General features: G+C 41.7%; 4 protein-coding genes across 9 annotated transcripts in view; all 4 read right to left on the bottom strand.

Annotated features, from left to right (window-relative positions):
• HLX (H2.0 like homeobox) overlaps positions 1-2,259 on the bottom strand; it is a 3,972-nt gene extending 1,713 nt beyond the window's left edge. For both annotated transcript variants that reach the window (XR_003987431.1, XM_030448665.1), the window contains exons 1-3: positions 1,338-2,259; positions 578-757; positions 1-71 (exon numbers count right to left, since the gene is read on the bottom strand). The exon at positions 1-71 is cut by the window's left edge and continues 114 nt beyond it. Coding sequence is in view for 1 of the 2 variants with exons in the window: in XM_030448665.1 (XP_030304525.1) it covers positions 1-71; positions 578-757; positions 1,338-1,908 (822 nt within the window). In the remaining variant the exon portion in view is untranslated. The remainder of the gene's footprint in view (positions 72-577; positions 758-1,337) is intronic.
• A 42,027-nt stretch (positions 2,260-44,286) lies between these two features.
• On the bottom strand, positions 44,287-56,997 carry MARC2 (mitochondrial amidoxime reducing component 2). The gene is made up of 7 exons (XM_030446876.1): positions 56,699-56,997; positions 56,324-56,497; positions 52,770-52,932; positions 48,565-48,705; positions 47,511-47,572; positions 47,351-47,422; positions 44,287-46,836 (listed from the first exon to the last, which is right to left on the bottom strand). The coding sequence occupies exons 1-7, from the start codon at positions 56,965-56,967 to the stop codon at positions 46,707-46,709; spliced, it is 1,011 nt and encodes a 336-aa protein (XP_030302736.1). The 5' UTR covers positions 56,968-56,997; the 3' UTR covers positions 44,287-46,706.
• A 9,561-nt stretch (positions 56,998-66,558) lies between these two features.
• Positions 66,559-70,316, bottom strand: C3H1orf115 (chromosome 3 C1orf115 homolog). The gene is made up of 2 exons (XM_008492156.2): positions 69,689-70,316; positions 66,559-67,367 (listed from the first exon to the last, which is right to left on the bottom strand). Exons 1-2 carry the CDS (start codon positions 69,980-69,982, stop codon positions 67,248-67,250), a joined length of 414 nt encoding a protein of 137 aa, XP_008490378.1. The 5' UTR covers positions 69,983-70,316; the 3' UTR covers positions 66,559-67,247.
• A 4,069-nt stretch (positions 70,317-74,385) lies between these two features.
• MARK1 (microtubule affinity regulating kinase 1) lies at positions 74,386-132,616 on the bottom strand. 5 transcript variants are annotated; one of them, XM_030447670.1, is made up of 18 exons: positions 132,448-132,616; positions 108,666-108,869; positions 107,898-107,951; positions 100,480-100,528; positions 99,289-99,354; positions 98,208-98,278; positions 97,364-97,420; positions 94,061-94,297; positions 93,854-93,973; positions 89,832-89,931; positions 89,117-89,229; positions 87,749-87,902; positions 86,412-86,605; positions 83,748-83,848; positions 82,585-82,746; positions 81,527-81,781; positions 78,531-78,575; positions 74,386-76,490 (listed from the first exon to the last, which is right to left on the bottom strand). In XM_030447670.1, the coding sequence occupies exons 1-18, from the start codon at positions 132,496-132,498 to the stop codon at positions 76,136-76,138; spliced, it is 2,388 nt and encodes a 795-aa protein (XP_030303530.1). In that variant the 5' UTR covers positions 132,499-132,616; the 3' UTR covers positions 74,386-76,135. The 5 variants fall into 5 exon arrangements, with proteins under 5 accessions (XP_030303530.1, XP_030303531.1, XP_030303532.1 ...); XM_030447671.1 differs by having other exon boundaries at positions 81,527-81,778; XM_030447672.1 differs by lacking the exon at positions 78,531-78,575.
• Between the last annotated feature and the right edge of the window lie 11,563 nt (positions 132,617-144,179).

Genomic DNA, 144,179 nt, shown 5'->3' with positions numbered 1-144,179 from the left:
AGCCCTGGACCAGGAGCGTTTCCTCTTGTACGTCTGGGGCAGCGTGTCCTTGGTTAAAACTGCATACGGACCTGCCGGGGATAAAACAAGGGGAAAGAGGGAGAGACGGCGTCATTAATATCGACGCCTGAAAGGTAGACTTAAATCGATCAAAATAACAACTGGACAGCGGTGTTAGGACAAGGCCCGGGCCAGCGTAATCCTGCCTGCAGTCTGGCTTTGAGTCCTGTCAGAGTGTGCCTCTCCGGACAAGTACGGAGCGAGTTTGCACCCTAATTTCTTCCTCTCCTCCCTCCCCGCCTCATCTCTCTGGTCCCAGGAACTATTTTGTACGCGAATGGATTGTCCTTCGTGTCGGACCGTAGTCGGCTCTTCCTTCACCACCACCACCCCCCGCACACAGATTGCCTTTTGCTCAAAATCTGGGCCTCGCAAGAAAATGTATGCCCTGGCCTTTCCAAAGAGCCTGCCGAGCCCCTCCGGGAGGAGAGCGACTGGGCCGGGGGGGGGTGAGGAGGGGCTGCTCCGAGACGGAGAGCCCTGTGCCGCGGGATGGTCGACGAGGGACAAGATGTACCTGGAAAAGTGTCTTGAAACTGGTGCTGAACTGAGCTCCTTGGGTTTGTGTTTAAGGGACCCAGAATAGCAGAGGCCTCGTTAATGGGATCTAGAGACGCGAAGAACTGGCTGGCGGAAGGCTGCAAGTTGGGGAGATGAACCCCAGTTTGGCGGCTGGTAGTTAATAAGGAGGTCAGATCTGTGAGCACAGGAACAAGGAGAGCTCTGTTACACCGCGGTCGAAACCGACACCCCGGCACGCTACGAGGGACGGGGCCGGGCGGAGCGGGTCCCCAGACGGAGGGGCTGGGGTCGGGGGGAACCGGCAGCTGCATCCTGGCCCCAGGGTATCTCCTCGGGACACGCGGCCATGCCCCAGCCATCAGACACCCTCCGGTATATTTATTCCCCGGGCCAGGATGTTTACACGCCACGAGGGGAGCTGGATTGCAGAGAAAGCCTTTAAAGAGGGCTGTGCCCACCGAGACAAAACCCCGGCCCCGATTTGGGAAGACCAGGCCGTTTCATTAGCTATTTTAATTCTATGGCTATTTTTCCCAGTGGCAAGTCCTGTGCCGCGGGCTTCTGCCGTAAGGGGCTAATTTAGTGATCGCTACGAGGAATTCGTATTTATAACGCTTTTTCAAATGAATATTTTCTCTGCTAGATGAAAACATTGTGAAACCACGGTAATCTACGGATGCTAAAAAATAATAATAAAATAAATCACAGGTCTCTAAACGCACTCGCATGGGAAAGGGGCAAGCAGATTTCTCTACCTCTCAGCGTGTTGCCTTCCTTGACTTTGGGGTCAAACTCCGCCGATAAAATCCGGTCGATGCCGAATTTCAGGTCCTTGCTGGCGGGCGCTGGCGCCGAGCCCTGAGTGTGGCCGCCCGGCAGCCGGGCGGGGGCCGGGCCGCCTCCGCCGCCCCCCGCCGCTGCCGCCGCCGCAGGGACCCGGTGCTGCGGGGGGCGGTGGTGGTGGGAGTGGTAAGCGGCGGAGAGCGGCGAGAGGCGCGGCGGGAAGGCGGTGGCGGGGGCATCGGGGGCCACGACGGGCGTGGGCCGCAGCGGCGAGGCAGTAAGGTGGAAGGGGCCGCCGTGATGGACGGCTCCCAAAGCCGCCGGCATTCCGGTGCCGGGACCTCCGGGCAGGCTGTCGGCGGGTCCTCCCGCCGCCTCGCCCCCGGCGTGGAGGATGTCGGCGATGCAGAAAGAAGGTTTCTTCGCCGCCGCGGCGTCCAGAGGGAAGCAGCCGCCAGCTGCCGGCCCCGATGCTGAGCAGTACGCCGCTGACCACAAGCTGATGTTGGAAGCGTAGAAAGGAGCCAGCCCGGACGTGTACATCCTGCCCGGGGAGGGAGAAGAGCCGCTCCGCAGATCAGCTGCCGGGTGCGCGCCGCGGAGCTTCCCGCTGCCCCCGGCGCATGGAGAGGGATGGCCGGGGAGAGAGAAGAAGGAGGCTGGAGGAGCACTTGACGGAGGGGCAGGGGGAACCAACCACCAAAAAAACCAAACCAAACCAACAACAAAAAAACCCAAAACCAAACCAACCAAACAAAAAAGAGACAAATTAAAAGTTCCCCAAAACCCACGGCGAGACGGAGAGAACGAGCGGGAGACGAGCGGAGCCGCACAAACAAAACAAACCCCAAACAAACCCCCTTTCCTCGCACTGGGGGAAAGAAAAAAAAAAATTCACCCCTCCCCAAAACTTTCTCTGACAGTGACAGTCCCGGCTCCGGAGCAGCCCTCCCTCCCTCCCCACGCCCAATCCGAGATCCGCGGTGCCGGGCAGCACCGCCCCACTGACACGCCCACGCAAGGGCCGGTCGCGGATATGGGCCACGGCGCCGACAGTGCTCAACTGCTGTCGAAGCGATGGTCCGTAACCGCACCCCTGTCCGATTTGTCCCGAATGCCAGCCTGCTCACATACATCTCCCCACCTCCCTAAATTCTCCCCTCGACTTTGGCACCCTCCCGCTTCCACCAAAATCAGAGCAAGGGCACAGCGGTTGCCGCCGGGATTCCCAAACGTTTCAAAGAAACGTGTAGGGAAATTCTTTGCCATCGGAGGCAGGTCCGTCCTTTTGGAAACGATTTCCAAGGAAATGTGTTTCCTTCCCGGATATAAGAGCATGGGATCGCCTGGAATAAAATGAGTCAATGCTCATGCACGCAAGAAATGTACTTATGTGAGCTTAGAGCTATTCTGGGCCCAGAACGCATTGGTTCCTGCATTAGCAGCGACTAATTAATTAATTTTCCTATATTGTCGACATTGATGTTTAAAATATTTTTACCATGTTCTCCAGCCAGATGTCTGCGTCTGCTTTCGTACAAACTTCACCTCAAAGACTCATTTGTGATTTTGCAAACCTTTAACAACTGAATTTTCCCAAATGTATAACTGCAATAAGCTATATTCCCTAAAATCATTTTGGGACAAATTTATCAAAGCGTTTTTTGCACTTTTTTTCCTCCCTTATAATACGCACACTTGCTCCGACCCAGTTCTGGGAAAAAAAACACATTTATTTAGTTTTAGTTTTCATACACATAAACAGGTCGCTGCCATTTTGAGCAGGCTCCCCGGCTGGATGGTTCCAAGTTTGCTTCGATTTTATTTAAAGGAAAAAAATAGAAAAAATCAAATAGATTCTGAAACCCTGAATTTTTCGGGGAACCGCGAGAAAGGCAAGCTATTTTTCTTCCGCCAGGTATGAAGACATAGCTTCTGTGTGAATATCGAAACCACCTGCGGGAGAGAGCGAGGGCGTCCTTAGGCATAGCCCCACGGACGGGTAAAGGTGAGGCTGGTTCCCTAGGCAAACCCAAGCACCGCTTTGCTTTGCTTTTTATTAACGAGACGAAACCGAAAAATACAGGCGGCCTGGCTTGCCAAGATGCGTCCGAAAAACAAAGGCGGCGAAAGAAACGGACGATTAGGCTTGAACTTTTCCTGCTTAGACAGGGGAAAACCGTCTTTCTTTGAATTCCCTCCACCACCATCCCCCCGGCACGGATGACCGGATCGAACGACTCCAGTTTCACTTGCGTTTCCACAGCCGGGCAGAGCCAGGTCATCAGCCCGCCTGAGGGAAGGGCAACGCATTGCGCTCTGCCCGCTGCATCCCATCTACCGACCGCTTCCTACGATTGTTACTGTCATTGCCATTGACACTTAACACCGCATCTGTACCAGCCCGGGGATGCTGGACAGGCGGTCAGAGAGGTAAAAAAAAGAACAAACAACAAAAAAAAGCACCACGGTGTTTGTTCGGTTCTTCGGGAGCTTATTTCAAACCTGCGCTTTGCCCTTTGCCGCGTAGAGCCCGGCAATGGGCAGGACCGGAGGGAAGCGCCAGTTTGCGGGCCTCCGGTCGGACCCGGCCTCCGAGCGGCCGCGGCCCCGCTCCCCGGGGCGCTGCCAGGAGCTGCTTGCCGCAGCCCATCGCTCAGAAAGGGGCTCCTTCCGCGCTTTCATCCTGAGGGGACTAAAATAACTCTAAAGGAAGCACTTGACCCCCAGGATGGGCCTCGGGAGGGCGAGATGCCTTCCTGCGCCCGGCTCGGCAGCGCTGAGCCCCCGTGCAACCTGCGCGGGCCAAACTCGGAACACCTGCCACCCCTCCTGACCCCCCCGCCGCTCCCTCTCCCAGGGGACAGGGCTGTCCCCTCTCCCCAGAGGTCTCCGCAGGCCTCCCCGACTGCGCACCTTCCTCCCCGGGAGGAGCAGGGCTGCGCGGCCGCGCTGGCTGGGAGAGGCGGCAGTCCCTCCTCCTCCTCGTGCAAGGAGGAAGAAGGCTGCAGGAAACCCGGGGCTCGCTGCAGTCCAGGTCATCTCCTGTTTTTTGAGAGGTTCCAACTCGGACTAAATGAGCGGATGTGCCTGCGAGATTTCTCCCAAAATAGAAGCGGCTTTAGTATTTTAGGATACAGCAGAAATCCTTATTTCTTCCGGAGAAAAACTTCATAATGAGCGCGAGCACTTCCCTTTTCAATATTTGTGCAACTTTATCTCGACCAGCAAGTTGCTTTGGTGACGCAAATCCGCCCTTGTGTATTGCAACTACAAAAATAAATTCAAGGAAATAAATTCCCTTCTAGCAATGAAAACATAAATATACAGCTGCGACTTTCCCCTTTAATCTTGCTTTCCGAGGGACACGAGAGGAGGCGAATGAACTGTGCAGACAGCAGCAATGCTTTTTTTTTTTTTTTTTTTTTAAGGAATAGAGTCTTCAAGGATTTTTTTTTCCCGAGGCCGACAAAGGAGGTGATAAAAAAAATTTACTCGAGTTCTTACGAGGGGAAAACAGAAGGGCTCACGCCGAGGCGCTGTAGTTCCCCATCCCCGCTGACGGGTGACGGGCCGGGAGCATCCCAGAAAGGGCCGGGTCGCCGAGATGGGGCGAGGACAGGCCGCTTTTTCGGCTACCCTTGTCGCTTCGAGCTCCCCATCTCCGCGCCGAGCTGCGGGCAGCAGATTGACCCCAGGGACCAACAGGAGTGGTCGCAGTCATAGCCCCCCGGCTGCCTCCCCCCGTGGCAAGCCCAGAGCAGCGCCGAGGGCTGAGGGCCTCCCTATCACTGGCAAGCAGGTCTCGGTACCCGTCTCTGAGCCTGCCAGGGCTGAGGCGCCTGCCTTGCCCTGTGTGTGGCTTTTAGGCTTATATATATATATCGTTCAATTTATGCCTACATCTGTATATAGAAACATATATATGTAATGTATGAAAAGAAAAATATTTTTTACAATCAATCCTACTCTCTCCCTAGGAGTACTTTTAAACTAATTAACCTTCGTTGCAAACCTTTCAGGGAGATGGTTTACTCGCATGGCGACACCGGGACGGCTGCTGCTGTCTCCAGCGCCCAGCCCTGCCCGCCGGTCACCTCCAGGACCCCCCCGAGCCGCGCCCGACCCAGGGCTCAGAGCTTCTGTAGCCCAAAAGCCCGTTCTCTGTCGCCACCTGGCGAGCGGGCTGGGGCCAGGCATGGACCCCCATGGTAGGCAACACCGGAACATGGCTGTCCCTTCCAAATTAACCGGTGAGCAGCGAGCAGGCAAATTTTGGGATCCAGGAGCAAAACAAACAAACAAAAAAATGACGGTCTGGTTGGGCTTTCCCCACTGCTCAGGTTTGTCACCTGAAATGCTCAACAGAAGCAGAGGCACTGCAGGCAGGAAATGCCCAGAACCGCAAGTGAATTAAGTGACTGAGCTGGTCAACTCCTCGACGTTTCCTTTCTGTTGTTTGGTGTGTAACTTGGTTTAATACGGTGCTAGTAAGTAACAAGTAATATTATGTCATTTCTGAGCCTAAGTGGAAGGCACCTGTAAAAGAGGCAGGATCTGGGTTTCAGTGCAGTAGGTCAGGACTTCAAGTCTCTTGTGGTGCGTTTGCACCAGAGTGTGAGTTTCAGTCAGTGTATTTTTGGAGGGAACCACTTGATCCTGATCACTTGCAGGTTTACATCATGGAGAGGTCTTGCAGTGCATAAGCAGGAATCCTGGATGGGAATTGAATCCACAGGGCATGGAAAATTACTCTGAAGAAAAATTCCTCTGAAATGCCTATACTGCAGTTGTTGGAAAACTCCATGGGGTTTTCTGCATGCAAACAGTCCTCAGAATTGTCCATGTGTGCTATAGTCTTTCCTTTCCTTTCCTTTCCTTTCCTTTCCTTTCCTTTCCTTTCCTTTCCTTCCTTTCCTTTCCTTTCCTTTCCTTTCCTTTCCTTTCCTTTCCTTTCCTTTCCTTTCCTTTCCTTTCCTTCCCTTCCCTTCCCTTCCCTTCCCTTCCCTTCCCTTCCCTTCCCTTCCCTTCCCTTCCCTTCCCTTCCCTTCCCCTCCCTTCCCTTCCCTTCCCTTCCCTTCCCTTCCCTTCCCTTCCCTTCCCTTCCCTTCCCTTCCCTTCCCTTCCTTCCCTTCCCTTCCCTTCCCTTCCCTTCCCTTCCCTTCCTCACTTAAGGCTTCTCCTTACATGAGGTAAACTGCTGCTACTGAGGACAGGCTTGGTATATGTTACTTCAAGCTGCATTTTTAGGTGCACAGACAGATGGAAATTGAACGTGGGATTTTTTTTATATACCCAAAGTGGTACAAAAAGGTCATCACCCTTATGATTTTGTCAAAGCAATCCCATTTATTTCCACAAAACCAAGTTGATGTGTTAGGTCCACTGTCCCTCCAGCAGCAGTACATCAAAGGTGCTGTGCAGAAAAGCTGTTCAGTACTGAAGACAGAAGTACTAATAGGTGCCTAATAAAAGTTTTAGTAAGAAGTGGTTTCCTCCTTTTTGCCAAAAGCGGTTAAAATATGTGGGGAAGCTGGAAATAAAGCTACCAGAATGCAGTTGCATAAAAGGCGAAATCAGGCCGTGAAGGAAGTGAAGTTTCTAGAAGAAAATTACTCTGTAAAACTCATCTGGTTTGAGATTGATTTTCATCCAAGCCTTCTTTCATATTTTAAGTGGACTTAAATGTAGTAGGTACACATCAGTCCAGCTTTAAAACCAGCTCTTTCCTTGCTTTTACCACATATAAAATCCCAGTAGAATAATGCAATTCTGGCCTTTAAAAAAAATATACCGTTTCAAATTTTTTTTTTCTTTTCTTTTCTTTTTTTTCTTTTTCCTAAAGGAGTTGCTTCCTGATTGGATGACAAATGGAAGTGCCATCCAGGGAAGCTTTACAATCCCATAAACAGGTATGTCAGATTATATAGCATGTACCCTCTGGATCTGTTTCTCTCACTGAACTGGACTTGCACTAAATAAACTCCAGCCATCACATTTCAGCTCCATGGGCAGCTCATGGCTTCCCTGTGCCAGGCTCCACCAGGTCTTGGAAGATCCAGGTCCCCACCCTGCGAAGGACCCAGGAGTGTTGGGAGATGCTCTGGGAGCTGAACAGTGTAGCTTAAGATATCCCCTTCACAGCTGTGGGTCTGGGATGCTGCCTACAGCAACAGCCATTCCTCTGCTCCTTCAGCAGATGGAAAAAAAAACAGAGGAGGAACAGGCAGCGGAGCAATGCAGCACACAGAAGTAATTTCCTACTGATACCTCTAACACATCATTTTATATCTTGATACCTAGGATCTGGTTACCTTTATCTTAGCCAAAAGACTGTAATGGCCATAAAATGCATTTTACTTCTATTTCTTAAAGAGAACTTTATAATGAGATTTTGATTACCTGTCCTGCAGCAGTGAATTCCAAAGGCTCATTATCTCCTGCGCCTGCATTCACTGTCCTTATTTTTTCCCTTCTTATTTCTCACTTAGCTCCTTGAGGCACCCATTCATCCTGAAACTGTGGAGAGAAAAAATGGCAAGGTTAACTAGTTTTTCCTTTCATTTGTCGCTGTGTCTGACCCAAACGTTTACCCTTGCTCCCTAGATGTATAAAGTCTTTTCCAAGACAAGAGATGCTCTTTTTCCAGGGTAAGCAGTGTGTTTCTTTCTGATGCCACACAGAATGGTAATAGGAATCTCAACACATTTCAAGCCTCAGCGTAACTTTGCAAGGAACAAAGACATTGTGAAAACAGTTTAATTACTGTAGTCTTTCACAAACGCTAATGAAGTAGCACCCTCTAGTGCAAACTAACAATAAAATCCTCGGTAACAACAACCCTTCTGGGTCAAACGTGGTCTTCGTGCTGTGCCTCAGGCACCACAGGGGCTGAGCTCAGCCGTAAGGCTTTGCCCTCTCTGCTCTGAAGCTTTCACAAGTTTTTTTTCCTAGGAGCCCAAAGATGCTCTGGGCACCGATGAGATGACCAGTGTTGCCCATCTCTCTGGCAGACTCGGGCAATGCTGTGCTGCTCTCATTTCTGGTGGCTGCTGCTTCTGCAGACCAAAAATGTTCCTTTCCAGGAGCCTGGCCCACATCTTGGGTCTTTTGAGACCTATGAAAGAGATGCTACCTGGTTTGAAAGAACCAGGGACAAAAAGGGAGGGTGAAAAAGGGGTCAGCTGATGCAGGGAGGGGGCTGAGCTGAGGGGCTGGGCTGTGAGAAGTAGGATTGAGGTGCAGAGGGGGTACTGGGACTTTTGCATGGAGACAGGTGCTCGTTTCTAGGAGACCTGGGGACTAGGAGAGTTTGAAAGCTGAGGCTGAGGGCAGCATGGGGTTGTGGTGCTTCTGGTGCACATTTCTTTAATTATTAACAATTTCCATAGGTTTCATTAGTTTTATTGCTGTTAGGAGGAAGGAGAACAAGAAACTGATACAATTTTGGCAAACCCTGAGCAAGATGTGACCGTCTGGGGTAAGTGAGGGGGAACAGGGTCATTCCTGGATGCCACTGGCCACAGCATGGAGGCAAGTTAACTGTCTTGTGTGCCACACAAAATCCCATTGCCTGAGCACACATCTAGGGATTTTATGAAAACACAGAGCTCCCCTCTCATGCTCTAAAAATAACAGTGAGTAAATGGCTACTTGATATTTCCTAAAAATTAAAAAAAAACATACCTGCTTAGCCAGAGGTGGAAATTTTGTCTACCATTTCAAGGCTAGACTTTCTTTTCATTAAGAGCTAGAAGGAAGCTGCAGCACTTGAGCTGGGGAGGGAGAATAAATAACTCAGTGTCAAACTAAGGGGATGCTGAGGTACAGGACCTAGTATGTGCCCACACAAACACAGACACAAGCATTTGCCTTGTGTACATACAGCTCCTTACAGGGAAAATATCAAAGCCAGAGACCCAGAGAAAGCAGGCAGGGCACCAGAGCTAACTTGTTTTGTAGGGGTTGCACCCACTTCTATTGCTTCTGCTTTTTAATGAACTAGGTACAGCTGTGGCCGCAGTGTTAAAGAGAAATGTAGGAATAATGTTTTGTTTTGTTTTTCTGGAGATATGATAAATAATTACTGTGGTTGTGATTTGTTTTCAGGGAGTGCTAGTTTTAGGTCAAGGAGTTCCAGGGTGAGGTTGGACTGTGTGGGTAAGGGGGTAGAGGTGGCCTGAAGCCATCTCAGCACTCTCCAAATATGAAGCTGTGCTGGGGAGGAAGCAGAGGCAGGTGGAGGGAGTCTGGACCCCTTCATTCACCCAGCCTAGGAGCCTGAGGGAAACAGGGCACCCACTCTTTACCCCCAGGCCATAATGATGCTCCAAGTTTCTGAAGCAGCCCTTTGCTTCCATTCCCATTCCCTATCAACTCTCAGGACCTCGACACCACTTCTGGCTATGGCCCAGCTGGGCTGAAAAGGGGATATCTTATGACAGACATAAGAACCCATAGCATTGGAGAGAAGAAACGGTTCTCTACTTTCTCCATCTCCACACTGTGTTTTACTATTCTCTTCAAATGAAGCAAACATCATTATTTCCCATTAGGAGATCCTGCTGCAACAGCATTTAACTGAAAAATGGTTCTTTAATGAAAATGGGAATTATACTCCTAGTGTGATTTATGTTAATAAGGCATGTGCAGTTCCTTAGTACATTCAGACCCAGAGGGGAAATGGGATAATTTTTTTTGTCCTTCTACACAACATCTGATGAAGTGCTCCAAGCATACAATTTAACAAGCTATTCTCCCCTGGCCTTACAGATGAAAAATAGTCTGTTGTGTCAGCTCCTCAGATGCCTATTTTTACACCTTCTGTTTGTTCTTAGTTTGACGTTGTTAATCACAGTCCCACCAAACCTCCATTGTTCAGCTCTTCAAGAAGAATGTTGTTATATTGACTGTTTGTGCGTCAGCCCAGCTCTCTCTGGAGCTGCACTTGGATGGAATTAGATAATTTCCATTAGGAGAACAGGCATTATTAGTCCCCAATGCCAAACTGAAAAGAGAGCCAAGATTACTATTTCTGGCCGTGTTCACCTCAGGAAGGAACCTTCTCAGCTTTAATGGGATTTTGCTATTGTTGGTTGCCTTCTGTTTGACACCGGGCCAGCAGGGCTGAAAATTGTTTAGAAAGCTGCATGAAATATAATAGAGCCCAAGCCATTTGCTGCAGCACATTCCAGTGTGATGTTTATTTTGGGGAAAAAAAAATATAAAAAAGAGAGAGAAAAAAATTATTGTCCTTGGCAGAAAAAAAATCCCACTAACTTCATTCTCAGAACATATGCTTCTTGTTGCTGTTGTGATTTCAAAACTTGCTGCCAGGATTGGCACATTATGTACAGAAGTGATAAATATAATGCTATTTGTAAAGATCTACAGGACCAACAGATTACTGGCACAGGAAGAGGCAAGGGATGGTACCAGGTCAGGTCCAAAGGAAGAAGTCAACTCCCACATTTGTCAATAAAATGTACACCTTCATGTTCTGTTGCTCAGATTTCCCATCTGTAAAATGGGGTCAAACACATATCTCTATCACCCAAAGAAATTAGAATAACGTGGACCCCAGACTCCACCTTTGTGGGTGCCAAGGATCGTCTGAGCCAGGCTCAGCTCCATCTCAGCCCCAGTGCCCAGCCCTGCCTGTCCCCCTGACTGCTTTCCCTCAGTGGCATCCAGGCTCTGTTGTTGCTATTATTTGGAGGGCAGCTCTTCTTTCTCCTCCCTCTCCCCTCTCACCTGAACACCTCACCTGCATCTCCTGATGCTAATCCTTGACATCCAGTGGGGATGGTGGGCTGAACTCCTTTGCTCAGTTCCCAATTCTCCATAGGTCTCTTTCTTATCCATACAGTACTATTTTGTTCTCTGATTGCCTACTTAAAAAAATTATTAATGAAAGCAGAGTTGACTTTGGAGCAAGTTTCCAGTTCCTTGGTATTTCCAACATGTAAGCTATCTAAGGGTATTGAAATGTGGGACTTTTTTTGGATGAGATCAGAATCCAAAACCACATTTTTCCTTCAGACCCCTTCATAGCCAGACCCACCTTTACCACACTTTACCTCTTGTCTATTTAAGTCCACAATAAGCTGAGCAAATAGAGCAAAGTTACTCATCCTTAGAAAAATAAATAGAGCAAGCAATCTTCAAAGCCTTCAGACAAAGATCCATGCAACAATGCAGGATCCAGAGAGTTCCTTTGTTTATATAGCCTAGTATTTACTTCTATTTTAACCAAGAAACACTGTCTGATTGCATAGTCTTGACTTGAAACCACCCACCAAATAATTAAAAGTACAATTAGGCTAAAAGAAAAAAACCCCACAAATACAGCAGACATCACCTAACATATTTCCTCTACAGAAAGCTGCCACCTGCCTGCGTGGGCTGCTCTGATTCAGCCAGAGCAAAGCAGTGGTTGCCTCAAGCAAAACCAGCACTGAAGCCTCTACCTAGAGCAAGACATCAGCCACTCCTGATGCCTGCCCCATGGAGGCTGAGCTAGTGGGCACAGTTCCAATTAAGCAGCCCCTGGGTGGGGATGACCCCTTGCCACGTTTGCTCATTTCCCAGCTCAGTCATTGGCACTGGCATTTTTAGGAGAGGTCAGGTCTGGAGCTGATCCCTGGCCATCCTCTCTCAGAGCATCCTTTGGCAGCCACCTGATATGTGAGAGGTTTTGGCAGGCTGTGGGAGAACACAGTGCTCCTTCACCATGAAGTTTGGCAGTGGGGCACCCCTGGCAGGTTTTCTCAGTCTCTTTGTCTTCCCACTGTCCTCAGCCACAGGAAAATGCTGTGCAACCACACAGGGTCACGCACTGGTTTTGTAGCCCAGCAGGAAACAAACAGGTCCCAGTGCAACCTGTCATGGAAAGTCACCCCCTGCAGCTTGCAGAGATGTGTGTGTCCCTCCAGATCTCATCCTAATTGCCATCCCTGGAAGCTTCAGACAGTGAGGCTTTGTATTTGGACATGTCAGGGAGAGGTTTGTGGTTTCCAGAAGGAAGTGTCCAAACAGTGATCAGGTCTCCATTTTCACCCCTCAGTAAACTTTGGAGCTGACTCAACAAGTCAAACTGTAAGGCAGGCAGAAAATAATCTGTGTTTACAAGGCTGGGGGAGCTCATCTGCACCCCAACTCTCCCTTCACAGAGAACTTGTCTTCTCATCAACCTTTTATTTTTTGCTTCTTCATGCTGTGATACGCTCATTGTCTTCTGCTAAGGAAAGTTTGATAAGAATCTTGCTGAGAGTGGCTTTTAGGAAAACCCGTAGCTCCAAAAAGGAACCAACCATTATGGAGCCAGCACTTCAAAGTTAGCGAAGCATCTTGTTTTTTTGTACCCAATAAATAAATAAATAGAAGATGAACATTGTGTTTCCATTTAAGGGGGAGTGTGGGAAAATCCAGGTCTCATCAGTCTGGGAAGTACAGTGGCATATGCTGACTAAGAGACTGGAAATAGTGAGGCTGTCAGTTGAAGGAATTCAAAGTTGAATAATTACATTAAGTATTCAACATCAGATGGGAACCATGCCCCCAGACCTGTTGATTTTAACTCATTGGGATTCACACAAGAAAACACGTACTGACACCACACATGTTGCTGGTGGTTTCAGGGGAAGCTCAGGGTCAGACTGTCGCTGTTGCTGACTGCCTTATGTTGCAGCCCAAGTTGGTGCCAACCCTTGCAAAACCCCGCTCCTTGTAGGAGCTTGATCTTCAACATAATTGTCCCCACAGCACTTTTGTTTGCATTTGGGACCAAGGCCTTAGCTTACAGAGGGACTGCAGGTCACCTTTGCCTTCACTAAGGAGATTTCCACTTTTCATCTGTGCATCCAGCCTCAGTCAGATGATTTAGGTCTGAGAATAGTTCAGGCTGTGTCCTGCACATCCCATCATCAGGATCAGGTGATGATGGAGCCCCTGGCATTCACACCCCAGGGTGCAGTGATTCAGCTGCAGGAGATGGGGACCTGTGTCATGGCTTCATCCTGCACTGCCCACCACCCCAGTTCAGCAGTCCAAGTGTTTTCTTCTCTTTTCTTTAACATTTTCTTTTATGGATAATTACCCTTTTTCCCCTTAGCTGTTAAAGGAGGGAGAAAAAAGCTGCAGAGATCCCGTCCTTTGGGGCTGTGGGACTTGGTGATGTTTTAATAATAACGACAGAATATTGAAAAGGGAAAAAATGCAGTATATCAGCATGTTTTTAAGGCTGGTGGGAAAAAAAAGACCTTCTGGTCCCAGTAGTATCACTGAGGGAAACATCCATTGGATTCTAGTTCTTGAAAAAAAATATCTGAGTCATGTAAAAAGTGATTGGCTTGGGTAATGTGTGGTTAGTGGACTGCTAGCAAGGGGAAAAGGGATCTAACTCCCAGTGCAGAGCCTCATCACAGGCTTATGAAAATTAGCACTTCTGTGAAGATGTATTCATTAACATGGAGGATGCTGGTTGACCAGGGGGATAGGAAAAAAGAGGAAGAGGAGAAGGAAGGTTGCTTCCATCTTTTTCCAGACTTCCTAAATTCACCCCTTAATTTGCTGAACAACCAGAAATCACATTCCACATGGCAAGATAATTTTACCCCTAGTGATCAAAGGCTGGAAAATAGGTGTCTGAGCTACAGGAATTTTTCTGAATAGGTGATGACAGTTACAACCTCATACATTTTTCCACTATTTTATGTAAATTTAAGTGAGTGCTCTAATCTGTACCCACAAGGAAACCTGCTTTCCAAAGGTGGTATCAGGCAGAGACTTACCTGTGGTGAGAAGGTGCTAAGTACACAGGCATGCATGTCTACACTAACCACTGCATGGACACAGTGCTCAGAGGATGGAATTGGGGCAATGAAAGGGAAGGAATGGGGTCAAGCATTTCATTCTTTTTCAGCGAGGAGCTTCTCTGGTGGTGGAGAAAGACACAGAGAGATAGAGCAGAGGAGGGGGCAGAGGGGTCTGTCTGCATTAGTGGTGTGACAGGATTACAGTAGATGTCTGCTGTGGTCTGAGTGGTCTCTCTTGCCATGGTTCTGCAGCAGCAGGCTCTGACTCTTCCATCTCTGGAAAGAACAGTGGTAATGGTTGGATCAATCTGTCTTCGCCTTCAAGATGCTTGGGAGAAGCCACCCAACACTTCACTCTGTGAGTCAGGAAACCTGAGCTAGAAGAAAAGCAGCTTCCACCAGCAAGGTTCCTTGCCCTGACCCTGAGGGAGCCCATGGGTCCTCTGAGCCTTTCCAATGACATTTGTTCATTCCTAGCACGTGTTCCTGTGATTTAGGCTCAAATTAAATTTTGCTTTTGGTTTGATTGTTAAATGAAAATATGGCTTTCCCTGAAGTTATATGATGTAGGCACTCATTCTTTAGGTTTAGGCTTAATGCTGGTATCATAACACACACCCCCAGCTACAAGTGAGTAGGGTTTTCACTTGCTTCTTCACCAGAACTGTCACATTTTCCACAAAATTAGGATTGTCCATGTTAAATGCCATTGAAAGAGAAACCTTTCATTTTTATCAACAGTTCCCAAGGACAGGCATTTTCTCAACAGCTCAATGGACAGGATACTTGAGCAAGAAAGATACAGGCTTTAATCCTCTTTCCCAACCAGGCTAGATGTAATGAAAACGTATTTTCTATGGCTTAAATGGAGGCCTCATTTTTAAAAGGAATTAGTGATAGCGACTGCTTAACGAGAGACAGTGCAATGGGATCCATTACTGAGGGACTGGGTCCTCAACCTTACTGAAACATCAGCCCATTTTGGTGTGACAACATGATCAAGCCCAAAAGGAACCAGACAATTACTTAATAAAAAATGAACCAACCAACCAAATAAATACTAAGTTTTTGGTTGTCACCCATGTGCAGACCTAGGCAGGCGTCCCCCAAGGTCCAGCTCCAGCTCTACAGTCCATCAAATGAACAGGACTAGAAATTCCTTTTGGACCCATCTCTTCAAACATGCTGCAGATCCCTTCACAATGAGAAGCACTTTGTAATCCTTCTGTTCGTGACTCTCCCTCCAAATTTAAACATACATTTAAAAAATAAATAGGGCATGGGTGATGTGCAGGAACAACTTCCTGCTTCTCCTATTTTTTTTCCTTCTTTTTTAAAAAAGTCAATAAAACAGCCTTAAATAGGCCCCCTCCAGTGAGTTATGTTCATTTATTTTTCTTGGAAACTTCCAGTCTCCTTAACTCCTTTTAGACACATAGGAGGTGAATGATTAAGTTGAAACTATTATCTTTGCAAAGAACATCTCTGCTGGCTGCCAGCCAAGCAGAGACAAAAATTGAAATGAAATAAACATGCTGGAGCTATTGTGTCCTCAACCGGTCCCTGTGGCGAGTTGCTGGGAATCTTGACAAAGTCGAAGGAAGGTCCCTGGGTGGGGACTGTTAATGAGGCAGGGCACATTTTGGAAGAACGTTTTTCTGGCCAGAAATAAGAGCATATGAATAACTTAATGTGAGACAAAGTCAGCCCTCATGTAAACAGGTGCCACCTGGAGCTACAGCACTCTGGCAGCCACTCTGGGCAGCTGTGGCTGCCACCCTCCTCCTACCCCAGACCAGACATTACCTCCCCTCCAATCCCATTCCTCCAGGTCATGAAAACAAATCCTGGGCCAGAGAAGGGCATGAAACAGACATGACCCAGCAATGTGTGCTTGCAGCCTATAAGTCTGACCATATCCTGGGCTGCATCAGAAGAAGTGTGACTAGCAGGTCAAGGGGGGGGATTCCTCCCACCTACTCCACTCATGAGACCCCACCTGCTGTACTGTGTCCAGTTGTGGAGTCCCCAGTACAGGAAAGACATGGAGCTCTTGAAGCAAGTCCAGAGGAGGGCCACAAAAGTGGTCAGAGGGCTGGAGCACCTTTCCTATGAAGACAGGCATTGTGCATTCTGGAGAAGAGAAGGCTCTCGGAAGACCTTATAGAAGCCTTCCAGCACTTAACGAGGGTCTATAAGAAAGATGGGGACAGACTTTTTAGCAGGGCCTGTTGTGATAGCACAAAGCATAATGGTTTTAAACCAAAAGAGGATAGATTTAGACTGCGTATATCAAAGAAGTTTTTTTACAATAAGGGTGATGATACACTGGAACAGGTAGCCCCTGGATGTAATAGAAACTCCATCCCTGCGAACATTCAAAGATGGACAGTGTTCTGTGTTGCGAGACAAACCTTTCTTAGGGATTGGCGCCTCAGGGTCTAACCAGGTGTCACAATAGAGACTTGCGAGCAGTGCTCTAAGTCTACAGCTCACAGAGTGGAACTAGCCTAGATCAGTCCTGTGGCTCAAAGAGCTACTGACCTCTCTGGTGCCTAGCCCAAGAGTGAGCTGCCCTGTGGGTGTGAGCCTCACCTTTTATTGGCCCCCTGGTCCTGCTCATGCTCAGTAGGGGACCTGTCCTAACCAGGCACAGGTGGACTTGATACGAGCTCACACCCACTCCTTGGCAATCAGAGGCACCTGGTTGCCTTGTTACTCTACAGTTCTGGGCAACCTAGTATAGATGATGTCCCTGTTTACTGCAGGGGGATTTGATTAAATGAACTCTAAAGATCCCTTCTAACCCAAACCATTCTATGATTCCATGAAATAAGTTAAGCTTCATAATGCCCTGCTTTGCAAGGGTGTAAGGTCCACTACTATTTGCACTGTCTCTGCTGCAGTGCTTAGGGACTGAACACAGGGAGGGGGGCCCTGTGCTATGGGGCAGCAGCAGAGTGAGTAGCAGGCATGCTCTCTGCACCCTAGGACGTGAACTAATAGGAACCCCCAGATTAGATGTGGACCTGTTACTACTGTCTCTGCCACCAGTGGGTGGTGCATGAGTCCTGAATAGACAATGCATCCATTTTCCAGCTGACAGGTGAGCTTTGGACAGATGCTGCCAGGTAAGATATGGAAGAATGAGTCATGTGCAGAAAGAGATGAGCATCCTCGGGGCTTGAGTCCCAGTGGTTACTGCTCTGAGCCTCTGAGGCTGGCACATAGCTCAAGAACAGCACTGAGGCACACTCAGGGACACATCCAGCTGTTAGGGCTGGAAGACATAATGTCAAGGTTTGTAGCTACCAGGGGGGAGAGTTCACAGCCCAGGGTGACCCACTGACACGAGAGTGCTTGGGGAAGGGGATGTGCCAAGGGGCCAACTGTTGGCCAGACTGCTGCCCTCAACACAGGCACAGACCAACATAAAACAAGACAGCTCACAAGGCTTATCCTTATAAAACACACAAGGGAGCATCTAGAAAGGCTGCAAACATACTTTCTCTGTTACAGCAGCATCTTATTCAGCAGAAATTACACAACATCCTGAAAATGAGGTGATTTTAAAACCCAAAGAGCTTAATCCAGCTCTATTTCCAGACTTTAGACTATGGCAGTAACTTGTCTTCGAGAGAAACATGAGATGCAAAATACTTACTGATATGTTACTCAAAAAGGATTACAAGCAGCACTTTGGTGTCTTTTTCAGGACAGAGACATCAGTATGTCTGTGAATAAAGTGTTGGGATTCATGCAGGCAGTTACACAGGATGCACATATTGAAGCTACTCAAAAAAACTTGTCTTACTTGCTAATTTCATTTGAAACTGTGAAAAAAATTGAAAAGTGAAAAAGTTGAAAAATTTGCAAGGTATTTCAAATTCTCCCTGGATCAGATTGACTCAAGGAAAAGCTCAAAATGGCCACAACAGACCCCTGTGTCTCATGTACCAGCTGACTGTTGCCTTGGAATCACCCTGTTGTACTAATGAAAAAAATAAAAATAATAAATGAAAAAAAAGGCCAGAAGTAATATTTACGTCACAAGTCACATCTGCTCCTCCCGACTGTTTTCAGCAGAGAAGGAAACCCAACAGAACTGGTACCCAACAATGGACTGCAATTCACCTACTTGAAACCGCCGATTTTTCTGAAGGGGGAAAAAACTGTGGTGTGCAGCTGATCCTCAGCGTGTTGCCATGAGGGCAACAGAAAAATCAAATGCTTGGCTTTGGGACCGTGTTTACAGATCACTCACCAGGAAAAGGAAAGTTTAGAGGATCTCTCCTGTGAACTTCCAGTGTGTGTACGTAGCCCTGCACAGCACAACAATGTCCTTGTCACCTGCCAGGCTGAGCTGCTGCAGGAGAAGGAAACCCCTGCAAACCTAAAGGAGCTGGCTCATTGAGGCTTAATCATCAAGCCACATGTAATCAAAAGATAAACAGTATAGCAGCAATACGTGGTGATACCACGTGTGCAGAACAATAGCACAGCATCCAGGACAAGCTGTTTAAGTGCAGAAAAACTGGCAGAAAACAGAAAAAGAGAGAATCAAAATATAGTGTAGTGTGAGCCGCTTCCAAAGAAAACACACAATGTGCATAAATTATCTGCTAGAAGAGAAAGGATGGGTTTTCTGCCACAGTTAAAATGAGGGGTTATGCAGGGATTCTTCGTACTCTGTGCCTTAGCTTGGATCAGCTAATGGATTACTTCCTTTGCCTTCACCAGAGGAGAAGGAACAAGAGGCAGCATCTGTTCACTGCCTCACCAGAGCCAGGATTTTCTTTGTTTGGATTTGAGAACGATACAGGTAAACCCTGAAGAATTTCAGTGCTAAGGCACAAAAAATCCTTAGTCCATTACTGCTTGCTTCATATCATGGCAGTAGTATCATCTTTCTAGCCTGGATGCTCTCCTGGTGTTGCAGCAGAGTTTTTGGACACCAGATGCTCTGTGAAGGTGTCCTGAGCAAGCTGAGCAAGCCCAGGGTGAGTGATATACACAGAAAAAAGGTTTATTTGCCTATTTTCCTTCTCTGCACAGTGGACACTGATTTTTGTATTTGGTTTTGGGTTTTGGTTTGGTATTTTGTTTTCTTTTTTTTTTTGGTGGTATTTTGTCCTAGTGTCAGTGGGCACCATATCCCTTTCTGGCTCAGACTGCCCTGACAAAACTTTGGCTGCATCCCCACATCAGCTGTTGGGAGAAAGCAGTGGTGACTTTCCCAAGCAGATGGAAAAATGATCTGCCAGAAGCACTGGATCCAGACATTCAGTGTGACTTTTAGCATCAAGTCTGTGGGGGATGATTTCTGTGCTATGCTTATCGACCCCAGAGCACCAGTCCCATTTCATTCATCTTCATTTTCTTCCTTTTCTTAAAGCAAATCTAAAAAATATTCCAAAACTATTGTTTTAACAGACATAAAATAAATCAGACATTGTAAGGGGAAAATGCTGCTGTTCCCTGAGCCAAGCACATTCCCTTATTTCCTGGCCAAAGATGGTGACCATCAGGACAAGCATTACGTTTCAGCTTTGCTTGGGCTTGAAGTCAGCAGCCAGCAAGAGGGTCTCCATCTGGAGTCACTTTATAGCACTAGAACAGTTCTCTTCCAGCAACAGCCACCGCCTGCTAATATAAAAATACTTGGGAGAAAAAGCAATACATTTTATTGGGTTGGTAGGAGGAAAAAAAAAAAAGCTCTATTCAAGACTTCCATTAACTTTTATGAATATCACCAAAGAGATTTCTTTTTATAACAACATTGAAGCAGAAGAATAAATCCAAGTTTCTTGACACTTGCAATTATGATTCCTCAACAGAGGCAAGTGTGGAGTCTCTGAAGCCAAGCCCTGCTCACCTTGTTCATATGAAGAGCACCTCTGAAAGCTGGAGCCTGGCTGTGAGAGGAAAGGCCATGGCTGGCACTCTGGGAACCTGTGCTCATCTTCTGGTGCTGCTGCAGACTCTCTGTGCGACCCTTTATACATCACTGGTTTCTCCTAGGGATGTTCAGACCTGCTCCTGGAGTTCCCACCAAGTACTGAAGTAACCCATGCCACTTTGGATCCTAGCCTGTGATAATCAGAGGTTGTTTTTTCCTTGTAAAGTTAGGCAAAAACTCAGTATTTCTATCTAATTAATACAACATGCCCTCTCTTGACTAAGGTTCAGCATTCACACTTTCCATCCAAATTCCACCCTTTTTCAAAACCCACCACACTAGTGGCCTTTGCTGTCTCCTGTGGCAGGGAGCTCCACAGCCTTAACACACATCATATGAAAATATGTCCTCTGATCTATTTTGGATTTGCCACCTTTTAATTTCATTGAATGCCCCTTTGTTCCAGTGTTATATGACACAGTCCCACCAATGTATTTTCTCTAGACTATTTTCATTCCCCTCTTAAAACCTTCGTAAAAGCAACATTAAAGAAGGGAAAGAGGAAAAAGGAAAAAAAAAAGAAAAAGAAAAGAAATGAAATTAAAAAAAAACAACGGCTCCCCAGGAAATTGTTCTAATAAAAAAATTATTAATATACTTCATGGTGTGGCTTTGCAGCTCTCTACAGCTGTTGCAAACAAACCAAAAAACTGGTATAGCATTGATTTGTCAGGACCAGGGTATCACATATGAGATGAACATGCATGGTCCCTCATGGTTTCATGTGTCCCAGATGTGTTGGGACAGGGACAGAAGAGAGCACAGAGACAGGGGCACGGGCCAAGGCTGTGCCCATGGGCTCCAGCAGTATCCTCAGCAGTGCCAGCAGCAGAACTGGGAATTAATTTGCATGGATTTGAGGTTCCAGTGGACAACCCTGGAGGCATTTCAGCCCTGCAGCTCCTGCCTGGCAGCCACTGCCAGAAGGGAAGATCCTGCTGCTCCCCAAACACTTCCAGAACTTGTGAGCTGCACTCTCACCACCACGATAGGAAACATGACAAAAATATTGCTCTGATGAGTAAAAGTCCCTCAGCTGGGAGCACTTTCCAAATGAGATTTCCAACACCAGCTGGGAAGCAGCTGGCCAGCTGGGGTGTTTGTAAGGCCACTGTGGCAGACAGCTCCCACACTGTGCAGCTCTTTGGATGTGCTTCATGCTGCAGCCACTGCAAGATGTGAAGCAGAAGAACCCCTGGCCCCTACCCCTGGCCCCACAGCTCCGTCCCACATAAGTTATGTTTTCAACTGCATTTTTAGAGCACGGCTGATGGCTCTGTTGATACACTGTCTGCAGCTCCTACTGGGAAGATCTGAGGAGCCCGGAGAAGCTAGGAGAGATGGCCCAGCACATGGAGGAGCACTGGGACCAGACCACAGGTTTGCATATGTGAAGTGAGCCCACTGGTCCAAGGGGATGGGTGTAAGGTACCTGCTCAACAGTCCCGACAGCAGACACTTATCTCTTGTCACCCAGACCTCCATCCATCTTGTGGCCAGCAACATGGCCATGAAATAACAGAAAACTTGAAGAATTAGCTACACTTTTCAGCAGTAAGCCAAGGGACTTTTTGGGGTTTTTTTTTTTGTTTGTTTGTTTGTTTGTTTTTAATATCCCTGAAGTAAATAGAACTGCTCACTTTTTGTTTCAAGCTGGCTGCAGACTCAGGCATATGACAACTCAGTGATTTATAATGGGATCATAATCTTCCCCACCACAAAAGTGTGGTTGCCTTTCCACGTTTGCCTTCCTTTAAATAAGTGGAACAATAAAAGTTCAAATTCTGCAATGCAGCTTCTGCAGACATTTCACAAGTGACCCCTTCCAGCAATTCAAGCAGCTACATCCTCCCATCATCTAGAGTCTCTCAAATACCTGAGCAGGAAGACAGCCTTGTACCACAGGGGCTTGGTATTCCCTGAGGAACAGCCCAGGCCTTCGCCATTCTGGTGTTAACATCAGAGCACCACCACTGGCTTCTGGCACCAGGTCTAGAGCCAAAGACTGCTAGGGCAATGCATTAAACACAGCCCTGCTGCCTGCTTCACCCAGCAAGTCAGCAAATGACTGCTGCAGAGGGAGGCTGGAGCAAAGGGGGCAGAACCAGTAGCCCCATATCCATCCCTGGATGAAGCAGATGGAGCTGGGCTTGGTCTCACGCAGACACCTCAGCTCACACTTCCCTCCCTGGAATAAGAAGGGTCCAGCCTTGGACCCTAATCCAGGATAACACTGCTCACACTTTCCAAAGGTCCTAAGCAGGCCTGAAAGTCTCAGAGCGAAGCATGCAGTGAACAAGCACAGTGGAACTAGCCTGCTCAGGTACTTGTAAAGGAGGAGGTAAAAACACCCAGCTCCTTCAGGACATTGTCCCCTGAAGTGGAGACAAAAATCTCTTTGCTGGAATGGTAGGCACGTGTCTTTTCTGGGAATGAGGATCTGCCTCCCAGCTCTGCTTTCAGCGACCGAGGTCCCAGAGGGCAGGACACGCAGTGCATGAGAACAGCACACGTTCCGCTTGGCGCAGTGTGCTGGGATCATTCCCCACAGCAACCAGGAAAACAATTCAAGGCAGCTCCATTTTAAACTTGGGAAGATACAAGTTTAAGGGAGGACAGTTTTGCAACTGGCTTTTGTATGTCCCTGAAGTTCCTGCTCTGAGTGTGAAGGAGAAGCTCCAATAACCATCGGCAATTTGTTCAGCTTCAGAGGAGTATCAGAGGCCAGGCACAATGCATCAGTCCCTCTGTTTCCCCAGCTAAATAAAGGCTTATTTGGGGCAGGGGAATGCTGCCTACTCCCAGCTAAAGGCCCAGGCTCAGCCTGGAGCAGAGCTTCCCGCACCATCTGCTGTATCCGACTGCCCTCTACCTGACGGCACCGGACTCACAGCACGCAGCTCTCCGGGCGGCCTGACCCATCCCGTTCCTCCCACAGCAACAATGGTAGTTATAAAAAATAAGAAATGCACCCAGCCCTTACAACATAACCTCTTTAGTTTCTCAAGAGCCATGCCATAATGCCCCGAGTTAGGAAAATATGCCTTTGGAAATGTTTATAAATTCTGATTTAATGTTACACAGCTTCTCGCAGCCATGAACCAGGACAAATACTTCCAGGATTTATTACATCCTTTCCTCCAGGACCTTAAGCAATTGTACTTCATTAATTCAGCAGTTAGAGAACACCAATCAGAAGCACAATAATTTTGCATTCAGGATTCCTAAGATACATACTGCCTTCCACAAGGATTTAGGTCAGAAACCAGAAAGATGGGTCTCTAAATATGCTTACCCATTTGCATGGGATAATAACACGCACAGAACATTCCTCCTTGCAGAGAGCTGCTAAGATCAGTTTCTTCCTGCTCCCTGATGTTAAGAATTACTTCACACTTTTGTAGCAGTAAATACTTGTTCTTCAGCTTATATCCTGGTTAGGACAGCTATTCTCACTGCCTTACTGCAAGGGTTGGTTTAAATGATAGAAATATTTCTTCGATACCACTGCTAACAGTGACCTTCTAGGGTGCCTCCTGTAAACATAATTTGGACAGATCAACAAGCAGAGTGAAGAAATTTCCCTTTACCCCAGCCTCACTCCCAAACACCCAGATTTGCCTTGATAAGGCTTCCGTGCAAATCCATGAAAGAGTTTTACATTATTTCCTTTTGCTATGTAATTCCTTAAAGCAAATTCCCCACAAAGAGAGCCTCAGTTGTGTTGGTAGCAGGCTGGTGTCAGAGTTGCATGCAGTTCTCCTCCAGAAAGGCATTGGAAAAGGAGAGACCAAGAGTTTCTTACACATTTTCTCAGGGCCTCTCAGAGCAGGTCTATTCATATGGCAAGAACTCTTCAAATGCTAGCCAGAAGACATGAATGGAAGCTGGAAGAATGCAGGAGCCTTTCTGTTTCATAGCTGCTTCCTAGGTTCCCACTCTGCCTCCCTGGGAGACCGGTGTGCCCAAGGAAGGGTGTAAGCTGAGGAGGAGAGCCAGCCCACCTTTTGCATCTAGTTAGTAAGTTCATGGAAGCAGAACCAGAAAGGAGAACTTGTGAACACTGTATCAGCTCTGAAGTGCTAGAGAATTGAAAAATAGCAAGCCTACGTTGTATCAACACTGCAGTGAACAGGGGTACTGAACAGGGCCCACTTTTATTTAGTTCTACGCCCTACAGGCTGCGTAGAATTTATTGCAAATTAAACTGTTTACTGTACGAGGCAATTTGCAAGTGCTCTCATGCTAACAAGCTGTTTTACTGTTCATTTTTCAAGTATTAAAAAACCATCAAAGCAATATTAATTGAATGCTACCTATGCCCTTCTATATCCTCAAAGACATTTACACATCTTTAAGTAATTGAGAAACGACCCAGACTGTTTCCATCTGATGGGTCATTACAGTTCTACAATACCCTCTGGAAAATGCATTTTAACAGTGGTTTGACAATAATGTATTTGAAGCTACACAAAAAATGGTGGAGTGTATAGACTAGTGCTTCAATTGATTTGAAATATGGTCTACCATTTGTCTTGGATGCATTAACAAGGTCTGTTTTACCAATACATTTGTATTTATGATGACTAAGAGCAGATTATACTTGTTAAAATTTGTCCTCCTGACATGAAAACACTACTTTGTCATTAATACATTTTGTAGTATAAACTATGATGTCAGGTCAATGTAAAGGGTAACAACTTTCCTAAAGTATGCACACATAATTTTTTTTAAAGCTATTGAGCCTAATGGAATAACAAAGGTCATAATAACAAACCATTACAGCTTTGGTCTTGGCAACTATGTCCACAGAAGAATCCTCCAAGAAACAATCATCATTTCTCCAATGTTATGGCATTAGGACGACAGGAATGGTTCACAAATGAGTCATGTGAGCCCAGAAATGCAGTAGCTATGTGAAAGCTGAGCAATCAATTATTCATTTGTTTACCAAGCGCTTTCTCAGCTGACATTAACCAGAACATCTTAAAAAGAACTTTACAGCTGTCCTTGGCTGTCCCATTAGGCTGTGCTCAGAGGCTGAAAAGATTGCTTAATTTCTCTGTAAGTAAGCTGGTATTTTTATTGAATAAAGAACAACATTCGGACTAATTAACTGGGTTCAACCTGAGATCCAGCAGGTGTCAAAATATCAAAGAGCCAGGGCTTGGGTGATGATAAGATGGGAGACTGGGGCAGGGAAAAGCACGTTCAAGCAACTAAAATACAGCCTTTGCTCAGTACATGAAATACCCTCCTGTACATCATGTACTGAGGATACATATACACATTTTTATCGCATTAATGCAAGGAATTAATCTGCCCTAATTGGCAAATTTACAAATTACTGGCAAAATTACATTTTTCCCATTCTGTAGTAACTGTTTACTCTATGCCCTAAGAAAGTTGTTATAGTGAAATCTTCAACCACAATTGAGTAAGATTTAAAGAGGTTTAAATACCACACCTTCAGCTCTCTTTAATCTATGGGGGTTTTTTTGGTTTGCTGTTTTGTTTTGGTTTGTTTTTTGTTTGTTTGTTTTTTGTTTTGTTTTGTTTTTTTATTGTTTTGTTTTGTTTTGGGTTTTTTTTGTTTGAAAGACCCACCCAAACCACGGAAAACTGCAATACAAAAAGAACTGAGAAAATCTGGACATAAACACAGTGCAATCAAGTGCCAAAGTAAGCACATAAAAAGAGATGATCTGACCAGAGCTAATTTTCTTTCAAACATTTTCCCCCACATGATAAAACTGATGAGGAACACTAAAGCTTAGGATAAAGACAGACAGCAGAATAATATTTATACATAGGACTCCAATGAATTATATCTGCACTCCATTAATATTTCTAGACAAAATAAAACTGAGGAAAAATGAAATAGTAAAATCTTTAATTGACATTCCTATTGTGTTCAGGCCTAAATGCTCAACATGCCATCTGCAATACCAAAAAGGAAGTGATCCAACTGTAGCTGTAGACTGATTTTACAAAATTGCTAGCAAATGAAAAAAACTAACCTTAACCTTTTGATACTTGCTCTGATCAATCAAGCTTCAGTTTAACTTTGTTTTCTTCTTCAGATTAAATGCAAAAAATGCGTGCATGCTTTAGGAAGCATTTCAACCTTTACATTGAACCACATCTATTACTAGAAATAAAAGCAGTAAAAACTACTCTGTTTTAACAGCAATCCTTTAAAAGGATTGTTAAGTTTCTAGGGTTTGTAGTAAGAATTCACATTCTGGCAAGAATAGAGTCCAACAGAATTTGAGAGGTGGTGATGCCACTGTGAAATCTACTGACTGAAACAAGAAAAATTTCACCTTTTGTATGCTTACCTAGCACGTGTAAAAAGGCTTTACCTGCCCTATCTTACACATGGTTCCTGAACTCAATGTCTTTTTCCTCCACCATTGATAAAAACAGTTAAATAAGAGCAACAAACTCTAACACTTACTGGAAGAGCCACTGGGATTGCTGGAATGCCTTGCTAGCCAGAGAAATGCTTGGAGGGGACCCAGGAGTCCTACTTTTACTTCTTTCCCTGGTTACACCTAACAATACTGACACTTCAAATAGTTCATAACTGAGCACAGCTCAATCTTCGTACTCTATGAAGAAAGCAAATATCAATCCATCCATGACAAAGACAAAATACAGGAGACTCAGAAAGGCTGCACAGGGTCACTTTAGGCAGAGCTAGGAACAGCATCCCTGTCTAAACAAAAGTCTCATCCATTTCATTCCACTGCTTTCCTCTAAAAGATTATGACAGACCCATAAACTATAGCCTACTTTTAGGTAAAATCCCACCTGTCTGCTTTCACTGGCGGGCAGATTAAGTGATAAACATTATAAAAGCAAAAGTGAACAAGAATATTGGCTCTGTTGCATTAACCACTGCAAAGAGGAAATTCAGAAGAACTGGGATTCCCATCATGCAGCTACAGCCAGAAAACAGATGGATAAAATGTGTACATCAACACCCTTCCCATACATTTATCTCTATTACCACAAGCTACTTTTCAATATAGTTAACTATCTAATACAGAAGTCTGTGTTTAAGGAATCTAGACAATGTTGCTTTTGATAGATATACCTCTAATGCAATCATCTCATCTTTCTAGATGAGACTATCACCTGAGAATTGTGGGTGGGTTTTTTTGTTGTTATTTTGGTGGTGGTTGTAGTGGTGTTTTTTGGGGGGGGTTCTTGGTATTTTCGGTTTTGTTTTTGTTTTTGTTTTTGTTTTTTTGTGGCTACAGACATGAGTTTAGGGATGGAGGGGTACAAAACATACAACATAAAGATAAGTAGATGATCAAAATTAAAACCCATAAAGTGGTCCTGTAAATCTAGACTCCTTTTAAAAACCAAACAACCTGATTTTAAAAACTTTTTAACATTTCAGTTGATTTGAGCTATTATACAAGAAATGCACTGTTATACATATATACACAATTATTGGAAGCACTGTTCATTTGCACAAAGCCTAAGCTAATTTTTCAGATCAAGGAATGAAGCAGTCATGAGTAAAAAGTGAGAGCTATCACTCACAGAAGGTTAAACATAAGTCAGATATCCTCAAGTCTTCACCTTTTGAATATATAAGTAGCAGTCCCATCTGCAACAGGCAGCACACCATTTTATGCAGTTAGTTATAAAATTGATTCCACATATTAGTTAATTTTCAATGGTACAGATGACTGGACAATATTATTTCTCATATAATTCTAAGACGTTAATGGAACCCAATAATGAGACATTACCAGGATAGTAAAATTATCTTAATTTCTGGAAAATGGCACTGACACACACTCCATGCTACCACACTGCATGCTGGTTCCTGACTTTGAGAGGTCCTAAAGGTATAGCCTCAGCATGAAGCCTATTTTTAAATTTCTTTCTCCAAACAGTTTCCAGCCTCTTTTTTGATAAAAGCTGATCCTGTACCAGAATCACCAGATTTCAAACACTGAAGTAGCATTTCTGGTTTAAATATTCTTTTGCTAAATCATGCTGCCTTTTCCATCCTTTCTCCTGTATGTGGCTGCACTCACAGATAGAGCCACATTTGCTGCTTTAGGGTCTTACAAAAAGGTGGCCATGGGCAGGCTGCAGGAGGGTGCATCTCTTCTTGGAGCTGGCACAGAGCCACATCCAGTTCCAGCTTTCCAGGCCCTGAACTAGGATCTGCTCAGCACTGCTAACAGGGTAGCAGAGCCCAGCATCATGGCACTTGCCACACTTCCATCACCTCAGCACTTGCCAGAGCATCTGTACCTTTAGGAAAAGGTGGTGAAAATGAGGGCTTGGTGAAGTCAGTGGGAACTGGAGCAGGAATTATCCACCACCAGGTATGGCAAATTATGGGTGTTATTAGGAAGGAGAGCCAGGGCAAGGAACAACCACATGAGCACCAGTAGTCAAAGTCAAAGTCAAACCATAAGGATGGATTAACATAGGAAGAGCAGACAGGTGGTGAGGAAAGCAGATGAATGAATACTACTACAATACAGATAGAAATGCTCATGACAAGATGACTCACCACAACCATTTTACCACATTCCCTCTGCTTGACAATATTTTTTCAGGACATTGTTAAAGATCTAATGACACAAAAAAGAAAGCAGAGCCATACTGTCCCTCCCATCCAACCCAGCTGTGTTCTACTTAAATAGGTCTGCTAGAAAAAGGACAGCAAACCAGAACTGTCTTCCTTGTCATATTCCATCTGTCTCATTACTCTGCTGATCAGATAAAACATGTTGTCTAAAATATTCTTCCTATTCATTTCAGTACTGTTGTTTTGCTAGAAGGAGTAAGCTCACACTTTAAAGAAAACCTAAAGTCTTAATATCAATGTATCACCTGGTGACATAAGAAGAATAAATAAAATTTGGCAAGTCATACGATCTGTATAGGGATAATATGTTTCCAGAGGTCTATGCAGTGCATAATTCAAAGCAGAAAGGAATATGGTAGTTATTTCAGAAAAAAACCACTTTGTCCAATAGCTGAAAGAGAAAGTGTATTCTCTTTCTCAGTTCATAAGTGGGAGCTTGGATTCCTCCCACTCAACTCCAGGTACCCGACTGCCTTTGTTTTCCTTGGAGTCTGGAGAAATAGAGAGGCATCTCTTGAGGGTGGTTTGGCCTTGCTAACTCCAGATCCTCAGGTGGACTCTTTATCTAGGGAAGTTCTCAGGAAAGCCTCCCCAAATTGAAATGCATCTCCGAGCATCCAGTGTTTTAAGAAAGATCCTCACTAGAATTTAAATCACTTTGTCAAGCTAATTCAGAGAAGAATTATTTAAGTTGTGCCTCAAATATCAGTAAAAAATTTAACTCACCCTCAGGAAAGTAGAAATACTGTTTTGAAAATACAGTCCTAAGGCTTTTCTACCCCCATGAGGACAAAGGAGGGCAAAATATACTGCAATATAATGTGCTTGCTGTGCCTGTTTGTGGATATGTAAAGCTCTGCTTTCTGTCCCATCTCATCATTAGAAACACTCCAGTTGGTACTGAAAGACAAGAAATTGGTGCTTTCTCAATTCACAGGAAGCAGAGAGGTATATTTGGGACAACTTCTAAGGCTACAGAAGACCTAATATGGGTCGCCTCTTTTACCAGTTTTATTATACATTTTTCTCAGGGTTCCAGAAGATAATTAAAATGCTCTAAAATAAGGAAAGCACATAAAATCTTAAACTGGTAAAGATCTGATGATCTTTCTATTGAAAATGATGGCAAAACTTCCACTGATACATAAGGCAGGCAATTCCCCAGTAAAACAATCAGTGATGTCCTTGCGGACACACCACAAGTAGCACATGGGAGAGAGAAATCTCTCAAGATCCTAGCAAAAAAATTCGCATTTCCAGAAATCTCAAAACACCTGAATAATAAGGGGAGCAAATCAAGCTCTCTGAAGCAGTCAGCCAAGGGAAATCTGAGCTCCAGTAATAGAAACAGAGCCCCAACAGGTGAACAGCAATGACTTTTTTCAAATGTGGTTTTGAAGTGTATGTATACTTTATCAGTGATTTAGGATCTTAAACTTTGTATTTATTTGAAAAGCAGCAGCACTGTCAGGCAGCTGACAAGAAGACTAAAATGCAGCTTTTCCTCTTGAACATCTGGAAAAGTACAGGGGCAGGAGAATAGTTTGCTGAAAACTGTAGAGGTAGCACAGATTTAGGACCCAGTGTTGCCAAATACGAAGTCTGTCCAGGCAAAGGTGAAAGATCTGCAGCTGGAACCGTCCTTTGGGATGCAGCAAATGACATGAGTCCCTCAGATGAATGAGTCCCTTTCCTGTAACCTACAGTTACATTTATGGGAGCTTAAAGTTCATGCACAGCCCTAGGACAGAGATCTCATGGGAAAAGTTTATGAGTTTTGTAAGATGGCAAAAAATGGATTGAGTTCAGTTTATTTCCAATGAAGTCCCTTATAGACACAGTTCTAATTTATCCATATAGACATCCTAGTGAGCAGGTACGTGGCAGCAGATCACATCAGGACATACTGGATGTGGACTTCAGCTGGAATAGGCCTTGCAGCAAAAGTGCTACATTGCCAGTGCTGCATTTTTGTATATAAATACCATATAAAACAAAAAAACAAAAACACAAAAAAACCCAAACCCAAACCAAAACACACACAAAACCTCCCCCCCAAAAAATACCAAAACCAAAAAAACAACAAACCAAACAGGGATCCTCTTATGTGGAAGGTTTATCAGACTAAACAGTTCACATACAAAAGCACAGGTCTGGAGAAGCAGCAGCACAAATCTCAGCAGTACTGTATAATAAAAACACCTTGAAGAAAGGAGAAAGGCAAAGATCATCTGTAGCACACTGAGATCTCAAGTCATGTTCTACTCACTTTATTGAGGTGAAAGGATACTTCAGTTTCAGGTCTCACCCTTGGAGATACTGGATATATGGCTTCTTAGTGCTTACAAACCCTTAATTTTAACAGTTCAAAGAAGGCAACTGAAAAATGCCAGTGATTAAGGCTGAGTGTATTCCAAAGAAGATCTCTCGAAATGTGGAATGTCAGGAACCACAAAAAAGAAACCAAATAAGGAATGAGTCACTCTAAAAGTAATTTCCAGTGAAAACCAAGGGTAAAAATGTACCATATTGCATTGTGAGTTTTGATAAATAGAAATGAAAACCAAAGCCATGCAGGTTTATTGTGCTCTGTGGTTTTGCAAGGCTAATTAAGCTTTTCATTGTGTCCACGAATTACATAACCCCCAGGTTTTTGGGGTTTTGTTTTGTTTTGTTTTTCCCAGAATGTGCAAGAAGAGTTCTGTAACAACCTAAATAACATTTAATCTGTCCATTTTTTACATTTTTTTATCCAAAGTTATTTATTCCAGCATGGACAGCAGGTACCATTTGTTTTTAATGTCTTAAAATCCCAGATCTAGAATTTAAGCTGGTATTTAAGATGGGGAACCCATGGGCCACAATGCTTAAAATACCTTTCCATGCCCTTCCTGCTGTGCCATACCTGTGGATATTTTTTACTTACATGCCACAAAGTCCACTTCTGTCTGAGAGCCCATCATCTCAGGTTAACATGTTTTCATGAGCAGGGCAGAGGAGGGTTAGAACATGTCTTTGCCACTAGGACCCTTGGGAGAGGACATCACTACTGTAGGTGCTGCACTTATACATCGAGAAAGAATTAAGAGGCTGAAGTAGCAATGAAAAAAAGCCCACAAAAACCCCAATAAAACAAGAACCAAAACAAACAAACAAAACAAAACAACCCAAAAAACCCCAAAAAAACAGAACAAGGGGGTGGAAAGGACTGTGATAAACCATCCAACCATCTATGTTAATTCTAGGCAAGGTCTGTCCAGCTTGTCTTTAACAATCTCCAACGGCAAAGCATCTCCCAGTGCCTGCACAATTCAGTTCAGCCTATTCCCCTTTTTACCACCAGTGCCTAGCCTGGATGGGGTCTGCTGCTCAGCTACACACAAACCAAGGGTTGCTGTACGTACAGATTTCCTCAATTCCTGTCTGTTTCTGAGGGCTTCTAGCTTGGGCTGCAATAAAGTTGAGAAGATGGGATGCCTTACAGAGAAGGCATTCCTGTTCCAGTAGGGAACATTAAATCCTGAATGAGCCTTCTTCCCTCCTTCTAGAAGGAACCAAATGCAGTTTTGCCTCCACTGCAGCTGTGGATTAACCCTGAGTACATTCTCACCAGCCATTGCTCCAGAAAGGGAGACAGCTACAACCTCTACCTCAAGGGATGAGTTGCTCAGGTGTTTCTACTCCAAAAAGGGAAATACAATGAGAAAATACCCCATGTAGCACCAACCCAACCTCCTCACAGCACAGCTGAGCATCAAGTGGAGATAATCCTCAGCACAATTCATGTGATCCATTTTGGATTCAGCTTAGCAAAGCTCTGTGGGCCAGGCTGCTACCTTGGAGTTCTTTGGTACAAACCAACATGGGGTTTCCAGACATAGGTTACATGTGGTCTACCTGCCAGAACACTGGAGGCTGCTTGATACTGCAGTGTCACTGTGTGAGCTCCTGCTTGCCCCTGAAAAGTGCCCAGCAACCCTCCAGGACCCACTGCTTTATTACTGCAAAATAGTGTCAGGAGCCAACTATCACTATCAGATTTTACCTCTTGTGTTTCACTCTGCTCCTCTCGTCTCCCATAGAGGATGATTACTCATTCCTCTGGGGGGTTGTAAGAAACCCAAAGCCTGCCAAGTGCTGAATTAATATGCTTGAGGTGCTGCAAGTCCTTTGCAGGGTGGCCCCAGGACATTTTACAAGTGATTTATATGTCTAATTCAGAAGTGTTTGCCAGTTGGCTGCAGAAACAACACTCAACATTTTCATGAGCTTGTGATCATTGAGATAAAAACCAAGAGAGCCTGTAGACTCTCAATGCCCTCCACCACCTGGCAGTGCCACCTTCAGTGCACCAAAGCCAGTGCAGCACTGCTGGGCAGCAAGGCAAAGCACAAGGGTGCCCAGGGCTGAGCCTTAGCACTCCAGTGCTCAGAGGACAGATTTCCCTAGTGCTTTTCCAAAATGTAGTGGAAATGCACCTGTTTTTATTTTTTTGAGTAAAATGTAGTTGTTTTCCCATTTGTTGTGTTCCATCAAAAGGATATTAACAATACAGAGCCTTTGCCCAAAAGGAAAGCATAGGAGAAGGAAAACAATTTTCAAGAAGTCATGGTCTTGAAAACAGGAGCTCCTTCTCCAGTTCCCCTCACCAGTACTGCACACTCCAGGAACTCCATCACCACAGCATGCACTGCCCAGTCAGTCAGTGTGTTAACCTTCACAGATAGCTTCTTGGTTAATTCAGCTGTTCATATCATACCAGCAGTGATGAGGTATTACAGATAAATCCTGCCATGATTTTAAAAAATCTCCCTGACAGAACTGCTTTCTTGAATGAAGCATCATTTCTACAATACCATTTATATCTGCCTTGGAAGCTGCTCCCCAGAGATTTCCTGTCTAGGTGACTGCTTTCCCACTCATTTATTCCCTACTGAAGAACTTGTGAGGGTATCTTTAAGAAGAGAGGCAGCTTGTGAGATTTTGCCTACCTATTATTCCTTCTCAGAGACTGACAGTGCACAGAATTTTCAAGAAGCTGATCTGTGTGAAACCTTCACGTATTGTTACCCTTGAATCATGCATGGCTTGGGTTTGTCACATGTAATTGATGAAATTTTACCTGAAGCACAGGCTGCTGTTCGGACATGCCACTGGTCTAGTTCCAGTAATAGATGCAACAGAAACAAAAATCATCATGCACAAAGTTCACTTTGGAAAAGTCTGCAGAGACAATCTTGGTCAGTAATTTATTTCTTGGTACTGTTGATTACCAAGACTTTTAATTTCAGTATGGTGTGAAAATTCAAAGCAGAAAAGCAATACTCCTGACACCAGTGGGATTAGACATAAATATATTCACTCTAACCAAACAAGCCAGGGACATCCTATATCTCAAATCAATTCTGGATCTTTCTTTCTTAGTATATCATCTTGAAGAGTTTATATATTTAGCATGTACATGTGGAAAAAGCCAAGTGATATGTAGAGTAAAAGTTTCTGCAATGGTAAAGGCACAATCAACATGCAGGAAAAAGTACTGCACTGGAAAACCACACATGTCCAAGCATGGTGCACCTGAGATAGTAGAGAACACCAAAGCAAAGTGGAGATACCCAGGTCCCTGTTGAGTCCCAATGGGGTGCCAAGGGAGCTGGGAAATGGCTTTGCAAGGCCACTCCAAAAGAGAAATGTGCCTGACAACTGAAAGAAAACCATGACATGGGCTGAAGATCTCTGCAGTGGAAGGATTGAGAACTGGCTGAACAGCCAGGCCCAGAGAGTGGGGAGCAGTGGCACCAAGTCTAGCTGGGGGTCAAGACCCAGCAGTGAAGGCCAAGGCAAGGGGCACTGCCAGCAAGTGGAGGGAGGTGGTCCTTTCCCTCTGCTGTGCACTCCTCTGGGCTCCCCAGTGAAATATTGAAGAGAACTTCCACTCCAGTACCCCCCAGGGGCTCCCTCCAAGTTACGTTGGGGCTGTAATGTCCCTGGTTGGTGGCAGCTACTTGACGTTGGGGTCCCAGTGTTGGAACCACTGCCCAGCAGAGGCAGCAGGTCAGAGCTCTGCTGGCATGGAGCAGCACTCTGAGGGGGCAGTCTCTGGATGAGCAGCACTGACCTGTCATCAGGACCAGCACCCACTTCCCAGCCTCACTGTCACCAGCTGGGCTGTATCCTTGGTGTCCATAAAGGGCCCTCATGTCCTGGGTGGAATGGGCCAGGACAGCAGCTGCTACAGCTCCAGGTGGGCTCTCCCTGGGACTTGGGTACATGCAGGATGGGCATGGATGGACCTCTCCACAGTGGCATTGCTCATTCTCACAGTCTGCTCCCCAGGGAGGCTCTCACCAACGCTGAGCTGGTGCTGAGCACAGACGTGCAGCTGACCCAGGGCTGCAGGAGGAGCAAGAGGCATCTTCAGCTTAGACAGCTCTCCCTGTCCCTTCCTGGTGCAAAGGACACCAGAAGGAGTCCTGAGAGCAAGAGTGACCAGTACATCAAACCCATGGAGAAGGAGCTGAGCCATTGCCATGCTGTGAGTGTCAGCCTGGAGTCTGTCCCTGAGCACTATTCCTCCAGCTCAGCAGTAGAGGCATCACTGCTCACCTTCTCCTACTCCTTCTCCCTTGCCCAGTGGAGGACATTCCATGCTAGGAGACAGGATAGGCTGATGGAGAGCCAGGAGGAGGTGTGCACAGCTGCCTTTCACCCACCTCTGGCTGTACTGGGGTGCCAGGGATGTGTGTGGAGTGGGGTGAGCTTGTTAGGGAGGGGGGGGGAAGGGGGGGGTGCTGCAGTGCCACTTGTAGAGCAGAGAGGGTTGGGGAGTCACCAAGAATGCTGACATGCCTTGACTGGTGACACCAGAAGAAAATTACCATGCAGGAGGGACAGAGAGCCTGGAAGAGCAGAGCAGCCCAGCTCTGCCACGCTCAGGCTGCTGGTGCTGGGTGGCAGCTCACTGGTGGTCATTTCTGCTGCTGGGCTGCTCTCGAAGTTCAGCCTGGTGCTTGCAGGTTGATCCCAAGCAAGGGCCTCTAATGGTCCCATCAAGGACTGGAGGGGGACTTTGCAGTGCACCAGGTGAGTTTTGGAAATAAAGGCAGCCTCCTGCAAGCAGTTTAGCTGTGCTCACTTGTCCCTAGAGTGTCACCATGCAGGCTGAGCAGCCCAAGGGAGAACGTCACCTGGAGCAGGAAGGACACGCACTGGGAAGCAGCTGCTGGACACAGATCTGCTGGGACACAGAGCCTCTGCTGCTGCCCACAGCTTGGAGGAGGACAGGTGAGAGCTGGGCCAGTCCAAGTTGCTAGTGCCAGGGATGGCAAGGGATGGTGCTGCTGTGCACCAGGGTTTGGAAAAAAGTCCATGGCAGCTGCCCAGGGGCTCCCAGTGGAGCCCTTCTGCATGGCACAGGGGCACTGGCTATCTCTGCACACACACAGCTCTCCATGGGCATTCATTCCCCTGGGGACAAGGAACTAGAGCTGGCCCACAGCCACTGCCAGCTATAGGATTTTTTTACATTTTTGCAGTTTTGTTTTCTCTTTATTGAATATGTTGCTTACAGAGGCACATCCAGCTTCCCATATCTGCTTGGCCTTGGGCAGAGGCAAAGCCAGGACTGGAACTAGAGGAACAGCAGCTTCTCACAGGAGCCAACCCAGTGGCCCCTCCCGCTTCCAAAACACCGCCACACTAAACTAAGTTAAGGTGTTTTGCAACCTCAAGGATTCTACAACTCTGTGCTTCTCAGCTCTCTACAAAGTGCACATCCAAAGTTGTGAAAGCTGAGGTAAGAAGGGGTTGCACAGTATCAAAGGAGTAGGTTTGTCTTACACGGATTTAAACTTGAAGGAGGCAACTAGTAGAACCAAATATCATGGCACCCTGTAAGCAGTGTACGTAGTGGAAATGCAAATCTCCTTAGACAGACGCATCCCATTCTGCTTATAAACAAGAGGTGGCTGGACAGGACAACCCAGGGTCTCCAAGGAAACTCAGATAAGACCCCAATCCCAGGAGAGAGAGGTTTGTTTTTAACATTTACTTCCCCCAAGGAGCCAGAACCCTTTGAGGGATCTTTAAAAGATTTCACCCTTCAGAATGACAACGTTTGGACAGAGGGACTGTCCAGGTGACTGTTGTGGTGCTGTCCTGCAGAACCCACACACAGCTTGAATGTCAGAACTGAAGACAGCCACCTTGGCAGCAGCCCTCAGCACTGAAGGGGGTCAGGGCAAGGAAAGAGCTGAGACTCAGCATCTGAAGATACAGCAAATAGTGGAAAAGGATGGTCAAAGAACTTCAACTATCATTTCTTTTGCTTTTCAAACAGTCCAACAGGAATTTAGGATTTATATAATTCACACCCATTTTTGTTAATTCAAGCAGTCTGGCAGTTGGAACAATTGGGAAGGGGCTTTCAATTTGTCTGAAATGAAGGTGTGAGTGACTGAAGCTTGCCAACACAGTGCCCCTCAAGTTCTCGAGTCTTCAGAGGGTTAGGACAGCTTTCCAACAAAATGATGGAAAACAAGCATGGCTGCCCACCCGGCACTGTGGGGACCATTGGTGAATTCGCCCTTCCCTGTGTTCAGAGGCCTAGTCACTGCCATTTTGAGCATGTCCTTGTCATTTTAGCTGTTCTCAGGATGGAGGCCTGTCCTTGTCAACGTGAAGATGAAACAACTGTTGGAAAAAAAACATTCAAGAGAACTCATTCCTGGGTTTAGCAATCCCCTTCTGCTAGAGAGCAATGAGTGGACCCATCTTACTGGGCAAGTAATGCAGAGAAATTGTGCAGCCCTGCAGCTGCAACCAAAATGTCCTTCCTTGTGCCCATAACCCAGAGTCCAGTGGGGCTGTAGAAAGGAAAATCTCTGATTGTTTTAAAATGAAACTGCAGACTGGCCCCAAAATTGGTAAGCACAGAGCGATCACTATGAGTGAGTGCCAGTGGAAGTGGACGGGGCTGGAGCAAAATGTCTCCCCTCCCCCATGTTTGGCTTCTCCCTGTTGTAGGGGGCCTGGCCCAGAGGGGTGGGACACTCTCACCCAGGGCTGGCCACTGACAACACAGATCCTGCCTGCAGCTCCCAGCAGCACACACAGGAAGGCAGCCAGCATGGGCAGGCATCATCAAGTCATGGGCAGGCCCCACTGACTGCTGCCACCACATTCCCTCTAGCAGAAGGCATCTGCAAGGCATCAGGAGTAGGGATGGACACACAGTCATGGACACACATTGTGGGGGATCAAGCCAGAGCAGCAGAAATGTAGAAGTTGAAGACAAGAAACAGTATTTTCTTTTCTGGCCTGATGATGTGGGCCTGCCCACAGGGGTGACATGCAGGGTGACATTATAGAGTGGTGACTGTGATGTCAGCGGGTGACAGGTTGCCACCTCACGCCCGTTGCCATTTATCTTTGGAACCTGGCAGAGTACTACCCAGTCTGGCTCCTGAGTTCGACCAAGAGTGCCTGCAAGGTCTGGAGGGCTAAGCGAGGCTTCTCCTGGTGCTGGGTGGTGCTTTGGGGGCTGCTGTCAGCAGCTCTGGGTCCCTGGCCCAGATTCAAACCCTCATTTGTTTCTCAGGCCCTGGATGGTTCAGGCAGCCAGGCACCGTGAGGTGTGCTTGCAGCAGCAGAGATGAGCTATGTGGGCAAATGTCCACTCCCAGCAGCCATAGGGCTTGTGAAGCTGGGAGGTTGCCCTTCTCAAGGGGCCTGTGCTTTTCTTCCTCCTCTCCTTTCCCTGGGACAGGGAGTGACTGTGGCTTCTCCCATTTGCAGTGCATGACGCCCACCACTGCAGCGTCAGTGATAGGCAGCAGCTCCTCATCCTCGGTGTCCCCAAGCTCACTGGAGGGTGCAGGGAGCATGGCCACCGAGAGCAAGTGGAGCTGCCCCTTCTGCTGCAGCACTCAAAAAGATGCCACCAACCTCCTGCCTCGCCTCCACCAAGCTTGCTTTAGGTGTGCAGTACACAGCGTGCTGCAGCAGCATGTCTGCCCCCTGTGCGTGTTGGAGACGACCTCCATCTTGATCTCCACGCAGGCAGATAACGATTTTGTTTTGTTCAGCCTCCCAGGTCCTGCAGAGCCACCAGATGAAGACCAGCAGGACGTGCAGGGTGTTGTGAGTCTGAGGCCCGGGGCTCAGGTGGGTGGCTTCCCTGCTGATATCTGGGCTGACTTCTTCAAGAGCCACCCAAATAACATCAGGCCCCTGCTGCCATGGCTGAGATCACAGCTTAGGGTGGTCCTTGAGGAGCAGTGGTGGCATCTGATGATGTGGGAGGCCAGACTTGTGAGCTGCCTGTGCCTCTATGGTCTGGACGTGGGGGTGTTGGCACGGACGCTGGAGACCAGGCTGCAAGAACACACACGGCCATTCGTCCTGCGCCTCATCACCGCGGCCCTGTGCCTGTGTGGCCAGGGCATACACCAGCACGTGGCCCAGAAGGACACCTCTGCTTCCCGGGGTGAGGACAACAGCCCCGCAGCCACCACCAGCCCCCTGGGGGAGGAAACTGATGACTGCAGCGTGGCCACCTCCAGCACCCCTGCAGGCTCAGATGAGGAGGAGGAAGCCGGCACTTCAGAGGCCGCCCTCCCCGGGGATCCTGGCCATACCCCACCTGTGCCCCTCAAAGCAGAGAAGGAGCAGCCCCAGCTGGAGCTGCAGGAGGCAGCAGCACCAGGTGCCTCTTCTGTCTGGGGAAGGAGTGGCTGGCTTAAGGCGACCCAGTGGCCTCGTAAGAGGAGAGCTTCCAGCCCGCTGGAGTGTCCCCTGCCCTTCAAGAGGCCGCGCCTTGCAGGTAGCCCCCGCATCTCCTCTGGGGTAACTGCCACCCCCCACCCGGCCTGGTCCAGCATCTCTGCAGGATCCCAGGTGGCAGCAGGGACAAGTGTCCCTCCTGGATGGGGCAGGAAGGACTTTTCTGGGGAGCCCCAGCGCCCCCCAAAGAGGAGGGCTTCCAGCCCCCTCAACTGTTCCTTGCCCTGCAAGAAGCCATGCCTCCTGCAGTGGCACTAGCAGGGCTGCAGTTGCTGTTTTCTTCTTGGAAAGGAAAATAAATTTCTCGTTCTTTGACACAGTCTCTGGATGCTTCTCTCTACCACTTCTCCTGGTGCCTTTTCCTGGTCCCCACACCCCACCATGGGGGGGCATGACAATGGGCTCCCTGAGCCATAGGGTCATGTTGGCAGCACCTCCTCCCACACAAAAGCCTGCAGCAGCCTCACACACAGTACAGGAGATGCATTCATCAAAGAGCCACCAAACTTCCCCCATCAAATTCCCAACCAAACTCATTCCCACAGAAATCACTGGTTTAACAACATAAGAAAGTAACATGGCTGGGAGATGAAGCACTATAGAAAGACATGCGTAGATGAGTAAATGCAAAGAGACGCACAGCTTTTCTACTGCTTGAAGGTGAGAGGCTAGGAATCTTTTTTATAACAAACAAACAAAAAAAAAACCCAAACCCCAGGTTTTTTTTTGTTTTAGGCTTTTGGGTTGTTTTTTTCTTTTAAAGTTAAAAAAGTATTTTAACATATCTGTGCAAATAAAGAAATTGTAATTTTATGTTGCCCTCTTGAAACGCATATGAGAATAAAAGCTTTAAGTTAGTGACAGCAATGCATTACGTAGGCAAGCTAAATAACTAAGGCTTTGAGGGGAAATAAGATACCAAGGTAAGAGGGCTGCCTCTTCTTGGTTCCTAGTATAGTTGGGTTCAATCTCATAGAATCATAGAATCATAGAATCATAGAATCACAGAATCAGCTGGGTTGGAAGGGACCTCTGAGATCATCAATTCCAACCCTTGATCCACTACTGCCATGGTTACCATGGCACTGAGTGCCACATCCAGTCTCTTTCTAAATGTCTCCAGGGACAGAGAATCCACTACTTCCCTGGGCAGCCCATTCCAATGTCTGATTACCTTCTCCATAAAAAATTATTTCTAATATCCAACCTAAACCTCCTCTGGCACAACTTGAGACCATGCCCTCTTGTCTTGCTGAGAGTTGCTTGGGAAAAGAGACCACCCCCCCCCCTGGCTACACCCTCCTTTCAGGTAGTTGTAGAGAGTGATGAGGTCTCCCCTGAGCCTCCTCTTCTCCAGGCTGAACACTCCTCAGCCTCACCTCATAGGACTTGTCCTGGAGTCCCTTCACCAGCCTGGTTGCCCTCTTTTGGACTCACTCCAGCACCTCAATATCCTTCCTGAACTGAGGGGCCCAGAACTGGACACAGTAGTTGAGGTGCAGCCTCACCAGTGCTGAGTACAGGGGCAGAATCCCTGCCCTGGACCTGTTGGCCACACTGTTCCTGATACAGGCCAGGATGCCATTGGCCTTCTTGGCCACCTGGGCACACTGCTGGCTCATGTTCAGCTTCCTGTCAATCCAGACTCCCAGGTCCCTTTCTGCCTGGCTGCTCTCAGCCACTCTGTGCCCAGCCTGTAGTGCTGCATGGGGTTGTTGTGGCCAAAGTGCAGGACCCGGCACTTGGCCATGTTGAACCTCATCCCGTTGGAATCAGCCCAACCCTCCAGTCTGTCCAGGTCCCTCTGCAGAGCCCTCCTGCCTTCCAGCTGATCCACACTCCATTTTCAGGAGTAAGCTGTGGGAGATGGTGTCAAAGGCCTTGCTGAAGTCCAGGTAGATCACATCCCGAGCCTTCCCCTCATCTACCAGGCAGGTCACCCGATCATAAAAGGAGATCAGGTTGGTCAGACAGGACCTGCCCTTCCTAAACCCATGCTGGCTGGGTCTAATCCCTCATTCATCTTGTAGGTGCTGTGTGATTGCCCCCAGGATGATCTGGAGGAAACCTGCCATAATCCAAGCATTCAGAGAAGCTCTGGCTGGGACCTGTCTTGCAGGCGCCTTGCCTGCAGCTCCCACAATGCCTGGGGCTCAGAAACTCCTGTCCAGGTCCATAACCCATGGCCAAACCATGGCCACTGACGCTCCAGAATTCTTCCAGCAGCCCCAGAGTTGTGGGCAGGCTTTGTAAGGACAGTGCTTCAAACACACTGATACCTCAACCTCTCTGGGTGCAGGAACTAGCCTCTTTTGCCTGCCATGAGAGTATTTTTTCCTACCATCCATGCTTGTGATTTCCCTACAGTTGTTAAGGGCAGAGTAAAAAGGGGAGAAGCACTCTAATCTTTTTGTTTACTTTAGCAGCTTTCCATTGTCTGCTGCACTTTCTGCCTTCCCTCAGCCCCAGATTAAAGCTATCAGATGGACGTTGTTCTTGCTGGCAATCTTAAAATAAGTATATGTTACTTACCTCTTCATGGATGCACAACAATAACCCCACACAGCTGCCCCCACTTCCAAGACAGACTCCGCAAGGCTGAGCTGAGTCCACAAGAGAAACCAAGCCAGTTCTCAGCAGTGCTACTGAAGACCTAGGAAGCTGTTTAAATAACATCTGCTCTCAGCATCCTCCAAGGGGCTGATAAATCACAGCAATTTCCTGGAGAACAGCAGCTCCCAGAACAGGTCACTCTAGAAGGCACAGCCACCACTGTCACCCACCTGCTGATGGACAATCTTGCAATGAGGGAGGATCCCAGGTGACCTTCAGTGCAGGCGTTTTGGTCACATAGCATGGTACAGTTTACTCAGCCAGGGAGCAGTTATATAGAGTTACACACATGATATTCAGCATAGTCCTTTTGCTCATCAGACACTGGGCTCAAGTGCCAAAAATCCTTTTTTTGTTTGTTTGTTTTTAATTAGTTGTTGAAGAATTGAAGTTATATGCCCTTACATTTCACATAAACTTAGCTTACATCCATCTCCAGGGCTTATCAGATATTTCTCACATTAGTCTGAGTGGTTCAGGTTTTTTTCCAAGACTTTTTACAACAGAGTTTAGACTGATGGACCTATCTGGCTTCCTAGTGCCTTTCCAGGATTAACTACATAGCAACTCTCCCACCTTCAATTAGGATGTTTGCAACTCACATGTCTGAACATGTGAACATGAGTTGGAGGAGAGTTCTGCTGTAAGTGACACAGCACAGGGTGCAGTAAACCATTACTGGATGGCTTCAGGTCTAATAAACAGAAGTAAAGGACAGCTGAGGGAAACAAAAGTTTATGTCACCTCTCTTGAGCAAACTAGAGGCAGGTTGATATCCTGCCCTACCTTACATGAACCCAAGGAATGGAGAGTTAATATTGGTTACCAAACTGCACAACTGTAAACACAGTGGAAGATTTTCAATTTGAGGAGGTAAAGGCCTCTTAAAAGACCTGGAACGTTGTTATTCTTGACCTCTCCTGTGATCTCCTTGTAGCCCAACTATTCACTACATTTTTTTATCTTCTATTAAAAACCTTAAGTTTTCAAAGAATATTAGGAAGTGCCCTGTGGGCAATGGAGAAAAACGAAGCAGATACTCTTTCAGTCTGAATCTAATGTCTAACGGTTCTTTTTCTTCAGTTAAGAGAAGACAACACTCTCTAACCCAGTTGGTTTCTTTCAGTCTTAAACTTCCATGAGTAAAATCTTGATAAAATGAAGAGATTTAGCCATCACCTTTTACTTATGCCAAGGTGATATAGGCAGTTCTGTCAAAAACTGTCCATGACTCTGCATGTAATCACACAGGCTCTCATAATCCTTCATAATCTCTGGAAGACAAACCTCCATTAACAGCAGATGCAGACTGGATTTGGAGTTTTAACAGCGAAGAGGCTCTGAGGGTCAGCACATCAATGAAGCAGAGTGATTTCTTCATTCCTGTTATCTAGTCCCTAAAGAAAATTGAGAACAGCCAGCTGGTGAACAAGCAGTGACAGGCTGTGAGGGCAATTTTGTAGTAGAGGAGGAGTAGAGGAGTAGTAGGAGTAGTAGGAGTAGTAGAGGAGATAGAATTCTACTGTACAGTACTGGTCCTAGAAGGAGGAGATATGCCACTCAGCTAGATACCTGCTGTGTAATGGTCCAGGAAAGAAGGGGAGATGGTTTAGCCTTACAGTGGGTGAGAAAACAGGTTCCCACCTAAACTTCCCAACGTCATGCTAACACCTTCTGTGCGTCTGTGGTCTGCATGCGAAGTCTCTGTCTGCTGTACAGCTCAGGCTACAATCACTTGGACTTGGATTTCCTTAAATAGATGTGATGAGCTGTTGCTCACTGGGGAATGTGACACGCCTCAGGCTTTTTCCCTATTTTCCTGTCTATGGAAAAAAAGAAGATAGTCTGTAAACATCTTTTTTCCTCGTGTAGGTCATAAGAGAGGGAAAATCTAGCCCGGAGACCGATTACATCTGATGGTTTTGCTCTCTTACGTACATGGCTTCCTCTGGTTAACTGCATATTGACCTAAACTTAGAGGTTAGATAAAAAAATAAAAAATAAAAAATAAATAAATAAAAAAAAATTAAAAAAATCACTACCATATATGATGTCCTGAAAATAGCAGCAGACGTTAGATGCAAAAACCAGAAGGTTCACAAGTTTTACACGACAAGAATCTGTTCAGTAGAAGTTAATACCTTTATTTTATTCCTTTAGAGTTAAAACAATTTGAGTTTTGAGTACACAGTTTTAAAAAGTTTTATGATAGTCACGTTTTCAGTCAGTCATTTTCCTAAATCTCTTTAGAAAAATCAAATACAATTCCTACAGTTAGAGCAGCCCAACACACACATGAAGATATGTATATTGTAATGTTTGTAAGCTACTCTTTCTGCTTCACACAGTGGCCCTCTTTCATCACACAACGGACTTAAGTGGCATTTCTGAAATGTGTTGTACTCAGATGTACACCTATTTCAGGATTTTAGCCAAATTCAATATGGGGCTTTTACAGGGATAAATCAGGGCTTTAGAGCTATTTTTTTTTTCTTAGCGGGAATACAGATGCAGTTTCTCACTGGATAAAACAACCCCATTTCCACATTAGTCCAACCTATGATAGTCTAGCAACTAAGCAACATGATCTATGCCATAAAATTTATGCTACATAAATCCTAATGTGTTGCTAAAACAATGCTGAAAAAATATGCTGGGCTAGGGGTAAAAGAATTGGCTCTCTTCGGACTTCATGAAGAGACACACTTAACTAATTGCTTTGGCAAGTCAGCAGGCTGCCTTTGCTTAATACCATTAGGAATCCATAAGCTTTCAGCTTCTAATAGTAAGGATCTTCAACATACACTTTTTAAAAATTAACCTAAAAATTATTTTCTTTTTAAAAAGATGCTTTTTCTCTCACTTCCTCTCACTAGTTGCTGTGTCAGGCAGAAGAATGGACAAGCACACAATGTGCAGTCCTCACTGGGCACTTGTATGTCACATGAAAACTTTAGACTTGCAGAGCACTCTGCTAATGAAAAGATATTAAGAGCAACTCCTGAAGTCACAAAAAATAGAAAACTTCCTTCCCCAAATGCCTGCATCAGGCTTTCCACATACATCTATCTGGATTTGCTCAAAAGCACAACAGTTCTTCATTTTACAGGTTTGAGTTTTGAGCATGCAACAACATTCCAACTTCAGATTAATAGAAAACAAAGAATCTGAACACCAAACTGGATTATGATTTGTCCTTCTTCAGACTTAATTAAGATTCCTCTTTTGGGCTTCTTTAACACAAGGTCTAGTAATCCATGACAAAGCAACAGGCAGTCAAACATTTGAAAGATGGAAGGCTTTTGTCTTCAAGTCCACTTTTTTTAAATAAATAATGTAACATTTGAAGACATTAGTGATATCATCCAACTAATTTCCTCCCGTCTTATACTGTATAAAATATAGCAGAAAATATAATCGTCACACAAATGGCTGACATTTTGTTTAGGACAGGGGTGTGGTGGGCAACCAGAGATCTAAACAAGTAACCAATAAGTATATTAACATGCTCAGGCTAAAACTGCAGCCTTCCCAATACCTTAGAGAGCAATTGGGATTGCTTAGCAATCTCTCTATAGTAAGAGGCTCACCAAGCCAGAGAAGAATCACATACGAACAAGGAATCCCAGTAATATTTGCCTGGACATCAGTCTGAACAGGGCAGGCTCAGAATCAGATCACTCCCAACAGCTTTTCATCCCTTCCAATGTGCATCAACTCTCTGATTCAGCAAATGCTTAATTCTTTTAGTCAAACTGGAAGTTCTATTGATGCATTAGCAAATGCACCATTACTCTACAGCCTAGAAGTTATGATATGCTTCATAGAAGAAAAGAAACAGTTGCTCATATTTTGTCAAGCAAAGGTAAAACTAAATGCACCCCTAAGTTCTACAGATTGTTAGCTTCTAAATTAAAGAACCATTTAGCCAGCTCAAAAACCTCTCCTGATATTTCTCAAAAAAGAGGAGCAATCTCCAGGAAATGACTGCAGGGTAAGAAACATTGTAAGGAAGTACCTGCAGGCACAAATAGGGTAAGATGCTTAGGACCAAAGAATGGTGGAATCTAAAACAGTCTTGTCATGGGCACTCACCTGTAAAGGCAGCTCTGTGATCAACACACTTCATACACTTGGCACAACTTCTTGGGGTTCTTTAGAGGCACTGAGTGTATCTAATGCACAATGCACAAAGCACAATGCAAAGCCCTTGTACATGAGTTTGGATTATTATATTGAATTTAAACTAAACTTTTAGGAGGTGTAATACTCACAGCAGTACTGTAAAGTCTGTCTTGGATTAAAGTTTATTATATCACAGCCTCCAGAAAAAACTAAAGCCATGGTAGCTACAGGTATGCTAAGGAGATGACAAAACTGAAATGATTGGCACTTCATAGCCTCAGACCTCCCCTGCACCTTAAAAAGGAACATAACACAAAAAATACTACAAAGGCTAAGAAAAAGTTATGCTGGTGACAGTGTTGATGGGAAAACAATTTGAATATCAAAATGAAAAGTCATCTTCCAACCAAAATCTCTCTCATGACTGGATCATCTTGTACACGGGGTCTCCAACTCGGATTGTTCCAGTTTTGTCAACACCGAAGTATCTTCCAAAGAGAGGGCTGGATTTGTAGATATGTCGCTGGGACGGGTCACATAAGCGGTAACTGCAGAGAGAGCACTTCTTTAGAAGCAGTGATAGCAAATTATAAACATCAAAATAACAGTGATGAGAAAGAGGACATATGAATAGTGATGTCCTGTTTTGGTCACCATACTAGAATACAAGTCTAAATAAACATTAGAATTAAAAAAGCCTAAGAAGTTGAAATGGAGACAAAAAGCCTGTCTATGTTCACACACTCGTGTGTAATAGACACGAGAGACATTATAAGAAGAAATGCCTAAGTCAGACATTTAAATAACTGTTATCCCAGGTATTCACCCTAGCAGAGATGAAAGAGAGTGAAGGTAAAGTCTGCAAGAAAGAAGAGAGTTCTTCCTGAATTTTCTTACCATACAGAAATGCGGAAAGTAGAATGGCAGCCAATACAGACCTTTACATTGCATTATGACATCCCACACATAAATCAAACCACTTCTAAAACACTATTTTAACATCTGTTGGGATCTAGCTTAAGTCCACTCGCACAGCCTAAGAAGCACTGGTATTTTTCCAACCTTTTCAATGTTTCCAGGGGCTCCTTCCTGTCCAGGATTCCAGTGTCTGGGTTAACAGTTGTTAAAATACATCTGCAATGACAGACAGCATGAAGTCAATACCAGTTTCTTATTATAAATCTCTATACATCTGTATAAAATAATGGTCCCAAATATTTACCTGGAACAGCACAATGTCCCTTTCAATTCCACATCACCAATTAGAATATCCTCCCAGGTGTCCTAAAGAGATGGTAAACATTTTGCACAGATTAGACATATTCACATGCAACCATTTTTCCAGGAGTGGCACAGTCATTCCTTGAAGAAGCAGTACCATTCCAGATGGTAACCTTTACTTGCACCTCCAAAGTAAGTACAATTATGTTATGTTACTATTTCAATGAAAAATCCACTATCACTGCATTCATCCAGTTCACAATCCACTAGTAATTATTGCTGGAGAGAAAGATACAGAACTAATAAATCCCATTCTGCAACTTGCACTTGTTTGAACATAAAGCAAGCTTATTCCTACTGTATGTATGATGATGTGATCTGTGACCCTGGTAATTCAGCATATTTGAAGAAAAAATTTTAGTAGACATTCTTGCTTCTCACCTACACAAGATTCCTATTGCAATCCTTCCTGGAACAGAAAACCCCATTCCCATTTCAGGAACTTAACAGATTTAGGAAAACATCAGCTCTATACAGAGAAAATTATTTGCCATAGTGGCAACAGGACATTAAAAACACTTAAAGCCATTATCAGCAGTTCACTTCATCATCAGGTACCTTCCCAGACAAAGTTTTATGAAATACCAGAATATTGTCAGAGACTGCAGAACTGCAAGGATAAGTATTACTTTTACACCACTAACTTTAACACACTGTCAATTTACAAATTCTTCATTTGTGTCAGTAATTGATAGATTATAGCATGCATAGCTTTCCCTATTTTACTCTTAAAGATGAGTTTCTAGTAGTAGTTTGTCATTTAAATACACTTTGTCCTTTGCTAAGCTAAATAAGCATTCTCAGACCTGTTTCCTCCCCTCAGTGTTTAACAGGTACCAACATGAGCAGAAACTCTCTCCCTGGAATCCAGATTAAAAAAAAAAAGTAAACCAGAGAATAGCAGCTTTCCCCATCCTTCACTATCACACAAGGAAAATGAGTTACAATGAAATATAACCAAGCTTTCAAAAAGGTGTTTAAGATAGCTACTATACCTCCTCAAAAGGACTGCAATCTGTCACAAGAATATTTGGTCTGAAATTTTCCATCTTAACTTTCTTCTCCAGTCTGGTATTTAAATCTTCCAGTGAAGCTTCTGAGATCATCAAGATAGGGCTACAGTCAGGATAGGCAACCTACACAAACAAATCAACAAAACCTGAAGTTCCTGTAAGAGCATGGGAGCAAAGTTAATGAAAGACAGTGATGTTGGAACCAGTGGTCACACATGAGCCATCTACGAACCTGCTGAACTTCTCTTGCTGACTGTAATCAAGTAGTTTTTCTATACAATGAGTGTGTCTTACTAGAACACCAGAGGGAGCTTCAAACACAGAACAGCAATACTAAATTGCAACAGTCCATTTGCAAATCTAACTTACTTGAAAGTCAGAGGGCTGCCATTTTAGTAAACAAGGCCAATGAACTTTAATTTTAAAGGAAAACTCCTCTATGAGCTAGTTCCACAATAAAATACCACACCAAAAATAAAACAACAACCAAAACAAACAAAAAACCCCACAAAAATTTCTACAAGAATTTTAGTGTAGACCCTTTCTCCCTTTTCTAATACAATCCTTTCGTTTGCCTCAGACATGCCCTTACAACAAGAAGAGTGTTGAAATAAATACACAAAAAATTCTGCCTTCTTTTTATGTTAGATTCCTCAATGTCATGGCTCCTAATGTGACACCCCTTTTGCTGAAACCTAGCCTCTGGATTGGTTTCAGTGCCCTGGCATATTAAATGTATCTGGATTGTCTCAGTGCTCTTACATATTAACTGCACATGCTTAAAGGTCCATAATTGAATACATCTCTTTGTGCAAGAAAAAGCAAAAATCAATGCACTACAGGTAATAACATCACATCAGTAAGGGAACATATTTATAATCTGCATTTGCTTAAAAATCTTACATGCATCAGGTACAGTTCAAACCACCTTCACATCAGAGTAATTCAGACAAAAAAGAAGGGCATCAGTGGCTTCAATGAGACAAGCATGCCTGAGTACAGCATCTCCTTTACCTACCTGCAGTAAATTTCTCTAACTTTCTCTAACCTTCGACCCTCTTCCCACCACAAAAGAGACAGATGAAACCTCTAACCTTCTGTGGATTATAATTCCTAGGCCCTGTCTTAAGCATTGCTCCTTTAAACACAATAGGAGGTAACAACTCTCATATGTACAGTCCTAGACCTATCAAGGTATAGGAAACAGAGGCTTTCTGAAGTACCAGGACACTCCCTTTATGATTCAATTGCTCTTTGCCTCAGTTTCACTGGCTTTAATCTGGAGTTGGAGACTTTCCACAGAAAGCAAAGAGCACAGCAGACTCTGAACTGGTAACAGTCTTGGAAGTACTAACAGAAGGCCAAGTTGGTACCTGTGATGCCAGCTGCTCACCCATGTTGAAAAACACGGAGCTCAGTTTGGCTCCAGCTATGTCAAATAAAGACCAAACAAGAAAAGACAGATAAATGTCTGGGAGTCCAGTGAAGTCCCCACTGACTGGAAAAGAGGAAACATAGCTCCCATTTTCAAAAAGGGAAAGAAGGAAGATCCAAGGAACTACAGGCTGGTCACTCTCACCTCTGTGTCCAGTAAGATCGTGGAGCAGATCCTCCTGCAGACATTGCTGGAGCAGAAGAATAATGAAGAGGTGACTGGGTTTAATCAGCACGGCTTCACCAAGGGCAAATCATGCCTGACAAATCTTGTGGCCTTCTATGAAAAGGTCACAGCATCAACAGACAAGGGATGAGCAACCAGGATCATTTACCTGGACCTGAGCAAAGCCTTCGACACAGTCCCACACAACATCCTGGTCTCCAAGCTGGTAAAACATGGGTTTGATGGATGGACCACTCAGTGCATTAAGAACTGGCTTGACAGCCACACCTGAAGAGAGGATGTCAGTGGGCCCATGTCCAAGTGGAGGCCAGTGACAAGTGAAGTCCCTCAGTGATCAGTACTGGGACCAGTCTTGTTAAAAATCTTTGCTGGTGACATGGATGGTGGCATTGAGTGCACCCTCAGCAAGTTCACTGATGACCCCAAGTTGTGTGTTGGAGCTGACACACTGGAGGGAAGGGATGCCATCCAAAGGGACCTTGACAGGCTGGAGAGGTGGGCCCATGCCAACCTCATGAAGTTCAACAAGACCAAGTGCAAGGCCCTGCATCTGGATCAAGGCAATCCCAAACACTGATATAGGCTGGGCAGTGACTGGCTTGAGAGCAGCCCTGAGGAAAAGGGCTTGGGGGTGCTGGTGGATGAGAACTTCAACAGGAGCTGTCAGTGTACACCTGCAGCCCAGAAAACCAACGGGGTCCTTGGCTGCATCAAGAGAACTGTGGCCAGCAGGTCAAGGGAGGTGATTCTCCCCCTCTGCTCTGCTCTTGCGAAACCCCACCTGAAGTACTGTGTCCAGTTCTGGAGCCCCTTTTCCAGGAGGGACATGGACGTCCTGGAGTGTGTCCAGAGAAGGGCCACGAGGATGATCAGAGGGCTGGAGCACCTCTCCGATTGTTTTACTGATTGAGAATGGTAATGAAACTTTTTCAGAGTGAAAAAAGAGTAGACATGTTTTGCTGGTGATAACTAAATACTACAACCAAATAAGAAAAGTACAGAACAAAGCACCTAAAGCAGACAGATAGAAAATATATAGGGTAATGCATCAAATCATTACTACATAAGAGAAGGGACAGTGATTAAGAGAGCTACATCACCACTTGCATATGTTGCCATCATCCAGATCTGCAGTCACTGGGGAGCCCTGGTTGCAGTGAGGATTTGCAGAACCCTTCCCAGCAAGTGGGAAAATCCTACACAGTGTGTCCACCCATAGGTGAGGCATCCAAAGTTCCTGCAAGGAGGTCCAGCCTTATATATTTAACAACCTGCAAGTAAGGATGACTTTGCATATTACACTATGTGGAGACATCTGGTTCATCTCCTGACCACACATGACGAGGATGGGGCCAGAGTCCGGGGTGTGGTTGGCAAGGTTTTTTTAATATACTCTCTTTCAAAAAATCAAGTCATTTATTTTTTATAAATGATGTTTTTAATGATTAATACAAGGATACAATGTCAGTTATTTTTTATATACAAGGACACAGTCTCAATTATTTTTGCTGTTTCCATACAAGGCAACACTGGCCCATTGTCCAAGTCTCAGCACTACCATACAAGGAAAGGACTCACCTATGGGTCAGCTCTGGCTTGGGCCTATTGTCCAAGCCTTAGCACTACACCTGTGAAGACAGACTGAGAGAGTTGGGGTTATTCAGTCTGGAGAGCAGAAGGCTCTGAGGAGACTTTATTGTAGCCTTCCAGTATCTAAAGGTGCCCTGCAAGAAAGCTGGTGATGGACTTTTTAGCATGTCAGGTAGTGACAGGACTAGGTGGATGGATTCAAACTAGAAGAGGGTAGATTTAGATTTAGATTTAGATTGGAAGTTAGGAAGAAGTTTTTCACCATGAGGGTGGTGAGACACTGGAACAGGTTGCCCAGAGACGTGGTGGAAGCCTCATCCCTGGAAGTTTTTTAAGTTTTTAAGTTTTTCCAAGCTGGACAGGGCTCTGAGCAACCTGATCTAGTGGGAGGTGTCCTTGCCCATAGCAGCAGGGTTGGAACTACCTAATCTTAAAGGTCCCTTCCAACGCTGAAAATTCTACGATTCTATGAAATGGAAGAATTTGCTTAATGAGGAAAAAGGCTTCCTTAGCTTTTTCTTTATTTCACTTCTTTTCTCCAACAGAAGATGTTGCAGGTATGGCTAATTAGTTAAATGAGAGCAGCCAATCACTTGATTCTATAAAAGGCTAGTCCCATCTTTTGATAGGTGATGATCCTGTCCACTTTCCCTAGAAGGTGTGCTGGACCTTCTCCCTACAGTGGGGATGCCTGCTTGAGCAATGGCTCCTGACAAGGAAGAAAAGGGATACTCAGCCTTACTCATTGAAGGGTAAGAAATATCTAATCCCTATAAAGGAGTTCTTAGCTTTTAAGTCTTTAGGATCCTTACAAAACTACAGTCATTGTATTATCATATTGCCTATACATATTATTTTAATCACTGCTGTAGAACTAGTATAAGACCTACTGGTATGTAAGATGGAATGGGCAGTTTCAGTGGGTGGGTGGGAAATGATTAAAAAAATACTTCTGATAAAAGGAACATTCATTTACCTCATCAGTGGTTCGAAAAAGGTTTATGATATCCTTTGACTTTCTTGGCACCATGGAGGGCTCAAAATGCACCAGTCGATATGGTTCTGAATTCAGGAAATTGGTGATCCACTGAGCCACTTCATCTCCACAGTCTCTGCCTTGGATATCCTGTCCAAACACCCTAAAGGTCACAAGACACATCAGTAAGTTAGCTAGAAGGCTGAAGGCTCGAACTTTTTAATTATTTAAAAGCAAACAATCTGTATTCATTTGTAGCAAGGTACAGTAAACAAACCACACAGATTATAATGAGGTGGAAGTTGGTCTCTGAATTTGGAATATGGATCTTTCTCAGTGTGCAGCCTCCCTGTGGCCACCTTATTTTGGAAACCAAGTAACATGGACACAGCCAGATGATAGCAGCTGGGGAGAGAATGAGCCATTAAAATAGACTTCAGGTACCCAGAGCTAACTGTCACATCAATGACCAGTACAAAGCACATTTTCAAGCAAGAAAGATCTGTTCCTGCATTTGCATGCAACTGAAACACCAAGAGATTTCTATGCATAAATCAACTAAAAGGGAATTGATTCCAAAAAAATTAACAATAGCTTAAAAGGATGTTGTTAGTTACTGCAACTGACATTTACAAATATTAATTGTAAATTAATTAATTTAATTAAGGAAGCTCTCCTTCAGGTATTTTGTGCTGTAAACATTTAGCCAGAGCTGAGTGAAACTTTTAAACTCAAACTTAGCATATCAGTTTCTTCAGAGTGGTTAAAGATTTTTAAAGGAAAGTAAGTTCATGCGTCTTAAGAACCCACTGGTGGCAGAATACAAACAAGTTTATGCAAGGAAGACTTTCCTGGAAAGAACCAGTAGACCTCAACTTTTCAGTAAACTTTAACACCAGCCATGAATAAATTTACTACTCTCTTCAAAGTAGCAATTTTCACCCAAATGCCCTGCAGTTTCCTCTGCCTCTGCAATGAAACTCTGGACAGCCTGAGGCACAGAGATGCCCAGGCTGTTCATCTAGCCTGAGCCCAGCTCCTAGGAGTCCTCCTTTACTCATGAGGGAAGAGATGAATTGTTAGGGTGCCTGCAGCAATATCTCTGCTCTGCTTGCTGGGATCCCTGTACCAACTCTGAGGCAGGGCTTGGGATTCAAGATTATTGCTCCAGACAGAATTCAACTACTTTTCCCTCTATTCTCTCAGTCCCTACATGCCTTCTGACTGGCAAGACATTAAAGGTGAGGGTCTTACATCTTCCTAATATTTTCAACCCATGAAGCAACTCTGTCCTGAGCATCCTGTCCATCCATGTGGGCAGATCATGCAGTTAAGGTACTGCAAGACATACTGGCAAAGAGCACACATGAAGAGCACAAGGGCTCTTAAATAGAGGGCTATGGAAATAGCTCAATTTATACAATGGCTTCAGTCCTACATTCAACTCCCCCAAACAAAGGATTTTTAAATATCCACATAAAATCTGCAACTGGACTTGGCAGTTTTAAAGATAACCATCTGCCTGACCTTTTGCAGCCAGATGCACTGCTGCACTGCATTAGCTCCAAACTGCTGTTTACAAGCCAGCACCAACCTGAAGGCTTCATGTTCACCCAGTGGCAGAATAAATGCAAGCCTGTGCAGAAGAGGCACTTGCCAGCAGTGCATGCCATGCAGTAAGACAGCTGCTCCCATGCACAAGCTAGAAGGGAAGAGTTTCAGAACAAAAGCCACATCTTCATTTGCCTGAATACAGTTCTACTCCCCAAAACTCATTCTACTGAACAGCTGAGTGGATCAAAAAGAATCATCCTTGAACTGACAAATGGCAAGCTGTTTAAGCACAGCAGAGTTACACAAAACCTCAGGATTCCTCCTGAAAAGTAGAAGGCAACTTTTAAATGCAGGTATACTATAGGTATTGCTCATTTCACGTCCTATGACACCAAATACAGTACCAGACAACTTGATAATTTTTAAAGGTCATTTACAGGTATCTACCTTTTGCTTGTTTGCGTTACTGAATTCCAGCAATTTTAAAGCCAGAGATTACAATCATATATTAAGGCAAAAAGAAAAAAAAAAAGAAAAGAAAAACAAGTCACTAAAATCTGAAATAAGAAAATCCAAGATAATTTTTCAGTATTGAAATGCATTAACTCTAACTTTTTTTCTAATGGCAGAACAAACTTTAGAAAAATCCTGAAAACCACATTTTTGTAGTGTATGTAGTGTATGACTAACATACTCACATTACTTTTTCTTTGAAACTCTGTTCTATTTTTCCATGAAAAATGTTTTAATTTGTAACTTGCACTTGTCTTATCTAAACAGAGGTACTAAGCTATGTTGATCAAGAGCTTCCACTGCAAGAGTTATTCTAAAAGCTAATGAATGCAATTTCTTTCCAGTTCTCTTCTAGTTTTAATTGTAGCAGCTGAGATGTTAACCTTGGCTGCTATCCAAATGAAAAATACCTATCCCTATCTTTGTAGGGGCTAACACCATTTAGTTACTAAATAGTCCTCTACATTAAATTACATTTTAACAGCGCAAAGGTTTTCTGCTTACTCTTGTGAGTTTTCCAGCACGGATTTCAATATATGGATAGAGTAACTAGGCTTGTAGAGCTAAATGACTTAGAACACACTCACCTCTCACCCCTCTAAGACAGCACCTGCAAGGATGAGCTGCTGTCTGGGGATGCCTAGCTTTCCCCTGTGGCCACAGAACTAGTCTTGGACAAGTAAATTACTAATTTAGGCACCTCAGTTAAATGCCTACAGACAGGGGTGAGGGAATCTAAACCCTGACATCTCAACAATTCCAAATAGTGTGTTTACAAAAACATTGATGCATATATTGGTGATTAAGAAATATCAGTATGCTTGACTGAGGCTCTCAGATGCAATTGCTCGTGCAAGCAAAAATTAAAACACTGGAAGTAAACACAAATGAGTAAACACAACAGAGCAGGAAGACTGAATATCACAGTTCATTTGGCATATGTGTAACATATGTTTTTTGAACATCGTGTCATCTTTAACCAAGTTGTTTTCACCAGTGTTTAGCAGATTAAAACTAGACATTTTGCTGTGACAGTCAATCCTGGCATTCCGTATAACACGTGGCAGAGAAATTCACATCATGGTTTGGGTTGGAAAAAAACTTTAAAGATGACCTTGCCCAACCCCCCTGCCATGGCCAGGGACGTCTTCAACTAGATCAGGTTGTTCAAAGTCCACCTAACCTGGCCCGGCACCTTTCCAAAGGTGAGGCACCCACCTTCCTCATAAAAAGCTTCTTCCAATGAAAATCCATTGCCCCAGTCAGAACAGTCCCCAGTCTGAAGTCTCTCGATTACATTATGCAGATAGGAAGACAGAATCCCACAGAAAGTAGCAGAGGCACCAGCCTTTCACCCTCCCACTTCCTATACAAGCAAACACAAGCCACGCCATCTTCAAAAGCAGGAGCACGTAAGTGAGAGGCAGTATCTACAGAGAAGGGAGGGGAAAACAAAACAAAACAAAACACAACACCTTCTTCAGTACCTGCAGGTCTTCACGGGATTTTTCTTGGGGAGCTTTATGGGCAAGTACAGCTCCTTCATATCTGGGGCTTCCAAGATTAAGTGTCCATTTTCACAGTAGACGGTAATGAGGACAAGACGCGGCTCCTGACGAGCTGTAACCATGTGCCCGTCTTCCTTGATCACAAGCCAAAACCTGCGGAGTGACAGGGGGCAGGAAAACCATGAACAACGTTAAAGGACGGTACCGAGAGCAAGGCGTCCTCACAGCGATGCGGGAGCAGCATCGGCGGCCGGGCAGCCGAGCAGTGCCCGCCCCCGGACCGGGCCAGGCCGCACCGCCTGGTACCGCGCCTCGCTCCGGCTTCCCACCCCACCCCACCCCACGCCGCCGTACCTGTCCCGCAAGTCGCCACTCCGCAGCCCCATCGGCGTCACCTGCGCCTGCCCCACTGCCACCCCCCGGCACGACTTCACCGGGTACACGACGAGCCTCAACACCGTGCCCACCCGCTGCAGCCGCCGCCGCCGCGCAGCCCTCCGGCCGGACCATCCCCAGGCCCCCCCAAAGAGAGCGCCCAGCGCCAGCAGCGCCGCAGCCCCCCACAGCCAGCGCGGCCGCCCCGCCGGCAGCCACCGGGCCAGCGTACCCCGCAGCCCCTCCATGGCGACTGCGCCCGGGCGGCGGCGGCGGCGGCGGCGGCTGAAGGGGCGGGAGCCGGGGGCGGGCCAAGGACGGGCGGGCGGGCTGGCGGCCGCTTCCTCCGGCCCCGCTGCGCCTGTCACCCCACAGCCCCCTTCGTGGCAGCTTCGGTGGGAGCCGGCGCCTGCCTCACTTCCGCCGGACGGGACTTTGGGGGGCAGGCACTGCCAATACAGAGTGGAAAATAAAAGCCGGAATACACGCGGTCTGTGTCCAGTTTGATGAAATGCAGCATCAAACTACAGGCAGCAGATGCGTTTCTGTTAGTTTCTGGGGTTTTTTTTGAAAGCAATGTGGCAGGGAGAGAATGAACTGTGTAGAAATATACGAGTTATATGAAATTCAGCTGTTTGGCTTGACAGAGAAGAAAGGGGGAAACAGCTGGAGCGAAGAGGTGGTGTGGAGGGCAGCAAATGGCAGCGCCTGAGGCTGGGGCAGGGCGTCTGGGGCCGCTTGGCTGCCTTGGGGCATCTGCCCACACCAGCTGCCTGGGACCATCTTCCAGAGAGCCCCTCCAAGTTTCTGTCTCGTCAGCAGGGTCGCAGGTTTGGGATGCCCAGCTGCAAAGCAAATGGGACATGATGGGAGAGGCTGGAGTGTCCAACAACACTTGGTATAGGTCTCTCCTTACAGGCAAAGCTAAAACCTGGGCTGTTGATTTTTTCAGCACCCATGTTCAGGCTTGCAGGGATCTGGTGGTTGAACTCACTAATTGAAATTTTTAGCATCATTGTGCCATGACCAAAATCTCAGCAGACAGAAGATGGGGAAGATCAGCCTGGCCATGAGGGATTGCTGGAATTACTGTATCAACAGCATCCTGACTGACAGGAATCCTGAAGATGTGGCTCCTGGGGGGCCTCTCTGAGAACAAGTGTGTCTCAGGGGCCAAAGCAAGAAAGGCTGCTCACATCCATCTCGTCTCAAGAAGTAGGCTTGATTACAGGCCAGGATCAGAAAATATTCCAGTTAATGGGAATCACCATACCTGGCAAAAAGTGCAGTGGGATTCATGACAGCCTGCTGGTGCATGAGCACAATGTGATGGATGTCAGAAGTAAAGGCAGCGCCAGCAGATCCATCTGTGTTGGCAAGCCCTCCAAAGCCCTGATCTTCCTCTTGGGCAAGAATGGAGTTCATGCATGTATGGGCCTGGAAGCATGAAGCAAATAGTGCCAGAGAGGCAGACATCTTTCTGAAGAGATGGAGCAGAGAATAAAAATAACCCCCTTTTTTTTTTTTCATGTATTTGCCTGCTTCTTCTAGTTGGGGGATGCTGGGCAGGCAGCGGTGCTGGGACACCACTGGGATACTCTACCTGACCAGCTGCAATGCCAGAGGGAGTCAAATCACCATCAGGATGTTTGGTATTACTTGACTGGTCTCCCAGTACTTGCTCCCTGTTATTCTCATTTTACTGACTGATTAGATTAATTGGAACAAAGGCCTCTGATAACATTATCTTAGGGGTGTTACTGTTTTAATTTAGCTCCTGAAACACAAAGAGACTGCATTAGAAAGGAGACATTGCTTTATTCCATTGTGCACAGAATTGGTCACTCAGGCAACAGTTCCCAAATCAGGTGCACCATTGCTCACAGAACTTCCCATTAGCTACGGAAGAATAGTTCCAAACATATTTACATAAGGCACTGTTTAACCTTTACCCATATCAGGGAGGACAATCTCTTTGTCCTCTTATTCTACACTTTGCTGTTTAAATTATACCCTCAATGCCATTCATGGGTTTTGAGACCTTCCTCTTTCTATAGTCAGGCCACAACACTATGGTTAAGTAAGATTTACTTTTGATTTTCAACTTGTCCCTGGAACAAGCCAGTTCATTCTGGAAATTTACTGTTGATCAGCAAGACCTTGACCCACTGATGGACTGTATGGGAAGCAGGTGCACAGATAGTCTGCCAGCTGTCTGCTTACCTTTTACACCACTTGCAACCCCTCCTTATGCCACTTTTTTCTAAGCAAATAGGGGGGGGGTTTATGAGGTAAATTACCTGTTTTGGGTCAGTGGCATGGGATCTTCTGAGGATTGCTTCCTTTCCATCCTGCTTGGCCAAACTCTGGCCTCAAGATCATGAGAGTCCCTGTAGAACCCTGTCCTCCATACCCCTGGGACTAAACTGCTGCTTTAACCAGATCTCCCCCACCACCTTCAAACCAGCAACCCACTGAGTCAAAGATAATTACTCGTGATGACTTTTATGATGCTGCCACAGACACGAGGAGAGCCAGCTCTGCTGAGCAAACTGAGAGCACTATCACGGTCTCAGTTAATCTTGTCATTTAATATGGAGTCGGTGTTTTTAAATTTAATTGAATTCACACAGAGCCCTTTTAATCTGGAACCACACACCCACAGGATTAGAAAAATGCTTTAAGTGGAACCAGACATCTAACAAATTAGCAAATGTTGAATAAATCTGCAATGACTGTCTGATTAGTAAGCACTATTTGATAAGCTGTGCAAATCAATGTAATTTCAAGGGAAAAACCCACAAAACCACAAACTGTTTTTCAAATCTGACAATAGAAGCAACACATCAAATGAAATAAATAAGTGAGGAAAATAAAAAGTTAATATTTATGTTGGCCATAAGTTTTTATAAAAACAAGGGCATTCCCAATGAACGTTGCTTCTTTTCACAAGCTTAAGGCAAAAATTAGTATCTACTTCCTGTGTTTTCTTGAGCACTGGTAGTATTCTTGATTGTGCAAATCACAAAAGGCAGAAAGCTTTTGTCCTCCAAAGTTCAATCTAAGAGGCATCAAAATGGCAGGATATAGAATAAAAGAAAATCATTCTGGATGATTTACTGCTTGCTCCATTCTTCACAGGGTGCCAGAAAAGCAGGTCTGGAGTGAATATATACTTTAACAGTGTGAGAATTTGGATATAACATGATGTTGTTGTGAATAGCTACAGTTCTTCCTTAGTTACACATTATGGGCAGCAAAATGGCATACAAACCCAGTATCTTTCAGTTTGAAGGATTTGTTAACTGAATTAATAAGCAGCCTTTGCTAGTGATTGCATATTAGGTTAGAAACAAAATCATTTCTAAATCCAAGAAGGACCTTTAACTTTTCTTCCCTAAACCTACTGCCTGGACCCAAAGGAGATTTTGTTCAGCCCTGACCCTTCTTGGAGGGCTATGGCCTGAAGGAGCTTAGAGAGAAATAACAGGAGTCAGGAGCATCTGAATAATCTCTCTTTTCCTTATGTGATACAAAGAACATAGAATTAGAAATAACTGCAGAGGGCATGGCTGGGGCTTCCTTTCAGGTCCAAGACTGAAGAAAAGCCCTCTTCACACTGGGCACTTTTCAGAAAGCCTCCAATAGAGAGCTTGACCAGCAGGTTTCTTTAATCCTCCATCCCAGACACACCTGTACTTACTTAGGAGCCACCTTCTGCTATAAAGCAATGTGAACAGAGCCATTTGGACAAAATGTAGGTACTGCTTTTGATGCAATCCACAGCCTTTGTGCAATAGGTTTGTGTTTGCCATAGCCACAGTGGGCACAGTAAACATGCACTCGGGGGAGTTACCCCATTTTCAATTGGCTATGGCTCAATCAAACTTCAGGACAGTGACGCTGAAATTATTTGCTCAAGGTCCTTGCCAAAGGGTGCTTAAAATGTGTCTAATCAGATGGAGGATTTGCCATGTCAATCCCCAAACAAACAGGGGCCAGGCTCTCTCAGTCATGAAGGAGAGCGATGCTGGCATTGACAAAGCATGGTGCCAGCTCAGAAGCATTCATGTTACAAATTTTCAGGTGGAAGAAATTTTATGGAAAAAAGCAATGATGCCTTCAGATGCAATGGGCAACTGGAGATAATTCTTCTAGAGGCAAGCCCAGACTCTCTTGTATAGCACTGCTTCAGTCAGAGGTCTAAGAAAAGTGAATGACAAGAAAATAGTTGAAGAATTTTACTTCTTTCAACTAAAAAAGACAAGTGACTGGGGATCTCAGAAGTCTTCAGAGATATGTGCAGTGCTGTAGTTGGAAAAGGCAGTTTTGAGGGGGAGATTTGGATGGACATTACAAAAATTACCAGTGACAGAGACAGCAAAATGTTGGCCCGTATTAGGTGGCAGGGTGTTAGGACACAGATAAATGTAGGCTGGGCTTATCTCAGTGAAGGAATAGAGGTTAAATGCCCACATCAGGAATATGCCAGTTATTTTTCCATGATTCTCTGCTAGTTCAGCAAAAGGTGGGCATGTGAGGATGGCACAGGTGAGTATGTGTTAAATTCATCCTACCTATGTTAACTTCAGCAAGATATAATAAAATTGTAATATACACACACACAATTATATCCTTATTCCAAACTTGGAACAAACAATAAATTCAAAAGATTATTTCACAGAAAGGAGGACAGGATAAAAACATTGCTGCTTCATCTTATAATCTTCAAGGAAATCAGAGTTCAGTGTGTCATGCACTTGAAATCAGTGAAGTGTTGTGTAGGGAAAAATTTCAGGCAAATAATTCGTAATAATAGAATTAAAAATAGAGCCATTAATGATAGATGCCTTGTAATGGAATAAGAGCAATGGGCATTTTTTGTTAGGCTTTTCCTACATGGGGAATCATAACTACCTAAAAGCCAGATGGGTAGGTAGAGTACTCCATTCACTGTCCATAGAGGAAGACAGATTGAAAATTGCCTTTTTCTTTCAGTCTCTCCAAATTAACCACTACAATACAGAAATGGTTATTCCAGACAAATGTTCAGCCCAATAGGGATTGATCAACATCATGCAGGCTAATGATGCTACAAGTTCTACCTGTGTTCCATAACTGTAGCTCCCCAGGCGTGTATAATATCAGTCAGGCAGCTTTAGGAATTTGAACAGTCAGGGTAGAGCAGCATGGCATCTGGGAGAGCAGGTGGGGACCAAAGGAGAGGCTTTACTGGGGAGTGGTGCATTTATTCTGCAGCACAATGGCTGACAGGCTCCTGCAGCTATGGCTTAGTGGCTTAGCAGCCATCACTGGGGGTGGGATTCACCAGAGGCAGGAAAAGTCCCCACCTTAATGCAGGCACAGCTGAAAAAACAATCTGGTGCTTGAATAAGTGTCCCAGGATAGGAAGGGTCAAGGACTGCAGAAATAGGGGAATACAGAAAGCAGTGGGAGGCAAGTAGACACTGGATGCTGGAGCTAGGGGTCAAGACAGCTCTGACAGGGGGGTGGGGGTCATTCCAGTCTGCTATACTTTGTTACCCCTGCCTTGGGAATTACAGACCCTGTCTGAAGTAGCTGTGATCTCTCCAGTGAAGGCTGGCATTCAGAAACAAGGAGTGGCTGGGGCTCATTCCCATTCCTCTGGTGCAGCATCCTTAAGGAAGGCCCAGCAAGAACCTTGGGGCAAAATGTATTGAATTTTTAGGTGCCAAAGGAAAAAAAAACTAACACAAAAGCATGTTCCTATGATTTTATATTTGAAACTTTTGTAAATAGGAGGCTCAGGATTCAGCTGGGTAGAAAACAGTCGCATGCAGAGACACACATTACACTGCTGAGACCCAACATACTAAAAATGAGTCTGGACAAAACAGGAGGCCAACCTAGGAGAGGACAGGAAACCCTGTGGGAGATGAGGCAGAGCAACGAGGCAGGCTGACAGGGCTGGGAGTCTGACTCTTTTTCCCAGAAGATGGCACTAAAGGACAATTGCCTCTCAGCCGGCACGGTGCTATGCAGGGATAACTCTGCTGGGGGACCAAGGGTTCCTCAGGCAGTTTGCAATTGCCATCCTCACAAGCACTCCTTGTCAGGAGAAGCAAAGCTATCCTCTTGGTGTCTATGCTTTTAGCAAGAGTGAGGGTATCAGTCTTTTACATCTCCATGGAGCAGGTAAATAGAAGCTTTCCGCTTATATTTATACATATATCCCACTCACAGCCTGAGAGTCCCCCAGTCTGAAGGGCCTCAGGCAGTCTGTCATCCAACCTCCTGCTCACAGCAGGGTCAGCACTGATTTCAGACCGAGTTGCTCTGTGCAGCGTACACTAACACCTTGAATGCCTCCAGGGATGGAGACTTCTTAGCTTCCTGAGCCAACTTCTTATGCAAAGCAATCACATTAGTGTTTTTTTCTCCCCCTTGAATCCATCTGGAAATTCCTCAGTTTCAATTTATAGCTATTGCCCTTTGCTGTCTGGCTGCAGGCCTTGACTCCATGTTGCTGGCAACTCCTTATGTATTGAAGAGTTGCTGTCAGATCCCTCCTAAGTCTTCTGTCCTTCCAGGCAAACAAGCCCAGAGCCCTGAAGGGTGACACAGGATTCAGGACAGAGCACCACCCTTTTGGAGCTCAGGGGAGCCTTCACCCTGAAAACAGGACTTAGCAGTCTGATAGCTCCTTCCTGAAATGAGAAGGAAGGGGACAATTTGCTTTCATTCCTTTCATTTAATTTAATTATCTTCATTAATCTACAAGCTCTTCAGGCTCTTTACTGGTCTTTGATGAAAACGGATTTCCAAAGCAGACTGTGTACAAGTAGCTGCAGCAACTTAGTACTCATTTTAGGTTCAATTTTGTCTCATAAGAGCTCAGTGCCTAGCTAACAAGGGACTCAGAACAGACAACAGCAACCCAACACAAAACCTGCTCCCTTGCCATATCAACAGGCAAAGAAAAAGTCATTCATCCCTGAAGTGAACCTTGGCCTACTAAGTGCCAAAGTTAATGGTGTGGTGTAGTACAGCTTTCCTCAGTTATAGCACTTCAAAAGCAAGCAAAAGTCTGCTTCCCTGCTGCTAATGTGGCAGGACAAAAGACAATAGCTGTGAGACCTCTGCCATTTCCTCAGGGCCAAGGAGGAAAGCTCTCGGTAAGCCAGAGTAGTAATTAAATGTTCTGGCAGAAACAGTAGAAATAAGCTTTATTCCACTCCATGACTAATTGAGCCGGCACTAGGAACAGCCAGGGCTTTGATTCAGAAGTGACTTGCCAAGCTGTCAGGTGAGCAGCGTTCAGTTCCGAGAGAAGCTTGGATGAGTTGACTTGCCACTCCTGCATATGTTCAGCTTCCCAAAATTATTTATCCTGCCATTTGTGATGCTTGGTAAAAGGCTCATAGAAATCTGAAAGGAACCAGATAGCACAGTAGCACACCACTGAAAACAAAGACCTGTGCAATGAAGCCTTGAGGGTGCCAGTCAGGTGCCTGAATGCATTTTGTCCAGCAGCGATATCCACCACATCCCACCTCTGTCAACAATGGGGTCAAAAGTCCATTTTACTCCTGAAAAGAACCTGGAAAAAAGCTGCAGACTAACCCGTTTTAATAAAAGAGCCTGCCTGCACCCATGGGTTGAAAGCTTTCCCTGGCTGGGATGGCTTCTCCACAGCCAGCCTTGCTAAGAACACATGAAACCCCTGCAGAAGCTCAGAGACCATCCCAGGCTGCCTGCCTGGCTTGGCACAGAGTGGCCCCAGAGCACCTAATCTCCTCACCCTCACCCACATCTCTACTCCTATCACTAACAGAGTACCAGTACCAGGGCTCTGCTTCAGGGGGAGGTTGCCATGTCTTGTTGGCTGAGCAGAATGACCTTCCACCTCATCTGGAGTGAGTTGGGAAATACTTCTTTTTGTCTCTAATACCACCAAGACAACAGCTGTGCAGGACCTGCCCTGTTCCACCTATTTGCACTGCAGCTAAGCCAGACAAGGCACAGGAGGGATGCTACCATCACTGACAGAACTACAGCCCTCCGCCATCCACACTGCTGAAAAATGAACCCACATTCACACACACACACACACACACACATACACACACCTATTCAGGTTTTCTAAAGGTTGTTGTGTTAGCTGGGCTGGTGAAGAGAGAAGAAAACCGTCCGGCAAAGACTAAGCCTCACTAATTCACTCCACTAGCTGAGAAGTGAATTATTGCTCAAGGGGTACTGATAAGCAGCACTAATAGTAGCATAAGAGAGAATCACCAGTTCATACTGAGGAAGGAATATAGGCTGCCATGAATCACCCACTGTTTTACAGCAACAGCATAGGTTACTTGCTTACTTTTTCTTTCTTTGTTTGTTTTTGTCTATTTTAGAAACACTGTTCAGCAGAAGCTGATTCACCAATCTGCATAAAGCTTTTCTACACAAAATCAGTACTTATGTATTCTTCTGCTTCTATAAGGTTATTTCCTTCAAGTTGCACCAGGCAAGCAGAGATCAGAAGTCAGCAGGCAAAAGTCAGTGGCAACCACTGTGCTGAGTGGATCCATAAGCTAAAGTTCATGTTTACCTTTGTGGAAAGTCCTTGCACTGAATGGGTTAGACCCTGGGTGTTGCAATGAGGGAGCTGCCATGCTATTCAGAGGGCACATGGATGACTAGATGAACACACATTTTATGCACAAAAGTGGAGACACAAATCTCCCCTGCACTGCTTAGTCATTTTTTAAAAAAAGCTCTAATGATTCACGCTGCAAAAGCACTGTAAAACAGAGCAGATCAACAAAATTTAAAAGTTAATCCTAAAATATGCAAGCTAATATGGCATGTGGGTGTTATTACAGCCCTCTTCTCACTGCAGAAGACACAGCAGTTATCTATAGATATCTATATATCTATATATAGATATCTATATATCATGTCTGGTGGGGCAGAGCAGAGAGACAGATCCTGAGCTTCCTGCGAGGAAGCTCAGGAAAACTCAAACAAAACTAAAGGCACAAAATCAATGAGCAAATAAGCAAAATCCCTTTGTGGTTGTTCCCACCCCAACTCATGTAGCCTTAGATCCTCTCCAGCCTCATCTCAATACCTTGCCTTTCCTGAACATTTCCATGGAGTCTGGGCTACAACCAGACCCTTCTTAGAAAAGCACTGAGGCCAGAGGCATAACAAGACAGGGAAATTTACACTGCAGCTTCCTGCTTGGGCCACCACTGAGAAATGCCTCTTTCTGTGCTCTTTACATGTGTAGGTTTCATTTTCTGCATTTAAAAGAAAAACAGTCCAGTTTGCTGAGATGTGCAAACCTCTTCCTTCAAAAAAGACAAGAGAAAACAAATGAACGATGTTTTTTTCCAGAACATAACTCAACTCCTTGATTACAAAATCAGTATCAAAACTAGAAAGATCTTTAATACAGAGGAAGTACTAGCACAGAAATTCTTTACAGACACCATGAAACCTATAGAAAAAGAAGTATTTAAAAAATTAAAATGCACATAATTCTGAAGGCCCATAAACCTCCTTGGTTCCTGTGTCATCAATACACGATTTATATCACTGGAGGTGTGACAAGGAAGCTGATCCATCCGCAGAACCATCTGATGTTGACACTCTCAACCTATAACTTTGCCCTACGGAAACGACAATAGAGCTGGCAGATTATATGGCCCCATTATTACACAAAACAGTTGTACATTCTTATAAAAAAACGCTGTATTTAAGGTTTTTTTTAAGGTGAACAGCACCAGAATCAGGTATGCCAAACTTCATTCTCAGTAAGTGAAATATATACAGGTTTGAAAGCGACAGAGGAAAAGTTTACAGTACTAATCACAGTGAACCTTTAATACTCCAAAATCAGAAGACAAATGCACCTCATTTTGTTCCTGGATTTTTACATTAATCTTAAGATTTAGAGGCCTGTAATTTCCAGTGTTTGAAACAACAACGACGCAGAAATCTCACCATGTCTCAGACCATAGTCCCTTTATATCTATTTTAAGTATACTCATAATCTTAACCCTCTCGGGGGAAAAGACATCAGAAAAACCAAAGACTACCTTTTCCTGATCCCTTGTTATCGGTTTCCTCCACTGCTTTGGCAATTCCTCTCACTTGCCAGACTCTGATCTCCAACTCCCCAGCTGTCAACCCATTCTCTACTTCCTTTCCTTTCTCCCTCGGCTACTTGCTTCTCCATCTGTCCTTGGCTTCCTTCCACACACAGCCCAAAGCTTTAGAAAACTAACTCATGTTTGAGAACAAACTTCAGCTCCTTAAGTCAAAGATTATTTCCTCGTCCTTGCATTTCTTCAGCCCATTTCTGATTTTATAAAACGCTGGAAGTTTTTGCAGACAAAAGCACTCAGTCTGGGGGAGTCACGGCTGCCTGAAGGGGTCACAGCTGGGACTGGTTGTCCTGGAAGTATCTCAGGTACAGGTCTCAGATTTAATCCTGAGAAAACAATGTCCTTGTGTCCTCTCCTGTGGGGCACATGAAGCTGTGCTAGCGGACGAAGGATGCCACCTGAGCTGCCACCCCAAAGGGGGTGGAATAGGCTGTTGCCAGTCCTTGCAGGCCAACCACCAAGTAGCGGCACCCCTTCTGCAGAGCCTTCCCAAAGTTCTGTGGAGAGAGATGGGAGAAGGGGATGTAAAAAGGAGAGGTGATACAAAAAAAACCCAACAAACCAACAACAAACCTCCACATAAAATAATTTCAACGTTTCAACAGTCAGTGTCATTCGACCAGAAAATTAACTTTTCCCACAGCTGCTGAGGGCTTGGCATGGAGCAGTGTTTTACCATCTATTTTTGTATAGAAACACACACACACACACAGAGTATAGTTAAACCAAACGGATGCTGCCTCCACAGGAAACCAGGCTTTTACGTAGGCTTCTATTAAAAAATAAAATTAGTTTAAATTCAGATCTAGTTTGTAGAGGTACATGTTTCCCACACTCATATGTTCTGTTAATAACTCTTAAAAAAACATGTAATCTGTAAACACTGGAGATGAACAAGAAAGTAGTAAGTGACTGAGAAAGCTTTTATGTAAATTTCATTGCTTTTTATCAAAACAAGGTTTTTGATCAAAGTAAGAATGTTTTGACCACTTTCCGGTCTGTACATGTGTGTTCTGCATTAGAGATAACTTGTTACAGATTATTTAATCTGAAAAACTTAATCTAATTTTAATTTCATTCATGTTAGGGAAGTAATACAATGTGCTCAGTTTGCAAAGAATATCAGAATTAACTGTTAGTAACTATGGTTGTGCAGGTCAAGACCAAAATAACATCTTGTAATATGGAAAAACACTGAAACAGAGGATGTCTTTTTAAATATAATGAAATGGATGAAATCCAGTCAATACCTACTATATTCCTAGGTTTTCTTAAAGCTGGGTTACAGTGGTACTGGCTCATAAAAACTTTCAGCTGTCATGATGCCACTGCATAGCTGAATTTTGCTGCATTTACTCCTACGGAAAGTTATTTGAAGGAAGTTAGGACAGCAAAATAAAAAGGCAGCTCAAATACAGGGGTAGAGCCCGGGGCCAGAAGAGGAGAGGCAGGGCCTTCCTTTCCCACATCTGCCCTAGTCCTACCATGTCACACTGGGGACTTCTTTCCTCCTTCCTGCCCCGTAATACAACTTACCTACCTGAACCTCACCAACACTTTCATGAGTTCTTTAGTGCCAAAGCTAAATTGGCAAACCTTCCCCTTGGGGATACTGTCTGACTGATAAAAAAGGGAATACACAGTGCCTGAGAACTGTCCGGTGCTCTAAACACTGTTATCCATGCCCTTACACTGACAGCACATAGAGCAATGGCACAACAGCAAAGCTGGGAACTGCTGAGACACAACCATGATCCCAAAACTGCTCCCTATAAATCGAGCCTTGAGGCTGCTTCATACATCATGTGTTTACTGTGACTTGCAAATCACAGCGCTGGAAGCTCAAAGTATCAAATCAGTCACGGAAGAATGAAATAAAGATGAAATGAAACTAATCTCTTTATGAAACAGTATTATTTGTGCGGCTTTCAAAAGTAACTTTGCCAAGGTAACTAGCATTTTCTGCATGTCAGAAACAGGAAGGAAATTCTTACTAGTATCATAATTTTTTAAAGAATGCAGCGTAAAGTCAGGTCTCATACCAACATCTGCAATCTCTCTGTTAGGAAAAGACTTCAGGCACCAGACCGGTTTTTCCTTCTAACACAGAACCCACTTTTTGCTACAAATATGCAACACATACCTGAGATGCATTTAAGTGAAAAGAACAAGAAAAAGAAACGAATTTTCCAAATAGGACTTTTGGAATTAAAATCAGCCGCCCTCCGGGGAGGTGCGGGGGGGTGGGGGGAAATAACCACAGGACTGCAGCGCTTGTGACTTTCCACACGGGAAAGCAGAGGAAAAATTTGTAGCCAAAATAGTAGTTACACAATAAAGAACATGTCGCAATTTTTCTTCAACTCATTCCAGTGATTTTCCGCGGACACCTGTAACATAAACTGGCAAACGAGTGACGTGGAGGTATTTTATTACCCTTTCTTTGAGGCACTTAAGAAAAGGAAGCCAATTAACCAGAAGTTTTAAGAAATGGTATCAAAACAGTGCCGCCGAGGGAAATGCAGAACAAAGAAAGGCGAAGTGCCCGTCACATGGAGCAGCTTAGTGTCATTTTAACACCGCTTTTCTTCTCTTTGATCCCGCCGAGGGTCGGTGTCGTGCTTCCCCCCGGCGAAGCCAAGTGCAAGCCGGCGGCCCCAACCCCGACTCGCAGCTCGCCCCCGGTGCCCCCAATGCCTCAAGGACACGGGGCACTTCCCAGAGCCCCTCGGTCAAGTCGAGGTCGAGTCCCCGCCGCCTCCCCGCACCGCGGACAGCCTCGGGCGGGGGCGACCGCTCCGGAGCTCCCTGCCCTCACCTTGCCGTACTTCTTCAGCCGCTTGCCGTAAGGCCGCTTGCCGCCGGGCCGCGGTGTGCTCAGCGGCTCGTAGGAGTCGGGCAGGAGGGCGAACCGCACCTTTCTGCCGGCAGAGCGCTCCTCCCGCTGCTCCGCCGGCCGCGGGGCCCTCACGCAGCCCCCAACCCTCCCCGCCCCCGCCTCAGCCTCCTCCTCCTCCTCGTCGCCGGGCAGGATGGAGACTTGGTCGTCGCCGGCCCCACGGCGGCAATACCTGCCCCTCGCTTTAGCGCCCAGCCGCGCACCCACCGCCATGGTAGTGGTGCCGCCGGGCGGGCTCCCTGCGCTTCCTTGGCCGCTCGCTGCTGCGCCACAGGTGTGGCCGGAGGAGGCCACTGCCCCCTCCCCGGGGCGGGACGGCTGCGGGAAGAGGCTCCCCGGGCCCCGTAACCCTGCGAGCCGTGCCAGCGGAAACCTGCTCAGGGCAGCCGAGTGACGGCTGATCGGGCACCGGCACCTCCCGCCGGTGGTGCGTCTCGCTTTGCCGGGGACGCGGGGAGTGGCTGGGGGAAGCCTGGGACCCGGACCAGGACCCGGACCCGGTAGCTGAGGAGCGGTGTAGCCCGCGCTGTCGGTGTCGGTGGGACAGGGGCTGGAATAGCTCCTTCCCTGGAATCGCACCCTCTGCTCCTCCCCAGCAGCGCGGTTGGGACATCGCACTCTGCTTCCGTCCGGAAAAAAAAGCCAAACTCCTCTGTAATCTCGCTGTCACGGGTGTTCCTACCTACAGCCTCGGGTGTACAACATCTCCGGTGTAGAGGGCTCTGTTCTGCTACCCTGGGCAACGGGGAGCGTACCAAACCCTTAATTTAAAGGCAAAGGTTTTTTCTCAGATGCAGGGGGAGGGGAGCAGTGATACAACTCTGCAGCTGGGTAAGCTGCAGGTCAATGGTCGCACTTCCTAAGGAGCGTTCGTGTAGCTGTGGAAGATCAAGAAGATCAAGAAAAGGAAAATCATAGAGGGAGGATCAACCTCGTGTACTAAACCTGATGTTTTATTTATCAGTATTTGATACATATGCAAATACTTCGGACAAGCAGATGCAGTAAGGGGACAGACTGATCCCTTGCTGTGGATTTTTCTTACCGAGGAGGAAAGGCATCAACCTGTGTCCTGCCAGGATGTTTTTTAATGTTCAGCAAGTAAATCCTACACCTATGATTACCTGCCCCAAGGATGGTGTTTCACCATCATCCCAGCTCCCGCCAGAAGGCTGCATCATGAAGAACTTGGTCAGTCTTCTGAGGAGAGGAAGATGTGAGCTAAGCCTCAGGTCTGTTGCTATAGACAAAGTGCTTTATAACTTCCCCTGTTTTATATTAAAGGCATCACCACTCCCATTACCATTGTTAGTTTTTTAATTTAAAGCTCTGAAGTTCGATGTGGAAAACTGTAGCCAGGATAGGATTTTATGCTCTTGAGTACCAGTCCCAAATGGACACCTATGACAGACTTCAGGTGACCCTCAGAACTCCTCCTTCCTTTGAACTCTAGCACTTGAGGGCCATCACTGAGCCACCCACCTCACCCCCACCTCCTACAGTCAGATGCTGAACTTGCCTGCATTCCAGAGGTGCAGGTATGTCCTGAACCCTGCTGACTGGATGAGAGGAGCTCCAGAGGTCCTGTCTTGTGTAACCTATATTTTAACAATAATCACATGGGATGGAGCCTGCAACAGCTCCTTCTCAATGCTCCCAATAGCATTAAATTTTGCATGCTCTGATACACTGCTGTACGTATTCATCTTCTTCAAGTTCAAAGGACGATACAGTTGCTTGATGTTGATGAATTAGAGCATCAAGGGATAAAATCACAATAATCTGTAAGCAGCAGTTAAATGGAATTTTTTGTCTTAACCTCAAGCTACCTTGAAAATTTTTAAAGGAAAAAAAATGCATTAAATATATTTTTTATGGGGCTTTGAAGTGTTTGTGCCTAGGTTTTCTATTTATAGATCCATTACTCAGTGCATACTTCGCCCTGTAATGAGAAGTGCAAAGATACCGAAAGAAATTTTCTCCAGAGGGATAGGTCAGAGAAAACACCTCTCAGTTTACTGTCTCCATTTGCATGGCAACAGGGGAACCACAACACGTTCTGAGATCAAGAAATCCAGGGTACCTCTTAGGTGTATGACACTGGGTATCAAAAGCCTTATGTCTAACAAATGCACGAAATTAGCGTCATCGTATCTAAATTACCTTAATGATGCTGCTTTATTCTCAACTATTATTTTTGATCCACAGAAGTAGGAGTGAACATTATAGCCTTTTAATTGATCTACATGCATTTTAATATTTTTAATTGGACTGGATGAAAAGGGATCTATTTGGTTTGGAAGTGTCTGTATACCTTAAATAAAGACATAAATCAAAAAAACAACCCCAACCCAAAAAAGGAGAATGATGCAGTCTAAATGCTCAGCCCCCATCCTCCCCAAACACCTGCTAGAAATGATGTCAAGAAATTACTACTGAGTACCTAATCCCTCTGAAGATCCAAGACATCCCTAACCATTCCTGGAACTGCAGAACATGACATGGCATTTCACCGTCTTTCAGATTTCTCAGTTAAAGCTGTGCTGATGAAATGTTACCCTGATTACCTCCCATGTGAGAGCTGTTGGATCCCTCCACAGCTGTCTTGTTATGTACCTGTTACACATCGTTTACTCCTTGGATGAGGGGCTCAAAAAACAGGCATTGAGAATTCAGTATGCAATATTTCACCCTTTTCCACACTAAGTACACTCTCCTTGCCAATAATTAAGTCAGAAGTTCTTAAAAAATCACTCAGATTTTCCCATCTCACTCGCAGAATCACAGAATGTTTAGCTTGGAAGAGACCTCCAAGATCATCCAGACCAACCTCTGACCAACACCATAAGCTAACTACTAAACCATGTCCTTAGGGACCAGGTCCAAACACCTTTTAAATACCTCCAGGGGTGGTGACTCCACCTCTGCCCCAGGCAGGCCATTCCAATGCCTGACAATCCTCTCAGGGAAAAAATGTTTCCTAACATTCAGCCTAAACCTCCCCTGGCACAGCTTCCACCCGTTCCCTCTGGTCCTATCACAATCCACCAAGGAGCAGAGGCTGTTTCCCTCCTCTCCAACCTCGACATAGTTGCAGAGAGCTTTAAGGTCTCCTCTCACCTCCTCTTCCCCAGACTGAACACCCCCAGCTCCCTCAGCTGCTCCTCACAGGACTTGTGCTCCAGGCCCTTCATGAGCTTTTTTGCCCTTCTCTGGACACTCTCCAGCATTTCTGTGTCCCTCTTGCAGTGAGGGGCCCAGAACTGAACACAGCACTCAAGATGCAGCCTCACCAGAGCTGAGTACAGAGGGGTGATCACCTACCTGTTCCTGCTGGCCACACTGTTTCTAACACAAGCCAGGATGCCATTGGCCTCCTTGGCCACCTGCACACACTGCTGACTCATACTGAGTCGAGTGTCAACCCATACCCCCAGGTCCCTTTCCAACTTACAGCTCTCTAATCACACTTCCTCAGGTCTGTATCTTACCATGGGGTTGTTATGGCCAAGTGCAGGACCTGGCATTTGGCCTTGTTAAGCCTCATACAATTAACCTTGTCCCATTGGTCTTACCTCTCCAGGTCCCACTATAAGGCTTCCCTACCCTCCAGCAGACTGACATAGCCACTTAGTTTGGTGTAATCTGCAAAGTTACTGAGGGTACACTCAATCCCCTCATCCAAATCATTAATGAAGATATTAAAGAGAAGAGGCCCCAGCACTGAACCTTGGGGAACACTGCTCATGACCAGTCACCAGCCACTCCTACCAGGAACAGGCACTTGGAAAGCCAAATGGCATATCTGGGAGCTACTACACCTTTCACACTCAGATTGGGCCCTTGCTGGACCACTCAGTGTGTTTGCTCTGGAGCCTGTAAGGTGGTTTACAGCTTACCTTCCAAAAGACTGAAGGAATTTTTCTTGGGAATCAGGGCAGTTTCACACAGCTGGCAGTTACTAGAAATGACAACTGTTCATACATAGAAACATTAAATTGGCACTTTGGGGGTTCAATGCTTCATGGGAGTTCAATGTTTCATGGGAGAGCTGAACTAATTTTTTTCACCTCCATCTTGTTGAAATGCTGTCCCTTTTGTGGAACATTGATATAGCTCTGGTTATATGAAGCACTGAAAACCAACAATAGTCTGGGGCAAAGTTAGCAATGTGAAAGGGATAGCTATCCCAAGTACTTAATTTACCATCGCACAGCACTACCTCTATTTTTTCCGCTGAACCTTACAAAGAGGCAAAGGGGTTTTGTTTCATGACCAAGTTCATTAAATAATCTTGAGTTAACATCACTGTTATCTTCCAGTGGTGTATTTTCAAGGCTAACTGTACATTCATTGACATCTAGGGGTTAAATTGAGCAGACACACACCCCTCCCCCCCCCCGAGGCTGAGTTTTGCTGAATTTCTGGGAAAGTTCCTGGACATCCATTTCTAAGAAATGGTAAACCACTGGTACTTTCTGGACTGCACAGGAGTATAGAACCAATGCAATGCTAATCCCAAATTCACAGTATGTAGCAGATGAAGTCTATACACCTGTTTTGCTACCTGCAGTAATTACTGTGGTTTTATAAAGGGCAAACAACAAGTATTTTAGTATGAGAACTGTTCAAGTAAGTTTTAATAGAGTGCACCAGTGAATCAAGATGACTTGCATCAGATTTTGTTTCAGTGAACATCAGATAAAAAAAAAAAAAAAAAAGAAAAAGGGAAAAGGGGCTACAGTTCTTTCTTTCCAAACACCACCCTTTTTCTAAGGCAACAATACACGTCCATTTCCAAACATAACTTTTACATAGGAAAGCTACATCACAGTACAGCATGTAAAGTCCATCTCAGTCAAGAAGCCATCAGAGAATGGCACATTTACTACACTTACAGCCTTCTAACTTAGGGTTACAGAGTTTACCACAGCTTTTTTTTTAATTTTTATTTTATAAAGTGACAATTTCTTAATGAACTTTCTATTCTTCACAAGAGTGTGCAGATGGGGCCCATATGTTGATATAACAGTAATTACGACATTAAATAACATTGCACAACCAACCTCTATGGTTAATTCAGTACAAAATAACAAGTATTAAAATGTACCAGTACTAGTGGTTTTACATAGTTTATAATCATTAATTATGAAGGAAAAAAAATGTGTGCTGTTTTTTTTTTTTTTTTTCTGGTAGGCAAGTGCCTAATTACAAAGCTGCACATTACAGGTATAATGATGTGGAATAAATACAAGAAATCTGGTAAAATATTAAACACAAACAGGTTACATGGGAACAAACTGTACAACCACAAAAGCATAAATCAACAATTTGTCATTATAAACAATTTATGTTTAGCTGTAAAATATTATGTGGAATCGCATGTACTCTCTGGGGGCACATGTTCCAACAGCCAAGCTAATTCCTGAGGTGGTATTATTAACTTACACAATTGGTCAACACTTCAGATTATCTTGTGCTATTAAACAGTCCCAATATTAATATATTTCCATAAAATGGAATTTATAGTATTCTGAAAGGCAGCAAACAAGTGATACTTTCTACTATGATATTCAAATGAAATGATTATGGTTCTCCATTTTGGTGCTACATTGCTACATGGGCCACGGGAGTAAGCACTGTAATCTGCAGACAGGACATCACGCCTGGTTTCTGTTCCCCCACAGCTCTAAACTGACCCAAGGCAAAACAAAGTTTTTAAACTGTAAGTGCCAACACTGTAAACATGTATTTTTTTTTCCCAACTAAACACTGTCCAATAACAAGGATAAGAGCCAAAGATAAGCAGGAACAGTCTCATGTAGAAGAAAAGCCAATTACTCATCGACCTTTCATTCAAATAATGAACAATCTTTAAATAGTTAAAAATGGTCATGCTACAGTTGTGAAAACTATTTTTGTGCATTGGACTCAGGACACAAGTTGTTTAAAAAACGCATAATAGAGGTAAGACTTATAAAACCCACCAAAAATGTAAATGATAGGGGAGGACTTTTCCAACTCAAAGCATCAAATAGACATTTCTGTGCAGAAATCTAGACAACTATACAAGATCTGAATTAAGCAGTCATCTTTTTTATTATACAACTCTATGAACATAAAATGAACAGAATGCTCTATATACTTACCTGTACATGTGAACATAACTTCTTTAGCTACAGTTATTTAATATAGGTCATACTGAATTTAACTTTACAATTCTGAATAACTATGTATAACCTTATTGCAATAAGGGCAATTTCTACATGGGGAGTTTCACAGGCCAATCACATTAGGCGTAACCAGTACATTCAAAGAGTAGATCATGTATGAATCTTCCCTGATCCCAAAAAAATTATGTTCTCTTTACAGCTTAAGCTCATTTGCTATCTTGGATGCAATGTTCTTAAATGCGATAGAAGTCCCAGATATTCTCTTGAAACGAACTCCATTGAGTGACAATCGTGGCAGTTTGCAGACTTCCATCTCCCACTGAACAAGGCTATCTTGTCGTGCATCACCATGAACACAGAAGAGCAAAAACCTCTCTTTTTGTTCATAATCACAGTTATTAGCATCTAACACTTTCCGAATCTCTCTCATCATATCATTTGGGTCCATGGAACTAGTGGTCTTCATACTCCACGTGAACCGCAAGGAGCGTGGCTTCGAATCTTTGCTGTCCTCCTTCTCTCTGTCTTTTGGTTCTCCAGAAACGCTCCTGGAAGAAGTGACATAGAGGACAGTCAAAAATAAAAGCAACATAGCCAAGAGACAGAAGAGAAACACAATGCTAGAACAAGGGTTTCTAAACTGCGACTGTCACACGCAAGCTAATTCAAAGAGTTAGATGGGTACTGTTGGAACAGTTGTGCACCATCTCTTACACTCATGTGCACTGTGGTGGCACACAAGCAAAGCAAGTTTGGAAACCTCTGCTCTAAAACGTTCCAGTGACAACATGTGCAATGGTAACTGCAGCAGACACACGTTACTCCATACTGCTCCAAAGAAAGTGGAATCTATGTAAAAGCATGACTGAAGTTCTGCCGATTTCATGATCTGGAGCATGCCATACACCAACAAAACTGAAGTTGAGGGACACAGTCCTGAAGCATAAACCATACAGTAAAGGCAGCAGCAGAAGAAACCCTACCCTGTGATTCCCAAGTCTTCAGTTAATTCTCTCCCCTTTTTTCTGCGTTTCCCCTTTTTGCATTTATTATGTATTTTTGACCTCTCTCTGTATAAAAAGACCTTATTAAGATGCTTTAACTGATGAAGCAGAATTTTGTACTGTAATTTGGTTGTAAACAGCTTGTTTATGAACCAGTTGGGTACACAGCCAACAGGTTTTTCACAAAATAGTGACATGTAGACACAGAAGTATTTTAGTTGATAGAGTGACTTGGATAAAATTCCAAGGGAGTAACTTCCAATGAGTATTCTTACTCTGACACTTCCTTACTGAATACATTATTTACTTCATCGTAGAAAGCATTTTGAGAAACAGCACTAATTATTTCAAAATAATTCCACAGCCAACTGTTTCTGTTCTAGTCCCAGGTACTTAAGATGCCTGATGGCTCTCCATCTGCCACTGAGGAAAGGTGCTGTTCTCATTTTGATGGTCCATGTAAACTGTAACTATTCAGAGAGGAGTCAAAACAAGCTTTTTAGTTTAACTTCCAGTGTGATCCCCAAAGAACCACATTGCAGAGCATGGCAGAGAGAAGATATGAAACGACTTTTAGCCCAAAACAGACACTGTAGGATGACAAAAAGTAGAGGAAGCTAGAGAGTAAAAGCAAGAGCTGAAAGCAACTCCACACTTCATTTCATTCCAACATTTGATTAATTGCTTAATCTATTTTCTCCTTCCATGTCAAGAATTGCACAGCTAACAGACTTTGAATTGAAAAGTGCTAATGTAGATAAAATGCATTGTGTATTATACAATGGAACCTATTATGAAACTGCCTTTTTTTTTTTTTAGCAAAGCTTTTCTGTTTCAAAAACTAAGTCAATACTTTCTGTAAACGACCAGTTTAGAATGCAAACTACAATGCCTGTTCATTAGAGAGCATAAAAATAAAAAGTATTGCACTGTGCTAAGCACATCAAAAAATGCAGAACCAAACGCTGAAACATGGCAAAAGAGCAGATATGCTGGCAAATGAGCATATGAAGGAATGCTTTATTATTAATGAAGCATCTATAGATTTGTGTACAGTGGTTGCCATACAAATTCAATCAAAGGGTCACCACCCTTTCTGTCCAAATGTCACTTATTTCTCAGTGCAAAGTGACATTCATTTCTCAGGAACTACAAGGTGTTTACTTCTGGCAAACAGCAGCTTTAGTAATGGAACATAGTATGTAAATAAAGTAAAAATTTAATATATACATATATACACGCAGACACACACAAAGCATACCAATTTTCCACTGAAACCAAAAGTAAACATCATTAATACTTATAACCCAAAACATGATTTTAAGTGCCTAAATGGTTGGTTAACTCCTACAGGGGGGCTTTATTATTCAATGGAATGTGCTTAAATAAAGTTTATATTAAATACTTTGCAAGAAAGCAAAGAAGAGGGAAAGGACCTCACCAAAACCCCCTCCCCCCCAGATAAAAACCATCTTTGAATTGCAGTTTACTTCAGTGCTATTCTGATTTACACCCTGCTTAAAGAAATCACTAAAACCTTGATGCGAAAGACCTAGGAGCGAAGTATTAATAGTGGCTCCTCACCTTGAGGTGTCAGTTCTGCCACTGGCTTCGCCTTCACTTGGATCCCTCAAAACAAAGTTAAGGTTGAGATTCAATGATAAAAGTGAAAAATAAAAGTTAAGAAAACCTACATCTAGAACAATGTTATATAACTACTGGAAAAAAAAAAAAAAAGAAAAAAAAATCAGTATAATAATGTCAAGCCTAATACTGTTTAAGAGTATTTTTTCACAGCTATAACTTTAATTTTCCTTTATGATACCTTAACTTCTTTCAGCTCTGACATGTACTTTTTTAATGTCTGGGTTTGTTTTTGGTTTTTTTTAACTGATGGCAAAATAAACACATTGTTCTCTACCTGCTGCAGACAGAGCAATGGCCACATATAATTCCAGCAAGCACAGAGGAGCAATTGATCAAGGTGGCCCAGGGTGGCCTCTGTTCTGCACCATTCTGGGCCAAGCCTTAAGACCTCAGTCCTAAAAGCACTTAGGTACAAGTTTATGCTTAAGCACACTTAAAAAATTAAAAATAAGAGGTGCCTAAGTTTGTAAAACTAAACATTTGGAGCCAGGTTCAGAAATGGTTACTTTAGCGTCTGCTTAACTTTAAGCAAATCAGCTGTTACATTGACTTCTGTAAGATTACCAGTGTGTTTCAGGTTAAGCATATCTTTTTAAAATCTTCTTGAATTAGAGCTATACTTTACCAAGGAACCATTTTGTATTATACCTTTTTAGTCTGAAGCAACTTGAAAAAATAGCCATCAATTTTACAAAGCCGCCTAGGTATGTTCCTAGTGCTGCTGTACAAACATTTTAGCACCCAATTTTAAGTATCTAATTAATTTAACACTTTCAAAACACAAATACTTTACTAACTAACATCAGAAAAGTAACATTTGAAATAAACCATTGGAACAAAACACTGCAATATCTTATTAGCATTCACATTATACATTTTTTCATATACTTACCAAAAAAGGCATTTACCTCTGTCAAAATAAAGTCAAAAAAGTCCTTCATGACACCTTCTAATAAAAGTATGCTTTAAACCATTATTTCCTGAACAGTACAAAAATTATAAAGCATGCAGTTATATGATCCAACTAAAAGAACAGCATCCTCAAACTCTATCCATGTAATCAGTCTCAAACCAAAGTTTAAATAAAAAAAAACCATAACACCAACAAAAAAACCCACCACCACCAGAAAAAAAAACCCAACAACCCTACAAAGCCTTCAAGTACAGGAAAACATATTTTTAACAGTATAAAACATAACTGGAAGTTGTATAAAAATGTTCTGTAGTAAAGATCATTTTTAAATACATCAATTTACAATATGTGAATTCTAAATATAGTTTAAAATATAATTTTAATACTCTAGTTTAACATAATGAAAATATTACATCTTTGATCTGACTCTGCAAAAAAATTCAGGATACCATTCCTTGCAAATAGCAATGAGCCATGAGACAGAAAAACTAGCCTGTGCTCTTTAATTTGATTAGTTACTTCACAGAAAACACTGTTCTTCCCACTGAGAAATCTACACTGACAACAGAATTGACTGACTTTGCTGGAACTTTTTTTCTATTTAAAAACTCGAGAACACTCTCTCCCTCCAATTATATATGAGTTTGAGATAACAGTAAAGGAGGATCATAATCATGTATCTTCAGGTTTCTGAAAAAAAGATCATTCAAATACTTTTTTTTTTTGTCATGTTAGGAGGTATTGCTTATAAACAGACACATCAGCTCACCAAGTTAGATGAATTTTATGAGGAACATAACTGCATTTCCAGCTCTCTCTTTTTTCCCTTGTAATATCACCTTACATGATTTACGTTTTGCTTACAAATTTTCAACTGCTAGCTCAATGTAGCTTTGAATTTATCCTTCTTTTACACACAAGAGATGGAATTTAAAACATAAAAGAATATTTCTGCAAATCAAATTGAGGTTTTTAAGGTACAGTTGTTGTAAAACTGACAATAGTGCATTAAATACCCATCCATTATTAGGCTTAGGAATTGTAAGTAAAACACTGTTAGAAAAAGGTAAACTGAAATGAAGTCCTCTTTTGGGAAAGTTATTGTGATTACTAAATCAACAGTAACTATTGTATTTCAAAATTTTTCCCAGTACCTGTAGTGAAATGAAGCAACCAGGTGACATTAATTGCCAGGGAGTGGGCATGAGCTTGTGTCAAGCCCACCTGTGCCTGATTAGGGTGGGCCCCCACTGCGCATGAGCAGGACCAGGGGGCCAATAAAAGGTAAGCTCATGCCCACTACCTGGCAATTAATGGCACCTGGTTGCCTCATTTCACTACACAGTACCTCTCCTCACAGCACTACTACTGTTAGCATCGTCCCAGGAATGTATGACAGTCTGGGATGTCTGCATTTTCTAATTCCAGAATCCTGAAGTTACATTTGAAGAAGCTGATAACGCTACACTAGAGGCTGTGTGATACTGAAATATAAGTACTGCCAGACATCCAGACTTCTGCCCACTTCTAAGCTTCTCATTTATTCACAGATTTTGCAGGTCCATGAAATAATCTGTAAATACCAATTCCCTCTATGCACAGCCATAAAATAATTCTAATATTTAGAATTTAGGCCTTTCATCTGTTAAAAAGTAAGATACTGTTAATGTTAAATAATGATTTTTCAATCATTTTTAAGTTACTGCTTTCAGTATTTCCGTTTAACTTAACTGTAGCATCTTTGTATTTTAGATGTAAAGCATGAATAAAAAAACCCCTTTGAGTAGCATCTCTTGCTCTTTTAAGATAAAGAATCAGAATAGTTGATCAAACAATGTTTACAACATATACAGAGAAGTAAAACAAGGCAGGTTCTGGAAGGCAACACAAAACAAGCAGCATTCTAACTAAGTTTACGTTAGCTTTAGACTTCAACTGGAAATTCTCAGTGACTTTGCAATTATGGCCCTAGTTAGAGGCTGAATTGTTTTGTTTTCCCCCTAAAAACCGAGGTACTAACCTGCGAACAAACTTGGAAGTTATCTTGCTTATTATACCAGTTGATGTCCCTCTTCTAGCATGTGCAAAAGCACCGGTTTCATGGGATGGTGAGGCAGGTGGTCCATTGTAAGTGGCATTACGCCGCTCCCTTAGCTGCTCACCATGGAAAGTGCTTCGACTTGAACTCCCCCGAGGAAAGCGGGTGCGGTCTGGAGTGGTAGTGCTAATACTATGAGCAGACGGGGAAGCAGCAGGCACTCTTTGAGTTGCACTGCTAGGAAAACAGAAGCATAAATAAAGAGAAAGACTGGGCTAGAAACCCTCCTACATAGCAACCATTTCTCAAAGACAGGAAAAAAACCCAAAACAAAGCAAAAAAACCACAACCCGCTCTTCTTTTTTTTTTTTAAACTCAATCTGCTACAGATTTGCTTTTATGATCCATACTTAGAAACAATCAAGTGATATTGTCAGAGTAAAATCAAGTTATCTCAAGTATTAGGAGCAGTTTAAAAAAGCATACATAGATAAGAGCACAAAGGAAAAAAAAAAGGTAGAAAAGCCTTTCCAGCACTATCTGGAAGTGTTCCCAGTCTTCTTCCACAAAATCTGTTCATCAAAACCTTTAACATACAAGCACTCCAAAAAGTTGACAGACATTTCTTGAGAAGTAATCATCTAGCACAAAGAAACATGTAAAGTTATTTGGGCAGTTAATAGTAAGAGAAACTAAATAAAGTAAGAGGAACTATACTACAGTGTTTTTAAAAGGAAATGAGCCTAGCAATTTATAAAACCAAAAGGTTGATATTTCAGTGTTTCATTTGAATTTATTGTTTTCTGAAAGCTTCCAGAGGGAGGCAGTCAAGGAGCTTCGTTGACTGTAGGCAAACGTGATGAACAAAAGCAGGCTTAAATCATATGCAATGCCCACCCTACTTCAGTAAGCTACTGGTTGGAAACAGAACACAACATGACAATTTCTAATGCACTGCAAACATACTGAACTATTTCATGAACTGAATAGCAACGTTTTTACAGTGCACAGCATCAAAGAAATAATAATCAATTGATTACCTTGGTCGGTAAGCTTCAGTACCATCTTTGATGGTTGGCAGTGTAACTTTTATGGGATGACCAGAAGCAGACATGGACTTCTGATGTCGAGGTCGTGTTGATACAGAAGAAGCTACTGCAGAGCCTGCAGAAGATGTGCTACTCGCAGACATTTCTGTTAGGCTTTGACCGTGGCAGCAAGGTGGGAGGGACAGACAAAGAGAAAAGAAAAAAAGGCAAAGTAACCACTAATTTTTTCTTTTAGAACAATGCAAGTGCTAGGTAAATAACCAGGAGACTGACCAGCCTGCCTTAGTCAGCTAAAGTAAAGAACACAGAATTCTGAGAAACTTAGGTTAATCCATAAATCAAAACATCATATACAAAATCAGGTATTTTCATCCCTCCCAAGATTAGAAGTTTACACACGCATTATTCAAAGTAATGAAAAAAGACTATGAAGAGCACATGGAAGCAGTAAAAATCTGAAAAAGGAAATTTGCAAAGGACTTCAAAAGTTTGATTTAAATAGACCTCCTTTTTGTGAAGTGAATCTGCTTATTTTCAGTTAAAACTAAAAATCATTAAAAACACCTAAAACTTGTAACATTTAGAACCAGTGTCACATCATCACTTCGAAGCTGCTGTTTCTAAAGGACCAAGTTTTACTTCTCCCCTGGACTATCCGAGCCACTGCTAGGCTGAGCCAACCCTTTTAAAATAGTTTCTTCTACCAATACTTTCATTTCTGATTTATGTAGGTGCCACTGAAGGGATGGAACTAGTAGCAAAACCATTGTTTTATTAATTTTTAAAACAAAGGCAAACTACAGCTTTGCCTCTGGAAGCATAATGAAATTGTATTCATGATGTATTAGCAAAAACAGATCCAAAGCTAAATAATACCTGTACCAAAAAGGTAAAGATTTTGGATGAATAATCCAATGATAAGATGTTCATCTACTTCAAGTCAAAATTCAACTGCAACACAATGTATTATAGGAAATGAAAATATACAGCTCAAAAGAAAATTCTTCATTTTTCAGAATTTGCTTAAAGAGCTGTGCATATTCATTACACTGATGAAAATACATCATTATGCTTCATAATGGGATTAACTGCAAACCAGCTTCTAATATGCCTCAGTTCTTGTACTTAAGTTAGTAAGAAAAGTTAAAGCATACCTGTTATCCTTCCCATTCTGAATTGCAGAATAGCGATCTGAAGAACGTTCACAAACATAAGTGTTCCTCCTTGTCATTCCACTACCAGAAAATACATTATTCTAGAAGGAAATTGAAACTAAAATTAACATTAAATAATTTCTTCTACTATACATTACGTTCTACAAAAATTTAAGCATTGGAAGCAAATAATAAAGTTTCAGGCATTTATGTATATTCTTTATGTCTTCAAATGTATTAGGATAATCTGTTGACACAAGTAATTTATATCAGATATATTTTCTCCACTTGCTCATTCACCATCTCATTACTGTACCATGGAGAGTACTCTAAAAGAAAATGGAGTGAAATTTAATTTTACTGACATTTGCATTGCTCAGCATTATTATCCCATTCCCATATACTGCCATTATGCTAACACATTACTGAATTATTTGTTTCTGGTACCAAAGAAACTAATTGGAATCCCAGAGAACGCATCTGTCTGGCTAGGAACAGGTTCCTTCTGCAGGTTAAATTGCCCACTAGACCTCCAGCCTTAAGTCTGCTAGGCCCTACTACAGGTTTTCAAGAAAAAATTAAGATTATTCAACTGCTTCAGTCAACCCAGAAATGATGATGCAGATAACATGGCAAATGGGCCGTGTAATAACAAGCACTGATGGACTTGGTTACTAGTTTCAGTATGCACACACTTCATAAACTACCAACATTCTTCTCCTCCTACCCCAGCCACGCAAAGATTAGCTGCTGAAGAATTACTTTTAGTACAGGACATACTGCTTTGTTTTTAACACAGTACAACAGAATGAATTTGGGGTGAGAGACAATTGCTAAGTGCTAGCATTACAGACTGATGTGTGCTGGCAGAGATTTCTAATACACTAAACTTGGGTACAGTAGGACATAATGAGCTTGGCAGGAGTCAGTGTGTTTAGGTCTCCCTCATCAAAAACTTTCTGGCATTAGTATAATGCCATAGACTACTGAATAAGTGCTTCAAACCAAATTCCTAAGAAAGATTAGCAACTGCAGTAACTTTTTTTGAAATTAAACTCTTGTTAGACCGATAGGACTGAAGGTAATAAAAATGCTTTTAAGAAATCAGGCTTTCCCTAAGATCATGCTACCCTCAAAGTTACACAAAAGTATTTAAAAATTACTCGCATTAAATTAGATATGTTCATTTTAAATGACCAAGATTTAAAAAAACAAATTCACTTTTCTGTGTAAGCTGCTCAACCTGAACTGCTGTCATAGTATCAGAGACAACTGATTCCTTCATGCTGACCATCACAAAGCTTTCCCACAAGGTCCCCCAAAATAGTAAAACAGCTAAAAATGTACAAATACTGAAGATGCCATTAGCAGGCAGATCAATTCTCATTCTTCATAGTAAAGACATTCTATTTTATTAGTTGTCACAAAACAGAGAAATGCTTCTGAAATGTCAGCTTGCACCACACATGACTAATTAGCCTCGGGGCAACACAGTTTTAGTAAGAAGACTCAAAAGTTTCTGCATGCAATCCATGCAGCCGTGATTTCAAAGGTGTTGTGGAAGGAAAAAATATTTGAAAAAAAAAAAACACCCCACCAAACAAACATTTAAAGCATTTGTTGACACAGCCTGCAGAACATTAAGAGTTAAATGAACTTGAGCATTGTTTTGTTTAAAGAGAATTCTAGGAGAAACACATATCATCTTCCCCAAATATCCAAGATGGGAGCCAACACAGAATCCCAAGGGACAATGGGAATTCCTGCTGCCCATCTACTGTACTAAAAGACTGCCAAAATTTTAAATTTAATACAGTATGTCTCTTAAACAGCAAAAAGTATTCTGAATCTTAAATTATGACTGAGCTTTTTTTTTTTCTTTTTTCTTCAAATGAACTCTTGTTCCAAAGCAGCTGCTTAAGCACTCTGCAGTAACTTTTCACTGTGTATCTTAGATACCAACACTACTGCAAATGAGATGCTTCCATATTAGGAGACACAGACTTTCCTTTTTGGAATAAAGATGTCTAAGGTGGTAATATGATAGCAATTTACAAAACTACAAATTACATCATCTCAGAATAACTAGCAAATTAAGAATTTCTTAATACAAGAACCAGGCTATAACTCATTAACATCAACAGGCGCATAGATCATGGAGTAAGTGGGTTGTTCCTCCTCCTCCTCTCACCCCATTTCTTGAAGTCCAAAATGAAATGCTTTTAGAAAGCTAAATAGATAAATTTACAGAGAAAATGTTCATGAGGGATATTAGACAGATTATTCAGGTGAAATGTCTGATTCAGGAAGTCGCTTGACTTCCTTGTAGAGGATTAGAACCAGAAAAAGAGCACTACACATGGGCTCTGTTCTTACATTCTTTCCCTAAATTACTATTATTTGACTTGACAGACCTTCAGTTTGCCCAAATGCAAGAATTCTTGTGCTTACTCTTTTACTAGTGTTAGAAAAAATAAACCTGGGGGAGGAAGGGAAATGCTTATTTTAGTAAACATGAACTGTAGCTTAGTTCTGTCTGCCAGTGAAAGTTACCAGAAATAGACCTAGTGGCTAGACCATTAATTCTGTAGTAAAAACTTATGCTGCAGCTTTAGTTTAAAGAGGAAAAAATAAATAGAACAAGCCAAAAGTGCACACACTTACACTGGGAGCTGTAGTTGACTTCTTTCTTTCTGGACCCACAAGTGGACTTGCAGCCATCTCCCCTTTGGATCCCACTGTAGTGCTGCTATGTTTGCGTGAGACATCTTTGTCCCAGTCTTCTTTCTGTTCACTTTCCACACTATTTGCCTGAGCCCTTTTTGTGTATGACACAGCAGGAGGAATTGAAGGACCAACTGCCAAATAAAAATAGTATTAATAAATACCACATTTTTCTTGACCAAAATAGTCTAAATATAATTCTCCAAGTCAAAAAAAAAAAAAAAAAAAAAGCATTGGAACAACCATGACTGCAAACTTGGCACAAACACCAACCTATTAAACTGATCAGTGACAGCCTATACTCTTTTTACCCACTCTATCTTCATTACCAATTTCCAGTTCAGAACTAGTTTCCATTTTCTATCAATATGTAAAACCTAAAAGAATATTTTAATTCTCATTTTAAACCTGTGCAATTTGTGCAATGCTACGAAAAAAGGAATTAGAGGATACTTCTCAAATTATTTTTTTCAGTTCTTTTTGCCACATACCTTGTGAAAGATATCACTATGAAAGACCTTTTTCCCTGAAAACCCTAGAACTACTTCATTTAAAAGCATATTTATACTTGGAAAAATTAAAGTTCTTTCCCCCTCATCATTCTTTAAAATGCTTTGGGGCAAATCCTCCATCAGTATATGTTCTTGATATGAAATTACATCAGCTGATGATCTTCACAATATTGGTTACTTTTTTGGAAAAAACAACACCACCCTAACAGAGGGAAAACAGTACCGAAAAAAATTTAGAAAGAACAATGTAAATTAGGTAGAAAAAAGGGCCAAACATTTTAGAAACATACCTAGTAGCTTTATAGTGCTCTTCGAAGAAAAAAAAAATAAAACCACCTTTTCATGTTTTAAATATGCACTCCTTCTTGATGTAACTACTTTCACTTAAAAATGTTTACTGAATACTTAGTAAAATTATTGTATTTGGGAAGGAAATGCTTTGGCCCCAACTTCAGATATACTGATAAGCACAATAGTTAGCAGGCTTCACGTTTATTCATACCAATATTTTACCACTACTTCCTAAACAGGAAACATCCTCGAGCTCCTATTTAGTGAGTCAACCAAGTAACCAGTCCAAAAAATTAATTTTGTAAATTACATTGACCCAGATTTACCACAGAGGCATTTATACAAAAGAAAAGCATCACAGCAGAGCATGAGGAGATACACAACAAATGCAGAGAGTGGTGGACTGGCCAGGTTCACAAAACACTGCACATTCAGGCTTAAATTGTGCATGGAATGTTGGAATGTCACCCCCACCGTGATCGCTGAAGCGCCGTTGCTTCTGATTTGTTGATATGCTCCGTTGGACCTTCAGGTGAGCAGGAGACTGCACAGAACTGTTGTTAAGGTCGCTGCTAGGACGAGACCTTTGACCCAAGTTGCTGCTGGACAAGGACTCTCCTCCTTCAAACTACAAGGAAAAGAGTTTTCCAAAACATAAACAGAATTAAACATAACCGGCACTTTTATGGCATAATAAAATGAAGAGTTCCAACAAAGGGCACTTGGTAAATTGAAAATTGTATCCAGAATCTAATTTGCTTCAAGATAAATTTTATCACTTCATCTGTGTTTAATGTGCTTTAAAATATAAAAGAAGTCTTGACAGGAACAAAAACTGTGCTATTTTAAAACTTAGGCCAAAGAATGGCTCCCTCTACTCCACCCCACCCCTTTTTTTAAAAAATGCATTGGATTGAGTTAGAAGGGCTAAAAAAGCAAGTACTACTGTTTCAAGGCTTCTTTATGGCCTTCAGCACATTTTTATAAGGTAACTCAGCCACTGGTTTATTGATACCCAAGAAACGTAAGTTTAAAGTAGAGCAGGGGAAACGCCCAAGAGCATCTTCCAAGCCGTTTGAGTCAAAATAATTTTAGACAGATTCCCTCTATGCTCTGCCATCACAAGGGAATTCTGGTTGAGAGATGCTGTGGGAAAATGCACTCAAGGATGCCCATATCAGATCTACAGTATCTTGGAAATGAGGCAAGGCTGATGAAGCAGCAGGAAATATTTCCTTCAAAAACAATGTCTTGGTTAGTTATGGCTTTATTTCTTGAAAATCCCTGAGGTCCGAAAAGATCTACAGATCCCTCTAGTTCCAAGAAAGTCAAAAGACTTTCTACTGCAAATTTATTAATGACTATGAAGCAATTACTTATTGGTTAATAATATATACTATAATATAGCATACAAAGGAAAGGATGAATACGTTTCTGAGAAGTAAAGGATGTTACATCTTAGTAGTTAGAAGAATGATTGCTCTCATCAAATTAACTATTTCAGATTTTAACTATAAACACATGACAGGAAGAAGACTAGCACTTAAAAGTCATGCCACTTCAGATTAACAGCTAGCTTTTAAAGAAAGCAATTCAACATATTTATAAGCAAATGTGAAAATACATATTTATAAGCAAATGTGACCATACAGTATTCAATCTATTTCTTCATATAGGAACTAATAAGATAAACAAGAAGATATGCAAATGGAAAGACATTAATATGTAATCAATTACATGAAGATGTTAAAAATAGTTCATTAAAAACCACTGACAACCAGAATATTCAACCCACCCAGATATAAAGGCCAAAATAGTGTATGTAAATTAGGGAGCACTTACTTCAGGTGGTTTTCTACCTAGAAGCAGATAAGTAGCCATGACTTCATCATACTTCTGGTTTACTAAAGATTCATGGATTTCTTCTCTTGAAAAGCCCATTGTGACCATAATATCTAAAAGTAAAAAGAGATAGATACATTAGCAGAGTAAGTGCTTGGGTTTATTGATAACTTAAGAACAACAAAAAGAGAATAAACTCTAATAATTTATCAGGTTACTAGGATTCAACCCGAACAGCAGCATCTTGCTGTGCAAAACTAGAAAAGCTACAGCTTCCTTGTTTCATAGTTATTTTGTTCTTGGAAACTCTCAACTAAGTTGTTCAATGTAACTCAATATTATTCAACATCAAATGTTGTTTGACAAACAAATAAAATACTGGCAAACAGTTACTGTGAATGGCCACAGGGCCAACACAATGGTGTCTCTGACCGTAGCGGATAAAAATTCTTGCCCTGATAACAAAATCTGTTTCCTTCTGCCTGTTGAATTATGTTATCTTATTTCTCTTCTTCTGTGCTTCTAGATTCATGTCAGCTCAGTGAAGTCACAACACTAGTTGTATGGAGAGCTCTGTAATTATATTTCTCATTTAAATAGAAAGAAAATATTTCCCATGTATTTTTCATGTATGATGAGAACTTAAAAAAGAGTTTAGTTTGATTTACAAGGTAAAATTGCCTATATATATGCAATATCCTTGTAAAAGCCTTACCTATTCTCTTGGTGTCATTAAAATCTGGTTCAGGCTCAGTGTATGGCTTTAGTTCTTCTTCTTCATGGCCAACATTCATCCACCGGTCCTTCATAATTTGCTAAGAAAAGAAATGAGCTTTAGGTCAACTTGCCATTTACTATATCCGATTAAATCTGTGATAGCTGGTCTAGAGAATAATAAATTAAAATTCCTAATAATCTGAATACTGCTCTTTCCCCTCAACACCTTACTGTTTCTTTTATCTTTCATTTGTTTTTATTAGTTCATTCTCCCTAATTATTTACACTTTACAGTACAAAAGCCCTCCCTCCCAAGAAAAACTACTCAGAGAAAAAACCTGCACTGCCAACATGCAAAAATCATGCATTTTGTACCCTTCACTTGCACCATCTCTTAATTTCATCTTGCAGAGTGCCTGACTTGGTTAGGTCCCTAGAAGTTACTACAATACCAACTCTATCACAATAAATAACTCCTTCAAATAGTAACAGAGGAAGTGTTTAGAATCTCGGGAATATTTCAGGAGTGTGCCGATGCTTCCGGCAGTAATTTGTTTCCAGATCATTATGCCAAGTGGTCATTTCTTCCTATGGATCTCACTGCAGTTGACCTAAATATGTTCACAGTTTGGCTAGAGGGCACAAAGTCTCTTAACTCTCTCTATGCCATGCAGATACTTAGAATTTCTCCTGCATTCTTAGAAAAATTTCCTTTTGCTGTGATCTGGATCTTTCATAAATCTGCAAGACTGAATAAATCAGCTGAAATCCCTAACCACCACTACCATTTCTCCTTAGGAACATTTCTTTTTTTTTTTTTAAACAGCTAAAAATATTTTCCCTCCTACAGAAACAGGAACATGTGCCTTGTAAGGGACAGATGCTAATACTGCTCACAACATTGACAGAAGAGTGAAACAAGTGCCAGCAAGTCAAGTTTCCCACAGGCTTCAAATATGCCTCACAAACACTGAATTAAGTTCTCATAAAGGGCAAAAGATTCAATTTTACATTGCTATAACCAAATTCTTTATATGTAATTGCTGCCAATTTAGACTCAAATAACTGTATCCTTAAAGGAACAATACAGAACTTTGTACTTGGGCCAGAAACATTTTACGGACAATAAAACTTCAATTTGTGATCAAGAATCTGTCACTGAATTAAATTTTTTGCATTTGCGGGGGATAAAGGGGAAGGAATTGTGAACACTTAATGCTATATTGCATTTCTGGCACACAGAGCATGTGTCTATTTAACAACAGATTTTTATTATATATTTGTAGCCTTAACATGATAGATTCCCCAAAGAGTACTAAGCACTATCTGCAATTAAATACATTGTTAATCAAATCTAAAGTTTAAGCATCATGAGGTGTTTGGATTACAGAAAACACACTGCTCAAATCCCACCTCCCTTTCTTGATCCTTCTTGAATCATTAGGCAAACCCAACATTCCCACTCATTTTTTCATGTTTTTTTAGTAGGTGGATCTATAGGTTTCCATCTGTCAAATACAAACTTTTGCTAGCTTCTGTCTTTTAAAGATATCATCTTGTATGCATACTGAGTTATTGTACAACTCTTGACACAGGCTCTAACAATGAAGCATTCTGAAGTGACACAAATGATCCAATTCCAGGATGAATATTACATCTGTGCTCAGTTCAGCTGAGGTTCCAGTCAGCTGATTAAGCAGCAGCAGCCTTGGTCAGGGTATTTAAAGATCTGATCCAAACTGTATTTCATAGAGATCAACTCAAACTGAATTTCAACCAGCTAGATATTGTTGATGAGGTTTACCTAAATTTTCAGGAAAACTAGCTAATAAAAATGTGGCCAGGGGAAAAACCTGTCTGTCTTATCTCAAAATTATTTCCTTTAGTACTCTTTTAAAGTTATATCTCCCCTGTGAGAATTTCACCAAGTTTTGCTTTTCAAAGAACTGAAGACTGGCAGGAGAGAAGGAATCTGTTGAAATCCTGATAGTTAAGAGATCCACATTTTTTCTGACAATGCATTTTCTTATCTCTTCCTGCCCTTCCTGCAAATATTTACTGTTTTACAAAAACATTCTCCTGTTTCCAAAATGTTTTCTCTCTGCTGCAGTCATGAAAAAGTCTAGATGAACCATTTTAACAAAAACTTGTCAGAGGAAGAGTGTTAAGCCCAAGCCACATGGTGCTAAACCTGTGCCAGTCTTAGCTTTGATGCTGATGTCACTGACAAACATCCTGTTGGATGGTCTGGGAAAACCATGCATAGGAACTGAGCTGGTGTAAGGCTGGAACTGAGCAAATAATTAAAAACCAAAGCACAAACAAAAATCTCCCTATCTCAGATGATTCCATCTTTCCACCTCCAGAACTTTCTCATAAATAGATCCTTCCATTCTAAATTTGTATTTTTAGAAGTGCTCAGACAGAAGAAATAGTAATTTCTTTCCAACCATGTAAAATAGCTTTCTAATTCAACACATGTGATTTCAGGAACAGTCATTTTTTTAAAAAATGTGCACTCTCTCTCTCTCATATTAACATACTGATCTATTACCATCACCATTAGTGTTTTGGTGATGGAGCACACATAACATTTACTTGCTCTCTTCCCTACAATCTATCAACTACACCATTCCAGCAAGACTGCTATCCAAAACCTCTCTTCGGGGACATGAATGAGTTTTAGAAGAACTGAGTAACACTACAACAGCTAGAATGAAAGTGAAATTAGATCTGAGGAGAAACTGCTAAAACTCCAGAGGCAAGTTAAATAAAAGGAAAATCTCCTTTTCTAAAATTTAAGCACAACACTGGGGGGGGGGAGGGTGATCTTTCATCATCTTTGAGTGACTATGTTCTTATCACTATGTCTCTCTAGAAAGTAATACATACAACTAATGTATACCAGTAAAGTAGAAGCCATCACTCACTTTTCTCTTCAGCACAGATTTTATTCAAGTCAAAACTATTTATCACAAGTCACAACCCAGATTCAGCTTGAAATAAGTTGCATGAAGACAGAGCTCAGTAAATGCATGCTTCCTTGCACAGGTAGCATCCATGCCAGGAAGCATAAGTCATGCCACTACAAATAAAAAGCTGCTTAGATGGGATTTACTTTCTGGAACACCATCCACTGCTACACAAATATGCACAGAAAGATGAAACAAAGGTCACTGGTGATTAACTCATGGAAATACTATTTTAAAACAATTCTATCTAGCTTCTGCTCTAGTTTCATCTCTATGGTAAGTAGATGCTAGTTTAAAAAGTCTCTATTTGTTAAAGTAGTCAAAAAAACAGAACAGGGAAGCATTTAGAGTGATCTCTACACAAAATTTTTTTTAAATATCAGCTCCAGAGATATCCAGCAAGTATATGCCAATACAACAAACTTGAACAAAACAGATCCCTAAAAACACCAAACCTTTTGGACACCTTACAAATTACACACAGATATTATGTGCGTCCAATGAAGAGAAAACCCTATTTACTAACAAAAACAAAGCAAACCAAACACATAAAACCCCAAATCATATTTCAGTAGAAATCCTCAAAACCGATTTTAGCTGAGGGACACTGGAAATATTCTTAAATAAGTTAAATTTTTGTTTTCAGAAACAAGGCTACCAGAAAGGGGAAAAGAAATGACTGAACAGAAATAACTTATGGTGCTGACTGCTGCTGTTGTTCTGAAAAAATCCAAGCAGAAGATATTTACAATTTTGTTCTGCTTTCAGCACATTTTGAACTAGCTCCATTACCTGACTAAAACAAGTGGGAGCATCTTGCACTTCAGAATGCTCTTAAATGATAGTATTTAGTCAGCTGCAATTAATTTCCGATTTCAGGCTGCACTGTTTCTGGGACATTTTCTAAATCATCTTTTTTTATCATGACTTTTGGCCCTTAAAGCAGAAGAAAGTGTGTATACCGAAAAATTAAAAAGTCTTGAGTAATTATTGTGCTTATTCTCTCTTTACTCTGAAAACCCTTCTTTTCTAAGGTGAAATTACTTACTTCCAAGCTGCCTCGTTTTATTGGATTCAGCACTAGTAGCTTTTTAAGTAGATTTTCACAGTCCGTGGACATGTAGAATGGGATGCGGTACTTCCCCCTCAGTACTCGTTCCCTCAGTTCCTTTAAAATGAAGTTTTAAAAGATGAGTCTACTAATGACAAAGATTTAAAGAGGAGTAAGAGCCAAACTTTCATAAGGTAACTGTACCTTTAAATTCTGACCATCAAATGGCAATGATCCGCTTACTAGTGTATACAAAATCACCCCAAGGCTCCACACATCCACTTCAGGACCATCATATTTCTTTCCTTGGAAAAGTTCAGGAGCAGCATAAGGTGGGCTTCCACAAAACGTGTCCAGTTTATTACCAACTGTAAATTCATTACTAAAACCAAAGTCTGCAATTTTAATGTTCATGTCTGCATCAAGTAGAAGGTTTTCTGCCTAAAAGAAAAATAAAGGAGGAAAAGAGAAATTTGTGCATCAGAATAAGATCAATATAACACAGTGTATCATTTACCAGTAAATGCAAAAATGTGGAGTTTTTTCTCCCCCCACTGAAGTGGTTCACCATATTTATTGCATAACAAAAGAAACTAATCCCCCTGAATACAATAAAAAGACTGAAAATCAATTATGTTTACTCGGGAAAACATAACTGTTAAGAGCAGCTAAACGAGACTTCAAACTGAGCTAGTGAATCAACAATAAATATTTTATTCTTTGGAGCAAATAATGTGGTTCAACTCCACTCTGAAGTATCCAGACATCACAGTGTAGCAGTTTCAACCCTTGACAGGTTTGTGCCAGTGTCTGATATCAAGAACTGTAAATCTAATTCATGGCATCACCTACCATTTCGGTGGGGTAAAAGTTAGAAGGGACTTAGGACTTTAACAAGAGATCTCTTCTGTTTACAAGCTTCACTCCAAGGTACATGCGCTATCTTAGCACTCTGCACTAAGAAATTCTCTCCCCTTTTATCATTAGTGTTTGCTTCAGCATTAAAACACAGAAATGTTTACCACTCAATTATTACATTGTGCATGAAAAAATGCTTGGATTAGATGCCTGTGCAGCCATCATCACAGATGCAAGTATTCCAGTTACCTGGAGAGTCAGCAAACGGCGTCTTATACTTAGTATCACAGGCAGGTCACAAGATAACAAGAGTGAGTTTAGAGAAATACTAATACATTACTGGGAGTGGGGGGGAGGAAGTGCCTTTCTCAAAATGCAAGGATGCTGTACAGTGCAGGAATTCTTTTTGCACAGGACGAGTGATATTGGGCCAGAGCAGAGAATTCACCTAATTGACAAACATTAGTTTTATGGCAAACACAGGCAGCTCTCATTGAATGTTGTGCCCAGAACTGAGCTCAGAAAATAAGAAAATGTCTTAGTTTAAGATCAGAGAAACAGCAATCTATTTTGTTACTTGCTTTGATTAAATGTGTAAACATGGTGTTTTTTTGTTGTTGTTGTTGGTTTTATTTTTAGTAATTTCACTTACACTCAATGAACAGAAGACAATTAACTATCAGTGTATCAAGCCAATAGCTGCACAACAGAATTTAGCCTTTATTTGGAGTAAAATACAGCCCGTTTTTACAAACTATCCTGGAAAATATTTTACTTTCCCAATTCATGACCTGTAATCTCAGCTGGTTCCAGCTGATGTGCCTGCAGACAGATTCACAGAGATATTGTTCAGATTTGACAGCCTTCTACATTACTGCACAAAGACTTCATTTTCCTTGTGGTGAAAACACTGCTATCCATGCAGCTGCTCTGTGATTACAATAGTCCTCCTGGTTCAACACTACGCTGTATGGTACCCTGTACCCCATGCTTTTAGGTTCCTTACTTCAAACAGAAAACACCAAAAATCTTTTGTTTTCTTTGAGGAATACATTTTTCATTGGCTACACTGACTGGCTCCCAATCATACTTAACACTGAACATTTCAAATGAGTCCAGCATAACTACATCCAAGACAAGATGGAGAGAAAAATCAAACTAATTATTTTGGAGCCTTCCTGCCTGCTTTGCAAATAGGAAGGAGATCAGCAGCAGAGTATTTTTTACATATGGTAAGAGGGATCCCATACAAAGACTGCAAAGGAGCTACATAGTCCTGTGAGCTATGCAGTGAGCTGCATGTGTGCTAGGAACTAAGAAATGAATAAGAGGAGGAGGCTGTAACAGGCTCTGGGAGAAAGTACAAGATGAAGGATGCTAAGTAACTGCAGAGGTTAATGCCATAAGACTCAGTAATAGAGTGGGGCTGAGCACAAAGTGCCAGATAAACACAAGGAGAGGGATGACTCCCTACTTCCAGCCAAGTGTAGGGCTGAGAAGAATAAAATAAGCAGCTTGTCCAGACAAACCAATAGGTTCCTGGGTGCAGCCTCCTGCAAAGCTCAAAAACAGTGGCTGTAGTAAGCTCCAGGGAGTTTGATAAAACATTCCTGGGCTCCAAACAACCAAAGATGGGGAGGAATTATTTTTTTTAAAATAACAATTTCAGTGAGATCCAGCCCTTTCCTTCCTTGCATTCTGAGATTAGTGCCTGCCAGGCACCTTCATCATCAGATGACAATGGTCCTGGGGAAGGGAGGGACTTAACAAAAAGGATGCATTATCCAGCACCACATGCACATTCAGGAGCTGGCAGATGGACAGGTATTAGAGAACAGACTTGTAAGAAAAGGGGTTGACAGCATGCTGCAGCATATTATAAGAAAGTTAAGAGACACAAGACAATAGTGGGAAAAAAAGAAAACAAAAACCAACCCTTAGGAATTATTCAATCTCAGCTGTTCACATTTTTTTAGACACATTAGTAAAAAAGAACCAACAACAGCAATTTCTTTGTTAAAGGCATCAAAGCAAGAGCATAAGCCAACTTTCACTTTAAGGTGAAGATCTTGTGTTAAGTCCATGCTATCTAAACCTGGCGCAAAGACCATAGGTGTGTTTTACCTACAATTGCTGAACTCTTTCACATGGTCTGGTATGTTAATAAAGAGAGATTACTAGAAAGCACAAAAAAAAAAGTGACTAATTTCTATTTACCTTTGGTTTACTTTTCTGCCTGAATTAAACACTAGAGTACAAACCACAAGTTGAAAAAAACATCTATGAGTTACTAAAAGTTTGTTTTATGTATACTACAAAATAAAAATGTTTTAATCAATTGGTGCTGAGTGGTATCATTGAACTTCTGCACCTTTGGTGTGTAGATAGCTGCATGCCAGCAGGTACAATTCTTTGGAGAGCATGTAACTTTTTGAAAACCAAAAACTGGAACAAAAGTAACATATATTCTATTCTTGTCTCTCCAGTTCCAACAGGTAAGCTACATTATTCTTGTGCTTCAGAAAACTGAGAATAAAATACAAGTGATAGTTCCCTCATTGACATGTCTGAGACACACGGAGACAACGGCAAGAATAAAATCAAGTCTATACTGTCAAACAGCAAAATGAAAAAGAATTAACTGCCTACCTTAAGATCACGATGTACTATGCACTTTTGATGACAGTACTGCACAGCAGATACAATCTGAAACACCAAGATGATCAGTGAAATATTTTATATAATAAAAAAATAAAGCTTTCATTTTAGAAAACATTCATGTAAGTTTTCAGTAAAGCTCAAATACTAAGATGTCTCTAAAAGCAGATAATTTCTTATTTAAAAAGTTTAATACATACATAATAGAAAAAACATCCATTTAAAATGCAGATTGCACAATCACAATAAATATAAAAGAAAAAATATATATAATATTCATACACATCTTTCAAATATGTATAACAAAAACTAAGTCTGAACAGCAAGTTAAAATCTTTCTTTACATGCTAATTATATGCCTTAATACTGGAAATTACAAAATTTTACAGATTTTCATGAAATAATTACTAAAAATGGGATAAAAAGAGGGGTAAGATGAGAAATTTTTTAGTAAGACTATAAAAACCTGTTACAGAACACCCTTCATAGAGAACAATGTGACATGACACAGCAATGTCATTACATCAATATCTTAAGATAGAACATCTGTTAAATTAAAAAATATTCAGAAAAGGATTAAGACCTCAAGTAAGTCACAATAAAAAAATGTGGCCCCTAGGAACATCCACTAGAAAAGAATGTAAAACAGTCATACTATTTTTAGCTAGTATGTAGGAAGCAGATACTTTTCACTTCAGAGATTTTTTTCCACTTCAGCTTTAATAAACATTTATCACAACAATTAGTATTTTCTTAAATTAAAAGAAGTATGCTCACACACGTCTATCTGAAAGCACCATAAATAGAAACAAATGAGCCAATGTTAATTTCATACCTGCCTGAATTTTGCACGAGCCTCTTTCTCTTTCATTCTTCCATGTGCAACTAGGTAGTCAAACACTTCTCCTGGCCACAAAAATGACAAAACATCAGTCCTACTGCCCAGGTTTTAATTTTGACTGTCATGCACAATCAAATCATGCTTGAAAACAACATGTTCCCCCCCCCCCTTCTTGAAGGGGAAGGAAATAGATGCAGCCAGGAAAAATGCCTTTTTATTGTTTGCATTTGATTTAATTTTTCAGGCATGCAATAGTCAAGAAATATAAAAACTGTTCCCTTCATACAAAGGCTTCTTCAATTTTAAAATAAATTTACTCAAAAACCACTGAGAAACAAACAAAAAATAGACTTTAATAATGAAAAACTTTCATATTGATAGAAGACACACTGGGAAACAGGCAGCTTCTTATGTACCAGATTTGTTTTGCATATCTCTAGCAGCTTCACTTAACAGAATCTGTATTAAGTCTCTTTTTTCATTCTTGTTCTCTTTCTAAAAAAGCTGCTCAAATATCTTTCAGATCCTCATCTCTGCACTGTCTGACAGCAGCCTTCCTAGCTGGTTACTAGCCCTGTGCAAGATTCCCTTTCCACATTCAAACATTTCCCATTCAGATGCTAAGCAGCTTCTCAGACACCCCCTACCCCCCTCACCCTTTATGATTCCATAGTTCCTCCTTCCTGTGGGTTTTTTTTTTATTCCCACCCCTGGACCTGACTCTCAAGTGCTTTAGCACACATTTTCAAGATAAAATGAGGCACCAGTGCTTGCCTAAATATAGGCGATAAATACTGAGTCAAGCTTTTGCCAGAATTAGCAACAGATTTATCTCCTGACATTCCAGCAGAAACCTTGGAACTGGAACTTCCCTTAACCACAAACCTAATATGTTACTTTACAGAAAGCAGAGAAGGCAAGAAAGTCTGTGGTGGGAGGTCTGCTAGGACTGTTGTGAAGGCCAGATTGGAATAATCCATTAACCATAAAATCCTTAAATCGCTCCTAGGCATGCAACCAGCATGGCTTTCTGTATTTCAGTCTATCCTTAAAGCAGAATTAAGAATACACTTACCCCCACTGGCATATTCCATTACCAAATACAATGTCTTTTCTGTTTCAATAACTTCAAATAATTTTACTGCAAGAAAAATGAGTGAGAGAGAAATTGCAGCAGGGAGCAAAAGCACAGCACAAAAAAGCATTACTCATAAGGTGAGTATAATTTATGGAAGCAATAGCACTAAACCATATATAAACTTCCTCTCCTCTAGGTTAGCATTCTTTTGAGGGAGGAAAAAGCAAAATTAATTTCTAAATCACAGTTGATAATAAAGCATATTAATTCACAATTTTATCAAAGTTTATGCACACTGTATAAATGAGTTCATGCTGAAATTAGTCTTTAAATTGACAAATATATCTGTAAGATCATACAAATTTTCCTTGTCTCACTAGTAAACTGCTCCCAGTTAGAAATCTGACATTTGACCAACTAAAAACTGTGGATTCCATAACAGTTAAGTCTGAAAGATTTTCCTCAGATTATAATATTAACTAGTCATTTAAAACAAACACACTCCCCACCACCACCCCCGAGAAAATGAAAAAAACCAGCAGAAGCTCAGAATGCTGAAAAAGCAACAAACAATTCAAGGGATGAGAAGGGATTGCCTAGCATGTAAGAGCTTGTACACCTTGTCCATACCTTGTATGCTACAAGCCCTCTGGCCGATTCAGGACCATTAAGTGTCTCTGGAACAAGACTGTCCAGCCCTCCTCAGCCAGAAGAATTGTCATCACAAAGTAGGGCCCTGAAGCTGTGGGGTAGGTGAAAGAACTAAAGCAGAAAGGGAAAATTACATACTTTGTAATTCTAATTTTCTGGAAATATCAGTCGCTGGGAGTCTTTCCTAGACTAAGCTACTTTCACCTACAAAACTCATGCTTTTTGTTCTCAAGAGCAATTTCAGTGGACAGAGGGGAGGAGTTGGGGCCCTCAAGAGAAAAGAGCACTCAACATCTCCAATTTTGTGATCAGGCTTTCCTGGACAGAGCAGTTTATCTCCATAGAGCAAAGTTCTTGTTTCAAACAAAGGCAATAAAGGAGGTGAAACAATGAAGCATTTACAGAATGCTCATTGTCCTATTATCTAACCAAGTTGAATGAACAAAAGCATAGCAATAAAGTACAATCAAATAAAGCCAAAGAGTGAAATGTAAACAGTAAAACAATAAAAGGTTTGCAGAAATGTAGGGCTCCTACCAATATTGGGATGATTCAGTATCTTCATTATTCGTACTTCTCGAAACAACTGTCAAGGAAGCAAGACAATTTTCTTAATAGTGTGTTTATTACAGGGAAGTTATGCAAGATATGTGGTTTTCGATGGCAAAAAGAAGTGACATAAGCCACAAAAAATAGCATTAGCACAAAATACTGAACTTCAGAAAACAATCTTATACATTACATAACAATAATCGCTACCAAATGCACACCAAAAAAATTACTAATTTTTAAGCTTTATACAAACAGACACAGAAATTTTATAGCCCTCTGGAGTTTCACACTAACGAAAACCAAAAGATTATTCAGAATTCTCTCTGATTCAATTGCTTAGTGTCTGGCGAGCTCAGTTGATTACCCTGAAAAAATACATAGCTGTGGATGCAAATACAAGGTGTAGTACTACAGAAAGTCAAACACACAGATGTTGCAATAGAATTAGATACCAAATTCTCAGTCTTGCTGCTCCACAGAGGTGAAAAAGGTGGAGTTCACTTTTCTCACAGCTACTGAATTTTATACTAGGTTGCAAAAAGGGACGTCTTTTCTGTCCCCAGTAAGGCCTGAAAGTTTGATTTGATAGATCAGAATTTGCTCTATGACCCTAAGTTACATAACTCAAAACAACTGGACAAACTTACTTAAGACACAGTTGTTTACTTTTTTTTTTTTAAAAAAAAAAAAAAAAAAGCAGAAACAAGGGAAACAAGGGGTCTTCCATCTTAAATTTGTAGCATTCATGAGTTTATAAAATGAGAGGTGAAGTAAGACTCATATAGGGGCTCAAAGTGAAGAAGATAAATAAAGCAATCCAAAATTACTATTAATATCTGTTACTCTACACTTGAGGCTGCCAATACTGGTAATTTTGCACTGTTTTACCCCAAGTGAACAGCATATTCCCACTGTCACTGTGCTGAGTGCTCTTTAGTCCTGTATTGCAGCTAGACTGAAGTAGGATGCTGAAATGGACAAAGAAAATGTCCCTGGCTTCAGTGTAATGCTCAGCCATTCTGGAAACATCTTAGTGCTACAGTCCTCCTTACAGAGAGGGAAACTTGGCTCAGCACATAAGTGTAATGTTGCTGTTTTGCTCATCTGATGTCTCAGAGGATATCTTTCCATTTTCAAAATAAGTCTCATTTCTTCAGATGCTACCTTTGCAAAAGGGTATAATGATACCATCCAGAGACTGAACATCCCCTCAAAGAACTGCACTTCAGTTTGTATTTCATAATGGGTAAAGCCACAAGATAAATTAAAATTTTGCTTAGACAGAATTATTTTTTCACTTTGTGCAATTTAGTCATAACATTTTTTTAATTCTGCATATGTTCTACAAGTAAGACTATAGAGCAACATCTTGAAGTTCAGCTTTTGATCAAGTAATATTATTCTAGTTCTGTATTTACATTATTTATGCATTTCAAGCTAGTTAATACCTAATTGCTGTATAATTTCCTTTAAAACAATTTCATAAGAAAGAAAAGACTACTTGGATGGGGCATTTATCTGAGAAAACACAAACAGTATGATGCCATTTACTTGTGTTCAAAATGTAACACATGGTTATTTTATCACTATGCACTATAATTACCTTTAGCAAATATACTTGTTTAGTCATAAAACCATTTACTGCCATGAAAAAAAGACATCATACCAGGCTGTTCTTTGTAGGTTTGTTTGGTTTGGTTTTTATGTATTTAGTTTGTTGCACAGTATCATGGTCAGAAAAACACTTCTCTGGTAAATCAATATCAATTAGTCAGATGCTAACAAATCTAAACTAAGAGATTATATTGTATGACAGCTTCAAAGGGTTTCTAAGCAAGTATGTGGAAAACTGCAATAACTGCCAGAAGACTGGAAAGATATTTCACAGTATTAATGCTGGTATAAGAGTTACAGCAGTGAATGCATGTGTTTGTGTTCATAAGCAGGTTGAAACCATCATACTTCTACAAATAAAATAATTCCATACCTAGAAAAGAGACCATTAAGAAACCATGTTACATGTAATGTGAAGCACATAGTAATTGCAAAGATAGATGTGCATTGTTCTATTCAGAGTTCTCAAAGGAACTAGAGGTGTACTAGTTGGTTTAAGACTGAAATTGTGACAAGAAATTTTGCTCCACACAACATGCAGCTTTTTTTCTTCCAGAAAGCAAAAAGCCTATTAGAAGATGGACAAAAAATTACCTGCCTGAATACAGAACATTACTGACCCCTAACACAATGCAAATACTTTTGTTATATGAAAGAAGCATTTACCAGTATGTGTTCTGAATAGAAGACACCACAAGGACCAAAAATATAGGCTTTGGCTTATTCGATATAAATGCCATTATAATTCTTCATGTCTTGTTATTATATACCCTTTGAACAGACATTTTTTCTGAAAACTAAATCAAATGTTCTCACATAAAAGCAGGTAAACCATCTTGGTAATCACTATAAGCAATTCAAGAAGCAGCAGTTAGTCTCAACCTTTTGAAAGAAAACAGATATTCTAAGGCAAACTCTGAATGAACTAAACAAATTCACAAGGTCAGTTTGGGTATCTGCCTGTTGCTTAGTAACCCTGAGGTGGGTTTTTTGGTTGTTTGGTTTTTTTTGACTCAAAGGCACCTGAAGCAGCCCACTACTGGAACTACAGCACAAAGGTTCCTGGGGAGATCCACATTCCTCTGACAGTCCATGTTATGCAGTTGTTGGTGTCAGCTTTTGACAGGGTTCTAGCAGTTACTTACTTGGTGCAGTTCTAACACAAGTAACTATAGTTTTGAGATCTTCTTCTGAATGAGCTCAGGCATAAGCTTCTTCCAAATTAGGCAAATGTAACATGTATTCCACAATGCTGTGTAACTAGAGTCAAGCAGCTTTGCTAAAGCTGCACGGTGTGACAAAGGAGGTCTGGAAGACAGAAGTTGGCTGAAAGGCTGAAAGAACTGAAATAATGGAACAGTACTGGCTAGAAAACACGAACACAGCCCCACTACTGCAGTTCCCTGGACCATACAGCCCAAGAGGATCCGTGCAGGTCTCTCACTGACACAGAATGCGGAAGAAGAAAGAGTAGGGAACCTTATTTAAATGCAGATTTCAAAACAACAAATTAAAACTGGGCAAATTAATTGTTTTTGTGGAGTTCCAGTTTATATTCAGTATTTTACTTAGTCCAGTATAGATGAACATTTACACCAAGCAAGAAAATGCCAACATTTACTCCTCCACCCACCAATTTTCTCTCCTAAGAGAGAAATAATTTAGAAAACCCTTGAACAATGGATAACGCTCAAATAGAAGTGTTGACAGCACTCAAGTATTATGGTAGATAAATCCATATTGCAACTCTCCATTCCATGGAACAATAGTTTGGAATAAATCTTGTTCCTCCCTCCTCCACTACTTTCATAGAATGATTACATACAATGGTTTGGGTTGGAAATTACCTTGAAGATCAACTAGTTCCAAGTCCTCTGCCAAGGGCAGGGACACCTCCCACTAGACCAAGTTGCTCTAAGCCCCATCCAACCTGGCCTTGAACACTTCCAGGGAGGGGGCATCCATGACTTCCATGGGCAACCTGTGCCTTGCAGAAGTATGCTGGTAATTAACACTCACTATGCCAATACCTATGTATATCCATCACTACACACCTCTGTAATACCCAGGGTACCTCTATATGCAAAGGAAGAGATTTATTAAAACAAGACAGTTATTTCCTGTAAAACCAAGTCTGTTAATTTTATAGGAATCTGTGCAGAACAGTGATATTCTTTTGCTATATGGCAAGCTGCAGGATCATATAATGATCTATTTATTTGTGAAAAAGTAGTGCTTTCAGAATTCAAGAACACAGGTATTCTCTTGAGAGCAGTGTACTGCTCTTTGGTCAAAGTACTCTCTGACTTCTCCCAGCCCACCACATATTTATAGGACTGCTTTTAGCTCTTAATAAAGTGTTCCCATTCAGAGAAACTTTTGAACAAGCATCTCCTGTTGACAGCCAGTACCATACTTAATTCACAGAATTAGTACCTATGGAAAAGGCACAAGACATGAAAATTTGATTCTGGCTTTTCCAGCTTAATTTTTCAAGGCACAAACCACAGAAAGTACAAAGACCTCCTGTCACACCATTGCTAACACTTCTGCTTGCTGTCAGGTTGACATCTTCATTTAAGATTTACTATTTTAAGTGACTACTGTAAAATTAAAAGTCTTCAGTTAAACAAGTCTTTTTCTTGCTTTGAAAGATGTGCTTCTTCAGATTCCAAGTCATTTCTGAAGAGGAATGGTGCAAAAAAATCATAGCTTTCAATAAGTAACATTGGAATTGTTAAGACTACTACTGCTTTTTTCCTTTTGTTCTGCCTTTCTTAGCAACAGAAGGAACTCAAACTTGAGGCTTCAGATATGTTCAGAAACTAAGAAGCAGCACACTAGCTGCTACAAAGGAAACAGATATGCAGAAAATAAAAAGCTATTTTGATATAAATCCTAATTATGATGAAACCCAAATACTTACATTTGGGAACAAATTTCAATCATGACAGTGGAAAAAGCCAAGTCAGCACAATATGTTACTATCAAGGCAGCAATTTTACAAAAAAGAGTCAGCTGCCTTCTAAACAGGTGCCGAGTAAGATAGGAACCGCATGCTGAGCAACTTGAAAACAAAATAAAAGGCAGTGCCCTTGAACATTGTTCATCTGTTCAGAGACACGGAGGTCCTGAAGCAAGAAATATAACTTAAGACAATTACACTCTATGCATAAGGATGTAAAATTTAAAAATTCACATCAGCTTGCTTGTCTCATCTCCTAACGTTTGTTGGCTTAAGTTAAAATATGACTGCAAAGTACCCTGTCCATAATATATAGCATAAACAACACTGGAGAGCAGCTAGAACAAACCAAACACCTCCTGTGCTTTCCTATCCGTGACTAACTGCAGACCCAGCCTGCAGAACACTTCCAGCAACTGAAGTTCCTGCTCAAATATTTGTTTACAAAACAGAACAGTGCACGAACAGCTTCAGTTCCTCAACATGCTTATTAGGTCAGTAGCAAGTATGATGGCAAAACCTACTTCCCCTTGGTATCCTTTATATTACAGTGTATAGAAAGGGGATGGTTTTGTGAAAGACCCTGTGCCTAAGATCACTACACAGTTGTCTTGTTTAATTAACAATAAACAACACCAAATGAAGGCCTCTAAGTTTGCTGACCAGTTGTGTACAATTGACCATTTTTAAAGTTCCAGAGACTGTCCTCTGAACCACACTGATTTAGATGGGTCCAAACTTTGGAGTGGTATTTTTGTGAGAGCAACACACTCCAATATTCCTTAATATGTATTCATTGTAGAAATGTCTGTTCTTATTAAAACAATTCTAGTATCACTGCTTCCCATTCCCAACATTATCTCTTGAAGAAAAATTCACTACTTAACCATCCTGTGCACAGTATAACCCTAATGGCAAAATCATAAAAATGCATATTACAGTTATATAGTACATAAAGAATCACAAACTGTGTAATAGCGTAGTGCAAAAAGAGTACTGATTTCACAGAACAAGAAAAAAAAAGTTATTGTTTTATTTACAATACTACACAAGTGACCTCAAAATACTAACAGAAGCCATCATTCTAAACATTCTGATAAATCACCCTCCCACCCTTAATTGCTTTTTAAAAAAAAACAAAAACAAACTAGTTACTTGAGTGTTCATGCAAAAACTGCTTAAGCTTGCCTAAAAGCTTTCAAGGAGTCAATATTAAGTTTCAGTCAAAATTCTCTTAACACTATAGGAAGCTGAAGACATTTAGAGCTTTAAACAAAAATTATTTTTCTTGAAAATTACATGTTCATCTTGTTATCAGCTTGTTATCAGCAAAAAACAGTAACAGCAGCAATGTCTATCACATGAAAATTTTCTGTGCTACTCGTGCAGCGTGACAGTAAGCTTCACAGGGTATGAAAGTTTCTTTTATAATTGGAATTATTTGTTGAATTATTATTGAACATCTTTGTGTGAAATACAAGCTATTTACCATTAAAGCAATCATCCCAGAAGCAAAATTTTCATGCTTAAGTTTATCAGAGAGTTTTAGCATTTTTTACTCTCTCATTGACCAACAAGACTTAAGGGTTGGGCTTGATGATCTCAGAGGTCCCTTGCAACCCAGATGATTCTATGATTCTGAGACAAACTTGCCTAGCTCTGCAAGTGTAAATACCAATACGGGTAGGAAAGAAGCTACATGGGCAGCACAGAATTTCCCCTGTGTGCTCAGTGACAGACTTCCTCTGTGGGTCCCTCCTTACTAGCTCAAATGTTAGCAGAGATTTGCTAACAAAGGATACAGGAGTTAAGGATAGCAAAGCTTTTGCATAGACTCTGCACAGTATGTTGAATTAAAAAAATAGAAACCTTAAGAACTTACCCCCAATCACCAATACAACAGAAGAGAAATTAAAGTAAGCAAACAAAACAAATATAAGAAAAAAAAAAAAGAAAACAAACCAGAGCTGTTTATAACTCCCTCTAATCAAAGTTAAACAATAAAATAAATTTAACAGCAGGCAGAGATAAAAGAACAGCAATAAGCCCTAGTCTCTTGCTCTCATTTTACAGCTACAGACAGCAGCAGTCTAGTATACATAAATGAAAAACATACCAATGTTTTATAATGGGCAGCCTCCAGTAGGACAATACAATATTTCTGTGCTTCAGCCAAAACTAAACATATATATCCTTAAATAGTAGAAAACCCCAAACCAAATAAAACCCACAGAGTTTTGTTAAGACTCTTATCAAAAGAGATATGAAGACCTTCTGAATTTATGCCTATTGGCACAAACAAACAAGAACGTTCTGATTATGTTCAGCCACTTTGTCAACTCTACAGACAAAAGAAGTAATAGGCAAAGGTCCCTTGAGCTTAACAAATATTTTATTAAAGTTGGAAGAATATAAAAACAAAGGTTAAAAAAAGCACTATAAAATCTGGCACACTTCTAAGTCCAAAGCAACCAATAACTGCATTCAAGAAAAACAAACAAAAAAATGTACTATCCTTGACAGCTTTGTCTTGATTTAGTATGTAGACAACTTGTGTACCTCATCAGATACAAATTTTATTGTCAGCAAAGAGTAAAGCTGGAGGAGGAAGAGCAAAGAAGCAGTGCTTAGACAGGAACCACACAGAGTAGCTGCCTTCAGACAATTGCACAGGAGCATTATAGCCAAGACAGGTCTCCCAACCTTATACATACACAAAGATGCTTGTTTATCAAGATGAAATGAACCAAGAATTTTTGTCAAGTAAATAAAAGAGCATGGTTCAACTTTCTATAGAATTTCCTATGTTACGTTTCATTCTTACCTTTTGGAGACTGGTGGGATTTAGCTGGGTTTTGTCTATTATTTTCACAGCAACCTTGGAAAAAAACCCAAGCAAACATAGGTTACTAAACTCAGAAAATTTTTCAAACAAAATACATCGCATTTCTGCAAGAAAACATACAGGTATGACTGTAAGGCATTTATGCATTTTATCAAGCAAAATTTCCTGAGCTACTAGAATCTATGAGAAGGTGCTCAGAATTTTGCCACCAGATAGTACCACCAAAACCAGTTTTATACTTCTGTCAGTGTTTGGACAGAACAATGTTATCCTGTCCACTGCAAGACCAGGCCCTTCAAACATAAGATCTATCAATAGATTTCAGTAACAACAGTCTATTAATAGATTATCAGTATCAGTGAAATCTATCAATTGCTTTCTCCTTGGTTTTGGAAATGCCCTTGTATGAACAGACATCCCCCCACCCCCCTTCCCGGTCTCCCAAACACCCCTTGATGCAAAGCAAACTTTTTTATCTCTTCACTAAGAAGTTAAATTTTAAAAAACAGGGGTGAGTGGTTAGAAGAAAAAACCTCAGACCTCAGTTAACTTTTCCTGAAACAACCTCTTTGCATCTTCCTTTATTATGACAAAAAATGCACTTTTGCTGTTCAGAAGAAAAGAGACAACTGAAAAGCAAATATACTTTTTATATATATAGTCAAAGAGAATATAAACCACAGTCAGATGTTTTATTTTGTGGTTTTGTTTTGTTTTGTTTTTTTGTTTGTTTTTTGAAAGCCTTACCTCTCTTCCAGTAAGCACATGCCTTGCCAGTTTCACTTTGGCAAAATTTCCTTTTCCAATTGTTTTCAGTAAGCGATAATTTCCAATGTGAGGATGCTCTTCATTGGTAGATGTAATAGAATTTCTGCATCTGGGGATGTTTTGCCTGCTACTTGATTTGATTGGCTGGACATGTGGTTCAGTGTATCCATCCACAGAGGTGTGCTGGAAAACAGATGAAATTGTTGGGAATACTTGGAATTTTATACAGTTGCAGCAGAATAGATTAAAAGCATAAAAACATGTCAAGGGGAATCATTTATTTATTTTATAATATAACTGATAACTTTGCATGGTAGCCCAAAGCAGAACACGCTGTCCATGGGCATGTCTTTGATGCAGGTCTCAAGAAAAAGTCTGCAGAAAGATTTTACAAACTCCAAAAGTAAAATTAGGGACACCTAGGCAGTAATCAAACCATTACTGATTCATTTTTAATATGAAACTATGCCAAACTGTACACTATCTCACAATGTTACAAATAAATTTGTCTAATACTCATCAAATTTAGTCTAAAAAAATACATAGAATAAAAATATTTGTACTTTAGCATATTTGGAAACAAGGATTCACTCAATTATTTTTTTCTTAATTTTCTTCAGTCAAATATCATTGAGAAAAACATTTCTTGAAGTAAACTTTGTTCCCCAGACCTGTTTGTATCCTTTTGTAAATAAATAACATAACAAAAGTAACAAAAAATTTAAGTAGCAAGCAATCTGCATCTTTATTTAAAAACTATGATTTGGTCTTAAAAAACTCAATGGTATCTCAAACATATTTTAAATTTCAGAAAGTCTGAAGAACTAAAAGAATGTTATTTTTAATGCATGGAAACTCATCATCCCACAATAAATGTTAAGTTATTGAAATCCCCACTACTTCTGTACTCTTTTAACTCCCAAGTATAAGGGTCAAGATTCAGATGAGGCTTGGAAATGTTTCAAGGAGAAAGCAAAGTAAGAGAGGATGTCAAAGGGGTGTTAAGTGTTTCAGTATTTCAAATGCTTTCTAGTATTAGTGGCAGATGGGTACAAATGCTCAACAAGTAAAATTTAATGTCTAATCTTTTAAGTTACAGATTTAAAGGCCAGCAAATACTGTTGGCAGAAGCAGTGTCTTCTCAGACCAGCTTTAAGATTTTGTAACAGAAAGTCAAGCTTACTCCCAGATCACTCAGTTCCTGTTAAGTGTAATGCACCAACAGAACTCAAAATAGACAGTATTTTCCCATTATTCACTGCTTCAGTCAAAAAGTGAGTGTCCTGATACCTTCATAAAGAACACTAACTCTGTTTCTTTATAGACCAATCTTCTTTAGATTTTTGCTCTTAAGCTGAAAGCAGAGCCAGAAAGCAATGGGAGGTTTCATTGTTTCTCCAAATACTCAACCTCCTGTTGGACTATGATGATCGCATCCATCATTCCTTATCCTTGTAACTATTTTCTTATATAAAATAAATTATAAATTTTAAAGCAGTGTTTCCAACTTCAGTTTGCAATTACTATACCCTGATAACATCCTGTAAACATCCAGGCTTACAGATAGTCCCACCGAGCTGAGCAGAGTTATTTCAAGACATAAGCATAGTAGAATTGGGAAAACAAGCAAACAGGTGCAACACAGCCAGAAAAAACAAGGAATATACCACAATGAGAATATTCTTCCCAAATGTGGCACAACTTTGCTTACATCACCTCCAGCATTATTAATTCTTCACACTGGCTAAAAGAATGGACCTTACTTTAATTTTCTGTTTTTCTTTTCATTATCTGAGTCTCTCTGAAAAATGCTACTTTACCCTCGCTGCTAAACCATTTTTCAACTTACTGCAGAACCAAACTAGACACATTTAGATTCGGGATTATCTGACAAATTTATTCAACCATTAAATAACACACCAGCAATAGTAATTATTGTTTAGAAGCACATAATTAAAATATTTTCTGTCGACTTGGAAAGAGAGGATTAGAAGGACAACTCCAGGCAAAGAAGCTTTTAAACATTTCCTCAACACTGAACATCAGTTCTACATATGATAAACCAGAGCCCACATAAGTCTGTCCTAAGAAAACGCCCTCCAAGATCAGTATTTGTATGGTGCTAATAATGAAAATTATAACTGTGCCTAGAACGGGATCCAGCACTACAGCACTATGCTGCACAAGCAAGTTTTAAGGCTTTGATCCTATTCATGCACACAATCAGATTTTCACTACTTGAAATACAATGACTACCAGAAGCATTAGCAACCCTGGTACCAATTACCAATTTCATACACTCCAAATGATTAGCCTACTTTCGGCAGATACATGAAGGCATCTTTTAGATAAACAGATGGATAGGAGAGCAAGCCCAATGACACAGGCAAAGCAAGAGATAGACTGATGGGATATATATATTTTAATGCAGTTTTAACAGGGAAAGCTGTTGTTTAATCATAATGGCAAGATAACAGAAACAAATCTGAAAAGGGAAAAAAAATAACAAAGTTCATGCTTCAGACAATTCTTCCTTCTCAGACAAATTACCTTTGCAGTCAACCATTCTCGCCAGCTATGCCCAAAGTTGACAGAAAACATGCAGAAAAGTCAGGTTTTTAAGTCTGTGAGCCATATATGTATGTGTGTATGTATATATTTGTTTATAATTTGTGAATTTGAACAGCACGGAATGCAATTCAAATTACTCTTCTTAATTCTTGCAATAGGCCTCTCTCTTGTACAGAAACAGTTTGCTATTGTTGGAAATTACAGAAGAATTTAAACTGGAAACTCATCAACTTGTAGAAATCATAATGAAATTGAAATATAACAAGTCTTAAATGCTAAGGAAATTAAAAAATAATAATAATAAATTGTTAGGCCAAATAACAGCATCTGTGAGACTACTGCCAAACAATGGTAAAGCCAAATTCCGCAGAAGCATTCAATAGCCACACTGGCTAGAAAGCCAGGCTATGTGGCTTTAAGACTTTTCTGGACCATGACAATACATTCATTCATCATGCACCAGCTACTACATGGTTATTTTAAAATGCTATTTCAGAAGAACAATCTCCACATTCTGAGAAGTTTTTCAGAGTGCTGGAAATAAGCTGGCTATGAAAAATAACATTCTCCTTAAATTTTATTGCTATCTAAAATCAATTCCACAACAATTGGACAAGCTGCACTTCTTATACAGCATTTTAATTAGAAATGATGACACTTCTCTAGATATCTTGATAATATATATAATGTAGTGGGAAGTACTACCTTACAAGTACATCACAAACATGACTCCCTGCATATTCAGTTTATGCCAGTGTTACACAAAATGTCAAGAAATCAACACATAAAATTAGATGGTTCTTAAAATGAAATGCAATTTTAAACAAAAAAAGGCAACAAAAGTTGTAGTCACAGTCATGTATTTTAAGAAAACAAACAAAATAAAAACCCATGTGGAACAAATACCTTTTGAGAAACCTTGAACTAGTAATTCTAGCATTCAATTTTAGATGGCAGCTGAAGAAATCTCAACTAACACTTATTGCTCCTAACTAGGCTTGTTCCTGGCGTGTTCCAGTGAAGTTATTTTAGAAAGTCAATGGCATGAAAATGACAAGTGAGTTAACTTGAGCCATTGTTTCCCCAAGACTCAAAGCTATCATCTTTCTTGTTTACCCAGGGCAGCTTTGCAAAAGCAAGATCATCTTGGTCCAGACACACTATTGACACATTATTTTCTTAAAGAAAGTGCAGAAGAACTAACTCCACCAAGTAGATACAAAGTATGTGCCAAACTACTTATTCAGCATCCTTTAGCCATTTAGCTAGCAACTGTAGTAGTATACTCATGGATTATACAATGTAATTAAATTTACATCATTACATATATTAACTGCTCTGATAGCTTGGTCTTAAAAAGTCTTGAAAACCACTCTGGCAACGAAACCGCGATCTTCCTCAACCAAACAGCACTGAAGGCTTCTATAGTGCTTCTGAGTAATGGGATAACTTCTACCCATTGATCTGCCTCCACATATGCCTGACTTGATCAAAGGAACTTAGTTCTGAATTTCCCCTTCTGGAATGAGCACAAGGCAAACCTCTTGGTACAATCAGTTCATGCATGCATGGTGCTAGAAAAGGCTATCATCACACTTCCTTTCTCTGTATTATCTCCTGTTCTGAAGTTTCTTGCAGACAACTTTTATAGCTGTGACTCCAAACATTTTCAACCATGTGCCATCCACATGAGCATCCCTAACAGCTGTCACATTTCAGAAGGTAATAAAAGCAAGTCCAGACAGAGGGAGTCTGAAGGATTTAGAAATTTATGATATGAACAACTCTGATTCACAATAGAGAGAAAGGAAAGATGATAAGTAATGCCCTGATATCCAGCTGTTTTCACTTTTTAACTGCTTGCTGTCTGTAGCAAACCACCTCCAGCAAGTAGTTTTCTTTTGCTGAAGTAACAATCAAACTAAACTAGGAGAGTCAATTTTTTTGAAACATGGTGCAACACTGAACTGCACCTGGTCCATCAGCAGTGCCAAGAGAAGGGAATTCACTCCTCTCCAGTTAAACCCTGACCTCTGTACAAAAACACAGTCTGCTCTTGCCACATGTCCCATCACACCATACTACAATTACTGAAGCACCTCTGATCTCAATCAAAACGTTAATAAAGCACTATCTGCTGTACTTTTTCATATCTCTTAGACATGTGAAATAGTGCTTTGGAGGGGGCAACTTAAAAAGACCAAATGTGTGTACACGAGTCTTCTCATAATTTATCAGTAATTAAATGCACACCAGATGGAGAATGCATGATAGAAACTTTGTTATGAAAAACCACAAGAAAACCCAAGGCAATCAACTGAAACAGGATGATATGCACAACTGAACTCAGAAAAACCTAAGAAACAAACACACTCTTCCAGTGAGGGAAAATACACACACACACGCACATATATATACAGATTTTAAATCAGACACCAAGACCAATGCATGGCAGAGATGGAAGAGAATCAGACAAAACTATGACATTTGTTTTTAACATGTACTCCTCTCACACAGGCTTTCCAGAACTGCACAGAGAAGATAATCAAACACATGTACTTGCATCTGTTTATATGACATTTACATAATATGTAGGAATTCTAAGCATGAACTTTTGAAAGAGCTTGAAGCTATCAGCAGCAAGAAAAAATGATTTTTTAAATAAAGCTGGCCTCGGTCAAGCATCTGGAAACATTTCATTAACTGATGTTGTAACTCTGAAAAGCATTTTATATAAAACTTCTTTATAAAACATCCAAACTACAAGAATGGAGTTCAATATATGGTATCAAGTAAGATACATAACTTAAATTCCCCTTAGTCATTTTGTATCTCTTTCCTTTTCTGCCCTACTGTACTATTCTGTATTTAAAAAAATAAAATACACAACAATTTCAAACTTAATAGTAAAATAATTCTATTCTAGGGTGAAATACAATCCCTTAATGTCAACACATAATAAAGACTCCTTTCTAAAAGCATATGCTAGTGATAGGTAAACTTATGTTAAGCATTGAGTAAATCTTACCCTCCACTTGTGACTATGGTATCTAAAACCCTTAGAAGTTTTGGTGGATTCTTTTTGTAAATGTATTTTTTGTTTGTTTGTTTTAAAGGTGTTTAACATAGCTTTGTGAGGCATATCAGAAGTTTGTCAACTTTGAGACAGAATTTTGTTCTAATCACAAACTAGACAGGATACAATGTTTACATCTCTGTACTTAAGTAATCTTCAAGACAGAAAACAGATCCATGCCCTTGCAGCACCACACACAGTTAACATGAATTTCAAAACTTCATGTACAAGGTTCTTCAGAATACTTGTAACTTTTCATATAGTGACACTAACTTGTCATAAATCCTGCCAATGTCATAGTAAACTTGGTCTTGATTATTATTATTATTAGTGTTATAACACAGCAGAAATGTCACATGGAAGGGTGGAGCTCTCTATCACATAGAATCACTGATAAAATAGTGGTCCTCCCCTGAGAAGTCAGTGAAAATATTTCAGAAAAACAAATACCTTCATAGTATTAAATCAGTTTTTGTAATCCCAAACTCAGCTAACATGCTTCCTCCCCTCCCTGGTCCCCAAGCCCTCAACCTGGCCAGGCGTGCAGGTGCAGGAGAACAGGACCTTCCTGCCTTTGTTCCATTTCACTCAAAATTGGCAGATATTTCAACCTGGCACTTTCCTTCCTGACTCATCCCAAACACACACAAACAAGATTTTCTAGGGCTAATTCAGGACAATAATCCCATACCACCTCCATTAGTTGCTATGGCCAAACTAAACCCTTCCTGTAGCCCCAGTGAAAACTCAGACAAGCCAGCGAAAAGCTGATGAGGTAAATCACAGGTAAAACCGAGGGGAGAGGGGAAAAGAAACAGGAAAAAGAAGAGGAAAGAGGACAAAAAGAAACAAAAAAACAAAACCAAATCAAACCAAACCAACCAACCAAAAAAACCACACACACAAAAAAAGGAGGAAGGTAGAGGAAGGTAAAAGAAAAAAAACGGGGAGGGACGAGGAGGGGAGAAAGGAAAAAAAAAAAAAAGTAGTTTTGCCTAAAATCATCTTATGGTTCCTCATTTTTATTTGTTGTTTGGTATAGTACTAGAAGCTACAGTCAGCCCTATGAAGCAAAAGAGTAAAATATTTCCTACCTTGTCAAAATAAATTGTTAAACTTCCCTCAGCCATGAAACTTAAAACATGAACTTGTGTTCCTGAAGAAAAGCCCCTAGAGGAGGGGGAGGAAGGAGAAAGGCTGTTTCTGCTGCAGCCTGTTGGATACATTTAAACACTGTTAAACACTCAGAGATCTTTCAATATTCCTTGCCAGCCACTGCTCTTTCTAGATGATCAGTTTAAGCTCACCAATCTTTTTTGACTCGCTTCGTGAGACCTCCAAACCTGCTAGCAGAGCTCCGGGTGAGCATTCCCAGCTCACCTAAGCACATCCTGCCAGCACCCAGAGCCGCGGCAGCTGCAGGGCACTGGCACTGAATGCACTGGCACCCAAGTTCGCACAAAAACCCTCTGTAAAACAAAAAGAAAACTAAATGCTAATGTTGATTGTTAATTGAACCGAGCAAACAAGAACAGGAACACACCCAAGAAAGCGAAACTTCTGGCAAAGGAAACTGGCAGGAGTTTTTATTGCACTTACAAATGATGTGGCCAGGTCATTTTTCAACCAGTCTGATGAAAAGCAGGAGAAGAGAGGCATGAAACAGTTTACACGGTTCGGGATTATGTCAAGCACACAGAGCTTCTCAAACACTTGCAGGAGTAAAAGCAGTGGAAAATACTCTAATATAACCGGGAGGAAAGGGACGCTTCTACAGCCTGGCAGCTACAATCTGGAAACCTGAGGCTTGCCTCCAGGCAAGGATAACAGTAGCAAAAGGAAAGGTTTACTCACCAAACAGTGACCAGATAATAGTGCTAACCATCTCCAGCACTCACTACCAACAGTAAATCACCTTGGCCACCTCCAGTTTTTTCCTACAGAAGTATAGCATACACACACCTAATTGAGACCAGGCTCTGAATCCCAACACATTCTTTCTCTCAAAGTTTATGAAATGGAAACTTTTTCCTTGCTTCTGGAAGAGTCCACATGTGGCATGATGCATGCTGATGCTGACCCAGCACCGGACACATGCCTGCACCCACCTACAACTGCACCACCACCAGGGCAGCAGGATGAAGAGCCAACACACAGCCATTCAGAGGCAAACCAACATCGGGAGTCAAACTTCAGCTAAGGGACACTTGTTCCCTTTCCACAACAAGGTTTCCTCGCTTGGGGCAGGGAGGAAAAAAGTAGGCTTGCTTATTTGTGTTTTTTACCTGGACAACATTTCTAAAGTCTTTACATCCCCATTAATGGATTCATCCAATGGATACAATAATGAATCTATCAAGACAGATTACCAGTTTATTTTACCTCAAGGTCTTAACTTTCTCAGAAGCAGTAGAGCCTGCTTCTGAAAAATGATGAGATGGCCAATTAAAAATATTCAGCTTGATAGCCATACATACTATTTGATGCATACTTGTCCTAGTAAAGAAGCTATAGGCCAGTACAGGAGTATGATGTTTGAGGATCATGTCAAGATATATTTCAAATGAAGTTACCATTATATGGATTTTCCAATATTCTTTTGACATACATCTTTTAGGGATTTGGGAGTCTAATCCAAAAGGGTACAGAGAATCATTTTAGTATTTCCCTTCAGGCAATACAGTACATAGTACACATATGTATTTAAAGTTAATTTTCAGAATAAGAAGAGGAAAAAAAATGCATGGACCTACATCCGATTATATAGTGCCTATTTCATGCCCTTGCACAGGAATTGAAGCCTTTGGCAAGGGGGGGTATGAGGGAATTCTCCCTGACCTGGAGAACTCTTTGATGTCCCCTTGCAGCTAAACTAGAGCATACTAGTTTAGTTTCTACAATTTCAAGGCTTGATAATGTTTTCTGGTCCATCTCTCTGTAGCAAGGCCTCCCAGTGTCACTAGCAAGTCTTGCTTCAGAAGACTGAAGTACAGAGTGCCTACTGGACCCTATCTGCCAAGGAGATGCTGTTTTAATATTTAAGCCAGGACATAATCAGCATTCTGCAGACATGAGTATTTCATCCCCGGAAAACCATCCACCTTCTTATGAGGAGGAAGCACCTTAGACAGCATAGGACCCTTCTACCAATGAGCCTGCACTCCAGCAGCATTCAGTTAAAATGGCTTCGTCTGCTGAAAACAGTCTAGCAGAGTCTGATCTGATAAGATCTGCAAATAAAGTTAAGCTGCTACTAAACTTACTTGGTCTTCTGAAAGCTAAACCACATTTTACATATAGAGCAAGACAATGACAGTGTATTCAAGCCACTTTGGTGTAGTGGGACATGGTGAACTAAAAAAAAAATAATCAAAAAATAAAATCAAAGCATAATTAAGACAGTCTTCTGCAGAGTGGTTTCTGTCCTATTTTTCATGCAAATGTTAATTAACATATCAAATAAGTGTTCTCAGTTGGGCTGTAGTAACTATTTACCTTTATGAGGATAATGCTACATCACATTTCAGCTTAGCAAATATATTTCCAACCTTGCACAGATTATGCTTAATTTTATGCTGGCCAAACATAGTATGCCCCTTGGACCAGCTCATATCTTATGATCAAAGAGTGCACTCTACACAGAGCTCAGAATACAATCTCCTCAAAGCCCCTTGTTTCTATACTCATGCAACCACCTATTTTAACCTTTGGACTTCAATTATTTGTGATCATTACTACCAAAACTTGTACTTTAGAAATACATACAACTGAGAAGCTAAATTGTAAAAAGGAAAATAAAAAAACCAGCAATATTCCTCAAATATTTTAAAAAGTATGTGATATAACTAGAAAAACAAAACCTCATTACATATTCTAAACTGGCAGACACAATTATACACTAGATACTGAATACAGACAACCACACATACACAATGGATAGCTGTCAATGTATGGAATTCAAACCATAAACAGAAATCATATAAGAGTATAGCTAAGGTGTAAAAGCCAAGCACAAGAGAAAGAATGAACATAAATTAAGTAGTCCATGTTACACAAGTCAGTAAAGAAAGCAAAAGAAAAAGCAACACAGGATGCAAAGAAAATATTAAAATCAGTAGATGCTGATTTTTTTTACCCAGTCCATTACAACAAAAAGGTAATAAAGTGTAGAAGAAATAATGTACACATGTATATATAGATAAAGAACACAAGCCAAATAATCTACACTTAAAGAGTTAAGCAAAAACTAATACATACACAAAATTAATACAGCCATTAAAACAAGCAGCCAATCCAACAGTAAGAAAAAAAAACCAAAACAAATATACATATATATATATATAAAATGGTCACCTGACTTCCTCTCTCATTTTTGACAATCAGTGGGTGAGGAATCCCAGATTCCCAGCTATGGCCTTGAGACAGTACCCCAGACTGCATTCTGTCAAGTCAGACATTTCCAGACTTCTTTATCTAGATGGTGAGGTACAGCAGATAACCAGGAGCAGCAATGGTGGCCTCCAGCCCAACACTGGCAGTGGCAAATCTTGGTTCTGCTGTCACCTGGACATCAAAACACTTTGGGTATCACTAGAGTAATGTGTCTTACAGTCCAGAAATCCCCAGTCAATGTGGGCAACCTAATCAGATGCTGTCTCATATTAAAATGGGAATTAATTTGATTCAGTCTTAAGGAAGGGAGAGTCAGGAAAACAGTCACGGGAACCCTGTCAGCAGGTGACAGGGACTATTAATCTCCCTGCTAGCAACTGGGAATCCATCCCCAAAACCTTAGAAGAAAGTCATCCTTACTCCAGATGTCAAATGGATATCACCAAATTGTTCTAAATCTTAGGATGGGTCAGAAAGCAATGTTAAATTCTCTCTTACACCATCAGCCTGCCAAGGATCTCTCTCTTACCCACATTCCTAAGATGTTCCTTGTCTTTTAAGAGATGAGGAAAGCCACAGCCCTGTAGGAGGGATAATCACATATCCCTTTACACAGTAGTGCAGTCCCTAAATTATCCCAGGCTCACTGGGAACTCTGTAATTTTTTTTTCTTTATGTATTTTACCAAACTAAGTAGAACCCTTCCAGTTCCAGGGGATGTGAGCTATTGTGTTAAATACTTCTCATTTCACCAAGCAGCTAACAAAGAATCTATTAATTTTTTACCATCTTCCTTCCACCCAACAGCTGACTGAAATCAGGCATAGATTTCTACTCTTTCTCAAACATTCTCTGGAGGTAAACTTAATTCCAATAAATGACAACTGTACTACCTGCCAATACACTTGATAGTCTCTCAGTCTGCTTTCTCTGTTTGTCACCCACTGAGCAAGTCTTAGAAATATCTTCAATTAAATCAAGACAATTTTAGGAAAATGGCTCATGCACCATTAATATTTCACTTTATCATAATTACTTTAATAATCAAGTGCTATATATAATTAAGGTTCTTCGGGTTAGTAATTATTATATGAGGGGAATAAAAACAAACAGATGGATACAGGAGTCCAGTTTGTCTCTTCTATGCTATACCAGAAGGCCTGACACCAGTAACTTTGAAAATAATTCTACTTAAACAAAATATTACACACCAATAGGAAACAGACCTAATGAATGATGATTAAATAGGTTGTACAAAATGCCAAAATACAAAGTTTTACAAAAAGTCACACACACAAATATTAGTAAAACCAGCAATAATAATAATAATAATATTGAAAATATTTTGTTGTATTTATAAAATATCAAATTTTATTTTGATGTGAGTGCTATACTTCTGCAATCACTGGATAAACAAGAATATCTTTCTGAAAAGTGACTATTAGACGCAGGGGTTTTTTTATTTTTATTTTATCAGCCTACTTTGCTCAGCACAGCTTGAGGGATTGTATTTCCCTTAGCCTGTCTACAAACACTGCTGTAGACATCCATCCTCTAATAATAATTATGTCCTCCATTGACTAATCCCAGCATTTATATTAGATTGCTCCAATTAGCATTGCTCATGCTACCATTCTGTAGATTAGATTTTTCTGGACTATGCAGTAGATGGAGCAATAGTTTCATTGTGAAGTGCTTCCATTAATTTTCTTTGTTCATGTGCATCTGAAGTTCACCACTGGAACTCTAAAAAAACAGCAAGCCTTGTTCATTTAATATCCATTTATAAAAAGCAAATTTTAAATTTTAAATTTTACTATCCATAGGTATGCCTGGTAAAGACTACTAATTACTATTAAAGACTACTAATTACTAAACACTACAGCATTACTAATGTTTTCTGCATTGTGCTTAATAACTACAATGGTTACTCCTTCTGGAGTCTGATCTTAAGAAACAAATACTATTTTAGCCCTTCACCAAGCAATGACATTTTCCAGATTATTTTTTTTAGCCACTCAGATAGAGCCCTTACTGCAATAATAGCAGGGAGAAGAAAATCTAATTATTGTTAGAAAAGAAAATTACTAAATAAAAACCCAAATGCTTTAAAGAATTCTATTACCTTCAAGCAATAATACTATCTGGAAGAGAGATATGAGTAAATACATTACACATGTAATCCATTTGTGGAAAACAACCATATCTTTCAGCGTAGCATAACAGGCTAAGGTAATTTCCACCACCAAAAAAAAAAAACAAAAAAAAAAAAAAACAAAAAAAAAAAAAAAAAACAAAAAAAAAACAAAAACAAAAAAAAAAAAACAAACAAACCAAAAAACAACCTTCCCCCCCAAAAAAACCCCAAACCAGCAACCACCAAAAAACCCTCTTCTTAATGCACCAGATTCTCTGAATTTTTGGGGCAACACGTGCTTATTTTAAGTAATGACAGAAACATCTAAGAATTGAAAAAGATACTTACATACAACTGAAGCCAAGCATGCACTCTCAAAAGGAATTGCAAATATTTACCATTTAAGCACAAGTCATTCACACTGCTGCTACCCATACTGCAGCATGCCCTACACTTCCCTAACTTGATAATTCTTGCACATTTTAATTCCTCACATACCTACTGAATTTATAAAGAAAGTCTTTCTCTGTGAAGTGCATTATAAAATTCTTTGTCTTTTCTAAGTAATCATTACATAGCGTTGGTTACTCTGTGCTGTTATCTGAGAGAAAAAAAAGCACAGTAACTTTACTAGGAGGGAGGGAAGGAAACACAGAGTGAGGAAAACAGTCTTACTAAAGGAGTAGTTTAAGTTGTAACAACCATTTTGCCTAATCATTTCAAGAGCAGCTCCCGGAACAGAAACAACTCCCCCAAACGCACCCACAGCAAAGCATTTCTTCACTCCCTTCAGCTTTACAATTCAGATTATTCCCACACTAAGAAACTCCTTGGTATTCATACAAAGTGATATTACTTGAAAGATAAACAGGAGCTACAACTATGTAGCTTTAGTAAAGTTTTGTATTGGTTTTGCTTATGTCATTAAATGAACAAAACTGGAAAAGGTCCCAGAAAGAGAAACACAAGGAAATTGGCAACAAGTACTCAAGCACAAAATCACCTTACTAAGCAAAGTGAGGGGAAAAATAAGGGAGAGAGGCAACACTGTGATTAAGATACGAAGTTACAAGTATTGAAATAGCCAGCAACCAATGGAACCTCAGAAAGATGGCTATGGGAAAGTATGCCAAGATAAAGCTGCTGTGATGTCAGGTTATCCACTATCACCAGGTTAAGAATGAAATCTGTCAAATATTTGAGGGACTAAATATGAACAAATGGTCTGTGTGACAACCTTTAACATTTGGATTACAGATAAATGTCCCTTTCCCCTCTGAAAAAGGGAGCTGCTTGGAGACAAGTAAATGATGTTTTACTTTTATTTTTCTTTTATTTTTTTCTTAAGTATGGGGTTAATATAAAAGAAGGTAAGAACCAACAGTGGGGAAAGGAGGAAGCTGAGAGGGTTGCTTCCGAGAGAGCTGAAAATAGCACTCAATTGCAGTGACTAAGGCTGTGTCTCTGCTTACAAGAAGGTGCATGTTTTACTGCCCCATGAGTAAGTCGTGGGTGCTCCTGCAGAGGCACAGAGCAGAAGCACTACTGGTTTTACCACACAGTTAGCCTTGGGCAGGAGCCTTTACAGTAGGCCCTGCTCGAGCCTAATCTAACCAAATCTAATCTGTTTACTCCAACCACATCTGTCTCATAAAAGGTTATCATTTCTCTCTAACAACTTTGCCTAATTCTGTCTCTGCTTGAGATTTTAAGAGTTATCATACAGTACTACTGGTTTGTAATACAAAGACAATTAAACATTGTCACAAGTAATAGTATCATTATCTGCTCTTGTAAAAGACCGCCCTGGGCAACCCAGTGACTCTGTATGTTCAGCTGTGCAAAAATACAGATGTGCTAACCAAGTACTTTCATGAGAGCTTCTGTCTTGTTAGATCTATCTATAGCACAACTATGTATGCTCACAATACAGTTCTGCAACAAAATTGGACAAAACTTCTTATGTTGAATCAATTAAAATATATAGTAAATTTGGCTATCATTCCCTGTTATGATTAACATTTTTTCTACTTACATGAATTCTAAAGGCCACATGTTGAAAGGTAAAACAGGGTTACTGTTCTGCTTACTGCCAATGCACCACTAGGTCATGGTGAACAAAGCAGATACTCCTCTGAAGCCATGAACACGTTTCATTCTCTCCTCACTATACCTCAGTTATGTTTCTCAATCCTTACTTGAGAAACCATTAGCAATATGAACACACATACAAGGGTATTTCCTTACTGGGCATTCAAAATGACTGAACAATTTACAGTATGGTTTACCTCTCATTTTATTTTTTGCAAGAGCTTCTTTAGCTTTGCTATTCAGCTTGGAAACTAAAACAAATGGAACTGGCTAAAGCTTACCATAAGCAGGAGTCCAATATATTGCCAGTCTTTGGAAGAATGTAAGTAGGAAGACAAATTATTTTTTTTCCCCAAACATGTTGTATTACTGCATTATTAATGTAGATTTCTATAACATGCCTTTACTTTATATAAAATACTGCGAATTTGAAAAGGTTTGCATATAAAGGGCCAGGAATTATTGGTACTGAGCACTTAAATCTTGAACAGCTCAGCATTAACAAAAGCCATGTTAATGTTAATCAGACAAGTGGAATGCAGACCACTTCTCATTGTGGCACTCAGTGCTAAGGTGTTCCACAAGCATTGGAAAAGCAAGATAAAAGAAGGAAAACTTACTTTTTCCTGGTTTCATATACAACAAACAATATGATATGAGGACTTGAAAACACACAAGACAGCGCATTCATTTCAGAAGAAAGACTGCTTTCCATGATGATTTCAGCGATGCAAAGTGACTGTCAATCAGCTGTTCTGTTAAGATGGGGAGTTTTAGAATAACATCCATTCTAATCTTCCTTTCTACAGAGATGCACAGAAAACCTGCAGCTCTGGGTTTGACATAAATACACTCTATTGATCAATCATTGCAGCCTAGATTGTGGCACAGCTCCATGTGCACATCCAGTTCACTGCTTTAAAGGTTAATTGTAGCTGAACTGAACTTTGCAGATGCCTGACTATGAACTATATTCTTTTCAGCATTAAGATTGTGTTTTCATTGAAAACATACATAAAGAATTCCCTGAAAAAATACTCATCTGAAAAAAACAAAACCAAAACAAAACTAACCAACCAAATTTTTCTTTTAGCTGCCATCTCGGTTTAAAAAGAAGCAGAATAATGTTAAGTACAGAGCCATTTCCAGCACTTTTTCTGTAAACTTTATCATGACAGGTATAGAGTGTTTGGTCACTACTTGGCAAAAATAAGATGACACAAGCACAGGGAATCCTGCCTTAAGAACAAGAACCACCTTATCCTCTTGGAACTTTTAACCTTACATTTGCTGGGATGCTCACCAGAGCTGCCTAAGCTGCATCTTCACATGCAGCTATGAAGTCTTAAACTGTCCTTGAGACATAACCAATTCTTTAAATTCACAGAAAAAGAAAAAAAGGCAGAAATTGTCTTAGATTAAATACTACTGGCCCAATTTAAAGCTCAATTCAGCAATGAACAGAACACAACACAAATGTTAAATTTACAATGAAAAAAAGTAGAAAACCGCTAACAATTAAACAGGCTTGGTAGTCGATGTAGAGAAAGAGCTTATTATTAAAACTCAGAATCAGCTGCATTGTATTTATTACACTGAATGATGTGAATGTTCCATGAAACTTTCCTCCTTTCATAGTTGTTTTCATAAACATTCAATTGTGGATATTTCTTCCCTTTATCACTCTTCTGTAGTGATAGGATGAGAGGTAACAGTTTCAAGCTGAAAGTGGGTATCCCAAAAATCACAGAATATCAGGGAATGCAAGGCCCATCCAGTGAAGACCATCCAGTCAAATCCCCCTGCCAGAGCAGGGCCAAAACTAAGGCAGGTCACTCAGATCTGCATCCAGACAGGTCTTGAAAGTCTCCAGAGAAAGAGACTCCACAACCATTCTGGGGAGCCTGTTCCAGGGCTCTGTAACACTTACAGTAAAGAAATTCTTCCTTGAGTTGAGGTGGAACTACTTGTGCTTTATCTTAAATCCACTGTCCCTCATCCTATCACAGGGCACAAGTGAGAAGAAGTTGGCCCTTCCTTCTTGATGCCCAGCCCTCATATTTATTCACATTAATTAGATCCCCTCTCAGTCTTCTCTCCACACTAAAAAGCCCCAGGTCTCTCAGCCATTCCTCATAAAGCAGCTGTTTCAGTCCCTTAATGATGCACGTAGCACCCTGTTGTACTCTCTCAAGTAAATCCCTACCCCTGTTGAATGAGGGACCCCAGAACTGGATGCAGTAATCTAGGTGAGGTCTCACCAGGGCAGAGAAGAAGGGAAGAAGAACCTTCCTCTCTATCTGCTGGACATACTCTGCTTAATGCACCCCAGGATACCATTGGCCTTCTTGGCCACAAGGGTGCATTGCTATCCCCACAGATAACTTGTTGTGCACCAGAACTCCAAGGTCATTCTCCATAGGGCTGCCCTCTAGCAGATCACCTCCTAACCTTCCTGTTGAACCTCATTAGGTTCCTCTTGGCCCAGCTCTCCAGTCTGTCCAAAACTTGCTGAATGGTCACACAGCCTTCAGGTGAATCAGCCACTCCTCCCAGTTTTGTGTCACCAGCAAACTTGCTGGGAAGACACTCTGTCCCATCATCAAGGTAACTGGTAAAGATGTTGAACAGGACTGGACCCAGCACTGATCCCTGGGGGACTCCACTAGTTACAGGTTCCCAACTGGACTCTGCACCACTGATCACCACTCTTTGGGCTCTGTTGTGTAGCCAGTTATTAATCCATCTCACTGCCCATTCTTCTATCCCACAAGGATGTTATGGGAGACTGTGTCAAAAGCCTCACTAAGGTCAAGGTAGCCAACATCCACTGGTTTCCCTGCATCTACCCATTCAGTCACAACATCACAGAAGGCTCTCAGATGAGTAAAGAATTATTTCCCCTTGGTAAATCCATGCTGCCTCCTGCTGATAGCCTTCTTCTAGAAGGGTAGATTTAGATTAGATATTAGGAAGAAATTTTCTACTGTGAGGGTGGTGAGACACTGGAACAGGTTACCCAGGGCACCTGCGGGTGCCCCTTACCTAGAAGTGTTCAAGGCCAGGTTGGATGGGGCCTTGAGCAAGCTGATCCAGTGGGAGGTGTCCTTGGCCCTGGCAGGGGTCTTGGAACTGGGTGATCTATAGTCATCGACTTCCAAGCTAAACCATTCTACAATACTATGATTCTTACCTACCACTAACTAGAGGGGAGCAAATATTTGAAAATGAAGACCAAGAAAAAGTTGTGAAGCTATAAATAAAAAAAAAACGTGACTATGAAATCCCAGAAATATTTAAAAAAACAATCCCAACCACAAAAAGTGTGCATTGTGTTTTAAACAAAAAAAAAAAAAAAAAAAAAAAAAAAAAATCAGAGCATGTCATGACCACAACACAAACAAGTTGTTTGAAACTTGTCACTGTCTGCAGCAACTTAAAAGTACTATTTTTAACCTGTAGGGCAGAACAGAGCCTAAACATATATTTAAAAGGAAAAAAAAAAGGCTGAAGAAGATTAGAAATTTAGGACTTCAATTGCACCCTAGATTTCTAGCTCCACATTAATAGCAAAATCATCTCTCTCCTTTTTACAGGATAGTTTCTCAATGAATTTGCTCTCCTGGAAAAGTGTTTAAAATTCTCAAACATCAGTAGGATGTAGGTCTCTACATCAGTAAGGGTAGGTCTATACTAAATCCTGAGAATAAGGAAAAACATCTGCAAGTGCAAAGACAAATCACTGATCAGGAACATAATTTTACAGAAATCACTGTATCTGCACTTAAAAGAAAGTAATAATTTTATAGAGTTTGAAGTATTGATAACAATTAGAAGTTAGCAAGAGCTCCCTTTGCTAAACAACAGCAATTGTGATGGCAGAAACTTAACACCTTAATAGCAGAAAAATTAATATAAAAAAATAAGTAGATGCTAAGGAGAAAAAAATCCTGCCTTTACTGGTGATTAAAACATTTTAAGCTCAGAGTCTGAGAATTAAAAAAGCATTAACAGTAAGTCTGCATGATGAGAGACCCCTCCAATAACAAGGTTCCATGAAACAAACTCCTTGTTCTAGCTCAGCATTTAACTCCACTGACCATACAAGTAGTTTTCAGAATGCCAACCAAAACCAATCTAACTTTGTTTACCTATGAATCTCAAAACCACCACGAAGTATGAAATGAAAAAGTAGTACAGTTAAACTGCATTAACTCTTTATGAACTTTAACACTATATACTTTTTTATGATACCAGGAACACTGTAGTATGAAACTACATATTCACTGGTTTGCACTAACATCTTTTTTTTAAAAATGAAAACACAACTAAACATCTATATTGCTTGTCCCATGATTCTCAATTATTCACACAGGTTAATTGCAAAATAAGTAACATATTTAATAACAAAATGAACCTCCCTCTCTCCATGCATAACGTTCTAGCTAAACATGTTTTTTCCCCACTGACATAGGAGCTCGTTCAAGACCTGAACTAAACTAAACAAACAAACAAAGCCAACAAAACCCAAAAACCTGCACAGAGAAAACACAAACCTTTGCATTAAAATTTGGAGAACATACCCTGTTTTTACCATTCAAAGAAACATACAACCTAATGATGTATTTATGATCAAGGAAAATAATCTTACGAGGCAAAGACATGAGCATTCTCCACCTCCTTAAAGTTCACCTCCTGTGGATAAGAAACATACAGCTGTTCTCTTGAACCCATAATTCTTGGAATCTAGGCCATTCCTCTGCTTAAGGCACTGAACGAAAGAATTCTTGTCAGATACTTTCTCCCACACCCCCTCTGTCCAAAGCAAAACTTAATTGTGCAAAAGCAAATTGAGAAGAAAAAAACCACAGCAAACCAAAAAGAACAGAAATTAAACATGGTGTAACTATTATTAACCCTACCTGACCACTCCATTCCAGCCTCTTATCTCTTGTCCTGCTCATGTTTTTTTTCTCTTGAAATGCAGCTATGCAGTAGCCTCCCCTATCAGGAAGTCATCCTTAACCACACCCACTTCAGAGCCATCACCCTTCCCTCCCTAGCCTGCAAATGGGTGTGCAGGCATCAAAACTGTAATTATTTGTATGGTAATGAAGCAAATCACATGATGATAGGTCACTGGATGATTCTTCCTTAAAACCCTCTGCCATGACATCTCAATTATTGCCATATGGCACAGGTTTGGTAAGACAAACCGCAATTCCCACATTCCTCCGGGTGTCCGGGCAGTGCAAACCTCTGGCACTCCCGCCTGGGCTGTTCCTTCTCCCCCCAGCAACATACAAGTTCTCTGCAGCAGAATTAGCCAACTTTTAGGTGTCTGAGAAGTACAAAGCAAAAGAATACTTTGAAATTTACACAGGTAGGTGACACCACAAATAAATAGCAATACCTTCAAAAGATTAAATTTTAGTTACTATAGAAAAAAATGTATTCTTATAGGCATAAGAGGTCCTTATTTAAAAGAAAAACAAACAACAAAACAACTACAGCACTTATTTTTATTAATTTTACTAAAATAAGTACTATAGAGCTGACTGTTGTATCTCCAAGTTCTTGTTTTTTATACAGAGCTCCCTGAAAACATTTAAGAGAATGTATTACCACCATGTTTCTTTCTTTTGCCTTAATTGAGAAAAACCACTCCCCAGTATAATGGCATGATACAATACAATATAAAAGGAAAGACATAAGAGCCTCTCTTTCCTCAATTAGTATTAATACAACAAAAACAAACTATACTCTCTGGCTCAAAGTTTTTGATTCCTGTCACTATCCTCCAGTCTTAACAGAGATGAGCACCCAAACTAACCCCAGCTGCAAGTATTTGATCAGACTGAAACATTACCTACTACAGCCTGTGTAAAATGTATCGAGAGGAAGCTGTAAATAGTTACATATACAAAATCAAAACACAGGAAGATTATTATTTTGAAAACTATTCTTAACCCTCACTTGAAAAAAATAAATCTGGTAATAAGTGTGAAAATAATCTTTATTATACTGTCTTTACCTATTAATTACCCCAAGTTTCCCAATAAACCATTCAATAGGAATAAGCATTTGACAATTATATTCTATTTAGTTTACTTAAACATAGCTTTCATGAAAGAGAAATAATATTTCCAATGAAAATATTTATGAATATATGATAGAATAGCAGACCACTGGGAGACACAAAGAATAGCAAAAAGTAAAAGGGAAAAAAATAAGGGGTAAGAATTTTTATAACACAGACCTATCAGTTACACTCCTATTGACTGTTTCACAACCACAGCTTCCCCTCCACCTGTTGTTTGTCCATTGCCAACGGTCCCTGTACCTTTCACTCCAGTTTTCTGATAAGACCTTATCAAGTAATCTGTTGCATGATCTTACCCCTTCTAGACTATTTTCAAAGGGCACTGTAGGATAAAAGGAACAAAGAATTATAAAAATATGCACATTTTTCACCCAGGAACTGGGTGATTTTTCACATCAGGAACTCCCATAATTCCTCATGAATGTATTTTTTTACAGTAGGGGCTATATCCAATTATTACAATTTTGTTTTTTTTTAATTACATCACATACTTGTATGCTCACTGAGAAAATCATACAGTGAAACTGTATTTCCTTTCTGTTTTAAAGAGCAATGAAAGCAACTGGCAAGAGACAGGGGGTGGCAGTGGTAGGGTAGTTCCCCATGATTTCATGCAGCAACCTCACACCACGTGCAAAGCACAGCTGGATGTGCATTGTAGGTTTGTACTCAGAACCATCAATCAGCTCTCTCTAGGATACAGAGTTACAGTCTGTCCCTTGAGAGTCACACAATGGAGCAGCATTGCTGAGATGATCAACCCTATGAGACAGGAGAGTGCTCTCCTGAAGATCACCATTTGCTGCAGAACCCAGGAGAGCTTTGCTAATATGTGTATTCAGGAGGTGGAAATATGCACTACAAAGATGGAATTATTTACCAGGCCAAAGTCACTCACACTGCTCTAACTCCTCACTCTTTCCAACAACTTCTCCCTTTAGTTTCAACTTCATACCACCCCAGTTACCCAGAGCTTACTACCTAGACTTTCTGCATCAAGTTCATCAGCATCAACACTTTACTTTCCCCGTTCATTAGTGTTTACTAGCTGGAGAAGGCACATGAAAAAGAATTAAAAGCCTCACCTCAACCTGACAAGAGTCCATTTTGAACGAAGGAATGCTGGTGTTGGGAAGTCAGCTACAGAACACCTCCTGTTCTATCCCACATTAGCAAAAGCTCTCATATAAGGGAGGCTACAGGTAGCAAAAAGGGCTTCTCAAGGCTCTCTGACAGGCAGAGGAAACAACCCCCTGGAGATCTCTGCTCCAAAACCCAGTAGATGACATACAAATAACAGCACTACAATTACTGTGTGCAGATTTGGGTCTATGTCCTGCTTACTACTGCACAGCTCTTTACTGTTTATCTGACTAGAGGATTACATTCATTACTATTAGGTTATAGACTCATTCAGAAGCAAATGTGCCATTTTTGAGTATTTTGATATCCTGTACAAACCTGTTTTTTGTTTTGTTTTTTTAAGATTGAATGCACTTTCTGAAATAGTAAAAATAAAAACATACTCCCTACCTATCTCTAGGTGTCAAAATAGAGTATTGAAAAGAAGCACAATAATTTCTAAATGAACTGCTAACACTTTAATCAAAGTTTTCATTCTAGAGAAGTTCATAATGGTTAAGAATATTTCCATTTGCCTTGTGTAGATGTACTCTTCAAGTCTTATGTATTGTATTACTGGATATACGCATAAATATTTGTTCTCTTCCCGTCATCTCCCTCTTATTTACATTCTTACATATATTCAAAATGGAGACTCCTAAGTCACATGTATCACTCCAACCTGGACTTTATAATTTAATTAAATCTGAACTTTCACTTTGATCTTAAGGACTTGCTTTTGTTCTGACACTAACACAGGACTCCTAGGTCCAGGAAAAGTAATGACAGATCAAATGCATCTAAAAGCACTTGCTTTAACAAGTAACCATGCTGACGTTGCTATGCCAATCAAACTTGCACTGAGTGACTGATACTAGAAGCTCATTATAACAAGACACCACACTAGAGTTTCACTTCTTTAACTCTATTATCTCATTTCTGTTACCTTTGGCTTCCAAACCCTCTTCTCATATTCATTTTTCATTTCATGTATTTCAGTCATCTATTCAGCAGTCACTGCTGCTTTGGCATACGCAGTAACAAACATTATGAGCTCCCACTATTGGCCAGAACTTCTATGGATTGACACAATACAAACAAGTACCTTCTTCAACTCACCACGCCATATTGATTCTTACTGATCACTTTTTTTAATGACTGCATTCGTTAAAAGTTTGAATGACTCCTTTTTCCCTCCTGCATCTTCTGCCACCTGCCCAAAGGCAGTACCCAGCACACATTCTGAACACGCCTCTTTTAACACTGCTTCCCTCACCTAGGACGAATATTTCACACTTCTCATACTACCCATTTAAATAATCACCACCGATGGACATTTAAATAATCACCAGCAATGGACAGGAGACACAGTCCAAGATTTTAATATTTCTCAGGTACAGTGCCTATCATAACCAGAACTAGTGATTTTCTGCAGGAAGACCACGACAACCAGACAACAACACTACACCTCTACTCCATCAGGTCGGGGCAGAGCAGAGGAGGAGCGCAAAGATGTTAAAAAGAGCACAAAGGAAGATACAAACAATGAACTCGGGAGGTACCACGGACACTACCACAGATTGTCTCAGACATAACACAAAGCAAAACAGGAAGGAATACAGTAAGAGCAACGCTGGAGACCATCTTCGAGGTGCAAACCAAACAAAGAGCGAGTATGGCTGAATCCTAGAAGGTGAGATGGGGCCGAGTGCCAGGCAGTCAAAAAGCTCATGGAATAGGTGCCTGGATTCAGGCACAGGGCTGCACGGTGTGGGACGTGTGAAGGCAGGGCAGCCCGGCCTGCAGCCCACGGGGACTGCAGGCCTCTCCCCGGCGGGAGACCGAAGCCAGATGCCGATGTGCGCCTACAGCCGCCGGCTCCAGCCAAGTACATATAAGGGCAGCCCAGCCCAACCCGGCCCAGCCCAACAACCCGTGGAAGGGGCTCCGGAGCCACAGCCGCCCGCCGAACCTGCAAGATGCCTGGGGCCGCGGGCGGGCTGGGGCGACGTGGAGCCCAGCGCGCCGGACCCGCCCCGGCAGCGCCGCATGGAGAAGCCTGAGGCGCGGGCTGGCGGTGGTGGCGGCCCGGCGCTGGGGAGCGCCCGGCCTCCCAAGCTAGGGGACGGCCGCGGTCCGCCCACACCTCGGGCACCTGGCTTGGGCGGCGGGACAGGCCGGACAGCCGCCAGGTGCCAGGGAGAGCCGGCTGCGAAGGGGGCTCTGAGGGGGAAGGGAGGGAGAGAGGGAGGCCCGGCGCGGCACTCACGTTCTCCGTGTCCCGCTCGTTGACGGTGGGCAGCGGCGTCCGAGTGGACATCTTGTGGGCCGCGGCAGTGCCGCGCCCGGCGCGCTGAGAGGAAGGCCGCCCGCTCTCCTAGGCCGCGGCGGAGGCCGCCGGCTGTCCCCACCGACAGCCCGGCGCACACGGCGGGACGCGGGCCTCCTGCCGCTCTGCCGGCCCCGCTAAGCGCCCGGCGCCATGGCCTCGCCCGCCCGGCCGACCGACCCTCCGCGCTGCCGCCCTTCTGTCTCGCCGCCGCCGGGCTCCGCGCAGCTGGGCCGCCGGCTCCTCCTCCCTCCTGCCCGCTCAGGTGAGCGGCCGGCAGCGCAGGGGGGCCACGGCGCCTCCTCGCAGCATCCGGCAGCCGCACCGACTCCTCCTCCTCCGCCGCCGCCTTGCGCTCCCTTCCCCGTCTCCCTCCTCCTCCTCCGCCCCGCGCTCCTTTCCCCGTCTCTCCCCTCCTCCTCTTCCTCCCCGCCCCCGCCCAGCAGCGCTGGGTCCGGCCCCGCCGGCCGGGGTCTGCCAGGCCCCGGGAAGCGGCGGGTGGTGGGACCGAGACCGGCAGACGCGGATGGGCAGGCGAGCGGCTTCTGTCGGCGCCACCGTCCCTCCGCGGCACCCGCCACGGGTGGCACTGCCGGGGTAGGAGCAGGCCGGGAGGCAGCGCCGGGCCTGTGCCTGAGGGGAAGTGGGCCGGGGCTGGGTGCTGCTTCGTGAGGGAGACCGAGGACGGCCGTCGGCCCCTGGGTCAGGGCCCGCCGGCAGGGTCGGGCTGATGCTTCAGCCTGCAGAAATGGGCGATTGTCGGTGAAGAAGCCAGGGGAGCTGGGGGAGCCAGTCGCCTAGGGAACCCCCAGCCTTCTGGGAGAGGGATGTGGGACCGGGCCCATGGCTTTGCTGGGCCCCGCTGCTGCTTTTCCAGTGGGTTGCCACAGGGACTCGCTTTCCCATGACCGCGAGTCGGCCTTAGGAAGGGTGGTGGGGCAGCCGTGCCCGCCTCCCTCACAGTTCCCAGGGCACAGACTTTCTGGAGGCTCCTAAAACCCTTTGTCAGCAACTGTGTACATTAAGTTGTGTATTTGAGCGCCTGAGCCAGCCAGCTTCCCTTAACCACTTGAAACTGAAGCTGGATCCAGATGACTCTGTGCAACACATCTGTCCGCTGGTGTCGGACGGGTGCGTGCTCCTCAAACACTTCACCAATGATCTCATGTACTTAAAATTAGAACTGTACGCACCATTTTTTCTTGGAGAAGTTACCAGCGAGTTTGCATGGCAGCAGCTTTTGCTATAAAACCAGCCAAACCCTTCACCAAATTCTAAAATCTGTAAAAATGAAAATTTAACCCCTCCTGCATCAAAACCAAAATTAAAATAACTTGCCTGAACTTCCGTTACAATATTGTGACATTTTGTAATATGCTGCAAGCATCTTCATAAGTGCTGTAAACATAATCCTTGTTCTGAAAGCCTTTCCTTATGAAAAAGACTGAGGAAGGCACTTGGTGGGTTGCATGTCTATCTTCATGAAGCTTGTATGTGCTTGTGAAAGACCATGGATTGCTATTTATTACCTATATAGGCAATATGCATGTATATGTTTGTATTTATAGGTAAATAAATGTACACTAAATAGAGTATATTTAGTTTTGGTGTGATTCAAGAGGTGCTCCCAGTTCCTCAGCACTGGTCAGCCAACAGTGGAATTTTCCAAATCTTTGTGAGAACAGCTCTTACTCTAGTTGGTGTGGATACAGAGGACATCCCCATGTTGTATGAGCAGTGTGAATGGACTCGCTCTTGCACATTCAGCATCGTGTTGCTCTGAGCATGCATGATTTATCTGTGTGGAATGACAGATTCCCAGCTAGACCTCAGCCCAAAGCCTCCCAAATCCTTGCAGTCCTTTGTGAGGTCCTAGCTCTCTCCTCACATAGCTGGCACAACCAACTGCAAGGGAAATTTCAACGTCCTTCATTTTTCTGGGAACAAAATAATCCAAGATTGGGTTTACGTTTACAGCCATGGCCTACCCAGCATGCCAAAACAAGTTTGTTGACAAACTGGATATTAACCCAGTTTGGTTGCTTAGCTCATCAAAATGCATTCACTTTCATCCCAAATGAGAGCAAGGCTGTGTCTAGGGCTGTGCATGGGGCCTGACTTGGCAACCCTTACTTTGTCGAAACTCCCACTGATGCAAGCCAGTCATGGTATGGATTTCTGTATGAATTTGTGGTTGGAAAGAAAAGGAGTGTGAATTCAAGTGTCTTCTAAATATGTGTTACGACACCACTGATTAAGGGAAAGCTTAGAAGGACTTCCTGCCTTAGAGTTTGAATATGTTTTGGTCAGTAATTAATAGGAAAATGTTGGTTCATTGAAAATTAAAAGTATAATAATGTAATAATTCTTGTTATCTGAAGATCTACTTTGCAGTTGTTTTGGCCATGCTTGTTAGTGTTATCATCTTTTTTTACATTAATAAGGTGACTTATTCATTTAATAGCTTGGTTTAATTTTGTTTGGTTATTACTACAGACCTCTCATCTCCCCTGAGTGAGTAAATGATGGAAGAGCTGTGTGGAGGACAAAGTGACTATAGAGATGGTTCTGTTGTCCCTCAGCCCCTCTCCAAAGAGATAAAGCAGAAGATGGGTGATGAGCTGAGTGTGAAAATGGCCTGGAAGAACAATGTTCCAACTGTCTGAGATCTGCACCGAAAACCACAGGTTGTTATTGCTGCTTCGAGTGGCATTAAGTGCTGCTTGATGGCTGGCACCAGTCTCTGAGCGCAAACAGGCCTCTGCATCCCTGGGGGAGTGCAAACAGCATCCAGCGAGGGGAAGGCTAGTTTCAGAAAGGCAGGAGCCAGCAAGAGTGTTTTGCTGGAGGAAGCCTTGGCTTCTCACATCAGAAAGGAGAAGGGCAGGCTTGTGTCAATGGAAAGCTCTGGGTAGTGATTGTGGCATTTCACCTTGAGCTTTGACACACCTGCGTGGGTCCCTGGTCAAGCCTGGGTGAATACTCATTTATTTTGTTCCTGCCTGGTTGTTCAGGCAAAGAGAGAGGTTGCAGAACACAAGGCTTAATCTCTTACACCATTATTATTCTGAAATGTTCTCATACTCTGCATTTTTTGCCAGAAATGACATGTTTATTTATGATGAGACAACTTTGTTTAGTGAGGAAACTAAGGTGTCAGTTAGCTTTGTAGGCACTTGTCCCTCCCAAAGGGAGCTCCAGTAGTGAGTCAGCTGCAGTTTCCTGGCACAGAGGCAGAACATACTCCTTGCTTTGTGCCTTGTACAAGCCAGGCCCCTGTGCCTTCTCCTCCAGGAAGCCATCTGGCTGGTGCTTAGGTCCACTTTTCTTTTTGCTTATAGGGATGTACTGGATGGGAGCAACATAGCCAGGTGAGTGCAGAGACCCCAGTCCCAGCTCCAGTGCTCCCTTTGGACCCACCTCAGATGCTCTGTAGTTGTTTTAGTAACCAGCTTGAACTTCAATGTGGGATGGGTTGATGGTGTACCACCAGAACAGTACCTGAATCCTGTCTACAATTGTAATAGTGAAGTCAGAAACTAACTTGAGTGAAATCTTTTCCCACAATTTTCATATTTAATTTATTTTCATATTAAATTCTCAACAGCAAAGTGTGAGAGGTTCAGAAATAAGGCAGAAAGAAGTGACCACTGATGTGTGAATAAAATAGAGCAAAACCTTGGTCTTTATTACCTTTTATTGCACCAAGACATCTACTATATTGTGGAAAATGAAATGAAAGACCTGGCAAATATGTAAGAGTAATATGCCTCCAGCTGCATGTATTAAGATTGTAGTAGCATTAAGGACTCCTTACTCCATGGATTATTTACTTTCATGGAGGACATAGGACAAAATTATATGTACTCTGAATATATATAGACTTTGTTAGTCACAGTCAAGATTCTGGTTTTGCCATAAGAATCATTAGGAAGTACAATCTTGATGGAAAAGTTAAATAACGTGTAATTTGCTCCTAATACTATAAGCCTCCAAACAAATGAACATTAATAGGACCACATACATCCTGTGAATACTCTTTTAAAGTCTATGCAAACAAGGGTTTAAATACATTTAACAGACCTGGATATGTCTCAAGGTCAATTACACTGAAATTTGTCCCTAAAATTTTTTGCCTTCACCTTTTCTGAGTAACTGAAGATTTTTATAGTTTTGATGCCATTATGAGGAACATCCACGTAAGAGTTTCATACGAAACTGTCATAAATAAAAGCAGTATTTGTCACTGATCATCCTGGTTCTCTGTAAGGAATGTAATAAAATCATAGTACTACTTTGTAGTTACAGAGCTTTCTTGCACCCTGAAAAAACAGAAGGGTGCTATAATTTGGTTCTCTATTGCTAAAGATCTCTGTACTGGCTCTTAATAATGATAGCTAAAAATAGCTAGTTTTGATTGTTTCCTTCAGCTTTGATATCTCATCTTTCTTTTGACACCCCCAATCTCTGCAGCCACAGCCAACTTCTTCCCACATCTGAAGAGTTTCAAAAAGGAAACTAGCAAGCTGCTGTAGCACTGAGGTATAACCACAATAAAACCTGGGGCAATGGCAACTGCATGAATTTCAGCCCTAGTTTTCATTTGCTGCAGTCTTTATTGACTCTTGTGGATTCCAACAGTGGTTTTAAACTTGCTTTTTAAAAAAATTACATTTTTTCCCCCTCTTTGCGGTAAGTTTAGTTTAAGTATATTGGCAGAGTTGGTATGGTTTGTATAATTTTTATGCATCAACACTGGCAAAATCTTTTTTGCTGATTTTTAAAAAATCAACATATTTAGGAAAAACTATATATCTGAGTGTAGTAACAATGAAAACATAGTATTGGAAATATCTGTAGTGTAATGCAATATCTTAGTATCCCTTTTATCTGAACATATCTATGTTATGAAAGCATATAGAGTAAAATACCTATTTAAAGCAGGTACTTACATGATTCTTTCCACAGCTGTGTCTGATCTATCACATAAGATAAAATTCATCACTGCATTAGACCTGGGAAGCTTCCCTAGCTCTTCAGATGTAGATCTGAGGAGTGGAGGGACTAAATGGTTTGTCCAGGAACAGAGAGGGAGCCAGAGGGAACAAAGAAGACAGCAGACTCTCTGTAAGTGCTCCTTTGGGACTCTCTGGCTACAGATTTAAAACCAGCTTTAGATAACCTCGGGAGGTGGGACAGGATGGCAGAAAGCCTGCAACAAGATGCCTGGTGATCTGCCATTGATCTTCAGAGCGCCAGCAGAGACCAGAAGTGGGGGAAGAATTGGGAAAGGCAATTAACCTAAGTGGTCACAGATGTTCTTACTCTAAATCTGCCCTCTGCAGAGTTCAGGGGTGTGGTTTCTGTGGAAACAGAAACTGCTAAATGGAGCTGCTGTCCATGACAGGATCTAGTTTTTCCAAAGATGTATTCTACAGTAGTGCAATAAGAGCTTGTTGATGCAGGAAGGTGCAAAGCTGTCCTACAGCACGTTGCATATTGCAATCCAAACTAAACAGCTTCTTTTCTTGGAGTAACTTCAGAGGGTTATATTTTTGATCCAACAAATTATTCTGTCTCTGGGAAATCTCTTAACTGTTGCAAACACCCTTTGTAATCCTCAATGAGTGTGGGGTCAGCTCCAGTAGTTTTTCCTATCCCCATTTTAAAGTGGCTAAGGAAAGAAAGATTGGAGCTGAACTCCCGACTGCAAGATCCAAGCAAGTGTGTGTGTCTATGTGGGTGAATACTTTGTTACTTATTTAGGACAACTTCTATTGCATATTTTTATATCTTATTTGGTTAAGATACCCTGTTGAGTGGACTGGGTTTCTTTTTTTACTGAGTCACTCTACCATGTTAAGAGGCTTAAAATGGCTTGGGATGTTGTGTCCTTTTTTTTTTTTCTCCTTCATCTCCCACTATAAAAAAGCAATCTCCCTGTTTTGTTTTCTGCTGACTACTGCACTGAGCTGGCAGAACAGCCTTAAAGGCAATTGACAAAATGACAGGATAGAATAAAATGTTGGAAGAGAAGAACTGGCACAGGCATTCCCGGACTTTTTAATAGTTAAACCATAATGGCCTGTTCAAATGAATGTGTTACTCCCACAAAAGAAAGTAAATTTTATCCAACAGAAAGTAAATTTTATCTCTCACAGAATTTCTGTGCAGAACAAAATGGCAAACAACCACTTACTGCTGTCACACTGACTACATCTTGCAGGGGACTGAGGACTGAGCTGAACTCTGTCCTGCTTTCTCCAAGGTTATTGGGAGCAGATCAAGGCCATCTGGACCTCCTGCAACAGCTGCTGAACCAGAGCTGGCAGTAACCTTGGCTACAATAGCTTCAATGATGGATTTAAAAGAGGATGGATTCTAGAGGTCTCCTTCAAGGAGTCCTAGGAGGGTATAAAGAGCAAAGAGGAACTTACTCGGGGCCACCTGGTCACCCCTGAGATGTGGTAAATGACCCTATGGGGCCACAGTCTGCCACCAGTACCACCGTCTTGCAAAACCACATTATCTTGTTTTCCCAGCCTGTGAAAGGAGGGTGTCTGGAAACGGGAGAAAACAAGAAACAAGAAAAGAAACACAGTGTCAGATTTTACTTTTTAAGCTAGACAGAGAAGTAGGAAACAATGTCAACCCAATATCCAGAATGAGCTAAAAATAAAGCAAAGGGTTTAATTTTAGATGCCAAGCTATCCAATAAAATCTTAGCATTATGGCATGTAGGAATAGGATCCAGATTTTGCTTCTAGTTATATTGCTGGAAATTTTCCATTGTCTTAAAAGATAATCAGTAGTTTCACCAAAGTAATTTGAGCAGAATTTGGCCATAGATCTATTGTTCCTTGATGTGATGCATTTAGAAGTTTTAGTGGAAAAATAATAATTTAAAAAAAATAATAGAAGCAACATACTGATCTATCTCACAGATTATTTTTTTTTTAAGTTTAAATTAAAGTGTTTTGAGAATGAACAGTGCTGAATGTATGCTAGTAATTTTTATGCATTATATTAATGCATAGTATCAGGCATTATATTTTCATCTTTACCCCCAGCAGGGACATATCTGCAGGAGAGGGGAAACACAACACTATATTTAATAAAGGTTATGGATTATGTTTGTATTTCATGTTGTTATGTGATATGCTGCTTCTGATATCCAGGTCACTGTTCAAATCAGGGTTTAACCATGTCCAGTCGTTCATATGTGACACCTGGGATGCTTCTGCTGCTGAAGGAAATGTTGTTCCCTCTGTAACTCATCAGCTTAGTTTAGAGCCAGTGAAAGTGCTCTGTGATAATGCCAGTGCCTACAGGGGTGCAAGAAAATGCCCGTCTTTTTTCTAGGCTAGCTTAGCTAAGCAGTGTTTGTGATAGGGATTTAAAATTAATTCAGGACATATAGCTAAAATACTGTAAAGTCCAGCATGTCTTAAGAGCATAAAAAGCTAACTAAAATATCTGAGAATAAGTTTAGTAAGCTAATGGTTTACTTAAGATAATAAGTCTTTTCTTTACAGAGATTTGATATGGTTGCAAGAAAGTATGGGACAGAAATTCTCACTGGAGTACCAAAACATTTTCTAGTATGATCTACAAATCTTTCTTTGAGAAGGCTGAAGTTTATTTTAGTTACAAAACTAGAATACTAATATATTTTTTTCAGGTTTGCTTTGTGTGTCAAGCCTAACTTTTGGCACTGCTCTTGTATTGCCAGCATTTGCCCCACAGACACACATTGGAAATTTACTGGATCAAATCTTAAGGCCTTCTGGTCAGTTTTTATCGAGCTCTTACTAGAGACAGAGCTCACAGTAGTACAAATCCTGGTGGATAAAAAGCGGCTGAGCATGCACCCTTCCCTCTGATTTCCATAGCAGTTGTTGCTGAGTAAGAACTGGATATGTCTCCTGCTCCTGTCTCAGGACTGCTGACATGAACAAGTGGGAGGAAGACCAAGCTGCAGTGAGGACAGACTTCAGGAGCTGGTCCATTCCTCTTTCACACAGATGGGAGTGTCACACTATGCTTTCCTGCCTAATCAGTCTCAACATGGCCTTGCACAACTCAGCCTGTTTTAAGCTTTTAACCAGGGTGTAGGAGTTCAGAAAAAAAACCACCTCCCTTCCCCCAAGAAAAATGTAATTGCAAAGATTTATTTTGATGTAGCATGTACAGTAAACTTGAATGACTGAAAGTCAACCACACATTTGTGCGAGCATTTTTTTCCCCTAATTTTCATTCCTAGTTAGCTATTCATTTTATTTACCTTCCAGAGAAAACACACTAGAGGCTGGATCCAACTTCCAGTGAGGCTCATGGTGGAGCTGTCAAATCCAATGCTCCCCAGGGCTGTAGAACAGCTCCTCTCTGTTGACCCTGCTGGGGCAATCCCAGCATATACCAGCAGCCAATCTGGTCCCCACCATTATTAATGCAGGCATCATTAACTCCCTGTGACTCATGGGCCAAAACAAATGTTAATGCATAGTAATAATACCAAAATAGTCCATGGTGATAGGTTCCACTCTCATTGTAGTTGTGTTACTAAGTACAAGTGCTATTCTTAATAACACTAATTTGTTTTAATATCCCGTGAGAGATGAATGGCTTAGTGCATTTAAAGCTTCTTGCAAACAAAAAGTCTTGATGTTACAACATGATCTGCAGTAAAACCAAGCATATATGCAACCTGAGTGTCAAAATCATGGTCTTTGCATGCTCTCAAGGCCTCTGGTGAAATCAAAAGAGAAGCTCTTGGTTATTGTTATTACCAGCATGTAGCATGCCAAGATCTGTTGGAAAAATGGAAGAGCAGTCAAAAATTCAAAGTATGCAATAAATGGGCGTGGTAAATAGCAGGGTGAGAATGGAATACCAAGGGACAAAACCAAGAAAATTATTCAATTTACACAACAAAATTGACCAATATTTAATAATCACGTTACAATCATGTTTAACACTGTAGGCATTTATTGTGACCAGCAATTAAAAAAAAATACTAATGAATGACTAATAAAAATTAAAAAGAAAGGAACAGTTAGTCCCCTTCATAGAGATTCAAAATAATGCCATCAATGAATAAGGGAATTCCTTGACAAGATGAAAAGAAATATCATGCTATCTGTAATTCTTATACAGCCATTCTTCTACCATTGTGTTTGAGCATCTTTCTTGTAATAGTTCTTGTATCCCATGCATCTAAGAGGCTTTAGAGCAGGCAAGCCTGGGAGGAGGTCAGGCTGCCAGGGATGGCACAGTGGAGATGGTTTGTCCAAGCCTGAGTGGCTGAGCTCTTCCCCCTGCTAGCACAGCTGTTGGCACCATCACCCAGACGTAGCTCCTTTCCTTCACCTTTGTTCTAGGTTTCCTTGCAGCAGACTTCTGCTCAGACTTCTGCTAAGATTTCTTCTATTCTATTCCCAGCAGCATGAGAGATACAGGAGAGAAAGTCAGGGCTGCTGATTCTCAGAGAAAGGAGGGAGATGTTGCTTTTTGGAGAGGGAAAGAAAGTAAACTCCTACTTTCCCCTTTTCACTGATCTTACCAGTCCTTCTCCCTTCAGACCTGCTCAGTGCAGCTACAAAATTCACTTTTATCTATTTATCTTGGGATTCTTGGGAAATCTTATGCCCTTCACACTAATGGAAACAAAAGCATGGGAAGAATTCAAGTGGCTATACAGAAAGCCTGTAGAAGAAAGAGACATAAAAAATCAATCTTTTCCTATGCAGGCTGTTACTCTGGTTACTGAAACATTCTTTTTGTAGAGCAATACTATATATATATTAATCCAGGCTTCTTTTTTCCTCTTCTTATATTTTTAGGTCCTTAGTTCAGTAAGAATATTGTTCTGCTTCCTCTGACAGTGTTTATCAACAGTATATCAGTTGCATGCATCTGCAGGTAGAGAGAAAGTTTTGCAAATATTTGTGCAACTGTTCATCTAATTCATAAACTGCATTATTTGACCATCCACCTGGAGAGTCATGCAGGTAGGGATTAGAAATGGTGCCATCTGACAAATCAGGCCAAGATATATTCTAAGCAATCATCCCAGTGCATAGTGCATGAGCAACCGATTGGCTGTGATATGTTTTTGTTAGTCATTTATCAAATAATATCAGAAAAATTCAATCAAAAGATCATGTAAATGGATGGATAGGATTGATTCCTGCACCTTGTGAGGAATGTGTCTTGAGGCCGTTGTTTATGGAGCTACAAAATGGTTCTTTGATCTCTAACCAACAGTAAGACTAAAGGAATTCAATTTTTGTTGTAATATTTTGCTTAATGTTAGTCTAGGGAAAGGTCATCAGTATTCTATAGCTATCTCATCAGTCTCAAGGGGACTGTTATATACATTAAAGGACACAAATCAATAATTAACATAAAAGCCTCCAAATCCTAAAGTCAGATATTAACATCTTACCTCACTCCTTGCTTCTTTTTTTTTTTTTTCTTTTTTCTGGCTTCTGGCAAATTCCTAAAGAATAAAGTCTGAGAGTGGTAGAATTTTTCCCAGAGATGACAAAAATAATGAGACAGCCACATGCCTGCCTGCCTATGCCAGATTTTGAGCATATAAAACTGGAGTAAGTTCAGAAATTAGGTATGCAGGGAAGTGCTTTGTGATGTGTCATAATCTGGCAGTTTGCTCTAACCAGGAGAAGGTTCAATACTTCTTATCTATAAAACAAGAAGCTTGGGGTACAAAAGGTTCTTTGGATTAAAGTTACTTCTTTCTAAAAGTCTGTAAAAAAGAATAATATCCATTTATAGAAACAATTCCATTTATACAGTCCTTTAAAATATGACTTCTTAATTATTTTCAAAATCAAATATTGCTAGCTGTTTGTGAAACTGAGTTATCAGCCCATACATAGAACCCAGTAGAAAAAGCTCTGTTTTCATATTGCACCATAAACATTTAGACCATTTTAAAAAGGTGCAATAATGACACATGTTCAAAGCAATTCCTGAATCCAATTAAAGGGAAAGGGCAACATTATGTTAATCATTTATAAAGTTAAACATATGTGCAAAAGTTATTGGGTATGGGCATAAAGTTTTTTTTTCAAATGTCTACACACATCTGGAAATGGTACCTATCCCTATATATTTATACCTGTATGTATAATAAACTTCAGATTCATAGAGACATTAGGTAGAGGCATAAAGATAGTTCAGATATATTCCCAAGGCATCTTCAATTACTAACAGTTTTTGTCAGTGAGAAGGAAGGTGATCTTTAACAGCAATGAAGTAATTGTTTATTTTTGCCTTGCCATTTTGTTGCAGGAAGTAGAAATTCAAGTTACTTTTTAGCATGAGATAATTGCTGCCATTCTGCTGAAGGCAGAAGCAAGGCAAAGTGTTTCCTAATTCTCAGAAGGATGTGTTATTTCATGATAACACACACACACATTGCAATATGACATTTCTTCTTGATATAGGTAACTGGACCATACTGTATCTAGAATATATATAATTTTGTCCTTCCATTAAAATCTCACTTGTATTTCTCTGCTTGGAAAGTACTTTATCAAGCTGCATAGTACAGAATAAAAATTTGAGTGCTAGTACCACTGCAATTTCAATGTAATCTGGGGAACAACAAAACAGAAAAGTAAAACCGGTGAAAAGCTAAAGAGCTG

Source organism: Calypte anna, chromosome 3 (assembly GCF_003957555.1).
Source record: "Calypte anna isolate BGI_N300 chromosome 3, bCalAnn1_v1.p, whole genome shotgun sequence".
NCBI classification, from domain to species: Eukaryota; Metazoa; Chordata; class Aves; order Apodiformes; family Trochilidae; genus Calypte; species Calypte anna.
The sequence above is the reverse complement of the archived record's forward strand: the minus strand, read 5'-3'. Positions and strand labels throughout refer to the sequence as shown.

Excerpts from the sequence above, each read along its gene's own strand:
- C3H1orf115 (XM_008492156.2), bottom strand. The coding sequence starts at position 69,982 with ATGGCGGTGGGTGCGCGGCTGGGCGCTAAAGCGAGGGGCAGGTATTGC. Across the intron at positions 67,368-69,688 it reads GGCTGAAGAAGTACGGCAAG|AACTTTGGGAAGGCTCTGCA; the intron begins GTGAGGGCAGGG and ends CTCTCTCCACAG.
- MARC2 (XM_030446876.1), bottom strand. The coding sequence starts at position 56,967 with ATGGAGGGGCTGCGGGGTACGCTGGCCCGGTGGCTGCCGGCGGGGCGG. Across the intron at positions 56,498-56,698 it reads AGTGGCGACTTGCGGGACAG|GTTTTGGCTTGTGATCAAGG; the intron begins GTACGGCGGCGT and ends GTCACTCCGCAG. Across the intron at positions 46,837-47,350 it reads CCCCTGGAAACATTGAAAAG|TTACCGCTTATGTGACCCGT; the intron begins GTTGGAAAAATA and ends CTCTCTCTGCAG.
- MARK1 (XM_030447670.1), bottom strand. The coding sequence starts at position 132,498 with ATGTCCACTCGGACGCCGCTGCCCACCGTCAACGAGCGGGACACGGAG. Across the intron at positions 94,298-97,363 it reads TAGTACATCGTGATCTTAAG|GCAGAAAACCTTCTACTTGA; the intron begins GTAGGCAGTTAA and ends TTTTTCTTTTAG. Across the intron at positions 86,606-87,748 it reads ACGGCGCTTCAGCGATCACG|TTGGTCCTTCAATTCCTCCT; the intron begins GTGGGGGTGACA and ends TTTATTTGGCAG.